At 36.7% G+C, this 134,869-nt stretch overlaps 19 protein-coding genes, 1 long non-coding RNA gene and 1 pseudogene across 42 annotated transcripts; 10 read left to right on the forward strand and 11 right to left on the reverse strand.

The window, feature by feature from the left end:
• The first annotated feature begins 1,693 nt into the window (after positions 1-1,693).
• Positions 1,694-5,337, forward strand: LOC7474051 (cytokinin hydroxylase). Its single transcript, XM_002321885.3, has 4 exons — positions 1,694-2,139; positions 2,351-2,580; positions 3,098-3,706; positions 4,683-5,337. The coding sequence occupies exons 1-4, from the start codon at positions 1,821-1,823 to the stop codon at positions 5,106-5,108; spliced, it is 1,584 nt and encodes a 527-aa protein (XP_002321921.1). The 5' UTR covers positions 1,694-1,820; the 3' UTR covers positions 5,109-5,337.
• A 2,935-nt stretch (positions 5,338-8,272) lies between these two features.
• LOC7474052 (tripeptidyl-peptidase 2) lies at positions 8,273-20,506 on the reverse strand. Of its 2 annotated transcripts, XM_024586974.2 has the most exons (34): positions 20,152-20,505; positions 19,879-19,957; positions 19,685-19,758; positions 19,409-19,518; positions 19,230-19,310; positions 18,802-18,888; positions 18,574-18,716; positions 17,855-18,005; positions 17,645-17,767; positions 17,232-17,315; positions 16,935-17,122; positions 16,647-16,821; positions 16,413-16,534; positions 16,256-16,335; positions 15,811-15,869; positions 14,868-15,022; positions 14,189-14,367; positions 13,925-14,037; positions 13,685-13,855; positions 13,218-13,346; positions 12,980-13,080; positions 12,780-12,897; positions 12,390-12,469; positions 12,088-12,160; positions 11,669-11,754; positions 11,522-11,573; positions 11,306-11,440; positions 11,104-11,172; positions 10,690-10,782; positions 10,081-10,176; positions 9,868-9,966; positions 9,468-9,560; positions 8,768-8,917; positions 8,273-8,583 (listed from the first exon to the last, which is right to left on the reverse strand). In XM_024586974.2, exons 1-34 carry the CDS (start codon positions 20,342-20,344, stop codon positions 8,425-8,427), a joined length of 3,900 nt encoding a protein of 1,299 aa, XP_024442742.1. In that variant the 5' UTR covers positions 20,345-20,505; the 3' UTR covers positions 8,273-8,424. The 2 variants fall into 2 exon arrangements, with proteins under 2 accessions (XP_024442742.1, XP_024442743.1); XM_024586975.2 differs by lacking the exon at positions 10,081-10,176 and having other exon boundaries at positions 20,152-20,506.
• Positions 20,507-21,319: 813 nt separating this feature from the next.
• Positions 21,320-22,269, forward strand: LOC127904399 (uncharacterized). The gene is made up of 2 exons (XR_008057540.1): positions 21,320-21,532; positions 21,678-22,269. It is a non-coding gene; the product is annotated as an uncharacterized LOC127904399 (long non-coding RNA).
• Positions 21,939-27,709, reverse strand: LOC7474053 (pectin acetylesterase 9). The gene is made up of 13 exons (XM_002322442.4): positions 26,834-27,709; positions 26,600-26,682; positions 25,098-25,227; positions 24,368-24,447; positions 24,051-24,137; positions 23,783-23,907; positions 23,630-23,690; positions 23,492-23,548; positions 23,326-23,403; positions 23,112-23,217; positions 22,878-23,026; positions 22,495-22,611; positions 21,939-22,406 (listed from the first exon to the last, which is right to left on the reverse strand). Exons 1-12 carry the CDS (start codon positions 26,952-26,954, stop codon positions 22,507-22,509), a joined length of 1,182 nt encoding a protein of 393 aa, XP_002322478.1. The 5' UTR covers positions 26,955-27,709; the 3' UTR covers positions 21,939-22,406; positions 22,495-22,506.
• Positions 27,710-28,838: 1,129 nt separating this feature from the next.
• Positions 28,839-32,708, forward strand: LOC7474054 (signal peptide peptidase-like 1). Of its 5 annotated transcripts, none has more exons than XM_052447713.1 (5): positions 28,839-29,171; positions 29,294-29,379; positions 29,973-30,918; positions 31,925-32,125; positions 32,404-32,708. In XM_052447713.1, the coding sequence occupies exons 3-5, from the start codon at positions 30,121-30,123 to the stop codon at positions 32,518-32,520; spliced, it is 1,116 nt and encodes a 371-aa protein (XP_052303673.1). In that variant the 5' UTR covers positions 28,839-29,171; positions 29,294-29,379; positions 29,973-30,120; the 3' UTR covers positions 32,521-32,708. The 5 variants fall into 5 exon arrangements, with proteins under 5 accessions (XP_052303673.1, XP_006374617.1, XP_024441690.1 ...); XM_006374555.3 differs by having other exon boundaries at positions 29,159-29,193; positions 29,290-29,379; XM_024585921.2 differs by lacking the exon at positions 28,839-29,171 and having other exon boundaries at positions 29,207-29,379; positions 29,991-30,918.
• Positions 32,709-36,764: 4,056 nt separating this feature from the next.
• On the forward strand, positions 36,765-42,252 carry LOC7454517 (uncharacterized). 2 transcript variants are annotated; one of them, XM_024586668.2, is made up of 10 exons: positions 36,765-37,195; positions 37,834-37,920; positions 38,263-39,239; positions 39,398-39,486; positions 39,613-39,716; positions 39,809-39,908; positions 40,333-40,408; positions 40,516-40,630; positions 40,732-41,263; positions 41,459-42,252. In XM_024586668.2, the coding sequence occupies exons 1-10, from the start codon at positions 36,904-36,906 to the stop codon at positions 42,018-42,020; spliced, it is 2,934 nt and encodes a 977-aa protein (XP_024442436.1). In that variant the 5' UTR covers positions 36,765-36,903; the 3' UTR covers positions 42,021-42,252. The 2 variants fall into 2 exon arrangements, with proteins under 2 accessions (XP_024442436.1, XP_024442437.1); XM_024586669.2 differs by having other exon boundaries at positions 37,047-37,195; positions 37,823-37,920.
• Positions 42,253-43,041: 789 nt separating this feature from the next.
• Positions 43,042-44,433, reverse strand: LOC7454518 (60S ribosomal protein L36-2). Its single transcript, XM_002322443.4, has 4 exons — positions 44,304-44,433; positions 43,784-43,887; positions 43,373-43,572; positions 43,042-43,242 (listed from the first exon to the last, which is right to left on the reverse strand). The coding sequence occupies exons 2-4, from the start codon at positions 43,883-43,885 to the stop codon at positions 43,212-43,214; spliced, it is 333 nt and encodes a 110-aa protein (XP_002322479.1). The 5' UTR covers positions 43,886-43,887; positions 44,304-44,433; the 3' UTR covers positions 43,042-43,211.
• A 1,502-nt stretch (positions 44,434-45,935) lies between these two features.
• On the forward strand, positions 45,936-50,295 carry LOC7474055 (uncharacterized). Of its 3 annotated transcripts, none has more exons than XM_024586505.2 (6): positions 45,936-46,576; positions 47,113-47,935; positions 48,472-48,530; positions 48,900-49,028; positions 49,151-49,286; positions 49,948-50,295. In XM_024586505.2, exons 2-6 carry the CDS (start codon positions 47,231-47,233, stop codon positions 50,260-50,262), a joined length of 1,344 nt encoding a protein of 447 aa, XP_024442273.1. In that variant the 5' UTR covers positions 45,936-46,576; positions 47,113-47,230; the 3' UTR covers positions 50,263-50,295. The 3 variants fall into 3 exon arrangements, with proteins under 3 accessions (XP_024442273.1, XP_024442274.1, XP_052303435.1); XM_024586506.2 differs by having other exon boundaries at positions 45,936-46,532; XM_052447475.1 differs by having other exon boundaries at positions 45,936-46,452.
• Positions 50,296-51,587: 1,292 nt separating this feature from the next.
• Positions 51,588-56,815, forward strand: LOC7454519 (kinesin-like protein KIN-10C). 9 transcript variants are annotated; one of them, XM_052447468.1, is made up of 21 exons: positions 51,591-52,018; positions 52,171-52,348; positions 52,441-52,644; positions 52,763-52,952; positions 53,060-53,268; positions 53,354-53,598; positions 53,685-53,724; positions 54,239-54,301; positions 54,396-54,443; positions 54,537-54,584; positions 54,670-54,726; positions 54,832-54,888; positions 55,003-55,059; positions 55,146-55,199; positions 55,344-55,404; positions 55,484-55,767; positions 55,853-55,899; positions 56,197-56,218; positions 56,306-56,374; positions 56,473-56,511; positions 56,631-56,815. In XM_052447468.1, exons 1-21 carry the CDS (start codon positions 51,837-51,839, stop codon positions 56,637-56,639), a joined length of 2,163 nt encoding a protein of 720 aa, XP_052303428.1. In that variant the 5' UTR covers positions 51,591-51,836; the 3' UTR covers positions 56,640-56,815. The 9 variants fall into 9 exon arrangements, with proteins under 9 accessions (XP_052303434.1, XP_052303428.1, XP_052303429.1 ...); XM_052447467.1 differs by having other exon boundaries at positions 51,592-52,018; positions 54,396-54,440; positions 56,636-56,815; XM_024586498.2 differs by having other exon boundaries at positions 51,593-52,018; positions 56,636-56,815.
• Positions 56,816-56,884: 69 nt separating this feature from the next.
• On the reverse strand, positions 56,885-59,627 carry LOC7454520 (uncharacterized protein At3g49055). Its single transcript, XM_024586504.2, has 5 exons — positions 58,524-59,627; positions 58,226-58,302; positions 57,871-57,982; positions 57,656-57,772; positions 56,885-57,498 (listed from the first exon to the last, which is right to left on the reverse strand). The coding sequence occupies exons 1-5, from the start codon at positions 59,523-59,525 to the stop codon at positions 57,142-57,144; spliced, it is 1,665 nt and encodes a 554-aa protein (XP_024442272.1). The 5' UTR covers positions 59,526-59,627; the 3' UTR covers positions 56,885-57,141.
• Positions 59,628-62,584: 2,957 nt separating this feature from the next.
• LOC18105897 (uncharacterized) lies at positions 62,585-69,702 on the forward strand. Of its 3 annotated transcripts, none has more exons than XM_024585903.2 (10): positions 62,585-62,760; positions 63,212-63,477; positions 63,620-63,756; positions 63,991-64,035; positions 64,117-64,170; positions 64,771-64,875; positions 64,983-65,186; positions 65,365-65,450; positions 66,267-67,276; positions 67,417-69,702. In XM_024585903.2, exons 2-10 carry the CDS (start codon positions 63,297-63,299, stop codon positions 67,656-67,658), a joined length of 2,064 nt encoding a protein of 687 aa, XP_024441671.1. In that variant the 5' UTR covers positions 62,585-62,760; positions 63,212-63,296; the 3' UTR covers positions 67,659-69,702. The 3 variants fall into 3 exon arrangements, with proteins under 3 accessions (XP_024441671.1, XP_052303553.1, XP_006374614.2); XM_052447593.1 differs by having other exon boundaries at positions 63,323-63,477; XM_006374552.3 differs by having other exon boundaries at positions 62,586-62,760; positions 63,231-63,477.
• Positions 68,830-69,576, forward strand: LOC7454521 (uncharacterized). The gene has a single exon (XM_002321890.4). It carries the CDS (start codon positions 68,830-68,832, stop codon positions 69,574-69,576), a length of 747 nt encoding a protein of 248 aa, XP_002321926.1.
• A 299-nt stretch (positions 69,703-70,001) lies between the features above and the next one.
• On the reverse strand, positions 70,002-74,351 carry LOC7454522 (SKP1-like protein 21). 3 transcript variants are annotated; one of them, XM_024585905.2, is made up of 11 exons: positions 74,049-74,351; positions 73,322-73,422; positions 73,173-73,218; positions 72,532-72,753; positions 72,084-72,275; positions 71,896-72,006; positions 71,623-71,701; positions 71,287-71,390; positions 70,973-71,121; positions 70,629-70,756; positions 70,002-70,388 (listed from the first exon to the last, which is right to left on the reverse strand). In XM_024585905.2, the coding sequence occupies exons 3-11, from the start codon at positions 73,206-73,208 to the stop codon at positions 70,372-70,374; spliced, it is 1,038 nt and encodes a 345-aa protein (XP_024441673.1). In that variant the 5' UTR covers positions 73,209-73,218; positions 73,322-73,422; positions 74,049-74,351; the 3' UTR covers positions 70,002-70,371. The 3 variants fall into 3 exon arrangements, with proteins under 3 accessions (XP_024441673.1, XP_002322481.2, XP_024441672.1); XM_002322445.4 differs by lacking the exon at positions 73,322-73,422; XM_024585904.2 differs by having other exon boundaries at positions 73,173-73,422; positions 74,049-74,350.
• Positions 74,352-75,148: 797 nt separating this feature from the next.
• LOC7474057 (short-chain dehydrogenase TIC 32, chloroplastic) lies at positions 75,149-78,856 on the forward strand. Its single transcript, XM_002321891.4, has 8 exons — positions 75,149-75,534; positions 76,337-76,568; positions 76,707-76,786; positions 76,886-77,039; positions 77,767-77,845; positions 78,092-78,194; positions 78,302-78,348; positions 78,497-78,856. The coding sequence occupies exons 1-8, from the start codon at positions 75,429-75,431 to the stop codon at positions 78,653-78,655; spliced, it is 960 nt and encodes a 319-aa protein (XP_002321927.1). The 5' UTR covers positions 75,149-75,428; the 3' UTR covers positions 78,656-78,856.
• Positions 78,857-80,139: 1,283 nt separating this feature from the next.
• On the reverse strand, positions 80,140-87,885 carry LOC7454524 (mitogen-activated protein kinase kinase kinase YODA). Its single transcript, XM_002322446.4, has 12 exons — positions 87,605-87,885; positions 86,039-86,866; positions 85,207-85,944; positions 84,821-84,908; positions 84,617-84,679; positions 84,151-84,311; positions 83,940-84,015; positions 83,582-83,641; positions 83,385-83,492; positions 82,955-83,194; positions 81,562-81,653; positions 80,140-81,481 (listed from the first exon to the last, which is right to left on the reverse strand). Exons 2-12 carry the CDS (start codon positions 86,602-86,604, stop codon positions 80,965-80,967), a joined length of 2,709 nt encoding a protein of 902 aa, XP_002322482.1. The 5' UTR covers positions 86,605-86,866; positions 87,605-87,885; the 3' UTR covers positions 80,140-80,964.
• A 7,268-nt stretch (positions 87,886-95,153) lies between these two features.
• LOC7474058 (silicon efflux transporter LSI3-like) lies at positions 95,154-97,512 on the reverse strand (annotated as a pseudogene).
• A 365-nt stretch (positions 97,513-97,877) lies between these two features.
• LOC7474059 (silicon efflux transporter LSI2) lies at positions 97,878-101,358 on the reverse strand. Its single transcript, XM_002322448.4, has 4 exons — positions 101,076-101,358; positions 99,375-100,728; positions 99,076-99,265; positions 97,878-98,306 (listed from the first exon to the last, which is right to left on the reverse strand). Exons 2-4 carry the CDS (start codon positions 100,560-100,562, stop codon positions 98,044-98,046), a joined length of 1,641 nt encoding a protein of 546 aa, XP_002322484.2. The 5' UTR covers positions 100,563-100,728; positions 101,076-101,358; the 3' UTR covers positions 97,878-98,043.
• Positions 101,359-103,632: 2,274 nt separating this feature from the next.
• Positions 103,633-104,941, reverse strand: LOC18105896 (serine acetyltransferase 5). The gene is made up of 2 exons (XM_024586562.2): positions 104,386-104,941; positions 103,633-104,300 (listed from the first exon to the last, which is right to left on the reverse strand). The coding sequence occupies exons 1-2, from the start codon at positions 104,773-104,775 to the stop codon at positions 103,809-103,811; spliced, it is 882 nt and encodes a 293-aa protein (XP_024442330.1). The 5' UTR covers positions 104,776-104,941; the 3' UTR covers positions 103,633-103,808.
• A 374-nt stretch (positions 104,942-105,315) lies between these two features.
• LOC7474062 (sec-independent protein translocase protein TATB, chloroplastic) lies at positions 105,316-108,689 on the forward strand. 2 transcript variants are annotated; one of them, XM_024586563.2, is made up of 6 exons: positions 105,316-105,707; positions 105,823-105,944; positions 106,420-106,479; positions 106,574-106,751; positions 108,060-108,212; positions 108,309-108,689. In XM_024586563.2, exons 1-6 carry the CDS (start codon positions 105,482-105,484, stop codon positions 108,365-108,367), a joined length of 798 nt encoding a protein of 265 aa, XP_024442331.2. In that variant the 5' UTR covers positions 105,316-105,481; the 3' UTR covers positions 108,368-108,689. The 2 variants fall into 2 exon arrangements, with proteins under 2 accessions (XP_024442331.2, XP_002321929.2); XM_002321893.4 differs by having other exon boundaries at positions 105,318-105,707; positions 106,574-106,733.
• A 485-nt stretch (positions 108,690-109,174) lies between these two features.
• Positions 109,175-114,605, reverse strand: LOC7454525 (N6-adenosine-methyltransferase non-catalytic subunit MTB). Of its 2 annotated transcripts, none has more exons than XM_002322451.4 (7): positions 114,378-114,605; positions 111,310-114,009; positions 110,945-111,028; positions 110,632-110,736; positions 110,408-110,516; positions 109,949-110,100; positions 109,175-109,720 (listed from the first exon to the last, which is right to left on the reverse strand). In XM_002322451.4, exons 2-7 carry the CDS (start codon positions 113,992-113,994, stop codon positions 109,280-109,282), a joined length of 3,576 nt encoding a protein of 1,191 aa, XP_002322487.2. In that variant the 5' UTR covers positions 113,995-114,009; positions 114,378-114,605; the 3' UTR covers positions 109,175-109,279. The 2 variants fall into 2 exon arrangements, with proteins under 2 accessions (XP_002322487.2, XP_024442329.1); XM_024586561.2 differs by having other exon boundaries at positions 111,310-114,012.
• A 16,105-nt stretch (positions 114,606-130,710) lies between these two features.
• On the reverse strand, positions 130,711-133,354 carry LOC7474064 (BAHD acyltransferase DCR). The gene is made up of 2 exons (XM_002322453.4): positions 132,687-133,354; positions 130,711-131,968 (listed from the first exon to the last, which is right to left on the reverse strand). The coding sequence occupies exons 1-2, from the start codon at positions 133,134-133,136 to the stop codon at positions 131,081-131,083; spliced, it is 1,338 nt and encodes a 445-aa protein (XP_002322489.2). The 5' UTR covers positions 133,137-133,354; the 3' UTR covers positions 130,711-131,080.
• Positions 133,355-134,869: the final 1,515 nt, after the last annotated feature.

A 134,869-nucleotide genomic window follows, 5' to 3' on the forward strand; every position in this document is an offset into this window, starting at 1 on the left:
TGTGTATAAATATCACAAAGATATACACAAAGACTGTGATATTTATACACAAAGACTTGAGGGATTACTGATAAACTTAAATTTTCAAGGGACAGACTCAACCTCTCTTGGGCTCAGGCAAGGGAAAAACTCAATTCCCTTGGGCATAACTACTGTCAAAGAATTATATAAATCATATCTTGGGGTCTCACCTAAAAGTTTAAGCTATATATTGAGTTGAGATGATTTTTTAATATGATATTAGAGCCTTGTTGACCAATCGATCATAAGTTTGAATCTCACCTACCTCATTCTATTTGATAAAAATTAAGCACAAGGTAGTGTAGGCATATGCAAGTTTTAATCCCAAAGGACTTTCACTTAAGGGGGTGTGTTAGAGAATTATATAAATCATATCTTGGGGTCTCATCTAATAGTTTAAGTTTTAGGTAATTAAGATGATTTTTTTGACAACTATATTTTGGATCATATTCTCTCTACACCTTTAAGTGTATAAAAGTCTTCTAAAAGCTCATCATATTTCTATCAATATTAATGTCGTGTAAGAGATAGTTTGTTAAAGTTCTCTAAAAGTCCACTATATTTCCATAAACATTAATACATATGTCAATGATGTTTTCCCTAATTAAAACTATCATGGTGATATTATACTTTAGCTCCCCCTCTCTATAAAAAGACTATCATGAGCTATAAATAGATCATGAATCCTTCAAACAAAAAAGGTTTGGAATCTCTATTTTCTAGTGTATATTTATTTTCAGAGTATCTCTTTGTAATATTATTGCATTTTATCTCAAAAAGTCACTGACTTAATTATCGAAGAGTCTCAAAGTTCACCAAATAAGACCTTTTACATGTATCAAGCATCTGTCTCCAATCACCTTAGTTAGGAAGAATGAATCAGTATTGCCATAACCAAGAAATTAACCAATTATTCAAGATATAAGTCTTATCTTTAAGTTACTTGAATTTTTTAAGACATCATTAATTAATAATTAATATATAACATTAAATACAAGTTTAGTAGCATGGGCTATTGATTATCCCATTATGCAATTAAGAAAAAAAAAAAACCTTAATAATTATCCTATCTACCCTTTGGATGGTATGCTAGAGTATTAGAAAACCTTTAAAAAAAAAAAAACATTTGCTAGTTTCTAAGAGCTGCATGTGGCTAAACGGCAATCATATCTTTTTGTCCTATATAGTAAATATATAGATTAGAAGCCTGTGGTCTGTGACCCAAAAAGAAACTTTGATAATTATCAAGCGCGCGCGCGCACACGGTTGTTATCCAGTCCAAGAGGACGTGTGCTGAAGCCATGGCCAGTCAATAATTCAACTGGTGGAAAACACTCGGAGGAGGAATTCGTCTGAATTGTATTGTTTTTAATTTTAATTCCATACTTAACAATAAAAATCGAAACTAGAGATCTTGATAGCCCTCAAAATCAATAATAACGCAGGCTGGCGAAAGCACAGAAAATCAATATGGCCAGCCAAAAAAAGTTAAAAACAATAAAGTAATAGCTAATTGATATTCCCTACAAGACAAAAGGAGTTGAATAACAAGGAAAAAAGATGATGTTCAAACTTATACTATTTAAAAGGTGACTGTAGGCTTTTTAGTCAAATCTCCGACAATCTTGAAGCCCCTCATCTCCATCTATAAATACCCATCTTTCTCACCATTCCCAAAGCAATAAGAAAGAGCTAGCCAGCAAGCAAACAGTAGGAGTATACTGCTATTTCTACTTCTTTGAAAGATATTAGTGTCGCTACCTTTCGATTGTTTTTGTGTTTGAAAGATAAAGAGAGAGATGGGAGTGTTATTTCAAGTGCTTGTTGTTTCCATTCTTACTGCTTCTCTTTACATGATCTGGAGAATATTGTTTTCTTGCTGGATCTCGCCTGCTGGGGCGTATCTTAAGTTAAAGAAAAATGGGTTTGGAGGTCCTACTCCAAATTTCCCTCTAGGGAATCATAAGGAAATAAAAAATATTAGTAGGAAAGCCGCAGCAGCAGCAGCAGCTTCTTCTACTAATATTACTACCTTTTCTTCTCCTGGGACCTCAGAAATCTCTAACGATATTCATTCTTCAGTTTTTCCCTACTTCTCTCAATGGCAAAAGTCTCATGGTAAGACTCATGAACTTCTTCTTCTGAATCTTCCTGTCTCTACGTGTGCACATTTGTTACAGTTTCAAGGTTTCTTTTTAAAACAAGTATACATACACATGTATCGGTATACGTACTTGTCGGTTAAATTAATGCACACTGTTCGATATTATCTATCTATCTATCTATCTATCTATCTAGTATGAATAATAATATATACGTTGTCTTGCAGGGAAGGTATTCATTTACTGGTTAGGTACAGAGCCGTTTCTGTACATAGCAGACCCAGAGTTCCTAAAAACAATGAGTTCAGGGGTGATGGGAAAGAGTTGGGGAAAGCCTGAAGTGTTTAAACATGATAGAGAGCCCATGTTTGGTAACGGTTTGGTCATGGTTGAAGGTGATGAATGGGTTCGCCACCGCCATGTTATCACCCCTGCGTTCTCTCCAGCCAACTTGAAGGTCCATAACATCTCTCTCTTCTTACTCCTTTTCTATTGTTAAAGAGTATATACTACTATATATTCTACGTGTGTAATCTTCAGGGTTTTTAATTTGTTTGCCCAAGTGGTTGAAAAATCTCAGTTCATTTTAATCACAAAGTTTTGATCATTTTCAACCAAGTTGCACTATAACTCTTGAATTAAACTTACACTAGCTAGTTTACCATCAGTACAATCACCATCATGAATTCCATAAAATATTGGGTGGTGTAAATATGGTAGTTAATTCCAATTGTGAATTTTGACGAAAGAATGCACTCAAAACATTGACATTTCCATCACTAATTACCATAATTGTGTATGTGTTAATACATCACCTTATACCCAAAATAGAAAAGGATATGTTTGCTTTTCCAAGATTCTATAAATTTAATTACCCAATGAATGAATCTCTCTATATATGCTATATCAGATTTGTTTTTATTCCAAATCAGATTTGTTTTTATTCTAAATCAGATTTGTTTCTTGTCCTATAGGCCATGTCAAGCTTGATGGTGGAGTCCACCACAAAGATGCTAGACAAGTGGGCTGCCCTCATAAATTCCGGCAGCCAAGAAATCGACGTCGAGAGAGAAATCACCGCGACGGCTGGAGAGATCATAGCCAAGACAAGCTTTGGCATAAGCTATGAAAATGGGAGCAAAGTGTTTGAAAAACTAAGGGCAATGCAAATCACTCTATTTAAATCAAACCGTTATGTAGGAGTACCCTTTAGCAAGCTCGTGTTCCCTGGGAAAACCATGGAGGCCAAAAAACTTGGAAAAGAAATCGATGCTCTCCTCTTAACTATCGTAACAGCTCGTAAGAATTCTAATGAGGGGTGCGGTCAAAAAGACTTGCTAGGGTTGCTGCTCCAGGAGAACGGTGTAGATGGGCGGTTAGGGAAGAAGTTAACAACAAGGGAATTGGTCGATGAGTGCAAGACTTTCTTCTTCGGTGGGCACGAGACCACAGCATTGGCTCTTTCATGGACAATGCTGCTTTTGGCGATGCATCCAGAGTGGCAAAACCAACTGAGAGAGGAGATTAGAGAAGTTACAGGAGATAAGGAAATCGATTTCACAAAGCTTGCTGGACTTAAGAAGGTAAGATGCTAGCTAGCTAGCTAGCTAGCTAGTTGTGATCATGCATGCATGTTTTGTTTGTTTGTTTGTCTGTCTATTGCTTAATCATGTGACCTGAAATTCTTAGGCTAAAAGTTGGAGTCCATAATACCATATATATATATAAACGAGGATGAATAATTGAAGGTGCATAGAGGGGCCATGCACCAATGAAAGATCGATGTTTTGCTTCATAAATTAACACGTGGATTAATTCACATGCATTTTATTTATTTACTTACAGGGACCCCAAACCAACCATGTTCTAAGACAGGCCATGTAGCCAAATAATCTCTATGATATATTTTTCTTTTGTCTAGGTAGTAGCATATATAAAATTCATGCATGTGGTTAATTATAATTAGTCATAATAATTATTTCTTTGAGAGATTTTGAGAAATATAGGTATTACAAATTATTTTCTTGACCTGTTTTTTTCGAAGAGAATTCTTCTTGATGAAGATTGACAGTTAGAGAGGGAGAATGGTCCAAATATTATATTGAATAAAAATAAAATTGAATTTGAAAACTCTATATATATTGGAGGAAACCAAATTTTAATTCGACATGACCATGGTCAAACACAGCATGGTCTTAGTCCACACCTTTGGGGTACTTAAGATGTCATGTCTGTGTGACACATGCACATAGTATCGAATTGACACCTTTTGTTCCCACCTGACACATGGCAAAACCCCAATGACTTTGACTGGCCAAAAGGGACACGGCCTATTTGTCAACATTCCTCAACCGTCCAATACTACACCACAAAATGACGGAAACAAGCTTACATGTGCATTTGGATCAGGATCTTGATTCTTACAAGTATGGCAGAATTTAACCATAATTTGGCACATATATTCCTGCATTTCTTATGATGTTCGATGACATAAAGTACCTTTTAAATTAAGGAGTCTTAATTTACTAATATTTTGTAAATGTTATCTCGATATTGCAGATGGGATGGGTGATGAATGAGGTGTTAAGACTGTACTCACCAGCACCCAATGTACAAAGGCAAGCTAGAGAAGACATTCAAGTAAATGACCTAATAATACCTAAAGGAACCAACATGTGGATCGATGTTGTAGCCATGAACCATGACCCTAAACTATGGGGAGAAGATGTGAATGAGTTTAAGCCAGAGAGGTTCAAGGATGACTTGTATGGTGGATGCAAACACAAGATGGGGTTCTTGCCTTTTGGGTTTGGAGGAAGAATGTGCATTGGGAGGAACTTGACAATGATGGAGTATAAGATTGTGCTAACCCTAGTTCTCACTAGGTTTTCATTCTCCATCTCCCCGAGTTACAGTCACTCTCCTGCGATTGTTCTCTCCTTGAGGCCTAGCAATGGCTTGCCACTCATTGTCAAACCCCTATAGGTCAGCTATATTCCATGCCATTAATAGCTAGCTAGGTCAAGCGTAGCTTTCGGGACACGAGATATATATAGATACCTAATTAAGCAGCTTTTTCTTGGAGCTTATCCACGTGTAAAAGATATGACTAATGTAGAAGATAGGTTCCTGATCATTTTAGTAGCCATAATTAATCATTTGAATGTTCTTTGTCATCAATTCAATTTCATAGTTTGGAATGTTATAAAATTAATGGGGTTGTAATATTGTTTCGAGTGGAAGAAATAGTTGAACAAAATGGATAGTTCAATGTCCACTAATGCCACAAACTCAGGACAATTAATCTCCAATGGGAAAGATGGGCCAAGAACAAAAAAGAAAAGAAAAGAAATCGCCACCACCATCAACGGACAGATACCTGGTTAGTAAAGTACGGAAAGTTTGGAAATAGCTTGCTGCCTCAGAGTATACAGTGGTGGTTTCATGACTTCCTCTTCCACTTGACAAAAACTGAGCAACAGCTAATTCTATTTTCCGACCACCCGCAACAGGAAATGCAAGACTTATGGAAGTAGGAGAAGAAAATGTTGCAGCACTCTCCCACTTCATAGGTCTTTGTAAGGGACAAAAGTCACCTGGCAGAAATGAGATCGATCCTAGAAAACGAGACAACTGGAGCCTGATTCTTCACTACTGTCTTAGGCTATATTAATAATTATGGTGCCTGGGATCCTGAAAATGGGACCACGCCATGTTGCTTTGGTAATAATGCAGATCATCTCTTAGCTTGGTGGGATCAACCACTATCTATGCTGAAAAGAAAGATAAAGAAACACACATTGGTAAAATGAAGTACCTCTCAACTTCTAAAATAAGATCCTGCCTAGCTAGTGAGAACAAAAGCAACAGATGCTTTGAAGCCACAATGCTGAAACTCCCAAGTTAGACTAATAACATAAGAAGCTTGGCAAAACAACATATATCGATCTCTTTGCAAGTTGTGCAAGAACAAGTATCGGTTTGCGTGCAGTTGTGAGAATTCTCATGACGTCTGTCTCATGATATAATCCAGCATACAAGTTAAAGAGTAGAACCAATTCATGGTAGTTTCAGAGTGTATAGAGACTCAACAAGCATCCAAAAGTGTTGAAAACTGAAGATAAAGAAGGAATGAGAAGTCAAAATTAGGCAAAACAAAACGTAAAGAACATCCAAAATCTGATAACATTCTAGAATTCTTAAAAGGAGAAGATGGAGCAGAGTGATCTTAACTTACTTGGAGCTGCGCCCATTGTCTGTGAGAAGGGGATACTCAGGAGCCCTCACAACAGGCCTTTCAGTAGAGCGTACGTAGCTCAATACATTCCCCGAATTAGGTGCCAATTTCAAATTAGTAGCACCTTCATTAAACTTTCGTTGGACCTCAGTTGTCTTCATACCTCCAGTCTCTGACATTAAGATACAGAGAACACACATCAGTTTCCAGTGTAACCTATTTCAAGTTTCAACCATTGTCACGTCCCCCAATCTTCTTCTGGTTTGAAAAATCCTTCCGGCCATTTCATGGGGCTCCTTCTCAGACCAGCTTCACCTTCTAAGCCTCGTTCTTGACTTCTGGCTTTATAACCTCTTTACATTCACGATATTGTCTGAGCTCCAATTCTTGTGTACTACCTCATTCATTCTTGACCACCTCCATGCACTTCCAAAGATCAATTAAGCATTTCTTGTCCGAATCTTTCAGACAGACCCTTCTTGTTCTTGCTTAGAATCAGCTTTCTTCCATTCTCTTTCACTGCAATTAACCACTCCAAGTACGTAGATGTGGATTGATCAAGTCCAGCCTTTGTAACAGAGAACCCTCTATTCCCACTATCATCTTCTTTCTTGAAAGCATCAAGGATTGATCAAGTCTGGTTTTGTAACAGAGAACCCTCTATACCCACTATCATCTTCTTTCTTGAAAGCATCAACATCACACGCTTCACTGTCATCTTCAATCTCATTAGATATATACCCAGAGACGGGAAGTTTTGCTTAAACAAAACACCCTCTTCCTTAACTTCCCTTTTTTCGTTGATGTGTCGAGATTTTTAAATAAAATTAAAGAACAGGAAAATTTAAGACAAAAGGAATTAAAAAGAAATTAATCAAGAAATATTCATAGAAAGAACTAAAAAAGAAGTTAGAATTTTTAAGAAAAGAAGTAGTAAATAAAATTTGAAGAAACTTCAATCACCTAATTTAATTCCTTCCTCTTCTACGTACATAGCCATGAGAGAGTGTAATGCTTAAACTTCTGCTCACAATCGTGGCCCTGACTCTTAACCTTATGAATCTTGAAGTGCTCTTTTTCATTTGTTTCGCTCTCACTATACTTTTGCTCTTGGTACATTGATTTGCATGTTCTACTACTGGCAGTGGCACTTAGTCGTCTTCATTATGATCACCAACTTGGTTATCATCTTCAACAAAGTTTTCATTCTCATCTATCTGGTTTTCCATCTTTGATTGAAGGACTGTGGGGAAAAAAAGCCATGCAAAGAAATTGAGTTTTAATGGCTTGCCATGTGCTTTTATCCATGATATAATGGTTAATTTCATTTTACCTTCAAGTAATTTCTTTTTAAGAAATTATTCTTTATCAGTCACCCTCTAATATTTTATTATTTATCAATAAAGTCTTTCAATCTACTTCTGTCAGAAAAGTCATTGGAATATGTTTTTACATTTTGTAGACTTCAATCCTCCTTTAAAAAAAACTACATATTGTTATTCAATTAATTCTCGAAAAACCTTTTTCACATTATTCATTTTAAAACACACTAAAAAATTTGATTTGAAAGTTTAATAATATTTAATTAAAAAGATAAAATAAAAAAATTCAAGTTCAAATACATTTTAAAGTGAGTTAATAACAAAAAAAAATATACATATAGTTCATTTAAATTTTATTCTAGAAAAACAAAAACAAATTTGAAAGCTCAAGTGAATCGATAGTACTAAGCTATTAGATACTTTTTGAATACTAATATTGTTTTTTTAAAAATAAAGTAAATCTACAGTACTCAAGACCCGGCTCCTTTAGTCAGATAAACTTTGAAGCCGGGTTTAATAACTATGCTAGAAACTGAGAATCAAGCAAAAGAGGTGAGGAAATACATCTGAGGCCAAAACAACACTAAAAAGAGGTGAAGTTAAGGCTATCTACCCATTTGATATACTTTATTGAAAAAAATTATACAACAACCTACTGCCAAAGTTTGAGCGGGATAAATTTGGTTGCTAACAGCAGCCTATTAATTTATCATCCAATCCAATCTTGTAAACATAAATGAAGTTAAAAAAGAGGCAAGCTTGGTGGGAACCGCACGAGCATCCACTCTTTCTCATATGTTGATAAATGTTTCCATCCAATCTCATCAAGCAACGAGAGCTTCAGTTCATACAGCTTCTTCTTGGGTGGATCTCCATTATCTTGCATCATTTCATTCAATGCCTGGAGGCAACGGATGATCATTGATCATCAGGTTCAACTAAAATGACCAACATAAAAACCAAACCCTAATATGTCTTCTCAATATACTTTCTTGACAAATGACAAATGCTATCTTGTGATCAGAATAACCTATGACGTGAGACGAAGTTAACAAGAAAACATGACACAAGGAAGAAAAGTTTACCTTTAGTGCTGCTCCTAGCCTCCCACGTCGTCTTTCACGTAGCACTAAGAGGGTGCCATATTTAGAGGACTTTGCATCAACCCATTTTTGCAGCCCTTTGAAATTGTCCTCGAACAAATCTTTTGTGCCTTCTGTTTCAGCTTTCCTTACCTGCCATGATAATAGTTGTAAAATACATGAAGCACAAATACCACTGAAACAAGGAAACTAAATTCATGTTGGTGTCAATAATAGATATACGCCCATCATTATCTGCGTGTGTATCCATGCTTAGGAATTTGGCAAATCAAACACCTGTAGAAATACCGTGTAGAATCCCTTACCAAAAATCAGAAAAAGAAAACCAACAGAAAGTTTCAGGGACAAAAAATAAAGGTCTGCCGTGGCTCAAGACAAAATTTCAAAAAGGACCACAGGTTGCAGGGGTCCTCGACTCTCTCTGTCTCTAACCAGCGAGGTTCTCCAACCCTCCTTGAAAACATTTTTTCTTGGAAAGAACCAAGGGGAAGCACACATGTTTCAGAAAACATAAAAATTTTGCCTATCCAATCCGGATTTTGATACCAGCACCCTTGTCCTGTCAATTGGACACGGGTACTATAGGTAAAATCAGTTACTCCATGTTACAAATTTGATAGAATTACAAAAAACCACTTCAAGGGGCATAAACCTACAACCAAACAGAGATGATCTTCACTACCTTTAGAGATTCATTCTCCACCAATGCCAACCCTTTTTGGTACAGTGCCTCGGCCAATTCATCCCTGGTCGTCTCCATTGCCTTTTTCTTTTTCTACAATAAAAGCATAACAAGTGCAGCTTCATAACTGCTATTCAAGTAAATGAATGCAAATGCATGCTACAATTGAAAAAAGAGAGAGGAGAAAGATGAAAACAGTAGGAGGGAGCAGAGCTCACATCATCTTGAGCACGCACAAGAAACTAAAACCACAAAACTGTAGCAACCATGTTATATATTTGTGTTAATTTTGTTAAAATTAATATACCAATAGCTCATTTATGAACTTTGAAAAATCTCAGAAATTTTGTCCAAAAGGGAACCACAAAGAAGGTGGAAAATTAGCAACACGGATACACACCTCTGTCTCCTCATCTTCTGGATCACTCTTGAGTGAAAAGAACTTTGCCAACTCATCTTTGTCAATACTATCAATTACCTCATCTGCTGCATCCATAACCTGCAGAATGCATGCACAACAGAAATCCCATTTCCATAGCACGTCTCTCAACAGAGGATGTGAAAAAACTTGCACTACAACATATACTATTACTACTCCTTTAATAGAGCTTACATCTTCATGATGATGAATTTTATCTTCCACCTTACTCTGTGAAAGCAAGCCTTCCAAAATCTTAGCAAGTAGTGGAGTGTAGTTTGGGTAATCAGACTGCCAAAGACATGATGATTATTAGGTGACAATGTATTGGAAAAATTCTATAGCCTTTAAATGCGATTGGCTGCCTACTGCTTAGGAGGCTGAGTTTAAAAGGCCTGAAATGCATATGATCTAAGCACATGTTGAGGTTTCAAAGCCCGCAAGAATTTCTCATGGTGGAATTGTCCTCGAGTCAATGCATAACAAATAGGAAAAAAAAAGCAAGATTCTTCAATATAGGAAACCTCTACCAGCTTTACAAAAATTAGCCAAGTTAAATGCATTGAAATCCAACATGACGATGAAATTCCATCATATGGGAAAAAATTTAACCACTTATTCTCGGAAATTTACTGGATTTTGAATTATTCATTCACAAGATGATTTGACCTAAACAGTTGAGTTTGAAAAGAACAAAAAAAATATGAACTCTTTGAAATCATGAAATGCTCTTTCTTCACAATGTCAAGAAATAGCTTAAAAAGGACAGTAGTATATTAGTCTTTAAATTTAGCAATATCCAACCTTAAGAGAAGTGGATAGCTTTTTCCATTCCGAGCGTTCTTCATCAGTGTCTTGTTTTAGGCTTGAAAGAACTCTTATCTTTGCATCTCGAACCTGAGGTATACAAGTAGTTGAAGCCTCTAAACTCAAATATGATAATCAAAACCTCAGTATTCAACAGTACAGGATGGACAGATCATCAAGAATTAAAAGGTAACAGAAAAATCTAAGGATTCAAGCAAATGTTCCACGAGGCACGTGCCTGTTTGATAATGCAAAGAAATTCAATAAATGCCACTTCACTGCACCCAGGTAAGGTGATAAGAGTCATAAGACTATAGTCTTTTATAGCTAATGCAAGAATCGACTGCCTCACAGTTATCAAGTTACTTGAAAATGTACTTCAAACATCTTGCTACAAAATGGCACAAGTACCTCTTCTTCTAAACGCTCAGACACAGTTTTCAGGCTAGTTGAAGAACTTTTTCCCTTGTCCTCATCAACCTGTCAAAGCAACAATAGAAAAAAGATAAACACGGCCTTGGATTTAGTTTACTATTAGAACAATGGCAGGCATCTTCTTTAGATCCTCATAAAATGACTTATAAGGGCCAAAAAACAAGGACATATATGCAACCTTATTTGGTGGCACTACATAAGAGATTTGGTAAGATACAGGGTTCTTTTGTGAACTTTCCTCCCCTTCCTGGCCAGCAAGTGATAGCTTTCCATATGAGATTGCTCCAAGCAGTACAGATCCTTGTGGAGCATTCTGCAGAATTTCAAGGGTATCATTGGGCAATTTCAGTTTATATTGTTCTTTTACCACAGGAGTTGGGAATCAGGATAATACCTTCGGGAGCTTGTCTTTCACTGGTGGGCCCAAGTAAATTGCTTCTTTCTTCCTACAAAATAACTTCGAAGTTATAAATGCACACTGAAATAGATAATAACACAGGGTTAGTAAACCATAGAAATAATCATTCAGGACAGGACATGCCCTGGAACTAAAACTGAGGACTTAAAAGCACCATCTCCCATCACAGGACCATCAGGTTCAGAGAAAAAGTTCAATCGAATGACATCCTGGATTAAAAAGAAAAGAGTCAGTTATTTGATTAGCACCATCATTTGCAATACATCAAGTTCCTAAATAAAAAGAATGCTCAATCGAGAGAAACCAATATCCTATCGAGCAAAAGGAAAGCCAAAGTCAAATTTATTGATGGTAAAACTTTGTGCTAATAAAAACTTGACTCGGGCACAAAATGTTTCACACAAAAACAAGAAAGAAAATGCACAAATTGGATAATGCCAAAGCATATTCAAATATCAGAGTACCAACTACAATAGTTTGGCACCTGTTTACTTCATCTAAAAGCTCAAGAATTCAATATGTTAAAATAAAAGATACACTACCTTGTCATCCAAATTCCTCTCAATAAACAATAGCAACTGCTTCATCTTTTCCAAATATTGCATATTGTCATGCCTGCACATAATCAGTATCATAACAGAGATTAATCTAGATTTTAAGCATTTGCTACAAAATAAAGTTTAAAATTATTAAATGTTCTAGTCTTAAGAAAAAATGAGGTTTTTCCTACTTTCCTGACTTTATAGAATCTGTTACAAACAAGTGCAAATAAAATCATAAAGAAAATTGGTTATTATATGTGAATTTGAATACATTTTGGGCTGCCTCGGAAATTGGGCCATACCGTAGATATAGGCGTAAATTGTATTCACCCTTGGGAAGTTTTGTAGCACTAGGATAGACATCACCCATGGCATATACACGCTGTAAAGGGAAAAAATAAAATAAGAAAACAGGAACCAGCTCTGCCCATTCAAAGCAAAAGGGAATGGTAAGCATCATCTGTTACTATATAGAGAAAGCATTTAACTTGCTGGTACATCGAATGATATGAAGCAGTACACAATAGCATGTGATTAGAGCAACATTTTTCAGTGTATAGATAAGAACTGAAATACTAAATTGACTTCCAAGAAATCCAAGTTTTATACTAGTAATTAACTATTCCAGTCCTCGGGCAATGATCAATGCTATAAAATTTTATATGCTAAGACAATATAAATTGTTTAAGTACCTTGTTAGTGTCAGAAACCATATAAAATTGTGATTCAAATTTTGTGTCATATATGCGATTGTTAAGCAATGGAACTTGAGGTTTCACTTCAGCTCCATCTTCCAATTTAAACTTGTAACTGCAGAACAACAAAGAAAAAAGATTGGATGATAATAAGAGTTGAAATTCCATGAATATGCGGAAGTAGAACCGTAACCGACGTTAATGTCAGTGCCAGTGTCTGTTTTCCAGAGGGTAGTTTGTCGCGATTCTCTGTAAGAGTACCAAGTTTAGCATCGACGGGTCGATATGGAACTCTTATCTGTAAGATGAAAATGAAGAAATGCAGCATTAGAAAGCAAACAACCACACCAAAAGAAAAGTATTACATTTATTTAAAGGGAAACAAAAGAAACAATTACAACCCACGTCATCTGGGAAACAGAAGCTATATTTCACCTTATTCAGAGTAGCAGCAGGGACGAGATTCTCAGATGACAATAGAGCTTCAGCATCAATTCTTATAGGTGCTTCACTTCCATCAAGAATGATTTCCTCTTTATTGATGGCAATCCCATGAAACAAAATCTAGGCATTATAATATACAAATAAGCAACTTAGAACGCGCATGATAACAAATATGAGCTTACAATTTACTTTTCTGATTGTTAACCAAATCAATGGACTAGCAAAACATATTAGCTTTATCTTTTATATCACAAGATGGAATATCCCAATCTATAAATTTCTAAATTACCCCAATTAATCAAACGCTTACACTAAATGGCGGTCCAGAGTCCAAACACTATTCAGAGCCATAACACCCCCCCCCTCCCCCCAAAAAAAAAATTGAATAATAAATAAATAAAATCTCCCAATAGACAGCCAGTTAAAAAAGTACAGAAAGCTTAGAAATGGCTTGTTACCTCAAAGTCTACAATGGTGGTTTCATGACTTCCTATCCCACTTGACCAAAACTGAGCAACAGCTAATTCCATTGTCTGACCACCCACAACAGGAAATGCAAAACTTTTGGCAGTAGGAGAAGAAAATGTTACAACACTCTCCCACTTCATAGGTCTTTGTAAGGGACAAATCTGCACATCACAACCACATTAAAAGGATGTCTATGGAACGTAATATAACATTCTCACTGCATGCTGTACCTGAACAGTGTCGACAAAAAATCGTCGAGTAGTATCAAACCCTGATGTTTTCATAGTTGCCTCAACCCAAGTAGCACCAAATGGCACTTCAATATATCTCCTTTCTATGTGCCCTGTTCAAGCAATTTTTCCATGATAAGAAGAAAAATTAGTTAGGTTTTGCCATAAAATCTTGCTCAGACATCAAGGTAGCGTAACCTAAAATCCCTCAAAGCCCAAAATCATAATTTCATATCATCATATATAGGATAGGACAAAAGTGACCTGGTAGAAATGACATCCTAGAAAATGAAATGAATGGAGGGTGATTCTTCACTGTCATAGGCTTTGTTATGGTGACTGGGATCCTGAAAATGGGACCACGCCATGGTGCTTTGCAATCAACCCCGTATACTTCATAATAATGTAGACCTTCACTTAGCTTGGTGGGATTAACCACTATGCTGAAAAGAAAAGAAAAGAAACACACATTACTAAATGAAATACCTCTCAACATCTAAATAAGATCCTGCTAGCGAGAACATAAACAACAGATAATTCGAAACCATAATGCTGAAACTTATAAATTAGACTAATAACAGACAGTGAGAGAAAACCTCAAAATAGTTCCTCGTCAGAAGGTTGGGAAAAAATAGATGGCTATCTTAGCATGATGTGCATAAACAAATATCTGTTTGCATGCGGTTCTGAGGATTCTCATGATGTCTGCCTAATGATAATCCGGCATATAAGTTAAAGAGTAGAACCAGTTTATGGTATTTTCATATCATTTCAGTGTATAGAGCCTCAACAATCAGCCAAAAGAGTTAAAAAAACGAAGATAAAGGAGTGAAATGATCAGAAAGTCAAAATAGGCAAAACAAAATGTAAATAACATCCACGATCTGAAACAATTCAAGAATTCATCAAAAGGAGAAGACGGAGCTGAGTGATGCTAACTAACTTGAAGCTACGCCCATTGTTAGTGAGAAGGAGATACTCAGGAGCCCTCACAACAACTTTTTCAGTAGAGTGTAACTCAATGCATTCCTCGAAGGGAACCAATTCTTCCAAGTTACTTGCACCTTCATGAAACTTTGGTTGGACTTGCACCGTCCACTGTCAAAAATATTGCTTTTGTTATAAAAATGACAGATACAGTGGAACTGAAAAAACTTGTTGCCAGAAGACATACCCTTTCCTATCAATGTGATGCATAAGATAGATAAAAATGGAGGGAATTCTTGTACGACTAAATAATCATATATTATAATATTTCATACAACTCATCATGTGTACATTTATATAGCATTTATAAGCTATAAACCAGCAGTAAGGACACCAATTGCTACAGGTATTGACAAGGCCTGATGACACTGCATGATAAAAATGAAAATGCGTGCAACTCCGTTGTGATAAAAAAAATAGTAAGATGAGAAAACATTAGGGAATATAGGCACCTACCAACAAAGAAACAAAAATCTACAAAATAAACTAGTGCTGGCAAATGACTGCATATAATACACAAATCAAGCTAGATAGTAAATAAAAAAAAGGAACCACCTCCCTGTTTCAATTGAATAAACTGATTTCCAATCAGCATTTCCCAACAAAATATGGTTTTCAGGCAGAGGAAACAAGAGCAGAACTTGGGTTGCAATAATCATAGCGATCAACACTAGGTGCAACCTCATGCTCTTTCTCAGCCAAGGCATGTCCCATGAAGCATTAACATGATTTATGCTGATGATAACTATATGATTGTTTTAAACTGAAAAAAACCAGAACGTTAACAAACGCATACAAAGAGAATTCCAGGAATTCAACAAGCTCAAACAGAATTATCACATGTATGCATCCATATTTTTCACAATAATAATCAGCATCAAGTTTAATAATGCCTGCACCTCTGTAGGTTGTTGGCAAGCACTAGCCTCCCTCAGGTAGATGCCTCGTGAAGTAGGAGCTGCAGCAAAAATGCATCATATATAGAGTTACGATTTCTTTGCACTGATAATCCAAAATCTACTAGAATTCTTCAATCCCGACACGGGCAGAAGAAACTTGATCGCTAGTGAACAATAGCTCAAACTTCCTTGAAAAAATTAAAAAGCCTCTAAAAATTCATGAAATCAGTTGTAGGCGAGGCAGGATTATCTCCGAATATCAGGCAAAATCCCCCAATAGTTAACGAATTATCATGAGGGGCATAGCAATTATTTTAAAATAACTATACAATAGTAAGCAAATATCACTTTTTTTTCAAAATTTCGAAGTAGCATAATGATCAGACCGAAAAAGTCTAGTGTTTGCATGTTATGTGTGGAGCTGGAAGACATCACCTATACTTACTTGATTTTCCAGATTGATTGACCATTATTTCATAGCAAATACATGGAATATTCCGAGACTGCCTTATATATTCGTGGGCTCTGTCATGCAAAAAAAAGTTAAGACAGACTACAGATGACAATTGTAAAGGAACAGATGCCTAGGAAGAAAATCTAACCTGTCAACTTGCATAAGCCCCTGTCCAGTGGATAGTTTATCTGCTGGCAATTCACCTACAGGACCGGATGTATTCTCAAGGGCCTTCCTTACACTGTATGGACTTACAGGAATACCCTCAGCCTGCGCAAATGATGTTCCCACAAGAAGCTTTAATTTAACACTGACAGAGTAGAACCAACCGTGCAACAAGGGCAAAAGGAGGATAAAAAGGAATAGAATGGTAAACGAGAACCTTCATTGCACTAATAAGTAATGCAACTCCACCACAAGCAGATGGAGATGCCATTGATGTTCCATTCATAAGCATGCGTTTTTGAAGAGTCCAGGTAGGGACAGGAGCAACAGCCCCTCCAGGAGCACTAATACTGACCCCAAGATCTCCATCAGAAGTTGGTCCTCGGCTTGACCTGCATCCCATTTCAACAAATTACAAAGTATTCACGTTCAAACAATAGCAATGGCCTAATGTTGAGTTTGCAGAAACCTAAATATAGAGTCAGGCAAAAGGAAATTAGTATACCATGTGTATTCAAGTCCTTCAGAAGGAGGCTCAACCACAGAATGAGCACCTGCAGCCATGGAAGGAGAGACATATGCACCAACACCTATAATGCTTGAAGTTGTGCCACCAGGAGCACCAACAGTACTTAATGCTGGACCACCATTGCCAGCACTACTTACAAATATAAGACGGTGCTTGTTCACCACCTAATTAAAAGCAATGGTAACCCATAGCATATAAGATTGTGAAAGAATAAATACAGAAAAGAAGATAAACACTTATCAAAGCTGAAATTGCAAGGTTTGGATTTGATACTTCATTAACAAGGTCAACGAAGCGGCCATAATCTGGCAGTAACGTTGGTTCCCCATAACTCATGTTGATGAGATCACATTTATGCTGCAAAAACGAAAGTGTCATTAGTTAATAAACTATTTAAAAAAAAACAAATTGCCTTATACAATACACACATCACCAATAATACAATATGTTAAAGTAAACAAACCTTTGAATGACAGATTGGACAATACAATGACAGTGCAGCAATCCTCGAGAATGGACAAAAAGAATTCAAAATACTATCTATCACAGCATTACTCCCCCTGCCCCGCATTTTGTTTGTTCCGGGGAAAGGGAGTTTGAACTCACAATGTCCTCTTGCAAGGAGAGATTTAGCTAGTATTTCGGTAACTACAACTGATTTTAGAAAAGAAATAAATTATACATACCTCCACAGCAGCTATTAGGGCCCGGATCAAGCCAGTGCCTGTCTCCATTGAACCTAAACGTGTGTCGCCAATTTTGCAAGATATCAACTGGGCCCCGGGTGCAATTCCATTCAATAACGGCTCCTGACATAGTTAAAAATGACAGAAATCAAGTCATTTCTAAAAGAAAGAAAGAAAAACGAAAAACTAAAGTAAATTAAATAGCAGTACCTTCGGGTGGAAGGCTGCAGCAATACCAGCAACATGAGTTCCATGAGGCGAGCAATCCGTTACAATACTTAAGATGTTTCCGTCACTATAAACATTAAGAACAAATGCACAGGCATCTAACTTGCTGAACACTCCATGCTTCCTTTCAATCCTGAAAGAGCATTTTCCATGGAATTTAGGTATCCAGATCGTGTAAAAGATCTACTAACTCATTTAGTTCACTAGCCTTTCCAACGTTAACAATAGCTAAAATACAAAACTAACAAGGATTTCAAGATCTGAGCAGAAGTGTTTGATTAAAATTCCTCAAAAGCTTGAGAATGCAGCCAAAAACAGGTCAGATGCCAAGTTTTTCATCCAAACAGAGAGAAGGGCTGCATGTAGGGGTATTGATCGTCCATTACAATGTGCACACATTTGCAAATGTGGAAGGAGTAAGACTCACATTCTCTAAGCTTATCAAAACATACAGTGGATAAACTTATACAGACCGAACCGTGCTGTGTATACCTAAACTCCTAATAGCTTTAAGTTCAACAAGGATGCCTTTCCTTCTACACACTACACAGTACACATGATGAACAAATTTATGAAACAATTAATTGTAAATGAATGAACTATAATCAGCAGAAATTAATCTTCAAAAGATATAGTGAGTCTGAAAAGATGAAAGGCATCTTCTGGGATATAAATATAAAGAAATTTTAACTATGGCATACCTATAATTTGTAAGCGGTACGAAGTTAGCTAGCTGTCCACAATCTGAGTCATCCTCAACACTCTGTGTGTCAAGAGCAGCCCTCCACAGATCTCCATCATGCCATACAACAGCATCTATGACAGGCCCCTTGTCATCATAGCTCTAAAATATAGAAAAGAGATATGCATTTTCAGGAAAACAACAATAGTTTGGGAAGAGGAATGGATTAAAAGAACCTGGCACTCACATCAGCCTGTTTCCGTAGCAAATCAATTCTGGCTTGGAGGTCTTCACGAACCCTTTTCAAGTCTGCTTCCTCTGGATTGGAGTGTTTCTGGAAACAAGCATATCTTAAAGAATTATGCAGGAATACAGAGAAATGTGCAGGCTATGGGAGCATCAAGAACATCAATGCCTCGGCAATCACTGGTTCACCAAAGTTGGCAAAATGTTATGAATACATCCCGGGTGCTGATTTTAGTTTCAGCTTAATTCATTGAATGCAACAAATTTGATCTTCTAGGTTTTTTTTATATGAGGAGGAGTTTGTATGTGGAAACCAGAAACTTGACTGCCCAATACACATGTCTGAAATTTGAATGAAATAGCAATTACACTTTTTAATGACTGATACACATGTAACAGATAAATGCAGAAGCAATATGTTCATACAACCTCGTTGAATTCGTCCAGATGCTTTACAGCCTTGGCGATTTCTTCTTGGTTTTTCTTGTCCCACTTCTTTTTCCTCTCTTTCTGTCAGCAAATGGAAAAAAGGAGAGTTTTTTTCTTATCATTGAAATTAACAAATGCTTAAGATCTTGTTTTTTAAGTTCCAAATTATATTGCTTTACCTTCAAACGAGAAGTCAGTGTGTCAGTGAGTAGCTCATACAAAAACTTGTAACCCACATGCCATTCACCAGAAGGATTCTTCCATGAAGAATTGACAACCAAAGAAGCACCTTTTTTTAAAAGAAAAAGGAAAAGGAAAGGGAAGAACTGATTAAAAACCAAAGTACAGATTGAAAAAACTCTGCAAATCTTAGAACACTCAGTGATTACCGACGTCAAAAGGTTAACACACACAAAGAAAATAAGCAATCGTTCGTGATTCTAGCCAAACCAGACCTGAAGCTCCTTGAATGCAACCATCTGCATCAGCCTTCACCACTTTTGAAGTATCAATATCTCCGCTCCCAGTACTTCATAAAACACACACAAAACTTCAAACTTTAAAATTACTACTAACAATAAGATTGCTAGTAATAAAAAAGAATAAAAAAGACAAAATCCCGCCAATTATTTAAAAAATTTAAACTTACCAATCAATAACATCAAGCACTTTCGGCTTCCCATCTGATGTCACTTGTAATCCAGAGGCAGCCGGATCAACTCCAGAATCTAAACCATAAATCCAATCAATCCGTAATAACTACAAAGTCATGATCTTTATATCCCACAATCACAGAGAGAAGGAGAGAAAAGGGGTTCCTTTTTTATCAATCAATTCTTCATAATAACGACACAAAAGCAATGGTTTTTTTAATATCATAGGCAAAAAGAAAAGATGGGGGTTCTTTTTATATAAAGTATACCAAAGATAGCAATGATGACACCACGGCCATCATATTGAGGGTGAGCTTCAACGAAGTGATCAGCACCAATCTCTTTCTTAGGCATCAAGGAAGCCAAAAAAGTTGATTCATTCAGCTTGAAATTCCTGAGAGGCCGGTTCTCATCTCCACCACCATAACCACCAGATGTTTCAGTAATTGAATCCCCAGGCATCCCTTTGAACAATACACCACTTCTACTACGTTAACTTTTGCTAGTGTTAAAGTGCTGTCTCCTTATGTTTTGGAAGAGCTTTATGTTGCGTTTGTTTGCAAGTATAGAAGATGGAGACTGAAAATAGAATGGGGCTTTGGTGGCCCAGTTGTTGGGTTTATTATATAACGGCTGATTTGCATGGTTAGTAATGAATATAGGGGTATATTTTTATTTTTTTTTAGTTTAACGTGGGTGTCCGGGCCAGCTTGCGCGTACCTCGACTAATCCTACGGGCCCTGAAGTTAACGACCATGTAAGCCTCCAGTGACCATCATATGAGCAACCACAGGGCTCGAACCTGAGACCACAGAGGGAGCAAACCTCTTTGTCCCAAACTCTTACCACTGAGTCACCATCTAGATGGTTAGGGGTATTTTTTTTATCTTTTTTGTTAGTGGGTTTTGTAAGGATGTTTTGGGAATTTTGGCGGGACGGCTGCAGTGGTGGTGGTGTGGTGATCGAGTGTCGCCTGGTAAAGTTGCTATGGTGGTGGATTTTTGTTTGGGTTGGGATAAGGATGTGGTGGCAGAATGTTTGGAAGTGGTGGAAATTACTGTCTGTCCTTGCATGTAATTGTAATGACTTGTAAGTTTCCTTAGTCACGACCCTCATTAGGAGGGTCCAGTTGGAAATTTCTTATCTTTCAATTTCAATTCAAATAGGGTTCGTGATTGGTATCGACTACGCTACAATTGATAATTTCATGAAAATAATCAACAATGTGGACATATTATCTACAAAAGGCAAGATTGTGAAGCTAGCTGGCACTAATTGGTGCAGCTAAGTCAACAAAATGGGCACCAATTCAGTGCCACTTGCAGCACCAATTGATGCCACTTGCCTTGCTCTTGTCTTTTGCAAGACAAAAACAAGGATGCTTGCCTATAAATAGGCAGTGCATCATTGCCATATATATCACACCAAAAAAGAGAAACAAGAGAGCAAGAAGAGAGAGTGAAGGAGAGTAATCCCACAAAGTTGTGAGGTATTTGTGAGATAATAAGTGAGGTGTTTTCTCCCAGTAATAGAGAGATTTCAGTTGTTCTACTATTAGTAGAGAGAGGTTGTAATTCTCACATTACTTAGTAAAATCCTTCTGTACTTGCTCGTGGACGTAGCCAAATTGAATGAACCACGTAAATTCTTGTGTGTCTAATTTCTCATTTTATCCTATTCTTTATTTTTTTTCTTATCGGGTTTGCATGCCAGTATCCTAACAAAAATGGATTTGTACGGCCTAATCCGAAATTCTAACCCAGGTCTGATGTTGTAAGGAAATTTCTTTTGTCAGACAAGGAGGACTTATTCCGATCATGACTTTCATTTTGCTTTGGACGTTGGATTCCCAGCGTAGAGAAGTGATATCCAATCAAGGACATGGAGAATTATTAAAGCTATAGCATTGTGCTCGCTACCTGGTACGCTACAGAATTATTCCCAGCTAAACGAATTAATGCGTGATTAATCCTCTCCTCTATTCATTGAACAAAAGCTGAACCCTTGATTATATATTATACCTCCTCCTTCATACCACATTACTTCAAGCATAGAATTGGATTCCCTGGTATTTTCGTCCCCAGCAGCAAATATTATTAGAAAAAAGAAATGTGATTATAGGCAGCCACAGAAGAGAACATTTTGAATCAATCACTCCTCTAAATACTAAACATCCTCACCATAATTCCCATCTCAACAAGTTTTTGAGACCTCTCTCTATCACTCTCCTCGTTGATGTCATCATCATCCTATTTAAAGCCTTCAATTTTTTCACTGCCTAACTTGAAAAAATCTGTGAACCTTCTCTGTGTTGATATTGATTTTACTATATTTCTCACCAGCTTATGATTTCCTCTAGAGTTAAAAAAAATAAATATTCTGAACTCCATCAATCGTTTCCTGCACTTCCTTTAGCATCCCTTCTTTACACTCTTCTTTTTCTTTCATGGTATCTCCAGGATTCTAGCAACGAAGCTAGTAAAAATCTCTGTTTTCCCATCTATGTCTTTCCCGTGTACGAAACCTGCAACATTTGCACTTCATCAACAAGAACACGAGGTGATCTGCCAATGATAATAAATATACCTGAGGTCGCGAGGAAACTGACATACCTATGCAATGAACTATGCTACAATGTTATGGCAGGAGGTGCCGCAAGGATATGCACAGTCAATTAACTTGCTTGTATTTCTACTAAAATACCAGTCGCCAACGGCTTCTGCAATGGTCTGAAAAAGGACGTCGAGATTTTACTCACAATGCCAAACAATTTAAGTTTTGCAAGTAGTTTAAACTAAGAAGAAAGGGAAACATAAGAGATGGTATGTCTTAACTATTGCCGTAACCTTTACATAGAACAATGTTGGCTTCAGGATTTTCAATGATTTTATGAGTGATTCGGCCATGATCTTGAACTGATAAAACATGGCCTGAATTTAAAGCAGGTGATCTAAGATTTTCCTAGAGCATAACGGGCATTATGTTAGCAATGTACCTTACTGTGTATTTGCGGGGAGTCTAGCGCAAACCATGTGTCTTGTGACTCACTTTGGCAATGAGCAAAGCATGAATTTATAAACATTCCCCCTCTTCTAGAATATATGCGAGATGATAGCAACGCCACCAGCATGTCTTGCCTGAAATCTGGATACGAGATGTTTTCAGTTTATTCAAATTGCAAAACTTTGAGCTCATATACAGGATGGATAATGCCCAAGCAGAGACCAACCTTGCAATATGTCAAGCTGTCGTGTGTTACATGATGCTATGTTAAGCTTGCAACGGTTCCAGTGTCCTCTCGTGTCAGCGGAAGGTGGAACCAATGCATGATGGAACTGTTAAATTTGGCAGTTTCAATCATTCTTTATTGTCTAATGAACATAAAAATACAAAGCGATGCTGCTACGCGATTTCAGATAAATGAAGGCCGAGACAGAAATTACTTGGTAAACATCATAGGCTGTGTTCAAGATGAAGAATGGTGTTGTGATGTATTTCAAGAAATACTGCGGAAACATGCACTGCACCAATACAAGATAAATGCAATTACCACCCGAGTTAGCAAAAACCAGACTAAAAGGTTAGACAGGAGGCTTCAGTAAAAGGTACCAGTTTTGGGTTGTTGAGGAAACTAGTGCAGTTCTTATTGAGATTCTCTTCAATCCCCTGCCGCGGAAAGTTCAAAATATCAATGCAAGATTCATGATTTAGCACGCGCAATGGAACACAGATTTCAGTAAGTTGTACCTGTAGAGAAACAAGGTTTTCAAAGAAGTTCCTCATTGTGTGGTTCAAAGTGACGTCTCTTCTGTAAGAACAAGCACAAAAAATATGAAAACATAAATAAAAAGACAGAAAACAAATTATACTGCACATTCATAAAAGAAAGAGCAAACCGACTCGTCCATGAAAAAACCGGCATCACTCAAGCATTTCACACTGGTATTCCTCGGTAATATCCTGGCAAAGTTTTCGCAATGGAGAAAGGATGATAAACCCCCAGCAGAGCAACCTGAAAGCAAAGCCTAGAGAAGAGATGGTTCAAAACTACAATCAAATTTATGACCACAAAGATCACATTTCCACTTCTGGGATGATTTTAAGCAGAAGACAATAGTCTATTCAAAACGAAGAGGCACGTTCAATAATTCCATTGAGAGATTTTTACCTTGCGTGCATGCATCAAGCCTTTGGGGAGAAGATCAAGAATGATTGCTTCCCAAATCTTTTTCCCTCTAAAGTAAAGGACTGATGTCTGTTTCAATCACATGCACACCAAACGGATCAAGTTAACTAAGCTTTAATCTGATGTTTGGTGCAAGAAAATTTGTGCAACAAACAAAATTTTCTTACTTTACTAAACAGAGACGAATGTATATATTTAAGTTCACTAGATTTTAGCAAGATTATGATTAAGCTTTAAGCTTTGAACTCCAAAACCAACATGACAACAAAAGGAATGAAAATTTTAGGTGAGCGGACTACCCCATTGTCGAACTTGGCATCTCCAGAAAACGAGCCTCCATCACAATATCTAAGCTTCACACGGTTCCAATTGTAAAAATCTGATAAAGAAAACAGAATTTAACGGTTAATTAACTTGAATAAACAACAACAAGAAGACCAATTCTACACACGGGGATGTTAAAATCATGCCATTTTTTGCCATTAAATTTGTAGCCTGTGACTAAATGCTAGTATTCTGCTTCAAACACACTGAGAAATCACTGCCATTTTTTGCAATTGCACTGAGAAGCTTTTTCTTTGTATATGTAAACAAGCTATTAAAAAAGTACATAAATCCATACAAGATTTAGGTGGTTATTAATGTTTTGTATCTTGAACATGAGACAGGACCAAAAGTCAATCATGTGAACAAGCTATTAAGATTTCTCATCTGTGTTTATCTCTTTCTGTACTATTTTTTTTGGTCTGAAACTCACTAACACATTCTCGGGAGTATTATTGACCCCTGAAGACAATAAAATAGGGCTTTGGTTTTTTTTTTTTTTTTTTCAGAGACAAGAAAAGCAGGAAAGGCTGGAAAAGGAGAGAAGCTAGCTGGAAGCCTAGAAGCAGTAGCTGTCTGTCGACTGTATTATATATCACGTGAAACAAGACATGAAGAACATGGACATGTCATGTATGCATATGCTAGATTTCTGTGAACTAAATAATGGGCAATTAGATTTTGGATAACAAGGTGATTAATTACCTGGATTAAGAGAGGCATTGTTGCTTAGGATTCCATTGAAATCCTCCAACTTGTTCATGTAAAGGGTAGATCCCCGCCGCGTTTGGGCTCTCTCCAAGCATGATAGGATATCATTGCACCATCCACCTCCCTATCAAACATCATAATCATTTTTTACTTCCTGTTAACTTTCAGCTTCCTAATTTCACAGTTCTGGATCCCACCAACTATTTTCTTTTCCCTAAAAGCCAATCCAAACCCCTTCCTTGGTGTGGGTGTGTTATCTCATGTCAAAAAAACCTAAACATTAACTTTTTTGGAGAATCTTCTTTTTGAAGCTTTTTAAGATTTTCAAGCTTTTGTAGTTTTTTTTTCCTCGTATTATTTGCAACTTCTATATATTCCAACTGGTCACCACTGCCACCATGGTTAAGTTAATGCCTAAGCTGTAAGCCAAAACCAAAACCAAAACCAAAACTGATGGGCAACAATAGGGACTGTTAGTTATTACATCAAAGGCTTTGCTTAGGTTGAAAGTTTGGAATCTAGACCAATGATTTTCCCATTTGGACCAGCAATTCTTTTGAGACCATATCGTGGGACGTACTCTTTGGTGCATCTTTTGCAGCTCTTTAACTTCTTTCGGCATTTTCCTTTTCGTAGGGCCATTGAGGTCACGAAATGAGCAAAATTTCTCAATAAACATGGCGGGAGTAATAGATGTGACAACTGGATTATTGTAGCGATCAAAATTGCTGTATTCCTATGAAATGACTTCACAAATTGAGAGTTGAAATGTTACTTTCACACGTTCTACCTTCCAGTTTTCAGCAAGCCCATCAATAGTTTTAACCTGCTATACCAATAATGAATTTCTACCCTCTTTAGCAGATGACCAGACGAATCCAGGCCACAGATCTGCACAGTCTCTGAAATGGTGAAGCGAGCTGCAAGTTGCACTGGCAACATGATGCACGAGACCCTAGGCAAATTAAACCCACTTTGTCGTATTGGTTTCCTAAATCTTCCAACCATACAAAACTTAACGAAGGTCAACACATCTTCCCCAAGGTCACTGTACATTCACCAAAGAATACTGCCTACATGGCAAGTTCTCATTGGATACCTTTTGTGAACCGATTTTGTGTGGTACTGACCCTATTATAATAAACCAATGAACTTTTATCATGATAGCTTCTAACCATAGTTTTTTCATTCAACTATTTTCAGATGAATTTATGCATTGGTTTTTATAATATATTTATGTATCAACTACGACTGAATTTTTTTTTCAATTATTTAAAAAAACATGTTTTTTATATTGATATGGTATATCTATTATTTAGAAGAATAAAACCTTTTAAATATCAAATTCTAAAATTTGAATTGGAGAAGAAGTAAAGAAAGACTGAAATTGATTTAATTCTGGATCGCTTAACATGCCATGACCGTGTTAATGACTTTATTATCAACTAAACTAGCTAATGAATACTTAAATTATCCTTCTACCATAAGGATTTTACCTCAAATTGCAGAAGCCAGTTGCGTGCACCAGCACCGAATCCTCTGTGCAAGTGATACGCTGGCAAACTTCCATCCAAGCAAACTACGAATAACAATATTCACCAACAAGGAAGAAGAAAACAAGGGTTGATGATAAAATAGTATATAGTAATTAATTAATGCTTCATAAATAAAGAATTGATGATGTATCAATAAGACAGTAAGAGATAAAATAGTATATAGTAAGAACTTACAGCCACCAATTTTGGAAGCATTGGGAACCAGGGTCATCTTAACAAGAAGCCGGCTATCTGAGCAAGTGCACCATGATGCCAAATTCAACAATACCAGTAAAATGGCTACTGCTAAATCCATCTTGAATGGGAGATGGGGGCGTTAGCTTTATAGAATTAAGATGGATCTTGAATGGCAGCAATGCGCTTTGTACGCTGAAAGGAACTGAAATCAGACGCTTATGACATGAAAGAGAAGGGACATTAGGGAATCTACAACCGGAGGGGTGTCAGCTCTAACTCATGCATTGCTCATGTTCTTAACCAGACATGGACAATCCAGTCCATGTGACGAGAGCTAGGACTTGGGATCCTATTCAAGGAAGCAAAAAAGAGATAAAGAAGAAACTGAAAAGGGAAAGGTTAAATTTGGGCAAGGTGTGTCAGCTGTATTTAAGGAGAGGAAGGGAATTTAGTAGTGAAAGATGTTGGCAATATCCAAGAAGCACTGTGACTTGAAGCCTTGAAGTTGCCAAGGTGGTTTTTCGTCTGTCTTGGAAAGAGATGGCGGAGAGAAGTGCAAGAGGGGAAGGGAAAGCAATGGACCGAACTTGGTATATGGGACCCGTCAAGAAATAGATTAATTAATCGTGTTATGATAAGAGTCTTGAAAGGGAAGACAAGCACCAGTCTTTGGTGTGGAAATTGGTGGTGGATGGATTATATATTGGGTTGGTGAAGATAACGTTTTAGAAGTCATTGTTTCCTAGCGAGAAAGTTTTGTCTGTGTGGGGAAGACGAAGGGGGATTCGTTGTTGAGAATTCCAGCCACCTTGCGACTTGTGAGTGCCTGGCGGTCCCCTTTATGGCTACTTGCCCTCATGAAGCCGCAGCCTTATGCGTCTCTCTCCCCCCCCCCCCCCCCCCCCCCGGCCCTTCCTTCCTTGTAATGGATGCATCAACAAATCCTGTATTCCTGTTATTCAACTATTTGATCCAAAACAAAAAACTATAACTATAACTCGGTCCCTGATGTTTAAGAAATCAATTAACTGGTCTTTTTATAAATTATATATTTAACCGTTATGTTTATGGTTTGGTCCTTTCATCAATTTTATGTTATTTTCAGTCTTTTTAGTTAGTTTTTCTACTTGTGAGAAATAGAGAAAGCAAAACGAAGGAAATACGATGGAGAGATTTGAATAGGAAAGAAGATATTTTCGGAGAGATTATTTAAAATATATATATATATTAGGGGTTAATTAACTTGGTTCAATCAGCTATAGGGACTATTTATACGAAATTTGGCAAATTGGCATACCAAGTTAAAGGGGGAGGCACTTGCGCGTAGGCAAGGAAACAAGGTTGTGGCTGGGCTGGGGTGGCGTTGAAAACCTTCCTACTACAATATTTATGAAATTCAAATAATATTCATTAAAGACATATTAATATATATGGAGTAAACACATTAACCATACGCATTAATAATGCAGATGTTAGTTTCTTAAAAAAGGAAGACCAAAGTTGTGGCTGGGCAGCAGTGTGATCATAATATTCTAATGAATAAACCTTTGGCATCATCTAGCTCGTTAATGGTAACCAACCTTTTGCATGCATAGATGCTTGCTAATCAAAGAGAGGATTTGAATCCTTAATTAACAGTATTTATTTAACACCTGTTTTGATGTTTATTTATCATTTATTAGTTATTACCATTATTAAGAGTTGGGAGGTAGGTGCAATATCTAAAACAAATTAACCTTAATTAAACAGATGCAACTCTGGTCACTTTGTTCCCACTCCCCCGGCCCATTATTAATCTTAATAAGTAGCCAACTCATTCACGGTTGTTAGATCTGAATCTTAAACAAGCTCTTCACCTAAGTCTCTTTAATTCAACCCCTCATGATTGCAACATCTTCAAAGTAGTTTTGATTCAACTTTGTCGAGTTTGGCAGTTAAACTCGGCAGGGAGTTGATATAGTTAAATGATAAATCAAATTAAAATTTAAGCGACATCCAGTTTGACTTTAATAAAATTCAAATTAATATTATTTTTAAGAAAATCAAGCATGGATTCACCCGTCCAGTCCGTCGCTCGCTGAGGCCATGAGCTGGGCTGGCTTTTATAAGGATGCTGAGGTTTCTGGGAATGTAGAACGACTTGTAGGGTAGGCTTATCGGAAGTGGGCTAGTGTTTGGGGCAGGCTTATCAATGGTGGTCTCATGGTCCACACGAGCATAAAATGGAGGTCTAAAGAGTTTATAAGTTGTCTTCAACTATAAACCTTGGAGTTTGGCCCGTAACATATCAAACAGAAACGGGTGAACCAGCCCAGGCAGACCACAGCACAGGCACGTAGCTAGCAATGAGAAAACTGGTTAGCCAGTAGCAACACACGCTTCCCTGTATACAAAAACGGGGGCTAGTTTGCAAATCATCGTAATTTTGTTTCTCTTTTGTTGTCCGTTTTCAGGCAGCTCCCAGAGCCAGACAGAAAATGGGCTGATGATAGACTGAGAGAGCGCGTGTGTGTGTGTTTTTCAGCCTCTTCAAAAAGTCCCAGGTCAGTCCTTCCTCTCAGACCCTGATTTCCCATTTTGAAATTTCTTTTCTTTTGGTTTCAGATCTTTAGTTGTAAATTTTTCTTACCTTTTTCATTTTATTTTCTTTCTTTCTTGTTCTCTGCTTGTAAGCTCTACATGTTAGTTAGTGGTTTTGAGTTAATAGCCTGTAGGTTGGTTACCGGGAATTTTTGTGTTTTGAATTTGTTCATTTTTTGAGATAATAAAGAAATTTTGAGTCTTTTTGTTTGGTTTCAGAAGGGTTTTTAGAAGAAAAAAAAATGAAAATTTGAACTTAAATTGGCAGCATAATTGTCACTGGTTCAGTAAAGTTGAGGCTGCTGTTGTCTTGGTTGTTTTGAGAAATGAAATGTGCTTGCTTGATTTTAATTTGGATGGGAATTGTTTCATGTTGGTTGACATTCTAAGCTAGGGAAGACAAAGAAAGTGGGAATTATTCATCACTTAGGTTGTTACGCGTGTTGTATTTAAGTTGTGTTCTATACTTCTGGCCGGGAATGGAAAATATTGAATTTGTTGATATATGCAACAGAAGCTTGAAGTGTTCTGTGTTCACTTATGTTTCTTTTTACAGGACCGCACTGTTTTGCAGGTTCCAAGAATATCTTTATTCAAGTGTTCATGGGACAAAGGATGCAACTTTGACTGCAAAATTGGTGGCCAGACTTTCTTGGTTTTTTATTAGTAAGAAAGACTGGTTTGAAATAGTTTGGTTCTCTGTCATGGAGACCTTGTGGAAACTTTTGTATTTGCTGGAACCTGCACCTGTTACCCTTATAGTGACAGCAGTAGCTGTAACATTTGGGTCTGCTTTTCGAGCTTTAAATTATGGCAAAGAAATGGAGAGAAACCGTGACTGGTCAGAAGCATCCATTACATTGGATAGGTCACAAGCACTAATGATCCCGATAATGAGTTCTTGCAGTTTGCTGATGATGTTTTACCTGTTTTCGTCTGTCTCACAGCTCCTTACTGCATTTACAGCCATTGCCTCTGTTTCATCCCTCTTCTTCTCCCTCTCTCCTTTTGCTGCCTATATAAAGTCACGTTATGGTTTGGCAGACCCGCATGTGTCTCGTTGCTGTTCAAAGTCATTTACACGAATCCAAGGGTTGTTGTTGGTGTCATGCTTTCTAACCGTTTCTGCTTGGCTTGTTTCTGGGCATTGGATACTGAACAATCTGTTGGGTATTTCAATTTGCATTGCATTTGTGAGTCATGTAAGGCTTCCGAACATCAAAATATGTGCAATTCTCCTTGCATGCTTGTTCGTATATGACATTTTCTGGGTATTCTTCTCGGAGAGAATTTTTGGTGCCAATGTCATGGTATCAGTGGCAACGCAACAAGCATCAAATCCTGTTCATACGGTGGCCAATAGTTTGAGTCTTCCAGGTTTGCAATTGATTACGAAGAAGCTTGAGTTGCCAGTGAAAATAGTCTTTCCCAGAAATTTGTTGGGTAGTACAGCTTCTGGAGGAAATGCTACAGATTTCATGATGCTTGGTCTTGGCGACATGGTATGTTAGCATTTTTTTTTTTTTTTTTGTTAGCGATCTTGCGTAGTATTTATCAAGTCTATAAGACATGCTGTCCCCCCATCCAAAATAGTGATGGTTTGACATCAAAGTTTCTGCTTAAAGTTTTCTCAAATGGACTTGGGTAATATTTTGGGGCAACACCAGGGGCATCTGTGTAGTGTTAGCCCCAACAACCTGTCCCCCTCCCCCATCTTTGTTAGGCTATTGTTTTTTAAAGATGATGAATAAGCTGTTCATTGAGCAGTCATGCTAAATATCAGGCGCATCTGTATAGTATTAACTTGAAACCTCTATTGAGGTGATCTCTGCTACTGCTACATAAGCTTTTATAAAAGATGGTGAGTGAGCAGTTCTATGTGCGATCATTCTAAATACCAGTTCTCTGTAAATTTCCTTGTTGCATCATGCTCTTGGATTTCTCCGTCGTTGATCTATAGCTTCTAATCCCTTTATTGGATTCACATAGAGTCTTTAGTCCAGTCATGATAGGTAGACTTTTTGCAGTCTGAGGTCAGATTGTATCCATGGGAGCCCATGGTTCCATATCTTCTTACCATGCATGTAGATATAGAATGATGAAGATACAAGATCCTTAGGACCTATTGGTTAAAAATCTTCGTAATCACTTCACCCCTGGCTATACTTTGTTTCTTCTACCTTTCTGATTCAGAGGCCTACCAAGAACTGATTTTAATGTTACTCTTGTTCCAAGCTATTCTTTCTGGTAGTAAAAGCTAAGCTGTTATGAATAATGATTTTACTGCCCGCATGCTTGGAACATGAAGTTATCCTATGATACACAAGATGATATGCTTTCTTTGCAACTTAATTTTGGTAAAGATATTTGTTAAATTTATTTGCATGCATGCTTGCGCACCAAAATTTTACTGGATGTTTTTGTACATGGATGATTTTGGCACCTTGTGCTGTTCCAGGGAAAATATTGAAAGATGTCACATTTATTTCGATAATGTTGTTCTTGCAGGCTATACCTGCCATGCTTCTAGCATTAGTCCTTTGTTTTGACTACCGAAAGAGCAGAGATCCCATGAATCTCTTAGATTTACATTCTTCCAAGGGACATAGATACATATGGTATGCACTTCCTGGATATGCCATAGGATTAGTAACTGCTTTAGCTGCTGGTGTTCTGACTCACTCACCGCAACCCGCTCTTCTCTATCTGGTACTTCTATTGGCAATGTATTTATTTGTTGAATACTATAGTTGGAATATACATGCCTTTTGCATGCCGGATTGTGTTGCTTTTTTTTTTATGTCACAAGAGATTAAATACCGTGCAAAGAACTTCCTAATCTTCTGTACTTGCAACATTCCATTAGTTTCCTTTTTTGCTTGCCCCATTTCGATATGTATTTTTGACGTGCCAGGTTTCGATATATTTCTTGTGGTTTAAAAACATTTGTATTTATCTGAGTTTTCCTTGCTTAATGGTGAATGTAGGTGCCTTCTACACTCGGACCTGTTATCGTTGTCTCCTGGATTAGGAAGGAACTGCCTGAGTTGTGGGAAGGAAGCATGTCTAATGGCAATGACAAAGCACGTCAAATAGAAGTTTGAGCCGAGCTTTGTGGGCTTGACACCACAGAGTTTGCAGGGCCAGTTGGAAGTTGTAAATTATCCTGGAAGTTGAATCCATTGGAAACTTAAACAAGATAATCAGCAATTTGATGTTTATTTAGTTGTATTTGACTTTTCGGCCAGCCGATTCAGTTGTTAGATATGAAAGAAGGAAGGGAATTTATCTTTTTGATGTCTCACAAGCAATAGAAAAAAAGAAAATGTTATTATTTTCATGTGATATAGTTAATTAATGAAAATAATATAAAAAATGATAAAAACAAAATATTAAATCAAAGGTGGCCAGATTCTTTTCCACCGAGCAACTCTTATCCTGGATGAGTTCTTATGCTTTTGATGGAGTGGGTTTTTCTTGTTGGACAATAAGAGAAACTTTCAAGTAATTATACCTTTTACATGATCAAGATGAGTTTAACAAATCTCTAAGATTTAAGTCTAAATTATTAAAAAATGAAGCATGTTTTTCAACTACAAAATAATATTTAAGTGGATGAAACAGGGGAAAAGGATTATATTCGCATGCCATTTTGACACTTTCAGTCATCATGAAAAAGAAAAGAAAAGAAAGAAAAAAAAACATATACTTATAATTGTCAAGACTTCATAAAAGAAATTCAGTACCCCCAACACTACCAAAACATTTCTTAAATCAATGTCAATAATGGAATCTAAAAAGAAAATAAGTGAAAAACCAACGTAAACCCGTAACCCGAGCTATTTGATTAGAATAATCAAATCTAGAACACCCTCAAGCATAGATTTCAATAAATTAAATGTAAAGTGTTGAAATTAAAAAAAAATCAATCACAAAAAATAATTCGAAAGAAAAAATAGCAATTAAAGGAATGGAGATCAAATTTATAAAAACAAAAAAACAAATTGGAGGATGGGTAATTTTTTATTAAAGGGATAAATTGAAAAGAAAAATTAATTCCACCAAAAAATTAAAAAAGAAACCACCAAGAGAATGGAGACCAAATCTAAAAATATTAACAAATTTAAAATTTTGATTAAATGATGAAATTGAAAAAAAATTAAAAGTTCATAAAAGAGGCAAGAAAAGAATGAAGAAAAAAAGAATCGGGATCAAATTTAAAAAATAAAAAATATAGATTAAGGGATGAAATTGAAAAAAAATAAAAAAACTTCCAAAATAACCAAGGACACAAATTAGAAATTCAAAAGAATGAGGACTTATACTCAAATATTCCTAACCAAAGGGACTAGCATGAAATTTTAAATGCCATGCACAAAATTCGAGGAATGAAAGAGAAAAGAGGGGGGAGTAGCTCCGGTGACAACTCATTCATCACAACTCAACACATGTGTGCCTATGGAGAAAGAGGACACCACGAACAATTGACTAACACGACGGAAAAAAAATTTGACCATCGGATAACACTTCAAGCATTGTTGAAACCTCGCATAACCTTCCATGCGCCTCCGCGTGCAACGCATGCATCTGACGAGTTTGAATTTTTAATATTTTTAAATTATTGTAAAGATCAATTTACCCCTCTACCCATTCAATTATAACAAAAACCCTTAGCTAAATATACAAAAATATCCCTATAAAAAACTAAATTAATTATGGAACCAAGGGTAATAGTAAATCTAATGTGCTTTGAATTTAAATATTTTTAAATTATTGTAAAGACCAATTTACCTCTCTATCCATTTTATTATAACAAAAACCCCGTATAAAAATTTGACCATCGAATAACACTTCAAGCATTGTTGAAACTCCGCATAACATTCTATGCGCCTCCGCGTGCAACGCATGCATCTGACGAGTTTGGATTTTTAATATTTTTAAATTATTGTAAATATCAATTTACCGCTCTACCCTTTCAATTATAACAAAAAACCTTAGCTAAAAATACAAAAATATCCCTATAAAAAAATAAATTAATTATGGAACCAAGGGTGATAGTAAATCTAATGTGCTTTGAATTTTAAATATTTTTAAATTATTGTAAAGACCAATTACCCCTCTATCCATTTTGTTTTTGGTCATTTTTATTTTACAGTTTCATCCTCATCGAGTTTCTTTTTCATATCAAATTTGATCATCGTTCTTTTTATTGTTATTTTTTTTATTTTAGCAAGTTTTTCCAATTAATATCTTTTCACGATTTCATCTATCAACATTAAATTATATGAGAATTAAGCTTCTTGGTTGAATCATGTCCAAGATTTCACGATTGTGAGTTTCATGGATTAAACCAGTTTTAGGAGGTTTGTGCTAGCTTTGCTTGATTTTTTATTTCCCCTGGTTTAAGCTTTTTTTTTAAAAAAAAAATCACCATTTAACATTTATTCAATTGGAGTTTGGGTTCCTTTTTTTTTTTTTCATTTCTATAGAATCCATTGTTGGTCTTGAACATGACCCAGGTTATCTCGAATAATTTTATTTTTTTGTTTTTTGTTGGTTTCTTTCACTAACATTTTAAATTGATTTTTTTTTTCAGATTCCATCCATCGATATTTTGAAAAAAAAAATTAAAACAATTTATAAAATTAAAATTTGTTTTCAGTTTCACCTCCCTTTATTTTTTTAATTTTTCAATTTTAGTCCTCATTATTTTATTTTTCTATTTGTTTTATTTGAGGTAATTTTTTTTTCTTAAAATTTCATCCTCCTTAAGTTTTTTTCTGTCAAATTTGATTTTTTTTCTTATTATTATTTTTTTCTTTAGCAGATATTTTGAATTTATATATTTATTTTATTCTATCATTCAACATTAGATTAATTAGAAATTAAGCTTCTTAATTAAATCCAGATCCATGATTTCACAGGCTTTGTGTTTTTTAGATTAACTCAGGTGAGGAGGTCTTCTCGAGTTTGCTTGGTTTTATTTTTTCTTTCTTCAAGCTCTTGTTTTAAACACTTGGCTCTATTATTTTTATTTGTTTGTTTTTTGTGTGATTTTTTACTAGTTTTGAAAATAACTTGGGTTTTCTTATTTTTTGTTATTTAATGGATATACGTTGATTAATCAATATTAAATTGATTGGAATTGAATTTGTTAATTCAACTTGAGTATAAAATTTAATGAGTTGTGAGTTTAAGACCTTAGTCTAGGCCTAGAAGGTTTGCTTGTGTTTTTTTTTAAGCTGATTTTTTATTTATTTTATAATTCAACGTTTACAATGTTAGTGATCAGGCTCTAGTTTTTCTTTATATGTCTTCTAGGTGATGTTTTGTGAATTTAAAATTATCCGGGTTGTTCTAGGTCTTTTTATATGTTGTTTTTGGTTGGGTTTTTTTTTTGCAATTTTTTAAATTGATTTATTTTTTTATTTTATCTTTCAACATTGTATCGGTTGAGAATTATATTCTTTTTTTGTTTTGTCCTTCAAGATTGAGGTTTTTTGTTAGACTTTATGACTTTCTTTGAATTTCTTTCTATTTGTCTTTCACGATCTCAACACTCCGATCACGAGTTTCACAAGTTGACTTAATTTTTTGTTCGGTTGCTCTTTTTAAATTTAATATTTTTTGCGCTTCATCCTTCAATATTAAGTTGTTTTGAAATTGAGTTATATGATGTTTACTGGTTTGCTTTTTATTCGATTGTTTCATTCGCATGATCCAAATCGCAGAATTTGGTTTGCTTGGTTTTTTCCGATTATTTTTTTATCTAACTTCCTTTTTAATTTTATAATTTAATACTAGATTTGTTTGGAATTTTACCTAGAGTCTTTTTTTATTTGTTTATTTTAATCTCAATACCTAACTTATATATTTGACTTGCTCGGTTATGTTGATCTAAATTATTATTTTTTCTTTTATTCTTCCACATGTAATTGACTGAAAATTTCATTTCATTTTTAAACCATTTTCTTTACAGGTTTTTTATTCTTTTTTCTTGCATGGATCTATGCCTCGAATTTCATATTTTAAAAGCTTTTTTAAAATCTATTGCATCGCCCGAGTTTTTTTTTTTTTTAAGTAATAAAAAAATATTATGATCCATGACACCGTAAAGACCCACAAGTCTAAAAGAATGTCCGGGAATATTTGTAATTTTTTTTTTAATTTTTAATTTTAATTTTATTTTAAATATTTTTATATTGTTTTTATATACTGATATTAAAAAAAAAATTAAAAATTTAAAAATTTATTTTAATATATTTCTAAATAAAAAAAAACAATTCCAAACAAGTATTTATTATAAAAATAAATTAAAAGAAAAGGAAACAGAAACACTCTTCACTGTCTTCGAAATAGATAGATAGATAAGAAAAAAAACAAGGCTTTCTTTTTGCCTCTCCTTCAAAATAAACAATCAAAACCTCTCCATTATCCCCAATCTCAATTTTTGACTACATAAATCTAAAATCAAACAAAAACCCACCATGGTATCATCCATGGCTGCCACCTGTTCTCCAACCTCTCTACAGCTTCGGTTAGCCATGAATTGCCATAACCGTCGAATATCGCCTCCAACACAAACACGGCCTTGGATGAGGAACAAGGAGGTAGGTAGTGGTAGCTTTCGCTTCCTCTTCCTGCCTCAAAATGAACGGCGTTTTGATGGAGGTTCGTGGATTGGGTCGAGTTCTGCTGCGGATAATTTTGCTGGATGGTCTGATTCGGATCATGATAGTGATCAGTCTATTGAGAATCAGAGAAAGAAATGGCTTAAAGGTAATGAATTTAAAAGTTTTGATTTTTGGCTCTTTTTTTTTTAAAGTTAATTTTGAGAAATGGATTATGTGTTTTAATTTTGTTAGCTTGTAATGCAAAATGTAGCTCTCTCAAGTGGGTTAAAGTTAGCCTACTTGGCAAAATTTGTGTTCTTCTGATTTTTTACCTTTCTTATTGAGAATCTGTAATTGTCCATGTTTAATTGCGATTGAGAAAAGTTGGCATAAAGGGAGGCTAAATGTTTAGTTTTTGGTGTTGTTTTTGTGGTAGTTCTGGGAAATGAATCATGGATATGCCTTTTTTTTTAAGATTAAAATGTGAAATTTATTAACTCTTTCAAGGGGGTTGGTTTTGGTGTATTAGGCAAAGTTTGTATTGGGGTTTTATTTTAATTTGTTGGTCTTAGGATCTGTGCTTGCTGCTTTTTAACTATAATCATATTAGTGAATGATACTGAGTAAATCTGAACAAAGCTATTATCTTTGTTGCTGTTGATTCGGTTGATACTTTCTTTGCATATGAACTCTTTTGTTGGATGATTATTACTGCATTTCCGTGTGAAAGTGAGAATGGTTATAAAGGTTTCATTTATGTGTTTTTAATGGACTGATAACACTTTGGAAGTAGTTTGCTTTCAGGGATTGTGGGAGCTGGAGTAGCCGGGGTCATTCTATTTGCAGGGCTTACCTTTGCAGCATTGTCTTTAAGCAAGTGGAGCATTTCCAGTAAGTTGCTGCTTCTATTCTTAGAAGAATTAATTGGCCAGTACTGATATAAAAATATCAAAACTATAGACCATATGATGTTGTTTTTTCTGCTCAACAAAAAATAAAATAAAATAAAATAAAATAAGATAAAAATAATAACAGTAAATAATGAAATGAAATGAAGAACAGATGCTCAATTGTATGCTAACATAGTCTTCTGGGTACTGTTTCCTAAGCTTCTGGTTTGAATGTCCTGTGTATAACAAACAGATAGGGTTTGCTAAAATGTATGGATCTTTTGAATTTCTCTTCTCCTTGGTGTTCAACTGTACCAATGCTTAATTATAATGCTCAATACAGGGCCAAAACAACATATGGAACCATTCACAACTCAGCAGGAAGTTTCATTGGCCTCTGACAAGGAGGATGATAAAGTTGAGGAGAGTAAAAGTGAGGACAGAAATGATAGTGATCTGGAAAGCAAGACAGATATACAAACAGATCTTTCATCATTTCCAGAACTTAATGAAGCACCCAATGAAAATGTACTTGGTGACAGCACTGAGACCTCGACTGTAGACAATGTTGATTATGCTACTAGGGTCAGTGGTACCGGTAATAATGATTCTTTTCAAGAAGATTTACAATATGAATCAAGTTTTGATGACAAGTCTGTTGCTCCTGAAATGACTCCCAGCTCAGAGAATTTGCCCAGTTCTGAAATTAATGCAAGTTCCCCTGTATCAACTTTTGAAGTAGATAAAAATCCTGTTAATGTCGAACCTAGCAATGTGCCAGATATAACAAATCTTAACACGGACCTCCAGAGTGAATTGCCTGTCTCGAAGATAAATGAGAATTCTGATCCTTCATCAGATTCTTTTACTTCCACTGTTCTTGAACCCAAAGAGCCTATGGGTGTGAATATTTCAGACAGTTCACCCATGGATACAAGTTCAGAACCTCAAATTGTTCCTGAAGATGATACGGAAGCTGTAGCCTCGCTTTTAACCAAAGAAAATCTTGATCTGAGCAATACAACACAGAACTCAGCTGAGAGAAATAGTTCTTCCCTGGAAGTGAATTACTTAGATGAAAGTGATTTCTCAGGAACAGTGTCTGATTTTGCAAACCAGGCCATAATTGCTAATAATGAGATGAAGGAAAGCGAACCATTTTTTGAACTGCCAACTCCTGAAATTTCTTTCTCCTCTGCTGGTATACCTGCTCCATCTGCAGTTTCTGCAGCCTTGCAGGTGCTTCCTGGAAAGGTTCTAGTTCCAGCAGTTGTTGATCAGCTTCAGGGACAGACATTTGCTGCATTGCAAGTTTTGAAGGTACTTCTTTGCTAATGTCTTTGCTTATCAATATTTTAGAGTGATGGTGGGGCGACCAGTGTGTATAAACTGTATAGAAAAATGTGGACTACCAATTTAAAATTTTTCTTGTTCTTGTTCTTTTTTTTATTTTTTATTTTTTTATAAATTTATTCCAGGTTATTGAGGCTGATGTTCAACCTAGTGATCTATGTACACGCCGTGAATATGCTCGCTGGTTAGTTGCTGCTAGCAGTGTTCTTTCAAGGTATGCATCTTTCTTAATAGGATGACTTGTCTAGCATTGAGCTTGAGGATTACATCCAACTAGCAATGCAAAATTTTCATCAGAAGCTTAAAATATGTGTTTTGACTGCCTTCTGATTGCTTGAAGGAGCACGGTGTCAAAAGTATATCCTGCAATGTACATAGAGAATGTTACTGAACTCGCGTTTGATGATATCACACCTGATGACCCTGATTTTTCATCCATTCAAGGTTCGAATTGCAGCTAAGATCTTCAATTATAATTTTAGTGGCAAAGCTTTGTTTCACAGCATTATATTTGTTAACCGAGTTGTATCTTTTAGGCTTAGCTGAAGCAGGATTTATCTCAAGCAAGCTTTCGAATCATGATTTGCTTTCTTCTTCAGTTGAAAACCAAGGTCCATTTTACTTTGCTGCTGAAAGGTGATAGCAGTTTTACCCTGCAATATTAAATGTGCTGATTTTGATACCCTGTTTAATCCTTGATGAATTTATAGTCCCGTGTTATCTCACAATTAGGCTGGTCTTTGTCCTTTCTAGAATTCAGAGCCACTATGTTAACTTCCAATTGTTCTCTAATTATTATTTATAGTATTTATGCATCATATATGACGATGCTACCTAGCCTTGGCATTATGGTGTCATGCAAGAGACTGCGGTGCAAAATTTCTCCTCTGGCTAAACTCAACATCATCATGCATTAAGTGTTGTATCATTTGGAATCTACCATGAAAGAATCTTCCAGGATTTTTCTGTCTTTTGTTTCAAATATGTGCAGCAATATTATTCTTTACAATTTTATGATTCATCTCTTTGTTATTGTCCTCATCAAGTTTTGCCACTGCAGCCCTTTATCACGCCAGGACCTTGTAAGTTGGAAGATGGCCCTAGATAAAAGACAACTTCCAGAAGCAGATAAAAAGGTCACAGCTTTTTCTTTCTTAATCCATCTCTTTTGCTACTGTGTTGCATTTAGTCAAAATGTTTTGAGTGAGTGTTGCATTTATCTTTCTTTTGCAATTGCTTACAGATGCTATACAAGCTTTCTGGGTTTAGAGATATTGACAAGATAAACCCAGATGCATGGCCTGCACTTGTGGCTGACTTGTCTGCAGGAGATCAAGGAATTATATCACTTGCATTCGGTGAGTCATGTTAACCTGCAGTCATATTTTCTTAATTTTGTGTTGAGTTGGATAATTGAGATGCCTAACCCACCAACCCCCTCCTATGTGTCTCCCTAAAGGTTGCACGAGATTGTTCCAGCCTGATAAACCTGTCACAAAGGCCCAAGCTGCTGTTGCTCTTGCAACTGGTGAGGCTTCTGACACAGTTAGTGAAGAGCTTGCACGCATTGAAGCAGAATCTGTGGCAGAAAATGCTGTTTCTGCCCACAATGCTTTAGTAGCTCAAGCTGAACAGGATATAAATGCAAGTTTTGAGAAGGAGCTTTCCATGGAGAGGGAAAAGATTAATGCTGTAGAGAAAATGGCTGAAGAGGCAAGGTGCGAATTAGAAAGGTTAAGAGCTGAGAGGGAGAAGGATGGTGTTGCCTTGATGAAGGAACGCATTGCTATTGAATCTGAAATGGAAGTTCTTTCAAAGTTAAGGCGTGAAGTGGAGGAGCAGTTGCAAAGCCTTTTGAGCAACAAGTTGGAGATATCATATGAAAAAGAAAGGATTAGCAAGCTTCAAAAGGAAGCTGAGAGTGAAAAGCAGGAGATCTCTAGATTACAGTATGACCTAGAGGTTGAGCGGAAAGCCTTATCTATGGCCAGGTAAGAAAATAATAATTGCCTTTGGCATGACCGGCCTTGAAATGGAGTTATCATGTTGTCCTTGACTTTAGTTCTATTGCCTGATTGTAAAAACATTACCATAACTAATTACGTCTTTCATTTTTTACATTATCATTCAGAGCTCGTGGCCTTAACTAATTGCAACCGTCTTTCATTTTTTATGTTATCATTCAGGGCTTGGGCTGAAGACGAGGCAAAAAGAGCAAGAGAGCAGGCAAAAGCCCTTGAAGAGGCTAGATATCGGTGGGAGAAGCATGGCATCAAGGTGGTTGTTGACAGCAGTCTTGATGAAGAGAGTTCTACTGGAGTTACATGGCTGACTGCTGGAAAACAAGTCTCTTCTGTTGAAGGAACTGTTAACAGGGCTGAGAACTTGGTGGACAAGCTCAAGCTAATGGCAGATAACGTTAAAGGGAAGTCTCGAGAAGTAATTGATAAAATCATACAGAAGGTACAGGTCTTAATCTCAATTCTGAGAGAGTGGGTTGCCAAGGCATATGCACAGACCAAAGAACTTAAAGAAGCCACCATCTCAAAGACACGGGGATCAATACAAGAGTTGCAGCAGAACACAACTGAATTTAGTTTTGCCATCAAGGAGAAGGCAAGAGGATCAATGCAAGAGTTGCGGCAACATACTGCAGATTTTAGTTTGGCTGTCAAGGAAAGCACAAAGCGGGTGGCAGAAGATTGCAGGGAGGGAGTGGAGAAACTCACACAGAAGTTCAAATCGTGAATACTGCGCTGACCTCCAGTTTCTTCTCACTGTACCAGTAATAAATTTTGCAGGCGACTATTACCGAGAAATTAGAGATGTAATATTCGTTTATCAACTTTCATAATCTTCACCCTCTTTTGGAAATGTTAGTTGGTTGTTGCCACAAATTACCATCTCAAATAAAATGTAGCTCTGTATTTTAATTACTGTGAAATGGAAATGATATCCGCGCTCGTGAGATTTGTGAGTATATGGATCCTTTAAATGAGAATTGCATGGGCATCAACCTGCTCATTTCCTTCGTGCTACGATTCCTTACCTGTTCAAGTTCAACCATGAAGATTCCACTTCTACAAATAAATTCCACTATGATTTACGCTATAATTATTTGATTCCATATTCTCGTGCTCTGAAATGCAAGATTAGTTGCTTATGCGCATGTATCTCTCGACAATTTGCACCGCGGCCAACGTGTCTGCCAAGCTTATAGAACAGGGTCGCGGATGCATCTATTGGAGAGTGTAATAGAGTTGAGCGGTAGAGTTTAAGTTTCAAAATGATTTTTGATGAGAATTATATTAAAATAATATATATTTTTATTTTTTAAAATTTATTTGTGATATTAATACATTAAAACACAATACAAAAACACAAAAAAAATTAATTTTTTTTTTATATAAAAAAAAGACATTTTCAAATATTTGGTAGTGTTCTAGCCAAGCTGCCAAACACCCCCGATAAAAGAAAAGCACGAGACCACGTGAAAGGGTGCATTCATGCCTCTAAAAAGTCCCAACATAAGCATTTGTCAGGAAGGCAAAAGCCGATCTGCACTAGCAGAATCCATATATAGGCAAAGACTCGAAAGCATTAGCTACTAATGTGAGCATTAACCTTTTTCTTAGAAGTGATGAGCAATGAACCACAAACCAAATCAATGATGCATTGCATGCTTTTGTAATCTTATCTCTCATAGTCCAAATAATGTATGTTCCAAAAAGGAACCAAGTTAATTTCCAAAATCACCCATGCAAATAGCTGCAGTTAATTTGAACATATGCTGATCATAAAGGAGGCACACAACATTTAGTTCTGGATAAAAAAACAACAGAAGTTGCTGAAAATTAAAATAAACAAGTTACTGAGCATTGCCACTAAACAAATCCGTTCCTCTAACTAGCATCTAATAGCAAGAGACTTCAAATCAAATCACTTCTTCTTCTCACCACCCCCAGCAGACCTGCAAGAAACATTACCACAGAAGGCGATAAGAAATCATTACATAGCATAAAAGCACGGTTTTTTTTGCAAATCTATCAAGCACATCAGGTAAAACAAGGAAAGGAAAACAGGATATCCTAGAAATATACCTCATCTTGCGGAGAACATTGGACATCTCCTCACGCTTCTTCTTAGCTCTTTTGTGTGTCCCAAGCTTTCTTTTAGCCACCTTCAAAGCACGTTTGTCCTTGCCAACCTTGAGAAGCTCAGTGATCCTCTTCTCATATGGTGCAAAGCCAGCAACTTCCCTGATCAAACTCCTGACAAAGAGAACCCTTTTGCTAGATTTCTGCACTCAACTCATAAATGGGAAAGAGACCACATCATATCCATAATTTATTATACAAAAAAAAACAATAGTCTCATTGAACAAATTGTTAATCTAAAGTGGCCTAAAATGTCCAAAGATAAATCTAAGGAAGAATAGCAATGTAGTCCCTAAAGCGAAAAGAAGTTCAGAGTTAGTAACCATGAAACTTGCTTGATAAGAAGTTACATACCCCTTTGCGATCAGAAGGACGTGGAGCTAAATCCTTCTTAGTAACTACGTGCCCCTTGTTCAAACCCACAAAGAGACCGGTATTTGGCTGTTTTGGAGCCATTGCTGAAACAGAAAAGATTGATTATTTCAGCACACAATCAAACTAACATCCCAAAGTTAAATGAATCAGGTTCAAACCATCCAAAATCCAAGTACTGAATCACACTACAGTTTAGCTCAGTTTACTCTAACTACATTCTAACCTATCCAGCACAAAACAAAGAATACCAAAGCCTCAATACCACAAATCATAAGAATGCATAAATGGGAAAACCAAGGTCAAGTATATTTACAATCGAATCAGCAAACTAATAAATAATAAAGAAAAAGGCATATTAGCTTCATGTAAAAAAAAGCACGGGAAATCACAGCACAGACGGATTAAGCGATCTAAATTTTCCATTTTTTTTATTTCCTGACAACCTAAAACAGGAGAAAGAAAAGAAATTTACAACCCTAGTTTGGATTTGTGATAGTACCTGTCAGATTAGTAGCAGCGGCAAGTATGAGAAGCAGCAGAAAAATTAGGGTTTTATATACAAGTATAGTTTATAGAGAGAGCTGAGGGGTAATTTAGTATTTCAATTTATTAGTAAAAGGGCTTTCGTTTCCTTTATAAACGGGCTCATCTGAAGCAAAATTCTTAACCCAACCCATTTAGAAGCTAACAGTAACCCCCGATTTTTTTTTTTTTTTTAAATTGTGAATATTTTGAATAAAAAAACTTAAATTGAGAATTTTTGAAAGCGTAGGAAGCTTGGGCTATAGTTTTGTTTTTTTTTTATTATTATTATTATTAATGTGAATGTTCGAACCAGCTTGTGTTTATCTCGACTAATTTCACGGGCCCTAAAATTAACAATTATATAAGCCTCCAATAATCCTAAGATTTATGGAATTTGAACCAATAATTTCTATAAAATAAATTCAAAACCTAATAAGTTTAGCTCCTTTAAGTTAAATTTTAAAATTAAGGTTAGTTCTTTAATCCTTTTTGACCATCCAAATTCTTTTATTTTTCTAATGGTTAAACTTTGTACATACACATCCCTTTACATTACCATTTTATTTAAAAATATAATTGAAATTAATTTTTTCAAGTATTTTTTTAAATAAAATAATATATTTTTTATATTTTCTTAACAACAACAATAAAAGAATATTAAAAAGATATTAATTTAATTTTTTTTAAATATAATCCAACCTCACTCCTAGGCCCTGTTTGTTTGCTGGAAAGTAGTTTCTTTTTTTAAAGTGAATTATTTTTCGATGTTTAGTAGTGTAATGAAAAATAAGTTGGAAAACACTTTCCAGTGTTTGGTTGTGTCATGGAAACTGAGCTGAAAAATAACTTGTTAATATTTTTTTTTCAAGTTTATTAAAATAATGAGGAATAAATCTTACAAATTAAAAAGTTGAATGAGAATGAAATTGAAAAAAAAAATTATAAATGATCTCAAATAAAATAAATAATAATCAAAATAATAGAGATTAAATTTAAAAAATAAAAAAATTGAAAGATGAAGAAATTAAAATAATAATAATTAATATTTCATAAATTATTTCAAATAAAATAAGTAACAATCAAAAGAATGAGGATCAAATTTGATAGATAAAAAATTTCAATTAAAAAATGACAAGGAAAAAGCAAATAACAATTATAAAAATAAGGATCAAAATTAATATAAAAATTAAATTCTAAGGGATGAAATTAAAAAATAAATATTTAAAATAAAATATATATATAGCAATCAAAAGTTTGAGGATCAAATTTGATATAATCAGCAAATATTATGATATTTCTAAATTTTTTATAATTTTCGGAAAGTGTTTTCCATCCAAAATAAAAGGAAAACACTTTTCTAGAAACTAAACCAAATTTTTTTGATTGGAAAGTATTTTTCATTAACCAGAAAATTATTTTCTTTATTAATTAATTTTTTTAATAACAAATAAATATAAAAAGGTTTGCCGAATCATTTTCCAGAATGAAACACAGCCCTAAACTGTTTATACTTATTAGCTTTTAAATATTAAATTGTAAAAAGAGTACGTATCTTTGTTGATGAAGAATCCTTGGCTTCTAACTCCACTCAAACTCCAATGAGAACAGAACTCCATTCTCCCCCTCATCTGCTTGTATAAGAGGAGATTAACGAGATTTGGATACACGAACCCATTTTTTCTGTTATGGATTCATGCAGTTACCGTTAATAAAAGGGAAAAAGAAAGAGACTAGTCTTGTAGTCCTGGCCAATTAACCCTTTCCATTCATGAATCATTGCCGATCAAAAGAACGACAGTGATGTCCATGTCCTGTCCTCCCATTCTTATATATATATATATGAAGGAGTAGAAATTATTAAGCCCTTTGCAGTTTGAACAACTCTAATCTCCCTTTGACTTGTAGTTGCAACTTGGCAGCAACACTTCAAATTTTATGTCTTTTCTGTTTCTTTTTCCTTTTCAATTCCAATTAATACAACTCAGCAATACCATTACCACCAACAAGTCTACAGAATTATACATTTCAATCTCTCTCACCAAGAAGAAGAAGAAGAAGAAGAAGAAGAAGAAGAAGAAGAAGAAGAAGAAGAAGAAGAAGAAAGCTGTCCTCTTCTTGGCAGTGTAAGAAAGCGCATGCTTCAAATTATTTGGATGGATGGATGGAATGGAATCTTTTCTGTGTTTTCCATGGATGTTGCCCTGTAAAGTTTTCATCTTTCACCTGCTCAACTAATTCTGCTCAAGGGTATCTCTTACTTTTGTCGTGTTTTCTCTTCATTTTAATTTTACGAGTATCAAAAGCTTTGACCTCGAACCTTAGTAATGGAGACCCAGATCATTTTTTTTTTTCAAATAGTCATCTTCTGGGCTCTCCATTAAATTGTAAAGTTTCATGGCGAGTGGTGTTTCCACTCCTGTACATATTCTTCACTGATCAAGTTTCTCTCGTTATTTGTATTGCGTTCTAGAATTTCCATTGCTGCCACTCTATTCTTATTTGATTTGACAATTGAAATACTGTGCCATTTTGTTATTGGAAGGAAGCTTCTGCTGTGTGATTCTGTTTCTACTGCTCATAACATTTTGGATGTCATGTGGACTTGGTCTTTCTGCCACTCATCTTACTTTGTTTATAGCCGTACCACATTATCTAGGAATGGAAAATTCAGCATTTTCAATTCTCTTTGAAATCTCTCCTCACGTTTAGAATCGATTTCTAATATCTAACACGTGTCTTAAAGTACTCAAACTGGTGCTCAATTGAATTCTCTCATCTTGCAGTGAGGCACATTTCGAACCATCCATCTACCTGATATTATTTCCCGATGTTCTTTTCGGCAATATCCTGCTAAATCCACGCCTCTTGATCTATGTTAGTGTGATTAGACTCTAGGCACCAATGTCAATCTTATGTGGCGGACCTCTGCATGAGGGTGTGTGTTGTCTAGCTTGTGCTCGCTGGGCGTGGAAACGATGTCTCCACACTGCAGGTCAGGACAGTGAAACTTGGGGTCTTGCAACTGCTGAAGAATTTGAGCCGGTTCCTCGCCTTTGCCGCTATATACTAGCTGTTTATGAAGATGATCCTCAACACCCTCTCTGGGAACCTCCTGGAGGGTACGGAATAAACCCAGATTGGTTAATCCTAAGAAGAACTTATGAAGATAATCATGGAAGGGCGCCACCATATATACTGTATCTTGATCATGACCATGCTGATATAGTTCTAGCCATTAAGGGCCTTAAGTTTTCAAAGGAGAGTGACTATGCTGTACTTTTGGATAATAAGCTAGGGAAAAGGAAAATTGATGGTGGGTACGTCCACAATGGGCTATTGAAGGCTGCTGGTTGGTTTTTGGATGTGGAGGGTGACATTTTGAAGGAATTAGTGGAGAAGTATCCGAATTACACACTGACTTTTACAGGTCATTCTCTAGGGTCTGGTGTAGCAGCAATGCTGACACTATTGGTAGTGCTACATCGTGATAAATTGGGAAACATTGACAGAAGGAGGATCAGATGCTACGCGGTTGCACCTGCAAGATGTATGTCACTTAATTTGGCTGTCAGATATGCAGATGTTATCAATTCTGTAGTGCTTCAGGCAAGTTTTTATCCATTTCATATACATGGAAAACAATCTGAAGATATGCATCTAAAGAAACCTTAACAAAATTTGTTCTCCTTTTGCATTGCCAATACCCTTCATTATCAATCTGTGATTTTACAGTGCACCTTTCTTTCTATGAAAATGTTCTCTTTGCTATAGCTTCTTCTTATTTCATATTTGATCAATATGAAAAATGTTATTCACAGGGAAACCCCAGTATTGGTGCCCCTTGATTTGAAGCTTTTATTTCCTTGTTTTTGGTAAGAGAATAAAATATTTAATAGGTGGCAAGGCCATGAACTGCTGCTGCGAAATGACTTGAGTTTTATTGCAATGAAGGGGTTGAAAATATTTCATTCACTCATTCACGTAACTTTTTTTTTGCGTTAAAAACTTGAAGTCTATCTATGAGTTACTGTTTGGAGAGCATTGGTACTCATGGATATACTTGCCTCTGTTTGTCAAGGGTATTTTATCTGAAGAACCACTGATGAAGTTGCTAAATGTCGTGAATTATTTCACTGAACCAGGATGATTTCTTACCGCGGATAGCCACGCCTTTGGAAGACATTTTCAAGTATCTTTTCTGGTACAGATCATGTTTTTCAATTACATTTTGTTTCATTAAAGTTTTTGCTAATCTTCTTGAAAAGCTAGACCATATTTGCACCAAACACTTGCAATGCTCTCTATTTCCTCTGTAATGTTTGATTGTGGTTCCACAGGACTGAATTAACTAATGGAAGGTTAACAAAAGGGAGGCTTGTAGAACTAAGTGCTTGAACTTGTATTAGCAAAAGGCAATTGTTATCTAAGAATGTAGTTAGTTGATGGCATTGATTATTTGATAGTCTAAAGACTATGAAACTTCCCCTTTCCTTTTTTCTTATTTTTAATCGTGTAATATCCAATATTATTCCAACTCACTGATTCTGCTAGTTTTCTTTTTCTTCAACAGTTTGCCCTGCCTACTATGTTTGAGGTGCATGAGGGATACATGTTTACTGGATGAGAAAGTGATCAAAGACCCAAGGAGACTGTATGCACCTGGTCGCCTCTATCACATTGTTGAAAGAAAGACTTACAGGTATTACTTACATCGTGTGCAGTGTCCATGTGCTTTGTTGCATTGACCCGTTTTTAGATCCAGTAGATATTCTAGTCACTTTTGGCTGGAGAACAGCTTTGAGTTTTTGACAATGGTTGCAGATTGGGAAGATTCCCCCCAGTTGTGAGGACAGCAGTGCCAGTAGATGGGCGTTTTGAGCATATAGTTTTTTCTTGTAATGCTACTTCTGATCATTCAATCATTTGGATAGAAAGAGAAGCCCAGAGGGCTATGGATGTAAGTTTTCAATTTCTTGGTATTAAACTTATCCTTTTCTGGTTCATGCCAAGTTTTCAAGGCAATAGTTGTTGTTGTTGTTGTTTTATTTTGCTTGCATGTTGGTTGTTGAGAGGGTCTATTTGCTGGTCTGAAAGTGGCAAACTTTTGTTAGTCAGAAACAAGATGCCAAAATCCTGGACTATCTAGTATACACTTTTCTCCTCTGCAAGTTTGTTGTGAGGGTGAGGGGATGAATGCTTGGACTTCAATAGCCTATCTTCGGTAACTTGATCTGCATGTCCATATGTTGTAAGTTCAGTGATATGTAAATCTACAGAAATCAAACTGAAATGAACGAGGTTCAATCATTTGAAGTTGCACAACGGGTTTTTTTTATGATCTTTTGAATTCACTCAAGTGCTGACAAAAACTATATGGGTTTTTAATGCAATTTAGCTGATTTGGCTAGAACTTAGAAGGCACGATATCTTGGTCATGTCATTTTCCTGAGTGCAAATCATTGATAGCTTGAGATAAGGGATGCGAGTTGGTATGGGTATTTTCTTGTTGTTATTTAGATGAGTTTCAGCCGCACCATGTGCTCAAGTTTCCTTAAAGTTTGCTTTAAAGAAATTGCTTTCATCTTGACTTTGGCATCCTGCTCTCCTTGGTCACTCAGGTAATGGTAGAGAAAGATGATATCATGGAGATCCCAGCAAAGCAAAGGATGGAACGACAGGAGACTTTGGCCCGAGAACATAGAGAGGAGTACAGGGCTGCGCTACAAAGAGCTGTTACGCTCCCAGTTCCCCATGCCTATTCATCTTCCAAGTATGGAACTTTCAATGAGATGGCGGATTCGCACAGATGGAGTGGGGAATCTTCTTTTGGCTCTTCGAAGACAAGAGAGAACTGGGATGAATTGATTGAACGCCTTTTTGACAAAGATGAATCTGGTCACATGGTTCTCAAGAAATCAAAAAGGGATGATTGATCATTATTTTCAACTTGAAAAAAAAATGAAAAAGAGAGGGGATATGTTTGAAAAAAAAGACATTAATCCATTATTCAAAAGATTATAGGTGAAAAATATAAATAGTTAATGCTAAGATGATGTTATTGGCGGCAACCACGGATGCACTTCTGATTAGGTATTAATTATTGTAAGACAATAATGGTTTTCCAAAGACTAAAATTGTGTAAATAGTAATGAATCTGATTTCATTTGTACTAAAAAAATTCTATAGTTTAAGAGATTTTTAGCTACTGGTACGCCAGAAAAGGGGCAAAGATTTTACAATGCAGCAACCACGGATGAAAATTGTTCGAGCTGAGCTGCTCTCATAGAATGCCAAAAGAACCCTGTATATATGGTTGGTTCCCCTGATTACTACGGGACATGCAGGAAGAGTTGTAATGCATGCTGAAAGGCAAGTTCGAACCTTTCTTGTTCATTAACTTGAAGCTAATATTTTGTAGTTTCTGCTGATAAATCTTCAGCAGTTTTGAAAAGGATTTAAAAAAATATATATATAGTAGAATCATTGATTATTCAATCAAGAAACTCCACATATATATTGTCTCTACAGTGAAGAGTTCTCCAGTCTCCAAAACTCAATGGAGCTCGTATCGTCTCGTGGACCTCGTAAGTTATGACCTATCTGACTCTGCAATGAATTGTATAACTCTGCTGTGGATGGGCAGTGGCTGTTTAAAATTTAAATGGCCTGCATGAGATGCCGGTTCTTACATTCATCATTGCACAGACTGATAGCCAGCAAAGAAATTCCAAGATTTTAGAAGATATGCCCAAAATGCATTTAAAAGAAAATGGAGGCATGGAGCAAGAGGGTCACCGTGAAAATCCAAGAAGAAGCTTCTCCTTTTAAACCAGAAAGATCTGAAATTGCTCAAGCTGACTTTGTTTGGGATTCCAGAGATGAAGTAGGAGGAGGAGGGTTGTTGAGAGAAGAAGAAGACTTGAAGGCCTCAATCTGTGAGTGACACTCGAGTCAACCCCCTTTACTTTGTTCAACGCCTCCACTTCACGCGGTGATATCACCTTCTTCACACGGCAATAAACTTCTTCCTTCCAATCCTCCCTTCCCTCTCTCTCTGTTCTTTTCCTTGGAAAAAAGAAAAAGATAAAAACAGAGAGAAGGAATAACACGTGGCATTTAACATCTTTAGAAAAGAAGTTCAATATAGGGATACAAAACGCAGCGTTTAATCAAATTGAATTGTGCACTACGTACGGCTCTTTCTTTCTAGGGGAGGGGAGGGGAGGGGAGGGGAGGAGCGGCAGTGAAAGAAAAATCAAAATTTGAAAAAAAAAAACAGAAAAGAAACAGCAGAGCCCTTCCTTCTTTCGACGTCTCTCTTTCCTTCTTTCCTTTTTTATTATCATCAAATTAATTACTACAAAATATCATCCATTTCAATCTCTCTCTCTATATCTCTATCTACGAATTCAAACACTCTCTCTCTCTCTCTCTCTCTCTCTCTCAATCAACCAGGTAAAGAAGAAGAAGAAGCAGAAGCAGAAGCAGAAGAAGAAGAAGAGTAAAGATGAGTGGCGTACCAAGAAAGCAAAACCTCAACCCCAAGGTTCGCGTCATTGCCAAAATCAGAGGTTCCTCACATCTTGACGGTCTTTCAACTTCTTGGATTTCCGTTCACAATAACATACGTGACGGCATTTTTTCTCACTCTCTCACTTTTTCTCTTGGAGACCGACCAGTTGCTACCAGGTTATTAATTATTTTATCTTTTTCTAATTAATTTTTGTGTTAGGTTAGTAGCATTTGTGCTCTATTTGGCTGTTTAGGTTGGATGGAAAACTCTAGATTAGGTATTCATGTTTTTTTTAATTGATTTTCTGTTATTGCTGTTGCTGTTGTAGTGGTGGTGGTGGTAGGAAGGAGGCTTATGTGGTGGATTATTGCTACGAACAAAACGAGAAAAATGATTTGGTTTTTGAAAGAGAAGTTAAGCCTTTTATTAATGAAGTTTTTGATGGCCGTAATGCCACGATTATTGCTTGTGGAGCAAGGGGCACTGGAAAATCCTACCTCTTTCAGGTCCTTTTCCTCATTTTTTTTATTATTATCATCAATTTTTTATTTATTTGCTGACATGTGAGAGTGAGAGGTGTTGTTTGATTTTTTTCAAGGGTACGGATGATGAACCGGGTCTGACAGTGTTGGCTGTGGATGAAATGCTTCGATTGGCTGCGGATAACGGGAAGTCCATTGCCGTTTCCTTTTATGAGGTTGATCAAGATCATCATGTCAAAGACTTGTTGGATCCCAATCGACAACAAGTTTTTGTATTGAAGGATGCTCATGGAAAAACACAATTAAAAGGACTTTCTCAGGTGTGATAATGTTTATAAAATATTTATGGTTTGATTTTGGTCAGAGATACTATTGATGATGGTTTCTGTGTTGCAATTGAATTGTTGTTTTATTTGTTTTCGATGTCTTTTGTTTCAGGTTTCGGTGACATCCGTGTCTCAATTTCACAATTTCTATGGTGGTGGGACTAATCCACGTAAATCGATTCAGAAAGCAGTGACTGAACTTCCCAAGAGAAGTCATAAAGGGTTGATAGTATATGTATCGTCTCATGGTGGAGAAAAGTTGGACGTTTCTGTCAGCAAATTGAATTTTGTTGACTTGGCAGGTTAAAACCAAACTCTTTTTGTATACATTTTCATTTTTTCATTTGGTTTTTTTGTTAGAGTCTAAATCCTTGGTTGTCATCTTCGTCATTGTTGTTGTGTTTGTTAGGTTATCAGGATGCTAGAAGGAAGAGTATTGATGGACATAATTTGGTTGAGAGTACAAGGAATATTAATAAGTCCATTCATGCCATTCATAATGTTGTTTACTCTTTGAAAGCTAATGAAACTCATGTGCCATACCGGGAAAGTAAGATCACTACCATGTTGCAAGATTCACTAGGAGGGGCTGGCAGAATTTTGATGGTCACTTGCTTAGTGAGTTTTGGCTTGTTCAATTTCATAAGAGTTTTTTAAGTCAGTTTTTTTTTTCAATTGTTCTATTTCTCACCCCTGAATGCAGAACCCATCTTTTTGCCAAGAATCTATTTACATGGTGAAATTAGCATCTCGTTCTTGTCAAGGAAGTAGTTGGGCTATCACAGACTCCACAAAGAAAGCCAACAGCTCAGCAAGACCAATGGTGCCTTCTTCACATAATAGCCGGATGCTTGGTAGTGTTTCCACATCTGTGAAGAAACAAATTGTGTCTCGAGGGCACATTTCTGGAAAAAAAGCACACTGTTCAACTTCCACACTGAAAGCTAGGTATTTTCTATCATACCTTGTCAAATGAAATTACAAGGCATTTTGTTCTCCAACCGTTTCCAATTGAATTTTTTTTCTACTTGAAGGAAACTGTTTGATGAGTCAAGTGATTTGATATCTCAGAAGGTACTTGGTTTCTTACTACTTTGTTCCTGGTATCCACCAAACAGTTTTCTTACTGCTTCATGAAAAAGAAGAAGAAACAATGATAAAGGAAACAAAACAAAATCATACATACAAGTAAAATCTTTAGGTAATTGAAAGAAAACACCTAGGCTAATCTATGTAGTTCATGTATTAGGTCGTGGGAGTTTGTTTTTGAAAAGTGTTTATGCCATGGGAAGAAGACATACATTTCCTTGTGCTGTTGTTGTAAAGCTAAAATGAATGGCTATGTTATATTAGAAATAAACAATGTTTCAATAGTCAGTGCAGGACTCTGTAGGGTATTTCTAGCTTTACCTAGAATAGAATAATCTTCTGAGTTCGTGTATTAGGATGTGAGACTTTGTTTGAAAAAGTGTTTGTATGAGGGGAAGTAAATTTACATCCCTGGAGCACTTGTGTATAGCTAAAATGAATGAATGATCTGTTATACAAGAAATTAAATACGGTTCTGACTTATGATAAACCTCTCTAGATTACTGTGCAGCCAAGTTCCTCAAACAATGTTCCAACAGTTGAATCTGTTATGCATGAAGCGGTATAGTTTATCTAGATTTTCCCTGTTATTATCTATCAAAAGAATGCATTTGGTATTTTCATGACATTTGCTGATAAAGCTTCATTTTGTACAGGACCAGCTCACTTCAAATGTTGCCAAAGAAGCATCATCTTTGGAAGTAGTAATGTTTTCCCTCAACTGCTTTTAGTTATCTTCACGTCTCTTTTAGATTATAATATCTTGCAAATGTCTGAGCGATTAATATCTGATACAGGAAGGTGTATCATTGTTCACTCATGAGGATTCAAACTCTGTTTCTGTGGTGGGTACATGCCATGAACATTAAAATTTTACAGTTAATGTTGTTTAGAAAAAATACAGATCTAAAAGTTTCATTACCTTCTCAGGATGTTTCTCCTGTAGCAGCAATTTCTAGTACTTGTGAAACTACAATACTTGATAAGGTAAATAGCTACTTACTTGATGAACCTTAATCTTTGCTGCTGTTAATTTTACAGTTAATGTTGTTTATAAAAAAATACAAATCTAAAGTTTCAGTACCTTCTCAGGAAGTTTCTCCTGTAGCAGCAGTTTCTAGTACTTGTGAAACTACAATAATTGATAAGGTAATTAGCTACTTATTTGATGAGCCCTAATCTTTGCTGTAAAATTAACTGTTAGTCTTACAGTTAATGTTGTTTAGAAAAAATACAAATCTAAAAGTTTCAATACCTTCTCAGGAAGTTTCTCCTGTAGCAGCAGTTTCTGTTACTTGTGAAGCTACAATACTTGATAAGGTAATTATCTACTTACTTGATGAGCCCTAATCTTTGTTGTTTATAATGTTTAGAAAAATACAAATATAATTCCAATTCTTTCTCAGGAAGCTTCTCCACTAGCTATTTCCAGTACTTGTGAAATTACCGTACTTGATAAGGTAATCAGCTACTTACTTGATGAGCCTTAGACATGGAAAAAACCACAATTGTTTATGGTTCCTTGTTTGTGATCTAGATGCTTTTTAAAACTCCCTAGTTAATAGTAATAGATCTTTCATGTATGTTATGATCTACTCATGCAGGCTGACGAGGACCAAAACAAAACTGTGCTTTACACTGGAGAGTTATCTATGTTCAATGAAGGTATAGAATAAAATATGCGATACTAATGATTTAATAGACAATAATGCCGTTCTCTTGTGTAATCTTCTTATTTTACCAGGTAAAAAAATAGACAAGGAAAACAACAGTTCAATTGTCAATCAAGGTGGATCGCCACCCATTAGCGCACAATTGCAAGAACTATCAAACAGTTTGAAGTTACTATGTTCCTCAACCCCATCGTGCATGGATATAACACTAAAAAATGATGCATTTCACAATCAAACTTCAACTGATATCGGGGAACCAACAACTCCCAGTTCAAGTATGAGAGTAACAAATAGGGAAATTACAAGCTTTTGTAGTCCATGGGAAAAATTCAACGCCCGCAGCACTGGGATGAAGGTTAAATCTACATTCTCTTTCCTTTATCTCCTCTTTTCAAATGCTTATCTGCAATTGCTAACATCAACCTTTTGTTCTGTTGTAGAACTCACTTGTTCAAGATTATCTTAGATTGTTGAACACAGCTGACAAGTAAGTACACTCTGTCAATTTTGATTATGTTTCTTGTACTACTTTTAATTCTTGTTTGCTTCTGTTTAGGTACTTATACTATAATCTGACTTCTATTTTGATAGAAATTTCACAATATATACATATTGTGAAAGCTGCCAAGCTGTTTCTTTATTGTGACATAACACTCGCAGCTACCATAACTGAGATTTTATAGTAATTATTCATAGTTGATTATGCAACATTAATACCTGTGTATTACTGTTTTCTATCTTCACTTGACAAACTAAACTTGGTACTTTTCTTCTTTGTTAACAGGGAAGAATTGAGGAAATTGAAGGTGATTAGCGTTTCTAATTTTGTAAATATCAATGTGTGCTGTCTTATTGCTGGCATGTGATATGAATTAGAGTGATGCTTCATGCAGGGTATTGGAGAAAAGAGAGCTACTTCCATCCTTGAACTTCGAGAAGATTGTCCAGAGCCATTTAAGAATGTAAGCATTTTTGGAAAAGCTTTTTACATGGTGTTATTGTCTTTTTATTTCATTTGTAATTTAGTTAATGATTGTCAAGAATCATTATTGGTCAACAGCTTGATGATTTGAAAGACATCGGACTCTCAGCCAAGCAGGTTTTCTCTTTAATTCCTATAGAACTGTCTTCATATCGACTTTTCAAAATCTGTCTGTCAAATACGTTCACTAAAAAACCAAATGCAATTTATGTTTATTATTAATATTTTGTTTGAAGTGCAGGTAAAAGGATGGCTTAAAAAGGAAGTTGGGGGACTCTTTGATTAGCATGGCAGCTATGATTAATATGTTGGTTTGGAAGATAATTTACTTTGGGCAACCGAAAGTTGCTTTGAAACTTAATTAGAATTGATTGTAAAGTGGTTACTATATATATATAAATTTGGCATGCATTATTATTCATCGTTTTGAATTTTAATCTAGTACTGTATTGTTTTTTCAAATTTAATGTTGAAAGTGACACACTTGAAATGAGATAAAAATTTGAAGAACAGGTTTATTTACTTGAGTGGTACAAGATAGATTGTGTTTCTGTTTAAAAAATGGAGGGACATGACAATTAGGGATGACAAGTAACAGAGAGGCCTTGAAGGAAAGAGGAAAAAATGAAAATTCTTTGGATACAAGAAAGCATGAGAAGAAGGAGAGTGGAGGGATGTAATAGAACACAATTTCCTAGGGTCACCAGGCAGCTGGTATAACACTTATCAGGCTCACGAAAATGTCTGTCAGACATTGTGATGAAGCAAGGCTTGCATTTCTGGCAGCATTCGTCGTCTCGCATTCTGAACTCTATTATTTGCAGTGCTAGCTGTGGCCGCTTTGATGGCCCGCCATGGCCAACATATATGCCTGACCTTATTGCATCTCCGCTCTTTGCTCTCTGCTTCTTCTACTTGCCTTGTTAGCTCCTCAATTCGCTGACGAAGTCCTGCGGCCCTGCTATCAGCTAGCTGCAGAGACCTCTCTGCTGCTGCCTGGGCAGCCATTGCAGCAACTGCTAGTTCATCTTTCAGCTTTAACTTGCCATTTGATATCTCTAAATTAGCCTTTGTTTTCTCCAGTTCTTGTTTCAAGATAACAACCTGATGACACCAACAATTTTAGCATTTGCCTTGAAAACAAAATGGAATTCAGCATTGGAATTCAAGAGCAGCTTGTTCAAGTAAACACAACATTGGTCCCTCAATCCCATCTCCCCCCCCCCCCCCAACCAGGCAATGTGGAAGTGATTTTGTTTACCAATTTTTCGCGTTCTTCGATTGCTTTTTTCGCAGCTTCCACTTCCAGCTCGCAAGCTTCTCTCCATCTCACAACCTCTGCCTCAGTTTCTTTTATTTCTGTCAGGAGTTCCTCAACCTTTGCCGTGAAAATAAAAAAGAACATAAGAATTGAAGTCAGCAAGGAAAGGAGCTTGCTTTATGAATGCATGCAATCTCAATCAAACCAATGATTACATTTTGAGCTTGCACCCTCTCTCTATCTTCCAACTCTTTTATGTACAGTATGTTCTCTGCAATTTCTTTATCTTGTTTTTGCACAAGGCTTTGTAATCGCTCAGCATCTGACCTGACATGTAAAAACCAATTAGTAATCACAAGCAAGCAAGCAAAACCAAGCATCTTTTTTTTCACAGGAAGCATTCGGTGGTCTAAGAAATATGCAGTCCTGTGGCTTCTCTTGTCTCCACCCAAGTTTCACACCATTTAGATCTTCCTCTCGTTTTCTTACTCTGTTCAGAATAAAACTTAATGTGCAGTCACATTTATATGCAAAGAAATACGCGGGCATAGCAGTTAGAAACTAAAATACCTAGATTCTTCCAGAGATCTCCTTAGTTGACTGTTTTCGAGCCGTAAATTCTTCATTATTCTCTCCATAGTTGAGGCCTGAAAACGACATGTGCAGTGTCAGACTGTGTAAGGGTGTTTCCTTCTACGTATGTTAATAATGGACACAGCACAGGATATCTAGCATTCCCACTACCAGAAAACTGGACACAATTTTTTGCTAAAAGCTGCCATATTTTCCATTACAAATGAGATGGATCCATGTGAACATACAAGACTAATCTAAAATTTATCTTTGCAAATAATGTAATCAGACATACCAGACTAACAACCTCCTCTTCACATTCACTGCCATCTGATTTAGTACTTGCAGCAGCAGAAGCATTAGTGGTATTGCTACCAGCTCCTGAACTTTCCATGGATTGTTCATTACTCCCACTTCCCATCATGAAACCAAATCCTACTCTCTGCAACCCGCGTTCTGCAAACTGCAACAAAGCCACCCTCTTCTGCTCGTTGTTCCCTTTTATCTTATTCAAACTCCTCTCCACAGCCTCCTTCTCCACCAAAGCAACCCTTAACAAGCTATTGATGTCTCGATTCTCCTCTGTCAAACTCACCACACTACTCTCCAATTCCCTTATTTCCTTCTTCTTCATCTCGTTGAACTCATTTACTTTTGATTCCGCCTCACTTGCCAGCCTTGTAATTGCCTTGAATTCCTCCCAAACCGACCTCAATTCATCATCTAGATCCAATTCTTCCCTGTTCTCTTCAGTATCAGATCTCTCAATTAAATTTCCATCATGTACACACTCTGTTAATTTCACCAGAGATTCCTTCACAGGCCTTACTAAATCCATATTGATCTTCAACAAGAACCCATTCTTGTCCCTAGCCTCTTTTATCTCAAGCTCCAGCTTGTCATTCCTCTCTCTAAGAAATTCCATTTCTTTTTCTAGTTTTTCCATTGTCAGATATGCCTCATCAATCCTTTTAACAAACCCATCTTCTTTTTCCTTGAAAGAGGCCTCGAGTTCTCTAACTTGGTCACGAAGAGAGTCTCTCTCGTGGGAAACTTTTTGGATAGCTAATTTGAGCTGGGAGTTGTTATCGAGCGCATCATCTCTTTGTTGCTGGAGGAGGAGTAGGTTTTCCTCCATCAAGGAGGATTTTCCTTGAATGGTATCAAAAGAGTGTTGGAGAGATTGAAGCTGAGAGAGGAGATCATGGTGGTCAGAGATAATGATGTTGGCATTGGTTGGGGAATCAGCAAGGTCATTGATGTAGGGCTGAGGAGGGTTTTGTGAGGTGGTTTCCATGGTCCATTGATTGGATATATCTGTGTGTTGATGAGGAAGAAGAAAAGAAAGTTTGGTTAGAGGAAACTTGAAAACCTAACAGTCAAAGGAAGGCAAGAAGGTCAGGTGGTGGTAGTAGTCGTAGGATGACAGTTTGAGTATGATGGGTTTTGGCGGGCAAGATGAAGCTACCAAATACCAATACCATCCTTGCTTCGGCTGGTTGGGCTGAGCCTTTAAAATCTTAATGGTCACCGGAGATGAGATGAGACTACTAAACCCAGTTCATCATTTCGGTTTTGGATTCTGAATCAATTAGAAACTAAAGTTGGAATTTTTATTTGAATCATAATTCAAGATTTATTTTTATAAATAACTTTGGATTATAATAAATTAAAGTGACTTTTAAGCTAGATTTATGTTTAATAAAAATAACTCAAAACAACATTTTTGAGAAAAGAAAATAACAATATAAGTTAAACTTTAATAATATTTATAATTTCTTTTCGGGTAAAAAATTCCAAAATAACTTAATTCAATTTATAAAAAAAAATATAATGCTAAAGACTTGTTTGTTTAGGTTACTAATGGTATATATTGAAAGGATACAACGTAATTGCAGTATGATACAAAATTACATAATCTAAGTTTATCTAGTTCAGACAATAGAGTTCCTCTAAATTTAGTTAAAATTAAATAATAATAATAATAAAGATCATCAGTTTTTATTCATAGCTTTTCAAAGATATTCATTTTCTTAATATAAAATTATTGAATCTATTTTTAGAGGTTTAGTCCATCTAAACTTATATTATAGAATTAAATCTTAGAAAAGACTACCGTAATTTTTTATTTTTTCTTTTGTATAGACTAATTCCATTTTAAATGTTTGTTAAAAGTTTAATAGCTCGATACTTGTCGCACTTATAGATGACATTATTCTTTTATTGTATCAATCATTATAGATGTAAAGACATTATATTATGAATTATAACGGTGCAGTAATGATTTTGTCATTTGAAAAGAATTTTGATTATCTAAGAGCAATTTTATCTTTTCAAAAACACTAATTGGTCATTAAGTATTGCTAAGGTTACTTTTGTCTTTTCAATTTTCTCAAAATAATATAATTATTTATTTGCCTCCGCGATTAAAAAAAAATTGAATTGTTGGGGCAAAGGAGTTTATGCCTTTATATATTTGCAAGATTATTGAAGGACCTTTCTACCTTTACATTTGAGGAAAAGTAAGAAAAGAGTTTAAGGGTGATTTTATCTTTTCACGCTAGGTTTTTTGGTGCATGAGATGTGTCCGCGATCTTATAGTGGTGCATGCGATGTATCTCATTGGCCAAACATATTGTTCCATCATGTCATTAGAAGTGTCGTCTCGTCCTCTTTCTCATGGTGTGACACGTCGTGGTGATTGATGAATGGTTTTTCAGTGGTGGTTGTTTCTTTTTCTTTTCCTTCTTGCTTTTCACTCTTTCCCAGCAAAACCGCCGCACACACCTATCTTCTTTTTCGTTTCGTTTCTTAATTTAGTCCTTAGGTTTTTTATTGTTTATTTTAGTCCTTGGCCTTTTGGGAAAGTTTTTGATGTTATTAATTTCATCATTGAATCAAAATTTGTCATTGGTTATTGTTTCCGATTCGGTCCTTCTTCATTTGAATTCTAATTTTCTTCCCGACTCTTTTTTAAAAGTTTTGTTGTTTTTAATTTCATCATTCAATCAAAGTTATTATTTTATTTTATTTCAATTTAGCCCTCATTATTTTGATTTCCTTTTCTTTTTATTAAAGTTTTGTTCTTTTCAATTTATCACTCTAATGTTAATTTTTTTGACGCACTTTAATTTATTTTTTTATTTTGATTCTCAGATTTTTTATGCCCTCATTCTTTTAATTATATTTTTTGTGGTATATATGTTTTTCCCAGTTTCATCATTTGATGTTTGATTTGTTACGGATTGAGTTTTGTAGCTTTTATTTTTATTTTTCATCCTGCTAATCTAGTGACACGGGTCATGAGTTTTAAGAGCTGGTACAATTAGAGATTCATTTTTTTTGAAAAAAATGTTTTGTTTTGTATTTAATTTTTGAATGCTTTATTTTTATTTTATGTTGATGAGCTTTATTTTATAAAAAAAATTATTATTTTGAAATAATATTTATGATATATTCGAACTTGCATAATTTTTTTTATTCACTCAGTTTCATGTATGTTTATATTTCTATTATATTTTATTTATTTTCATAAACAAATTTGGTTGGCACAAATGAATAAATGTCTCATTTTGCGATATTAAATATCTTGATCTACATTCATCCATCACTTTTTCTAGTCTTTTTTAGTTGTTGTTAATAATGTTTTTTGTTTATTTATATTGTTGATTATCGATTTATTGTTTTGATTATAATTTTTTATTATTAAAATGATGTTATTTTAATTTTTTTTAAAGAAAAATAAATCTTGAAACACAAATAATCTGTCCAATCCATGATGGGCTTGGACCGGGTTTTTATAACTTTGCCAAAATCCAATGTTAAACCCATCATCATCGAGGCCCAATGTTTTACATAATTGAAGGGTCCATTGGGCTCCTCCATCACGTGGATGATCTCATTCAATTCTCATTTTCTCTAGACCCCACGTGAGTTCGAAAGTTTCCCAAGTCACGGTCATGTCGTTCGTTAATGGGTAAACTTCATTGTCGTCCTTATAATTTATCAACGCTCTATTTCTACAATCAAAGTTTCAGGAATTGCCGCAATCCCCATATGAACTAATTTCATTCATGAAAATACCTTAAACTTTGACTTGACACAAGTGTGGCTAGAATATTTATAAACCTATATTATGTACCTTAAAACATACGATTGAGACTTGTAGAAACAATAAGGATGAAATTGAAAGAAGTTAGATTATAGGAGCATAGGTGAAAAAGTAATAAACATATAGGACCTAAAATATACATTATTAATCCTGTATGAATTCTTTAATGAATTTAAAGGTGTTTTGCTGGAGTGCTTACTTGGAAAGAAAAGGGTTCCATTTTTGCCTCATATATATATATATACACGTATAAGAGTTGGGTTTTCTCACTTACATTTCTCTCCCTGGAAACTCTCTCTCACTTTTTTTTCCTCTTTGATTTTTTTGTGTTATTGGTCGATCATCATCTCCATCAACTTTCCTGTTCTCTATCCCGCCGAATCCAAATCTCTCTGATCTCTATCCGTCTCTCTTTTACTGGGTACGTCACCATCAACAACCCATCTCAGATCACATAAAGCACGCAGTTTTTTTTAAGGGAAAAAGGCCTTTTTTGTGTGTTTAATTTCTGTTATACCGTTTAGCTGTTAAAAACCTGAATTCTGAATGGTGGGTTATCGTCAAAATGCAGATACAAGGCATCCTGTTTTGAATTTTCCATGCTGTCCTTTTGTTTTTATAATTTTTATGGTGATCTGGTACTGAATATATGTTGATCTTGCTTGTTTTGGAGCAATCCTTTATGTATTTCTGTTCTAGAGTTGAATAGTCTCTTGCAGTTTGAAAATTTTTTAATCTTTATGTGTTTCTATGGAAAGTTTGCTGTTAATGTTATTGAAATGGAAATATGATTATTGTTTTTCCTTCCTTTTTTTTTCTGATTTTGAGATCACTTTCCTTTTCATTTTGGTAAATTGAGAATTTCGAATCAGTTCTTTTTTTTTTGTGCAGTGGCTTCCAGTGGACTGTTAGGTGGTTTGGTTTTAGCCCTTTTAGTGTAGCTGTGTGCACATATAAATGCCAGTTGTGACACCTGTGAACAGTATTACTGATGTGATGAGACCAGAGGAGGGGAATGATTCTTCTCTGGATACATTCATCAGGGATGCCATTGGGAGACAGCCTCTTCTTTCTTTTTCGAGGCCAAATGATAAGCCTGTTCAGTGGATCCAATTACTCAATGCTCTCGATCAGCCAGGTACTAAAATATGTCTAAATGAATTGTAAGTGAAAAAGAATGCCTCTTCATTCAGTTGCTGGGTTTTTGGGTTGAGGTTGGCATATGACCTTATGTGACATTGAAGCCATGCAATTGATTTCCTTGGCTTTCGTTTTTGCAGACTACCCAGGTTGGCCTTTGCTCACTCCTTTGAAGGTGCAGATGCAAAAATGCAGCAAGTGTTCCCGAGAATTTTGTTCTTCCATTAACTATAGAAGACACTTGCGTGTTCACCATAGGTTAAAAAGACTTGATAAGGTTTAATTCATTTCTCTTGCAGAAATGCTCATTCTTTTGTTTGTGCATGGCTGCTTTAACTTTTTTTCACATTTTGTAACTTGAGAATCTGGTGTTCCTTGTAGTTATATGTCTGCTTGATGTTCAGTACTGATTATGTTGATTTTTCACATTGAATAGTTTCTTTTATAACTATTCTCTTGTTAATTTACATGCTATAAATTCCTCTGAAATATGTTGTACTTCACCTTGTAGGATTCTGGCAAAAACAGGGACATGTTAGGAGCATTTTGGGATAAGGTGAAGTATCTCCCCCTCCTTGGGTAGTTTTGGCTGAACCCATCTCTTTTTACAGAATTTTAAATCTTCTAATTTTTTCAGCTTTCTGAGGATGAGGCAAAGGAAATATTATCATTCAAGGATGTGACTTTGGAGGTATTCTATTGGTTCCTCATCTGTCTGTTTAAAGGGATATGTTTTACAGTTTTATAAATAATTAAACATGAATTGTCTATGAAGATTCCTCATCTGTGCTTTCAATAATAGGTTTAGCTTGTGTATCTGATGTTGGCAGCATGCTATATTCTGTTTGAAACATGCACTGTACATTTGTCTGTTTGATATGCTTAGTGTGATTGATACCACACAGAGGGTGTCTAGTTCCCAATTTTAGTTATTTGATGTTGCAAAATGCTCATCAAATGCTAAGATGTCATTCAAAAATGTTTCTGTGAAAATTTCTTATGCTGCCAATAACAAATTTAAAAACCTTTCTCCCCTTTTACTTTGTCGAGATTAGTTTCTTCAGTTTTGTTGGATGTTTTAATGTAGCTAGCAGAAATGATAGTGAATTTGGATTCCAGTTGAATTATTGATATTAGCTGCTGACTGTCTTTATTTGTCCCATATTTTTATATGTTGACTAATAAGCATCTGGAGTAGGAATCTTTACCTTTTCCTTACAATAAAATGTTCATTGTCATTCTATAATCATTTTGTAAGCATTTTCTCCACTTTTCCTTAATTACTTACTAGGAAGTTCCAGGGTCTTCGATTATAAAGTCATTGACGACAGTTATTCGGAAACCAGTGATTTCTTCGCTTACTCAATCTTGTTGGAGAGCTGGTTCTGCCCTTTTGGTAAGGGGGCATCCTTTCCTTGTCATTGTTTTTCCTCTGGATTTTATTTAGTTTTCATCTGCCATGTTATTTATCCTAAAAATGTAATGTATCCTTATTCTTGATAGGATCTTGTCCAAGGGAGGCCCTCCAGGTGTCCTTTGTCTTCTGGACGGCTATTCAGTATTCTTGATGATGCAAGTGAAAAAACGTTTCTGTGCGGAACAGCTGTATTAATACAAAAATATATTTTTGATGGCGGGGCTGGGAAGATTGGGCTTGAAACAAAGAATATAGTTGCTTGCACAAGCTTTGTGGTGGAACAGAAATTGGTATCTTTCTTTCCTTTCCTTTCATTTGTTTGGGCTCAATTACTTCCAAAGTTCCAATTATCATTAAGCATACCAGTGCTCTGGTGTTGCATTCACCAAAGCTGTTCCTTAAACACCGTTGCACTGAGTAATGTGCTGGTCTGTTTTGTTCTTGCCATTTGTGATTCTCTGTATTCAGATTAAAGCATGGCTTGCAGACAAGGATGCAGAAGCTTTGAGGTGCCAAAAGTTGCTCGTGGAGGAGGAGGAAGCCGCCCAAAGAAGGTGCACCTTATGTTCACACTTCTACATTGAATGTGTGATGCTTCTTTGTGTCTTACTTCTATTGCAAGTTTAGTTTGCTCTTGAACTTGTCTACCTTTCATTGTCATTAAAATCCATCATATCCAAATTGGAGCCATTGATGATATTAGGAAGGAAAAAATTAAGAAGGCAAGAATTAAAATAATCAGAGAAAAGCTCATGAGGAGATGTATCTTTCATGCTTTCTTGTTAGATCTTTTTTATCATTTGAATCAATGAATCTTTCCTAATGATCATTCTATAGTTTTGATTATTTGAGAGTTTGCGGACCTATTCTCAATTAAACTGGCATTTATGGTTGGAGCTACTCATAGTTTATTCTTCATGGAAATTACATGGACTCTACGCATGGGCATAACATTGGAAACATGATTAATTATTACAAGTAAAAGAATATTGAACTGCACCAGTGTAAAAAATACAGCACATAAAGTAGAATCAGATATGATAAGAGCTCATGTTTCATAAAGATTTTTCTTTGCTTGGATCCGCTGCTCTATTAAGCTCTCAAACCTATATTCTGAAAACTGGACTTTTCATTGAACTGTTAAGGGACAAGTTTAAGATTCAGCTATTCAACCATCATAGCTCAGACATTACCTCACCCAATTTCTTCATCGTTACTTCTTGACACCTTTGGAAGGGCCACTTCAATATATTAGAAGTATAAATTTCCCTTTTAGCCAAAAACTTGACTTTTTCTGTGTGTTGTTCTGTGGGGGTTCAAAAACTTGACTCTTGAATTGCATGGACATATTTTAATTCCTAAATTTGTAGGCTGGCTGAACTCTTGGAAAGGAAGAGGCAGAAAAAACTGAGGCACAAAGAACAGAAAGCGAAGGAGCAAAGGCAAGACGAGAAGGTCGATGTTAAGGAGTGTATTGATGACACTCTGGAGGCTGTGCCTCAAGCTGAACAATCTTGCCCCTTGGCTATATCTGATTCTGATACGCTTGGTTCAGAGACCCTGCCAGATGATGTCCCCTCATCTCTTGAACCCTTACTACTACCAAGAACAGATGAAGATGTTGATTTGGAAAATCAGATAGTGCATGGTGGTGAACGGTCAAAGTTACAAGGAAATAGTCATAGGCATATGGTTGTTACTCGATGGCATGCTCCTTCAAGATCACAACGGAATAGTCTGTCAAATGTTTTCCATGCAAGTCAAAATTCTCAAGCTCCAAAACCTGGCGCCATGGAGAAGCATGGAATTCAAAGGGATTTTAAGCCTGGGCCCATGGTCAATGGCAATAGAAAGTGGAGCCAAAAACCTAAACCAGAATATTATGGGGAGTGTCTTAAAGCTAGAGTAAAAAAGGAAGTAATAACTGAACCAGAGCATGAGAAGAAGGGGGAGGTTCTGATTGGCTCTATATCTGTCACTCTTGGAAATTGTAGCCATGATGAAAGTAACAACTTGGATGGAGCCCAGGATGATTGCCTTGTAGAGCATGAAATTTCAAAGAAGAAAAATGTGCAGGAGAAGCACAACAGACCTGATTCTGTTCAATGTGGCATGAATCGGCCAACAGTAAAGCTTTGGAGGCCTGTTAGTCGAAATGGAACAAAAGGTCTAATACTAGTTGAGAATGGCAATAGAAAATGCCAACCCGATGGCATTGATGGTAAGGTTGAGGATCAGATCTTGTTCAATAACAGCTCTCTAAGATCATGTGCCATGGATGATAGCTTTGGTGGGATGGAGAATGGTTCTCCACTGGGGGATCTTAACCGAGGAGGCTTGCAGTTCTCAAGCCATGAAGCAAAGGCTTTTCTTGCAGAGAGTAAGTTCAACTTTTTTTGCAGTTGCACGTATTATAGTCCTTTTCCGACCATAACATGTCATCACTCTGCTCTTATATGTTCATAGTTTAAGTTGCTTGGCTCTTCTCACACTTGTCTGATTGACTATATTATCATGTAGGGTGGAAGCGGGCCATTGCTGCTGAACATGTGAAATTGGCTCTATCCCCAGACTATCAAGTTGCTGCAAATCATTCATTGGATATTAGAAAGCAAGACGTCATTGGCAGTGCAGAAAATCAGTTGGTTGATGTGGAGGCACAAGAGTCATCAACTGCTGGAGCTGCTAAAGCCAAGTGTAAAACAAAGCCTGATAAGGGTGTCAAGTTAAAGTATATACCTAAACAAAGATCCATCACTTAATATAAGATTGACAAGAGAAAGGGTTTTTTTATTTTATTTTACAGAGGTGCACAGTTTAATCATCGCTGTATTCTTAGCAGAGGTTGCAGTTTTACTGATGGTTCTGTCAGAAATTTGAAGACAGGTTTTGCCGGAAAGTCCTTTTTTGCTATTCCGCCATTTTTTTCCCCTTCGTCATAGGATATTCTACTTAGGTATTTTTGGAGAAATAGTCCAAATTTTTGTGTAATAAATTTGGTTTTCTTGGCATTGCAAAGTTCGGGGTTCTTATTTTCATCGATTCAGCAGAAAATGGAACCTGAATGTAGACTAGCGAACATAGCTTTTATTCATTTTTGGCCATTGGTCATTAGCTGGTATGTAGGCTTGTTCAGGTGATTTTTGATACATCACTTCACTTTTGGTTAATCTCACGTTAATCCTTCTGGTTTGGTTAGAAACAAGTTCGTTTCAATTAGAAAATTTTATAAAATACATTACGTTTCAAAACCTGATTTAAGAATTGAACATTTGATAAGGTAGAGAGTGCTTGCTCACGAAGTTATCACTCCATAAATCTTTTTTTTTTCTTTTCAAAAGAGATGAACTTTGTGGGTGTGGGCCTCTTACCCCCCCGATCTCGTATCATTCTCTATTAAAATCAAAGTTGCCATGGCTTCAAACCCTTTATTTTGATTTTAGTAGTAAAGGTGTCTGTGGATCCATGAAAGAAATTACTGTCGTATTCATTCTTGATGAGTTTCTATATATCATGCACAGCTGAGCTACAGCTCTTGTATTTATTTTTTGGGGTTTTCTCGTTGGCTGCACCAGCGGCATCACCACGACAGAAAAGAAAAACACTGCCAAGCACTGAAACTTCGGTTTTTGCATGGGTAAGAACCAAGAACTCAAACAGTGACAATCCCAAATCTGAAGCCTTAAGAACTGCTACCACGTTGACCAAGAATATACCACACCCACAATTCCCACACCAACACAAGCCACGTTTTCTACTTATCCTCCTTAAGCTCCTCACAAACTGCCACTTGTACACTCTCCTTGCCTCATATCTATTTACTAGATCGAATATCCTCTCCTCTTAAATTTCACTCCTCTGATTCAACTCTCCATTTCTTTTCCTCTCTCAATACTGTACACAAAATTGCAAATTAGCCAAAACTAGAACAAAATGTCAGGTGGTGTTGGTCCAACATGTAATGACATAAGCCTTCCAAACGAAAGAGAACAAGAACAGAAGCTCCAAGAAGACCTTGCTTCCTTGAAAAACCCTAAAAGCACTACCACTTCAAAGAAAGCTGGTTTCTTGAGCTTTCGTCAACTAAATGTTCTTGCTGTTATGACTGTCTTTGCTGCGAGTGGGATGGTAAGCCCTGAAGACTTTGCATTTGTTGTCTTCTCCATCATTTACTTGTACTTTTTCTCCAAAGTTGCATTCCCGACCACCAACCCTCCTAGAGACTCTGTAGTTTTCGATCCGAAAAACAAGATTCTTCGCCTATACGTGTTTGTGGGTGCTATTATTGGACTCTTTCTCCCCATAGCATACATCTTTGAAGGCATTTTCGAGGGAGATAAAGAAGGGATCAAGGCAGCAGCGCCGCATGTTTTTCTCCTAGCAGCTCAGGTTTTCATGGAAGGAGTGGCATCTTCTGACAGGTTTTCGATCCCAATTCGTGTTTTCGTGCCTGTGTTTTATAATTCAAGGAGGATTTTCACACTTGTGGATTGGTTGAGGGATGAGATCTCAAAGGCGGAACAGGATTATGGAGGATCTACTTGGAGGCTCCATATTGGTAGAGCTCTTGCTGTGGCTAACCTGGCCTTTTGGTGCTTCAATCTTTTCGGCTTCTTGTTGCCTGTTTATATCCCTAGAGCCTTCAAGAAGTACTACTCTGGATTCAAGGTCAAGGATTAAATCTGCCATGGTTGTTGTTTCATAATTCATTAGGATGGAGTAGAAAAATAAAAATATCTTAGTTTCTACAGCTTCATATGCTGTAATTGTTTGCAATAATTAAGCAAGTGCTCCTGTATTTTTTTACTTTTGGTGTGCTAAATACTTGGCCTAATCCTAGACTGATTACTTTCTGGAAAATAAAATCTAAATGACATTTGATTTAATGATAAAAACGGTGGCGTCCGTCGTGCGGTTTCAGGCATCCGTTAGACTGGTTACTCCCACTCGTGTCACCAGACAACATCTAGGAACGAGCGGAGTCAAGGATTTGTTACATAAGCAACTATGTATCGTCAAATCTTTTTCTATAGGTTGGAGATCTTCATGAAGAAGGCGATAGGAAGCATTCTGTAAATGTGGAAAAAAATTTGAATGGCATTCAATAGAAAGAAAGAAAAAAAAATTTGTGGAAGCAATATGTTTCGAAGGTACAAGAGCCAGCCGATGAAAACAGCTGAAAGTCACAAACAAAAGCCAACAGCAGAAAAAATATAGACAATTGAGCAAATTGTGCTCAAATTGCCCACTATGAGTTCTTTTCATTTCTAATTTCTAAACTTTTCGAACATACAAGGATGCCCAGGAAGAATTTTGCATTTTTGGTGGGTCAAACAAACAATATGCTCACATGCGATACACACCAAATAACAGCCTCAATTCTTCCAGCATCTGACAGCAGCGAACCCCGTGCAGTATCTTCTCCAAAACACTCATGCTGCTGAAGGTTTTTGAAAGGGCAAGAGTATCCTCACATTATCTCCGGTCCAAACCTGTTATACATATCAAATATTGCATTAATTACATTAGAAAATCTATCAATGGATCGAGCCCTATGGAAGTCCGCTATACCATCTAGACCAAAAGATTCATGTATGCTATTCCTTTCTGTGAGGACTTGGAAAAAAATTTCACCTAACAAACTTGAGCATCCCAGACAACTTCCACTGACCAGGCCGCCAAATTACACAAGCGAATGCCCAAAAGAAACGAAAAAGAGAAGAAAAAATGACCTGAATATCTACGTAAAGATCCATTGACATTCATAGATACAAGCCTTCTTTCTGGGCCCAAAGACAATATTTCCTGCATCCTTTCTGGCCAATCCGAATTTAATCTACGAGCAAAGTCCTCAACCTCCCTGTATTATAGAAAATTAAAAGAGAAGTTGTGAATCTGAATCAGAGAGCGTAAGAATCCTCTCTCTCTTCCTAAGAAATATATAGTTTAACAAACTTTTGCAGTCTAAAATATACTGCTGTTTCAACAGTGTCAAAATTCCACATGAAATGCTGCTAGTAACAAGATACAAATTGAACTCATTGACTGAATCAGATAATCAAGCATTATAATTAACCTGTCAAGTTCCTCCATCTTTGCAGGATCTAAATCATCATCAATGCCAGCATCATCAAAGTCTTGAGAATTTGAAGTTCTACTAGGAGAGGCTGCCAAAATATCGCTAACCTCATCATTAGGGCAAGCAGAAGGGAGAGTGTCTGACTCCTAAGAAATCAACCAACAACAGCAAAGTAGCAATGAGAGAAAAGCACCCTTCACAGTGCCAATAAGATAATCATGACATGCAAAACTAAATATGACACAATTACTGCAAAGCAATTCCATGAAGCAATGAAATGTGCGAGAGAAGATTGAGAAAGAAATTGAAACCTTCTTTTGGTTTTCATTTGAATTGTTTGAGGAGGAATCTTTTGATTGATCTTTTTTTCTCCGGTTTTTCTTTTTATTCTTACTCGTTCTACACCCCTTTGAATCTGCAAATGGTAGCGCATTTGATAAGTTTCCAAAAACAGAAGATACTTTAAAAGATAACTATTTAAGTACTGATTCACTCAAACATTCATAGAAGCCATATACTGAACATGAATATCATTAAAAAGTCTGAAGCGACTGAAGAAACCTGTTGTTATCAAGTGCTATCGATTTGGTAAGAAGATGGTGCTAACCATCTTCAACAGGATAATGAAGAAACATCCACACACATACCTCCATCTGCACCATTTATAAATGATAGGAGATCCTCAACTGAGCGGTCATCTGCACGCTCCTCCTCAACCTCAACATCCTAGAACATGTGAAAAATCCATTTGCTATTATTACAAGATCCATTTGCAGGTATGAGGAATTGAATACTATAATGATTGTAGAGAAATTAAAACCACACAATTAAGAGATGCACCAACAGAAACAAAAATCAGCCAAATGATATAAATAAATAAAATGTTGTCCTTGAGAAAGCTGGAAAAAAAAAGTAACAACCTTCAATTTTTCTCTCTCTTTTAATTCTTTCCGCTTTCTTGCATATAATCGATTTAGAAGCCGGATTCGCGGATCATCAGTGATGTTTCTAAGAGGCTCCAATTTTTCTTCCTGGAAAAAACCAAATCTACATGAAAAAACACTCACACAGGCTAAGAAATAAAGCATTGACTTGTTATTGGCAACACCTCTGTGAGATCATCGGGCAAATGAAATGTTTCACGTATCTCCTCGGGAGTTTTCCCTTCAATAATTCGAGCAAGCGCACGGCTTGTAAGATCAACCAAAGGTTTCAACTGGAGGCTGTCTGCAGCAGATGTCAACTCACATAATCTTTTTGTATCCATCCGAATGAACTTTTCATCAAAAGTTTTTCGCTCCTAGAAAAAGAATGAGCAAGTAAAAATAACATTACTACTCAACTTGGCCATCCACAAGCTATCCTGTCCATCTCCCCACCCCATCCTCCAACACACACACACACACACCCACGCCAAAAAAAAAATCTAATATGAGATGATGGCATTTCTCTAATCCCTAAAAATCCAGAGTTCTGGGAAGTGATAGCATCTGAGAAAGCAGAAGAATTACAAGATCTGAAAAAGTAGAGAAGAAAATGAAAAAAACAAGTCAGACCTTATTAGAGCGACCCGGTACTTGATGAAACCGGCAGTAATCAAGTATTAAGCCCAAAATGGCAGGATTCACTCGTTGAGGAAGTGATATAGCATAATTCTTGGACGATCCCATGCCTGTTTGAATAATTTCTCGGCATATCATGGGGCAAAACATGGCTACCTCTTCTTCTACTTGTTGGATAGAACCATCAGCAGTTTGGAGCCAAATGTAAGACTTCATCTTCATACAGAAAACCCCAACAAAATTTAAGAAAGAACGCAATAAAAAGGCAAATTAAAGCTACAAATGAACAAATAAAAGAAAGGGGAAAAAAAAGAAAAGCTTGATGCCAGTACTGCGTATCCAGAAATTAAAATTCCAGCAGTTCCTTTTTCACCCAATTTTAAACAAACCTCAACTACTGAACAACCTTTATACAATCATATTTCTCAACCCTAAAAGTTTTCCAATATTCAACCTACTGCGTAACTATTCATCAAACAAACAAATTGCCAATAAAGATGCATATGTTACCAACAACAAGCCAATTAAAGAAGGAGAAATGTGATCTACATCTATACAAATCAATTTAAAAGGAACACAGAATAAAGCTAATTAAAACAGAAAAAAGACTATTTACACAACTATGTAAGACATACCTGGGGTTTCACTACAGTCATTCCAGCTTCTGACATCTGGTAAAAACTGTAAAAAACTTATTAATACTAATTGAGAGCTTGCACCTATGGTTTTAAAAACAAGAAAGAAGCGAAGGAAATAAAAGTTGTGTCCTCGTCAGAATGTTAACTTCTTCAGATGCACATAGGCTCTGTATCAATGCTTCCCAAAATGACCCTTTGTTGAATCCCAACGACATGAATATCAGCATATTCTTATCAACAAAACTTCCTTGAATCATGAAAAAAAAAAAAAAAACAAGAGAAGCAAGCATCATGTGATGTTATCTTAATTGAACAAATGGCAGTAACCAGTGAAAAGATTTACTATAAATCAAATTTCTCTCCAATTTCTTAATCTCCAGATCTTTATTAAAAAGATAACCAAGAATTCACCACAAAAAAAAAGTTGCCTAAGCTCGTCTAGAACAGGAACTTATAAAATGAAAACTATACATTCAGTAATAAAGAAAAAAACCCGTCCATTCGTCCATTTTTGTTAACGAAGGAAGCATACAAGCTTTGCCGCAATAAAAATGTAGAGAGGAAAAGGAGAAGGAGAATGTCCAACACCTAAGCTGGTGATAAATTCAATTTCATATTTTTAACAATTGCATGAAGAATCATTAAAAACAAACAGAGAGTTGCATCTCTTCCTTTCAAGAAAACTTCACTATCTGTTAAAAATAACCGAGTTCGAACTGGTGAATACAAATTCAATTTCCAACACTAAAAATCGGATACAAATAAGAAAAAAAATTCAAAATTCAATCAAAATAAGCTTCAATACAAATGGAAAGCAATAACATTCATCAATGGATTAAATTCAAGAGATGGAGAATGAAGTTTCTAGCTTACCTTGAGTGGGAGAATTCAAGAGATTATGGAAAAATATTTAGACATTTAGGGTTTTGGGTTGCATTCTTTTTCTTTTTAAAAAAGATTTTAGCTTAGGGTTTATTTTTGGTATTTAAAGATTTTTTTTTTAATTTCTGGTGTTTATTTCTCTTTCGTTGTTCTTTCTTTCTCTTTTGTTTATGGTGAGCTGCGTGTTGGGTGGTGCACGTGACTTCTATCAAGAAGATGGTCTCCCTCTCACGTGACTCCCTCTCGTTCTCTCAGTTAGTTTAGTTAGGGTTTCAACATTGTACTTTTTTGAGTTTTAACTGCAGCTGTCTGGTTTCTTACCTTAACTGGGCTTACAATTTATATGACAGCCTTGGTTCCTTCCGTTGGCCGTTGGGTTCACTTCTAACGACCGGTCCATCATCATGTTTCCATTATTACCCCTCCCAGATTTCTTATTTACGTTCTCTTGTTTTGTACGGTCGATTTGTATTTTCCTCATCAGCTCTCAAATATCAAAATAATATTTATTTATTTTTACCTAATTTCACATGCCTTGCCCATGAATGTTAAGATTAGTACTAGAATTAGAAGAATTCATTAGCATGTTGACATTAATGTCTATGCCAAATTACACTTATTTTCATATTAGTTTAAAATCGAATTTTTTTTTTATGATTTAAGTTGACATACCATGTGTGTTAAGGTTTGAGTTTTTTTTAACGAGAAGCTTTAATGAATTAAAATTAAATATTTTTTGGATGCAGGGAGAGGTTCTTCTTCTATCTTTTATGAACAAGCCAGCCTATTGATCATTGATGCGTGCGTGCGTGCGTGCATGTTCAAATATGCAAGGTATTTTTCCAATAAGATTTGATTAATTTCGAGGAAAATTTAATCTTTCGATGGATCATGCAAAATGTAGCTTTCTCTTTGCTTTTCCTGCTGCAGATTACATCGTATGTGCCTTTTTTTTTTTTTTTTTATTCAGTGGGGTTGGAAGGCTAAAACTTTTTAATGGATTGGTTTTGATCTTGATGGGTTCTAGAGTACATTATACATATTTAGAAATACAAATGGGCATAGAGATGGATGCATGGTTGTAACTCGTAACTCCCAGCCAAAAATGGTGCCCCAATAACATCCTAATTACCCTGACAGATTAATTAAATTGCCAATTTAAGTAGAAACGACAGCGTACGGAAGTGGCGGTTTTCGTGGTGCCAAATAAAGGATGGTGGCTGGCTTGGCGGTTGGCAGTTGGCAGCAGCGTGACCATGGACTTTTTATCTCTTTGCTCCACCACAGCACTAGTCATTAGTCAAGAAAGATTGATGCTGTCCTGTCATTGTATACTCTGCCACTTAGCTGAGTTTAGGTCATCTAACCATCATGTGGTTGTTTAACAGGAAAGGATCATCTGGGTTCTCTTCGTCTTCCACGGCTGAGGAAGTCACTCATGGGGTCGATGCCTCTGGCCTCACTGCCATTGTTACAGGTCTTACATACTCTTTTCTGTTTGAATTATGACTGTCTTGTCTTGTACTTATGGATGCAAAAAGAATAAGGGATAGATTGGTTCTTATCTGAATTTATTAGGTTTAGTACGTCCAGAGTCCATTTTGATAGATGAAAGAGACGGTAATTTAATAAACTAACAAATGTCTCCATGTTTGACAGGCCTTTCCATCTTTCTATGGTTATACATAGGATCTCTTAGTGATACATTGCCATCTTAATTATAGCTCTCAAGTTTTACTTCTCTTCTATGCTGTCCCGTTTGTGATTAATGATGTTAATTCATGTAGCACTTGGTGCAAATTTGGGGTGATTTTTGAAAATTTCAATAAGATTTATTAGGATGAAATTGCGGTAAAGGTTTGTGCTTCTGTAGATATTCAGGAATCATGATTATATCTTACGGAATTCAGATTCCATCTTGTGCCCTTTAGTTGTGGTATTTGTATGGTGAGACAATACCCAAAAAGCCTCAGTTATTTGCAAGTTCATTTCATTTGCTAGTATATAATGCTAGAACTGATAGCATCTGAGGGATAATTGACAGGGTTTTAGGATCTAGTTCTTCACAATTCTATGAAATGAATACGCTTGCACGTCTTTGGAAAGATTACAAAACCTTTATTGCGGAGAATGTAAATCTATCTACATGCTTTATGATTAATGGGTATATTCTATAGCTTCTTATTGTTGACTGCAAGTATTGCACAGATTTTCTTGTGTTCAAGACATTCAATAATTTGTATTTGCACTATGAACTGACAAGCATCCTCTGATTTTAGGAGCATCTAGTGGTATTGGCACTGAGACCGCACGAGTTCTTGCATTGCGTGGTGTCCATGTTATTATGGGGGTCAGGAATATGGCTGCTGGAAGAGATGTCAAAGAAGCAATAGTTAAGGAAATACCCTCGGCCAAAGTTGATGCCATGGAATTGGACCTAAGTTCTCTGGCATCTGTGAGGAATTTTGCATCGGATTTCAATTCCTCTGGTCATCCATTGAACCTCTTAATGTAAGGAAAAATAAAGAATCCTAATGATTGAACGATATGGCCTGTGTTCATGCATGCATAGCTTTCATAGTGTAGCATGAGCCTTCTCAATTTACTGAATTATAGAAAAATGAATTATTTTATCTTCTTTATTGTAAGTAACAATGCAGGAATCATGGCGCCACCATTCATGCTCTCCAAAGACAACATGGAGCTACAGTTTGCAACAAATTACCTGGGTACTAATATTATTATTTTTTATAGAAAAATCTCAATTTAATTATTTCTTATCCAAAAAACGAGTGGACTAAGTCATTTTCTCTTAATACTTTCCACAGGACATTTTCTTTTGGCTAATCTTTTGTTGGATACCATGAAGAAAACAGCACTTGAAAGTAACAGAGAAGGAAGAATTATAAATGTTTCCTCAGAGTTTCACCGTTACCCATATCCTGAAGGGATTCGTTTTGATAAAATCAATGATCAGTCAGGGTAACACTATAATCACTCAGAATTGCATTAATTTCTAATCTTGAAAGCATACTAGTCAGCAAACAGGATTACAGTGTCCATAATTTGATATACTTATTTTTAAACATGCCTACTCCCAGGATATTGGCAGTTGCATTTTAGGTCTTTCAATTTTCTGAAGAAACAACATATTTTATATTTATTATGCTTAAATGATGAAATAAATCTTATGTCTTAAAGTGAAATCTGAACCTGCAGAACAAAGTTGATGAAATAAAGATAATTGTCTTAGTGCTATGCATGGAGAATATATGCATGTCATACTTCGACCTGTCTTTAGTTTTTTAAACTATTGTGCATGCTTCATATGATTTAGCTGAAGGCCTTTCAAATCCCCATGATTTGTGATTGAACATTTTATCAGTAAACATGAATACTTAATAGCTAATAGCTTATCATATGTCAGTTTTTAGGCAGTTTTGTGTGTTTGTATGATGTGATTCACAAGACATAATTGTTAAATGTAGTATGACTTTTTTTTATTGAAATAACCTTTATAAAACATCTCAGTTTCTTCCAGTATCATGTGTAAGCTCTTAAATCATGAAACTCTATAGGCATTCTCAACATGCATTGAATTTGATGCATGCTATTCAGTATGTTTGATTTGTTACTTGATATAATCTTGCTATTTAATATCGATCTCGAATGGAGGATTTTAATTTTGTCTATGATTGCTCTTGTAAAGGTATAAAAAATTCCAGGCATATGGCCAGTCCAAGCTTGCTAATGTGCTGCATGCTAATGAACTCATGAGACGATTCAAGGTATCTGGTCTTCTTTTTGATAACAGGGTCACAGGAAGTACTTGATGCTGACAAGAGAAAGTCGATACATTCTTTTATGGACACGGACAAACATTTTTTTTTAGCCACAATAAGATTCGAACCATTCTTTTCTGGAAAAAATAAAACCTCTAACTGCTTGTAGATGATAACCTACACTATATCTGTGCATGGATAGATATGACGTTAAGGGTAATCAGTTATAATGTTGGTTGTTTTGATAATCAGGAGGATGGAGTAAACATTACTGCAAATTCACTGCATCCTGGAGTAATCGCCACCAATCTTTTCCGTCATAATACAAGTCTTGCCGATGACAATCCCATAAGAGGTTTCACATTTTGACTATGTTATCTTTTGGGTCCTACTTCTCTGCATTGAGTCCTAAATTCAAGAGCAAAATAGCTTCTTAACTTTAGTTCTTTTGATTTAATTCAGTCTTCCTTGAGTCGGCTGCCAGGCTTGTTCTAAAAAATGTCCAGCAGGTGAGCTAGCTGCCTTCCATAATAAAACTTCTGATAGCACTTAGTTTGTTTACAAAGTTCCCTAAACTAAATACCTTTATTGCATAAAAGCCTACTAATTCTTCGTTTCCTTTCACATTTCATTTTTTTTTCTTGAATTTGATTGCAGGGTGCTGCAACAACGTGCTATGTGGCATTGAATCCACAAGTAAAGGGCGCAAGTGGTGAATATTTTTCAGGTTGTAATTTGACCAAAGCATCCTCAATGGCTAAAGATGCTGAGTTAGCGAAGAAACTTTGGGATTTCAGCATGAATTTGGTTGAATAAATGATGCATACAAGTTTCTATATTTCCAAAATAATGTATTATATTTGAGAGGGATTCTTGTATCTGAAAAAGATGAGGGTATATTTTATTTGCCATATGGTCTTTGATATCAATGTTTTATTATGACCATGCACTTGAGGAATACTACTTTCTCAAGAAGAAGAATTTTAAGGAATGCCATTTGTATTTCATTTTGGAAAAGGAATCAGTCCTGACATGCCCTCCTCTTTCCTTCCCTTCAAACTCTTAACTGTACAAAGCTGAAAATTATCAGACATGATCTCAGCAACTAACCTTAATGAGCTTGCATGCATTGAGATCATTGGTTGAACTAAATTGGCTTCATGGGCAGACCTAGTTTCCATGGACTGGACTGGGCCCCTTGCTTTAGCTCGTAACAGAAAGGAAATGGATAGACCATCACTGTCCACTGACCTTTGGAGAGTACAACCACAAAGAAAGGGCGACTGCAGAAGATGTGGGAATGATAAGAGAGAGAAAAATTGAGCAAAAAAGGAGCATCTGGGTTCTCAGCTTCTTCCACAGCTGCAAAAGTTACACAAGGGATTGATGGCTCTGGTCTCACTGTGTTAGGAACTCTCTAATTTGAGAAGAAAGTAACAGAAGAAGTAAAGAGACTTGCAGTGTAATGCAAAAACTGGATTTTCTTATTGCTTGACCATCACAATTACTTTATTTATACAATCCTTTCTCCTCTTTCCAACCATTAACTAACTTCTAATTGAATTCTAACTGCTAACTAACTCCTTGCCAACTAACTCATTGCCACGTGTGATTCCCTTCTAACTGCTAACTGCTGCTTCCTGTTACTGGTACTGCTGGCTGCGGTTTTTGTAAACAAGGTTGCTTACTTCTTTCAATCTTTGCTCCTGACAATTAATCCAAGTCTTGTAACACACTGCCATTATCACTGGTCAAGTTTTTTTTTCCTCCCAAAAATAAGTGATCTTTTGAAAGCATAAGCATTGGTGAAAAGTTCTTTATCTGATGACCATTGATGTTATTCTGCTGCAAGAGCATCAAGTGGGATTGGAGCAGAAACAGAACGTTTATGTAGTCATGGGGAGTGAGGAATATGGTAGCCAGCAGGGAGGTGCAGGAAGCCATGGACCAAGGAAATCCTGCTGCAAAAGTTGATGCCATGGAATTGTTTTTAAGCACAATGACATCAGTTAAGAAATTTGCAGCAGACTTTTAAGTCCTTGAATCTTCCCTTAAACCTTCTCATGTAAGTTAATTGGATAACAGGAAAAATGAATGATGGACTTTAATTTTGACTACTATTTTCATTTTGCTTACGTTGAGCAGCTTTTATTGTTTTTACTTCGTGACAAATCTTTACCGAATGCAGATATACATTTGGTAGTAACAACGCAGGAATCATGGCAACACCATTCATGCTTTCTCAAGACAAACATAAACTTCAATTCGCTACATCATTTGAATGGCTTCGCAACTCATGATAAGTCGAAAGGCACATGATACCTTATTATTCAGTAAATTGATGAGAACTAGAAAATACAGAAATCGCTGGATTAGATTCTTTTCAGTTACTAGTGGTAATGTACATACAAGTAAATCAGTTTGAACGACAACAGTTAATCTGCCCCAGCATAAACCATTGCACGAAACAGATAAGCACAGGCTCGTCAAATCCACATCTGCTTGGTAAACAAATTTCTAATCCCGGTTCAGTTCATCTTCTGTACAGCCGTTTCAGACCCAGAAAAGTAATAATCGTACTTGCTACCTTAATCTTTGTTTTTCTTCTATACCATGATCTAAAAGAATATACAGTTCTCAATGCCATGAATAATTTCCTTACTAAAGGAACTGCCATACAATGGATCATCAGAGGCCACACCGTGCAGGGGGGGGATGTATCCCTATCTTAATTCAGTCAAGTGCTAGAAAGATTTCCGCTCTTCGGTTCGTGCAAGTTCGCAAGTCATGTCACCACAAAATGCCCACATGAGCGAGTTTCTTAGTCTAGTTAGCAAGCTCCATTTCAGTGCATCTAAAGATCCGACCAGAGTGAGTACTGTCAAATACCTTAACATGCTTGTCATGCATGGATCCAAATGCATAAGCTTGGAACTACACTGACCAGTCTGCCCCCAGCCACTTCATCACCTTAAACCTTATTCCACATTTCCTACCCCTTGTTGAACATGCCAGTTTTCCTCAGCTGTTAATGTCATGAATAAAAAATCATATAGAACCAAAATGACCATCTCAAAACCTTGAAAGCTTGCTTTGATCCGTCAGTCCACAAACAATTTATTAGATTATATACCTCCAGTTCGACTGGGTAAAGGAGAGTTGGGACTTAGATCCAGGGATGGTTTCATTTTCACATGATCCCTCAAAAGCTGCCGAGACACTCGATCAGCCAACACTGATTGTCCATCATAAGGTTCCCCTTGAGTAGGCCTTCCAAGCTGCTTTCCTATGAGATCATTTTCACATGGAACCAGCTCTGAGAAGATGGGAGAACCTGGCTGCATTCCTCGAAAAAGATCAGGACTGGAATCATGATAAGCCAAGCCATTGACATATATACCATTTGAGTGATTTTGCATGTTTCCAAAACCCTCTTGGAAGTGAACTGAATGCTTCAAGTGATTAAAAGGTATAGCACCAGTGCAACCTGTCAGAGGTGTGGATGAGCCAGAAGTGGTCCGTGGGCTAGCTATGGGTGAAGGAGACATTCTTCCATTCAGATGTTGTGGCGACCTTGAATGCAAAAGAGGGCTTCCAATGGGAGAAACAGGGCATGATATGTTCCTTGGAATGTGTAAATCACTACAGATTTTGGGAATTGAAATCAGACAATAAGATGATGATTTCAGTAATGGTAGTGATATTGTGTGAGAGATAGATACCTGGTATGTAGACCAGTTTTTGAAACTCTAGATGAATGAACTGCAAGCCTCTCTGAATCCAAGGTGGGAAAATTTCTTGCATGATTAATGCCCTGAAAAATGATCAATAAAACGCAGCAACACTTAACATAGCTGGTATCCAAGAGAGGAATGATGCAATAGACACGAAAAACTGCTTGTTTGAGATCTCAGAGTAGCAGCATCAAAATATGTTAACCAACAAACCAGTCAAAAGTTGCTAAATCTTCTTAGCCCAGGAACAGTACTACCTACACAGGATTTCATGCAAACCTAAATCAAGGCACTTACAAAGAGACTAGCACTACATGAAAACACGCAAACATCGAGACTGTTACTACACTCTACAAGCAAGATGTATTGCCACGACATGTACCTCAGCCTTTCATCACAGATTTTAGGAGAGCCCGACTAATCCTTCTCTCATAAATGGAACTATTTCTACAGTCTTTCAAGCAGTCATTTGCTCCTTCCAGGTGTTGCTATCTTACAACATTAAGAGCACTTTAGTAGCTGTCATGAAGCATTAGTGAACTTCCTATACATTCACCAATTTGTTCCAAAGTTGCTGATTGGTTCAGAAATCCAAATTTAAATGGAAAAAAACAATTATCAAAAACTCCACCCAGATATTCTTCTATAAGTCATGTTCTGTGATACTTAACCTTTACATGCATCTCCAGGTCATCAAATAACCAATTCATCTCCATGAACTCTTTCAACAAATCTTTACTGCACATAACAAGGCAATCTAACTTATTACAAAAACATCTTATGGTTTTCGTCCTGCTCCTGCCTTTGATGACAGATCTAAAGGTGTCTCCCATGTCATACTTCTAACAAAAGCAGAAGAATATGGGTTGTGTAACCTTCAACCCCAGACACACATTGGCTTATCAACTTCTCTAACAGGAGAGAAATCCAATGGTGTCTCTCACATACATACTAACAAAACAGAAAAATATAGGTTATTGTTTATACAGCCTCCCATCCAGTGCGTGCATCCTCTTTGCTACACATTCTGCTTGTATCCTTACCAGTGCAAACTTCTTTCCACAAATTCAGAGAAAGCACTCTATACCAGACTGTAAAACTATTGTGACAAAAAAAAAAAAGATGACAAGTCCCACAAATAACCAAACTTCTTTCTTTCCCTAATTTTTGTCAGGCATCATTACAAATTCATACATTTATCATGGCATCAAAGGACTACAAAAAATGCATTTCAGCACCATATCAGATATAAATTTAACATGATGCCTTTCCTAATTAAAACAAACAGAAAATACTAAAGGAAAGAAATAAAGTTCAACATCATGGCATGTGAAACTTGACCTCAGTAGAAATGAAAGGACAACATGAAAAAAGGAAATACCAGAATTTTAACTCCATTTGAAACCCCAGGGGGTGGATCTGTAGGATCAAGGCACAGAATAGGTCTTTCCAAAGGCGCAGCTAATTTTACAAAAGGATGCTCTAAAAGCTGGGAAGCTGTAGGACGATGTACTGGATTGCGTTGCAAACATTGCCTAACAAAGTCCTTCCCTTCATCCGAGAGGTCCTCTGGAATTTCTGGGAGATCCTTGCTATTTCCAATTTTAAACATGGCAGCAACCTTAAGCCCGCAAAACGAAGACATCAGACAATGAGAAGAAAAAACATAATCAGATACCTGTGAAATCTTTATAAATGAGAACCGTGTGTCAAGATACATCAGAATAATTGACACAGGTATCCTTGGATCAACTAAAATATTTAGCTTTTAGACAACATAACATTTAAATATCATCATATATAGGAATTACCCCTTCAAACTGGCTCCAAGGTGGTTTTGTAGTAGCCATCTCCAAAACAGTGCATCCAAGACTCCATATATCCACAGCAAGATTACAGCCATTTGAGTTCTTTATAACCTGTGCAAACAATGAAAATGAGGGTTTAATATAATATGGAGAACACCATATGATAAGGAAAGAAAGATCGAGCAAGAAAAGACTCTGACCTCAGGGGCCATCCAATAAGGGCTTCCCTTGAATGATAGTGGACATGACTGTCCGGTGATCTGCAAAACAGAGATTAGGTCAGTTGGGCAAGCAGGATATGACCATATGAGGGGTGGCAGTAAAAGTAGTCAGCAGCACGTAAAACTTTTTTTCACCAAGTGCATGCCCCAAATGATATAAACTTAATAAATCAGTCTTCACAAGGTAATTTTTCTTGCTGGTAAAGGATTACAAGAGCTGCCAAGTTGTCATATGCACCATTCAACTAACTCCATATCCCTAGATATACATAAATCAGCTCCTGTTCGGACTGAAATTTATCTCATTTTGGAGCAAAAACTAAATGCCCACACTTACATGTTTTGCCATGCCAAAATCAGCTAATTTAACACGACCATTCGGATCTACAAGTATGTTTGCTCCTTTGATATCTCTGAAGAGACAAGATATTCATCAAAATAATAAATGAATAAATAAAGAAGGAAAGGCAAGAGAATATTAACAATGTTTAAGTTGAGAAAACAAATTGTTATAATTTAGAAGATCAAACAAAGGCAAGTCCACTCACCTATGGACAGTGCTTTTAGAATGCAAAAATGCAAGTCCTGACAAGATTTGCTGGGTATAACTGCGAATAACTAGCTCGCCCAACTGGCCATACTCCTGGAGAAGTTTATATATGGACCCGCCAGATACATACTCCAAGTATATATAAAGTCGGTCACCAACCTGTTCAAAAAATCATCAATTGTTGATTCAAATTGCAAATTGCACACAATGCAGTAACACTACATGCCGACTTATTGCACTATGGAGTTAAATAAGTCAAAACTCAAAGTGACCAGAAACTTAGTTTCTAGAGCACCACTATCAGGCTTTATGATCACTGGCTGTCATTCTAATCCTTACATAAAAGGACTGATTCTAATAGCCAAAGATTATGGTATAATAACGCAAGATTCAATATAAATATCAAGGGATTAAATTCAATAGCACCTGCATGCAAAAGATAAAGAATGGCGCATGAGACATACCGTCTCAGATCCATAGTACTGCACAATGTTTGGGTGCTGAAAGCGGCTTAAAAGAGAAATTTCCTGTCAAAAGACTGAAAGTAAGAACTTCTTCCAAAGTTATTTAAAGGTTAAATAATAATAACAATAAAAAAACTGTCGGCAAGTAACAAACTTTATTTTGTTGTCACAGGAAACTTCATTGTTAATGCGTAATCAACTTACCTGCATCAACTGCTTAGCACTTTCTTTTGACTTGGCATCATCTGAAAACAATGTCACCTCCTTCATTGCACACATTTCACCACTTTCACTGAGCGATTGTAAAGGTAAAATCAGAAATAATTTCACAAACATTAGGAAACTAAGGAATAGTTTAAAATGTCATTCAATCAAAAAGTGGATCCAGTCATGTAAATTTTCATGAGAAAGAAGCCACAAAATAATAATTAACTTAACTGATTGAAGTCATCTTTCCAAGTTAAAATTGAAGTCAGGATAGCAATTACATAATTGTAGATCATAGACAGTTGAGTATTATGCATCAAAGGCATTTACATGCAATATTGTTAAATCAAACAAATTCAAGCATCTGCTTTTGGGGCTTATACCTGTTAAATCCAAGATAGACATGTCCAAATGTGCCTCTACCTAGCAGCTTTCCTTTTTTCCAGCGAGATCCAGGGCTTGTTGGGTTCTCTGCCCTTCCTGGACTTCGTGGCACAGAAGGAGATGCTGCTGCCGAGTTTGAATGAGAAAAGGGAGAGGGGCTGGAAACTGTTACAGGAGGGAGGGGTAGCCGGTGACTTTGTTGTTTCCCATCATCTGGCCAGCTTGTCTGGGACTCGATTGTCCCTCCTGCTCTAGGATGAATTGGAGTAACAGCACCGCTCTGGACTCTGGAGCTGGGGCCAGGACTGGTCATTCTAGGACTAGGTATTGGAGAACATTCAGGGCTACCCCTGCTTTGTTGCCAGAATAATTGTCCTGACATATCCCCTCCCATTGAATTATGTCCAGAATTGTAACCTGAACCAGGGCTGGAGCAGTGGCCAGATCCTAGTAAATTGACGTCTGGGTATGGCTTCCCAGCCCAGAAAGCGGAGTTTATGACTTGCTCAGCGCCAAATGCTCTCATAGGACTTCTGGAAGGACTTGACATGTAGCTGTCTGGAGCACTGCAGAAAGAACCATGTTTTGGAACCTGTAGATTCGGCACATGACTGCTTATAGGTCTCCGTTTAGGTGATGTTGGGGAGGTATGATTACCAAAAGAAAGGTTAGCTGGTTTCTTTGCCTCTCTTGAGTTCACTTGGCTGACGGTAGCACAGTGATCCTTGACCATTGCACTTCAGTGGAAAATGCAGTTCATTTGCATGAGTTAAATGAGGTAGCAGAGAACCCACAAATAATGAACATTTAACAAAAATTACACAGGCTTACCTGGAAGGGCTGCTAGCAATAGTTCTGGTCCCAAGGTCATAGTCAGTTGCCAGAGGACTACGATGACTTGAGTCAGCAGGATCTTCACTATCAGTGGAGCTCTCACTGAAAACTGAAGTAGTGGCCAAATCCCCATCTAAATCTGTTGGATTCGACTTATTGCGCATGCATCCAGGTCTTGGGAGAGGCAAAAACAATGATGACTTTGCACCCTTTTGCAATCTTGGTTTTGTTGATATACCAATTCCAGAGTCTGTACGCCCCACACTTGCAGGGTGCACACCAGGAAGGGGAAGTGGTTGGGCATGGGGCCTCTCAGCAAAACTTTGACACCTAGAAACATGTTTTGATGAAGGTGATGGTGATGGTGATCTTGATTCTGCTCGAGATTGAGATCCCCTCTCTGAGATAGTGTCACTGCAGCGTCTTCGAGAACCTCCAGGTCTACCATTTAGCTTACCATCAGATGGACTCTTAAATCTTCTGTGTAATGTATCAATAAAACTTTCCTTGTTTGCTTTCTTCTTCACTTCTTTAGATGATGACTTTCCCCACCATGAAGGCATCTTTTTCTCAATTTTTCTGTTGGTTTTGAAGAATCACTATGCAAATTTTTCCTAAGCTATTCCATACTGATATCAAACATTCAACATAGCATCTCTGTATGAAGTTTCGAACCACATGAACACCCTAGAATGCTTGATGTCTTAGAAAGTTCGAGTCCTTCGTTCAACAACGAAGTTCACTGCAGGAGTTGCATGAAAATTGCAGCTAACATTCCAGGAGGGAAGTTTTGAGTGATATCGTAAACTTTCAGAGATTATAAACCTGCAGGCATAAATTGAAAGGTCCATCTTCAATTCTCTCAAGAAACTGAACATCTTCAAAAATAACAGAAATTAACCAAAACTATAAAATTTACAAGAGCTAAACCACTAACACTGTCTCAGAAACTTAATTGCAATAACACATTTGCATGAAGAAGAATACATATGATTTCATCTTTTTAATTCTAATCACGCATTTGTATGAGCCAACGAGTGTTCGAGTACAAAATGGTCTTTTGGAAACACTAGTAAGAAGTCCAAAAACCCATTATTGACTGGTTTTTAGGTTTAACAAACAGCTTCAAGTCTAATTCCAGGAATATCCATTTGACTTCAATAATGGAAAGAAACATCAAATGTAATTTTCCAAGAAAAAGAAACACTCCATTCCAATACTTATAAATCTAAATACAGGAACTGACAAAACCCAAATCCTTTGATATCTCTAACACAATTATTAATCTCAGATTTTACTCTCTCTTTTTTTTACAACTATAAAAAGAGTGAGCACAAAGTGGGTTCCTTCGCTCAGTTTCTTTCACATTCTCTTCATTCACGCCTATTTTCTCAGGAACCAAACAGACACTAAAGACCTCAAATTGCTAAAAAGAAGAAAACTTTACCAAACAGATCTAAACTTTTGAAAAACAAACATGACGCGAACAACAAACACCGAAACCAAATCCATTTCCTTCAAAATATCAGTAAAAAAAAAATGGGGCATAAGAAAAACCCTTACTTTTCCATATGCTCGATGAAGCATCGAAGCTGAAGTAGAGGTAGATGAAGTGATTGATTAGAACAACAAATCTTCCAAGTTTGAACTCTGAAGAGTGAAAGAAGCAAAATTAAAAGAGACCCAATAAAAATCTGAATCTAAGAAATGAGAAAATGAGAGAAAGATTTCGAATTTGAGAGGTAGTGACTAGTACAAAAGAGATCGCGTTAGATAGAGAGAGATTTTGATAGGAATATAGAGAGAGAACAGAAAGACTGTCTGAACTATGACATGAACTTTGTATTTGCGTTGATATTTACCATATTAATAATTTAATAAAATAAAATATAATACAACAGTGCTGCTGCTGCGGTTATTATTTATTTATTTATTTACTATTATTATTATTATTATTATTATTATTATGTGGAATTGTTGGTTTTTTATTCTTTTTGTGCAAGTTTTACTTGTAGCAGGGAAATTCTATGATGAGCTTGGAAACTTACTTCCTTCTAGTGTTCTTTTATGCTTGATTTTGTCTTTACATCATGGATTAGCAAAGATTATAGAACATAATTAAATTGTGATTTATTGTTTATTTAAAATCATGGAATTTTATGTTTGAGATTCGGTTCAAATGATAAATGTGCTTACTAATTATTATTTTAAATTTGAACCAAAGAAAAACCTGTGAGGCAAATATTTTATTATTGTTGGTGTTGATATACCAACTTGAATATAAATTACATATACAATGTAGGTTTAATATATTAAAGAGTAATATAAATTATATATTTTTGTGTTGAGATAATTATTTGATGTAGTATTAAAGATAAACTTGTACAAGTTTCAAGTTTTAAATGGCCTTCACATGAAAATCATGTTAGAGAATAATATAAATTATATTTTAGAATTTTACCTAATAATTAGATAATAATTTAAATTATATCTTGAGATTTAAAGATTAGATACTAAATAAAGTTAATTTTCGAGGTTGGAATTGCAAAGGAGGTTGGGTGGCGAATCCCATGAATGAATTATAAAGAAAATTAACTGGAGAATGATTTAATATTGATAGATGAAAATAGATTCTGAGAATAACATGAAGGATAAAAGAATATAAAGATGCATTCATGTGTGTGGTTTCTTTTTCTTTTTCTTTTTGGACGGTTTGAGATATCATGGAAGCTGTTAGGAGCCCACAATTAATATGCACTCCCAATGACTGATCCAAATTGACTTGTAGCTAGCAAATCAGTTGTTGACTGCATTAATGGAATAAAATGGAAGGAGCGGCGGCGGCGGCGGCATCATCATCATCATCATCTACAAACAACACATGGGAGATCGATGGAGAGAGGACGGCATGGAATGAATTAAGGGGAGGGAGATTATGTACGTGCCTGCCTAATTAACCCGAGGCATCAGCCTTGCAAGTGCCTAATTAAGTGACAAAAACACAAGCATATGTGCCTAATTAAAACATGCATGTGTTTTCTTTTCTTGCCAAAACACAACCATGAGGTAATTAAGGGAGGAGGAATTAATTCATCTTCTTTTTTTTTTGTTTAACATGGGTATCCGGGTCAGCTTGCGCGTACTTCGACTAATCCCACAAGTCCTGAAATTAATAACCATGTAAGCCTCCAGTTCTATCATATGAATTAATTCATCTCTTTCTCTTACAACATGTTGTCGGATAAAAAGTCAAGTCGCGTGCACAGTGCTCTTCTCCATGGGGGCTTATGCCTCGGGTTTAATTTCTTGCCAAAAATGTCAAACATTTCACCCTTTTGACAATCTTTCTCATTAATTAATAATTAAATATCCATTTGCCTTCTCTATTGGAAACCTCAGAGCTCACGTGGGCTTCGAATAATATACTTAAAAAAAAAAAAAAAAGTCAAAAGATATGTTACTGATACCAGGCCATGCAAAAATCCATACTTTTCGGGAAAAACATAAATACGCCTCCAAGTCAAAAGGTTAGGGAAAAACAAACCTCGCGATGCATTCAAAAATCTACAAAATATTATCTTTTCAGAAATTAAAATATTATATATGTGCACAATCTGTTGGGTATGATAGCTCTTTGACACACTTGTCATCACGGCTGTAAATTTTTCTTAAAAAAAACTGCAGGCTATTTTCTAAAAACAATTCAAAGTATAAATAAAAAAAAGCTCATGTAAATAAACTAATAATTATTCATGTAAGTAAAAAAATTCGTAACAATAATCAAAAGATAAACTGAAAAAATTAAGAAATGAAAGTAGGTTAAAATATTTAATATCATAATACAGCTTATTTACCTGGTTGTGTTTAATAAATTTATTTATGAAAATCAATATATAACAAAAATCAATACACACGTAAAATTTATTAAATAAAATAAAAGAAAAAAATTTCATGCAAGACTGCATGTATTAAAAATTTTGTAAAAAAGTAAAATTGCAACTACCTCTTCTCTCTCCTCCACCCAAAAAAAGAAAAATGAAGTTATGTATCAAAATGCATTTTAAAAAAAAATTATAGGGACCGATCACGCAATATCTAAAAAAGATGAGGAACGAAAATGAAATTTTGAAATAAATTTCAAAGTTGTCACCTATGTTACCAATATTTTTAATTTCAGTTCCTTGTCTTTTAATTCAACCCTCACCCCCAAAAAAATAAGCAATTGGGTTTCAATTTGGGCTCAAAATGGCTCAATTGTGCAAATAAAAAGTTCGATGATCAAATTAAAATTTTTAAAAAATCTCACTATTACAATCCACAATGAAATGTGAGAGGGGTAACATATATATATATATATATATATATATATATATATATGACACACATCTCAATTTATCTTGCAAAATCATTTATATGTATCCTTAGGATCTTGTTAGACAGATCTTGAGTTGTTTAGGGATTTATTACCTAAATATCTTATCTTATTTGGCTTTGAATAATTCTATAAAAGCTAGGTTGTTACAAATCACAAGTTGTTCAACTATCCAGCCTCCAACAGTAATCCATACGAACTACTAGTGAAAAATATTCTAAATCTCTATTTATAAGAGAGAGATTGCTATGCCTAAAGTGCGATCTATTCTGTGATTTATGTATAGTTTTTAAACCCGACCCGGTGGTCGACCCGGTCTAATGATCGGGTCACGGGTCAGATGGGTTGACCCGGGTCAACAAAAAAAACACTTTCACCAACTCCTCACAAATGCCCCCGATTAAAAACCCAACAAAAACACCAATAAAGAAAATCCAATTCCAATTCCAAAAACCCAGCAAACACAAACCCATTTCCACAAATTTTCCATGAATCCCACCACCAAAAACACAAAAAAAATTGATTGAGAAAAGGAAAAGGAGGCTTTATTGCTGATATTAGCCCTCCAATTTCACTTGTTTTTCCCATATTTTTTTTACTGTGTAGAGAAAGAGAAAGAGGAGGGTTTAGGAATGGGATTTACATAGAGAGGGAGAGGGACTTAGTGAAAGGTATAGGTTAGCTTTAGAGCCTAGGACGGCTTCCATGTAATTGATAAAGCAAGTGGATCAACTTGCAACTTTGAATGAGCCTCTAAGTCTACCTTTGACAAGTAAGCCTTCTCCTCTAAGTCTCTTCGCTTTCCATGGTTGCCCATTGGAAACCATCCTCAAGATCCATAATCCATAGATGGAGCCAGAAGGAAGAGATGATCCGACTTCGTTCTTTATCTTCTTTTCTCTTTGGTAGTGGAGAGAGGTCAGGAGTATAACTCCCGCTTTGAAGTGAAGGGATGGGAATTGAATTCTTTCTTTCCATAGCTCGTTCTATAGATTGCTATGAAAGGCGTCTGACGTCTGTTAATCGATTGTTGAGGCATTCTTTCTTATACTAGTTCGGCTGGGTCTCAGCCGAGTTTACCCGGGTCGGCCGGGTTCCGGGTCGACCCGCCGAGTCGACCGGGTTTCGTCGGGCCAACTCCCAAGCGAGTTTTAAAACTATGGGCATAACTTATTATTTATAAAGAAATTTAAAAAAACCCTATAGATTGATAAAATATTAATTTGCCCCTAAATAATATTCATATATTAACTCGTAATAATTTTAGAAATTAATTCAATCAAGTCCTTACTTCTTTTTAGGTCTATAAATATAATCAATGTATTAATTATATTGTAGTATTTAAATTATAAAATATATTTTAATCAAGTCATACTTAATTAAATCATCGCGGTTTAATTTCTAAGTAATGATTCTTAATAAGTCCTTTGCAAGCACCTTGATTGTAACCTTCATCGCTATTTCTTTCTTCATCTTGGATTACCAAATAATTTCCAAAATAAATTTTTATATTTCTAAATTACATGACATTTACATAATTAATTAAAGAAACTTTGAATTACATTTGAGGAGAATTAGATGAGCAAAAAATTCACAACCCATAAGAAAAATACAGATAAGGCAAGACACACATGCCCTATTTAATAAAAATTACAACCATTTAACCACAAAATAAAAACACAGTTATATTAATCTTTAATATGCATAATCATTCATCATGCATAAAAACATTTTAATATCATGATAAATTACATTACATGCTTCAATTCTAATTATTGGTTTCATGTGCTACTATACAATAATATTTCTAACACTTAGAAATATTCAATCAAATCTAATTTAATAATTTCCCAAACAAAATAAATTTTATTTAACATAAATTCCATGAATTGTTTTTTCAAAATTTAATAAGAAAATTAATCACATTAAAATTCTTATCAATATCCTAAACTATTTTAGAATTAATTAAATAAAATTTTTTAGCTTAAAAAACTCTCATTATTTTAGAAAAACCATTTTTATAAATATTATTTAATTAAATCATTTAATTAAATAAATCCTAATCCCATTAGGATATCATAAAACTCAAAAAAATAAATTAAATAATTTAATCCATTCCTAATCATAATAGGAAAATTAATTATATAGTTAATTTAATTTAGGGTATAAAATCTAAATTTTATTTACAAAGAGTAAATTCATAATTTACCTTGAGACCTTAAATTATAATTATGCATAAAGTTTTAGGGCTATATTTACAATATGCAAACTTAAAGTCTAATACTTAAAATTAAAAAGGGTAAGGGGTAAGAGGGTAATTTCCCCAAACCCTAAAGAGGCACCAGGGGCATAATTATAATTCTACCACTCTCCTTTCTTCTTTATTGTTGGTAATGACAACCAGTAGTGCGAAAGGACTGCCCCTCGCGATAGGCTTCTAGCATAGCCAGGAGTAAGCCATGGGTTGCTACCTCCCATGTTTGACGCTGCAAGCAACAACGTCAATTACAACCACTTTTTTTTTTTTTTACTAATTTGTTAGGCTCCGACTAGGTTTGAAAAATCTGGCTAGAATTGGTCGAAATAGTAGAAATACCGTTTTAAAAAAAATCAAAAGAGAAAAAATAATTTTGCATATAAAATTAAATTTGAAATTAACACCAATAATAATTAAAACATGCAAACAACAAACTTGATTGTCTAACAATGGCTCTAACACCACTGTTGATTTCTTAATATCATACACGTAGTGGATGCAATAAAAAAAAATTATTCGGGAATCCTTAAGATCTCGTTAGACAGATATATAGTTGTTTAAGAATTTATTACTTGAAGATCTAATCTTTTTTAACTTTGAACAATTCTTTAAAGGCTGAGTTGTTGCAAACGACAAGTCGTCCAGTTATCAAGTCTCCAACGGTAGTCTACATGAACCACAAGTAAGAAATCTCTCAAATTCCCGTTTAAGATAGAGAGATTGTTATGTCTAGAGTGCTAATATTCTATTTTGTAACTTACGTAGTTTTTCTGTCTAACATATAATCATACAAAAATAAGAGGTATAACTTACTATTTATAGGAAAATTCAAAAAACCCTATAAATTGACAAAATATCAACTTGCCCCCTAAATAATATCCATATATTAATTCATGATAATTTTGGAAATTAACTCAATCAAGTCCTTACTTTATTTTTCTAGGCCTAAAAATATAATTCATGAATTAATTATATTTTAGTCTTTAATATCTAAAATATATTTCAATCAAGTCATACTTAATTAAATCATCTCAGTTTAATTTTTAACTAGTGGTTCTTAATGTGAGTGACTCATTAGGTTTCTGATATGTTGGTTTAAATATAAATTATAATGATAATTAAATAGAATGAAATAAATTAAATAATTTAATTTACTATCAATTCAACAATTAATTAATTTATATTTGAAGATCAGGTGCATCGTCTAGCAACATGTCATGATCTTTAAAATATTAGAAAAGTCTTTAGTGGTTTCACTTAACCTTTTAGTGACCGATTTCTCAGTGTAATCAAGATCCTTTCATCAATAAACATCGAGGATGTCTACTAGTTAAAACATGTTTGTTCTCTGCATAATAATCATTGATCGTTTGAATAAGATTTGAAATCCTTTTCAAATCTAATTCCACATTGGCTAATGATTTCTCAGTCAATACTATTTGAGAACAGATGAAATATTTTTTCTAATTCACCTAGGGTGATGAATCCTCTTTTAATCACTCAAGTACCTTCATATAGTTCATGCTATATTCAATGTCTGTCATTTCATTACCTCGATTAAGATAACATGTAATATGATCAAAGCATAACATTCTTTATACAAGATAACTTAGTGATATCAAGTCTAAAGATCACCTATATAACTGTCATATGAACCTTTCCATAGGCATAAGTGATATTTTCATATGAAATTCTCGTGCGAGCCAGTTCAGTATACATGTCTTATGATAAACACCTACATATTGGTTCTACATATCCCTTATACCTTAACTTATGAGAACAACTGCTATCTTTCATAAAAAAGATAACATAATATGTACCAATCTCCACGACTCTAATGAATATAGTATTTAAGAGAGCATTGACCATTAATATTATAGGAACAATGCTTTGATATAATAGAAATCTCATAATTATAACAACTTTATAATTTTTTTTGTAGAGTATTTTTGTTACATGAATTTTATTTTTACTTTAAATTTATTAATCTAACTTTATATGAATATTAAAGATAAATTAAGTATTTATTAATAATAAATATATATTTATAATGACATAATATTAAATTTAACACACACTTTGTAAAATCACTGGGCACACCGACATTTGTCTGGTTACTTTTTAGGTTTTTAGTCTTTACAACTACAATCGTACTGTATAATTTTTTAGGTTTTCAGCATAGGATTTAATAAGTGCTGTGCAAAACAAAGCTTCTACTTTTACATTTATTTCTATTTGTTTGTTTTTTTCACACACAGAGACATCATGAATTCGTGGCACCCAGCTTCCAAATACCAACTCCAAAAGTCCTTGAAATCTCCACTGGATCACCCTTGGCCTAGGTAGAGTCCCAAGAGAGTCGATGCCCAAAATCTTCTGCATGGCCCACTGGATCACCCTCGGCTCACCCATGCTAAAATCAGCCATGACTTCTTCACGTAATCCGGTGAAATACAAGCAGCCAATGATAGTGTGTGAAGAAGTCATGCCATCTGTGCCCCCAGTAAGAGAACTGAGATAATCAGCATAGTTACTATAAACATCTTGTGTGCGTATCTGTTTCAGTCATAACTGTAACAATGCCCCATAAATGGATAACGTAATGCATTATGTATGAAGTTCCATTGATCAGCAGAATTTTGGTCTATGCCAAATTGCCAATATCATTCAACAGATAAACTAGGGCCTGGAGGAAAAGAAGTATCAACATACCAGTTGATACATTTGATACCATATTTGAGAGGATAAGGATGACAACCGCAAGGACTGCTATCCCACTAGCATGGTTAATTTGTGCAAAGGGCTCCATGAATTCCCACAAAGAGCTTGGAATTCCAGTTTTGTTAAAGCCTTCAATTGTCATAAACCTCCCTCAAAAGAAAATCAAAAGAGAATACGACTTCTGGACATATGTGAGAAGAATCGCCATGGAAAATGTTCAATTTCCATTAACTAACAGAGAAAAGCAGGTAGTCAACAACAGAAGTAGCTTGCCAGTTCGGTGTCATGCCTTCTCTAGGCATGGCTGAGCATCATTGAAATCAAGAACCTTTAGAGCAACTGCAGTCCATGACATATTCATTCCCATAATCAAGGCAATTAACATTCCAGCAGTAGTTACGTTACTAGGTACACACAAGATTTCCACAATATGATTTTCCATAATCAAGGCAATTAACATGCACTTAAGTTTCCTGCAGACTCTAACATAACACTGGGGACCCTGAACATGTCACTCTCACTCTCACTAGCACCAGATCAGTGTCTCAACATGTCAAAAAAAGCCGAATTCCCATGAATGAAAGGCAAGTCTTGCATATCCAACCTGGAGCTTCTTTCTTGAAAGCTTGAGCATGTGAAATGTGACATTGTGCCTGGCGAAAACCTGTAGAAACTCACGTCATCATCAGCAACAATTTCCCCATCTGCATATTCTTCATCCCTATAATGTGAAGATAGTTTTTTCCAGTACATACATAGGGTAAGTATAGCAATGGCTAAAACTCCTACGAGAGCTGCAGGGGAAGTTTCAACGAGGAAAGGCCAGGAAGAAATCTGTAAACCAGGTTTTGAGGGTTGCCAATTGGAGTAGCTGATGACCCAATATTTGAACTTGAGGCAAGAGCAACCAACAAAGGTTGAGGTAGGAGATTTTTTTTTTTTGAAATTGAGTACAAATTCAGTCAAGACCATACAAGAAGTGTCATTAGTGAAGAATGCACTTGAAATGGCAGATAATAAGCAGACTCTACAAATTAAATCCTTTGCTGTCTCTTCCATGATTGCAATTTGCCTAAGTACATAAATGCATCTGCTCTTTCAAGATAAAACACTCACAACCATAGTTCCAAAGAGAAGACCAAGAATTGGAAGATCAATGGAAGCATATGTTTGAAAAGGAGACAGGACTTGGAAAATAACCATGAGTATAGCCCCTAGAACAGACCCTGCAGTCCTCCCAATTGACAGCAATGGTACAGCAGGGAAAACTGCCAGCACCCAGAATATTGCTAAGGCAAACGTGCCTCCAACCAGTTTCACTGAAGGAGCCATTGCCATCTACTTTGCAACTTAGAAACCTTGATATTGGCATTCAAAATAGAAGAAGACCAGCCAATCAACAGGAGTTCACATAATAAGAACTATTAGAAGATGACAGAAAATTATTTCCTGTTGAAGTAACAAGAACAACCATCCTCTAATAATAAGAACTCGATGACATTCCGAATTGGTCAGTGCCTCGATCAAACAATATCCATCAAGGAATATATAGCATTTCCAATCAACAAAAAAATTTTACTCATAAAATGAAAGATGACACCTTAACATATCAAAACAAGAGTCAGCTGCTTTTCTGAAAAATGCCAGTACTCCCAGTGACATTTTGGTGAAGTCTTCTGTATTTTGATAGGAAAGCAGGGGACCTAAAATCTAAATAGCACTTTTGAGTCAAACAGAACTGTAGCCAGCATAACATGAAAGTCCAAGTGAATAAAACATTCACTACTTATTACATAAAGTTGTGTCTAATAAATGGATGGATAATAGCTTTACTTGTAGTGTAGCCAGTAGGCTTGAGCCTAATCATTTAGGTCACAAATATAACTATCTGTCAAAGTAGGAGAAGCACTGGTAGTTACAAGTTATTTCCATCCAACAGTAGATATGATATTTGTGAGATTATTAGGTTCCTGAGACTGGGATAGGATCAATGGAAACAAGTGGACTGCACAGGAAAAAAATGAAGAGCTATATGCGTACTCTACCAGCCAGATTGTCATTTTCAGTGCAAACTAGAATTTATAAAATGCAATATGATTTTCATATTGCTAAAATGTCCGTTCAATAAATGGTCAGGTATGCTGATGCGGGGTGGCGGAGATAATGAGATAGGGGGCAGGCAGGGCCGATCTCTGCAAGAAAATTATTTTTCCAACCTTTTTTTTAATAATATTTATATTTTTAGTCTAAATAATAAAACAACTGAAATTTTGGGCTACTTAATTATATTTCAGTGAATTATATTTTCAGTGATGCGTCCGCAGACAACTGTTCAAGAAGCAGCAAAGTTAGGGCCATAAATGGTTGTCAAATCCAAATCCCAAATTTTCTTCTTCTCTATGTGCTGTCTGAACTGGACCGTGATTAAAAAATTCCCCCCCAAAAAGGGAAAAACAATTCATGGCTTTGAGCTGATACATGTTAAATGAAAGAAATACGGATCCACATTTCTCAAGAACACCCAATTTGATACACCCGGGGTCTATTATCTTTTGAGCCAAAAAACTGTAAATGAAATATGGACTGTTCTAGCTTAAAAACACAAGTAACTGTAAATGAAATATGGACTGTTCTAGCTTAAAAACACAAGTATCATCTAATAAGTATTAAACCAATGGCAGTAATAATAATAGTAGATGGAACTCCGAATTTAAGGTGCTTCCAAAAAGATAAGCTGTAACCAAAGTGTGGGGCGCGATGAGCTTGCTCACAGACTATCAAGTTGGCAGCTGATCCCAATAGTGAAAGGTTCCCAGATACTGTGCTCACCCAAGCTAAGATGAGCCAGGCCTTCTTCTCATCAGCAGCTGAAATTGCAGCTGCTGAGGCTGCTACCCGTCCTCCAAGCAAGAGAACTAACAATATAAACAGGTTCAATGATAAGCAACTATAAAGCTACTCCAAATTGGTTTGTTAAAATGCTGCAACTAAAAATATTATTTTAGCAAATTTTCAAAACTTGCCAAAAGAAAATTTTGTTTTAGCCTTGTGAGGGACCATCTTGCTAATCACTCTACAAATGCAGGTATTGCATTATGCATGAAGTAGAACCGGTCAATATACAGAAAAGCCAACAATGTTGCAAATACAAACTTAAGCATTGGCAAATCTCACAAGACTCATTAGGAAAAGAAATGCAGTTTCAAAGGGTCATTATTGACCATTTCGTGCTCTTAAACAATTCCAGTGTTCCACCACATCTTGAGGCCTTATTCTTTCCAACTTACTAATAGAGATTCCATAGGAACTTTTGTTAGACGAGCTAATCTTTTGAAAACAAGATGCATTTAGCTGCTTATTGGAGGTGTCTCCAATGGTATTTGGCACCACTATGCTAGATTGAGGGCCGCTCAGCATTGAAATAATTAGTATCCCAGTTTAAGGTTTGTTTTTCTATTTGTTATAGAACCTAGCTACCATAATGCGTCATACAAAAGTCAGTTCACTATTAAATGCACAAAAATGTTGAAAAAGGTCCTCTTAGTTGGAAGGAATTGCAGCTAAGTATATTACTCATCCAACAAAAGAGCTACCAAAAAAAGTTTCAAACAGCTAACCAAGAAGCAGAATTCTTTGGTTCAAATTAAAAAACCAGAGTTTCAAGTGGCAGGAACATCAACATACCAGTTGGTACATTTGAAGCAAAATTTGACAGCACAAGTATGACAAGGGCAAGAATTACTATTCCAGCAGTATGATCTATGCGTGCATAAGGCTCCATGAAGTCCCACAGAGCACTTGGAATTCCAGTTTTGTTAAGGCCATCAACCGTGATAAACATTCCACAAAAGAAAATTAAAAGGGAATACGAGACCTGGTCAAAGACGAACCAACTTGGATTACTACAGGCTCTTCAAGACATCAACGTGAACAAATCCATTAATAACATGGAGAAAAAAGAGCACAATGATAGTAGAATTCACCTTCTCAAAGCATGGTTGAGCATCCTTGAAATCAAGAACCACAAGAGCAAGAGCAGCAGTAAGTGCAGTCCATGACATATTCAGACCCAAAAAAAATGCAATCAACATGCCTATGGTAACAAGGTAAACACATGATTTCCACAGCATCCTTTTCCATTTTGTGGCAAAGTCTCCTGATGAAAACTGCATTGATGATAAATCTCTCGATCTATCCATTGACTCTATCCTCCTTGAAGAGACAGTTTCGTCTCTTTTCTGGGAAGAAGCATCATTTGTTATCTCTTTTGATGCACTCGAATTTCTTGCAGACTCGTATACACTAGAAGAGTCACTGTGGATTTCGTTCTCAGTTGAATTTATTCGGTTTCTAAGAGTCTCAGCATGGTTTACTTGACCACTCATATTGGGAGAACTTTGCATGTTCACTGATTCTAGTCTAGAATTCCATTCTAGAGAATTTAAAGATGTAAGATGTGACATGGTGGCAGGTGAAAAACGATGAGAAATGACATCGCCATCTGCAACAACCTCTGCAGTTGCATCTTCTTCATCCTTCTGAGCAGAAGATAACAACTTCCAGTACATGCACATAAGGATCAGAATATTCACAACAACTCCCACGAGCATAGCCGGTAGAATTCCGAAAACAAAACTCCCAAAAGCAATCTTACTCTGAACAGCTATAACCAGGTTTTGAGGATTGCCAATTGGAGTGGCAGAAGACCCAATATTTGCACTTGAGGCAAGGGCAAGTAGGAAAGGATGAGGTGGGAGATTATGTTGCCTTGTAATTTTCAATATAAATTCAGTCAAAACCACACAAGAGGTGTCGTTAGTGAAAAGAGCACTTGAAATGGCAGAAATCACAGAAATTCGACAAAGCAGGTCCTTGGCTCCCTTGCTTTTCCAGGAGAGCAACTTACCTAAGTATTTGAACATATCTGCTCTCTCAAGATAAACACTGACAACCATTGTCCCAAAGAGAAGACCAAGGATTGGCAGATCAATTGCAGCAAATGCTTGATCTGGGGTTAGGACTCGAAACACAACCATCAGCATAGCTCCCAGGAGGGAACCTGCAGTTCTTCCAACTGGTAGAAAAGGGATAGAAGGGAAAACTGCCAGTACCCAGAAAATTGCAAAAGCAATTAAGCCTAGAACTACTTTCACTGTAGGAGCCATAGCCATGTTTGCAGTTTCGATGAGATTCAATTCCTAATCTTTTCTCAATCTCCAAAGGCTTAAAATGTTATAATTCAAGAAAATCCATTTGATAGCACACCATTTTCTTGCCAAAAACGAAGCGCCAGAAGTGAAAACCAGGAGGATTCTATTAAAGCTTGAAGATCCAGCGCTGAAAGCAAAATTACAGAACTCAAAAAGGGTCTAAAGAAATATCCAATTAAAGTCTATGTCATTGAAGATTGATCGAAGTTGGATCTCAAACAACATAGTACGCAATAGAACAAGAGTCTGGGTGCACATAGGAATTGAATGACAAAAATGTAAACCAAAACAGAATCATTCTTCATGTTTAGAACAAACGATAATGTCAGTGTACTGGTACATGACCCAGCAAACTTGGACAGTTGCTCAAACCATTCCAATTAACAAAGCTGAATCCAGAAACTTTTTATATAAAAAATGAAACAGAAAACAAACATCATGATGTTAAAAGCAAGGAAAGAAACATTATCTCACCTGAACAAAAAGGGAATGCTAATAATCTGCAGTGAATGGAGTTACTATTCCAGCAGCATGATCTATGCGTTAAAAAACTACTTTTTGGTAATGGGGTGGACAGGGTTTGTTTTATGGAAGGCTTTTTATCAGTAAACGAAGAGAAGTGAAACGGATCAGCGAATCACACATTAGCTAGCTGTCTGGCAAGAGAATTGGTTTCTTGAGAGAGACACCCGGTAACACGACATGGCAACGTGTCAAGAGGACAATGCATTAACAAAAAAGCTCAATAATGCAGTAAAAACACTGTTCATGGATTTTTTTTAAAAAAATAAAATTCATGCCATGGTTTGCTTGGAAAACCATAGCTGGGTTGGCTATTGCATACTCATGGGACTGTGGATTGGAACAGTCCCTTGAGTTTTTTTTTTAATGTTTTTAATACGTTTTGTGTCATCGATGATTTAATTTCATTTTCAGTTCTTTTTATATGCCATAGAATTAATTATATTTGTTTTGTGATGATATACATTAAAATCTTTTACCTTTAAGATCTTTTCAAAGAAATACAAAGCTTTTAATTTTCTTGCTCAAGCTTTTTTTTATTTTAGTTGCTTGATGATTGATTTTTCAGTTACAGGACATGTAGCTATGGACGACGATCATGTCGTCATTCATCCGCTGGATATTGTTTGCAGTCTTTAATAGTATTTTCGATTTGACTTTTGCTAGCACTGCTATATCCAACTCTTTTTAATTTATTAAGCGCTTCTTTGTCATGGAATCATTGGATGACAAATATTTTTAATTTAAGATATTATTGCTTAACCACCGGATTCATTGCCTTTTAATAAATCTAGATCCTGCTTGCGTTCTTCATTTTCCCTGCGCGGGCAATCCAACCAGATAACGGGAAAAGTCCAAACAATTCTCACCCACCCGGTAACACGTCATGGAAACGTTTCCTGTCCATTCTCATTTCTTTCTGGACCAGTTAAAAAATATTTTCTGTCATCTGCCGTTGTTTAATGTTTATCTCATCTTGGCTCTTTTTAGCGATACATGTTTTTTTTATATATATAATTATTGTCAAGTGATCATGTGATGAAGTTTGTATGCAGATGACTCGGGACCCTTATATGTATTGAATGGCCACGATACGTAATTAGAGCCACCATTATTGAGTCTTTGTTTATTAGAGTTACACCTCCATGATCAGGGGAGTTTGAGTCCGGGGACGGTCCATGCGAGGGGGTGCCAGCTGAGTGTCGAGTTTGCCTCGCCTTTCATTTTCAAAGGAAAGAAGGAGACTTCTTAAGAGAGTTAATTTAATGAATTCGACAATTTTGAGAAATAGTTTATTAGTATTAATCAAAACTATTGCTGGGAACGAAAGCTCATTTGCAATAATAATAGACAAGGTGCAAGCATGCGTGGCAATGACACCCATGTACAGAAACAGCTCCGCAGAAGATTTCGACTTTCGTACACAAGAAATGCCAAGCAGCAAGACCCCTGCACAAGGAAGATCACAGACTGCATCACAAACACTATCAGTGATTCAATTCTGGAGTGCGTGGGGGCAATGATCCGATTCTATATATGTTTCTTCAATTAATGCTGGGACTGCCACTCTTTTTGGCCCACGGATTTCTATTTGAGTCAATTCGATCAATCGAATGTTCTTTTTCTTTCTTTACAGTATCAGAAGTCTTTCTGGATTGCAATTTGCGAACACCATGCCAATATACGGGATGTCTTGCTGAATTGCAAAGAATATGCCCTTAATTCAAGACATTTTGAATTCAGATATGGCATATCAATTAAAAAGAGGGCTCGGCGAGGATTAGTGATCTTCATTAAACCTGCAAAAGAAAAACATGTTCCCTTCAAGAGCACATGGAAAGAAATTAATTATATTCTCCTAATAAGCTTACCCTACCATGGCTCTTCACTCAACTCTGATACCAACACACCAAGTGCCACACAAACCTCCGTTGGAGTCCCAAACATGCTACCAGACACATCACAAACAGCCAAACAGTTTCTCAACCTCACTCTCTGCAATAAATCATCAACCATCCTCGTCCACCACAGCTCTGCCACTTCTCCACCATCATAATCATTCAAAGAATGAATGATCTCATGTGGAAGCAATACACCTGCCACAATCTTAGCTTTCCCGGCTCTCGCATCTTCCAAATACTGTCGGAAACGCTTTCCGTCTTACCTCAAAAATTTCTCCTTGTAAATCTTCATGGTCACAGAAGAAACCTCTTGTTAGGAATGGAATGCCATCTGTTAGCACCAATATACACCTCAGGCAACTCAATAACCTTACAAAGCAGCACCGAAACCTCTTTCCTCAATCCATCGCGAACTCTATAAGAATAGAGTGCCTCTTCAATCCCTTTGACTAGTTGGTACTGCAGTTCAATAGTTACTGCAGTTCTATAGTTACTTAAGAATAAAATGGTTACAAAATGAGCCCCGCAACTAGTTGTTACTGAATCTGGATATATCATAGATAATCTAAAACCACGCAAAATGATGGAAGAGCTCAAAAGATAAAAAATAAAAAAAATTGACAAGGTTCTTCATTATAGTTCGTTGTCCAATACAAACACGCACAACTACAGACAAGGAGGCATATCACGCTGAACATCAACATATCAAAACCAACCGGATAAGGAGCATTATTTATAAAGTAGCAAATGTCATAAACAAGAGACAAGTATAGAACAAAACCAATCAAATAATATAATCTGACCAGTCAGAGATAAATGAAGTATGATCCATGGATTCTCCAGGGCATTCCTCATGCTTAGCTGGTTTTTCCTTTCCTCCCACTAACCTTGCAGGATTTCCAACTGCAGTGGTTCGAGGGGGCACATCAATTAGCACTACTGAACCTGCTCCGATCTTTGCTCCTTCCCCAATCTTTACATTCCCCAAAATGGTGGCACCAGCTCCAATCAACACTCCGTCACCGATTTTGGGGTGGCGATCCCCAGAGGCTTTCCCTGTTCCTCCAAGCGTAACATGATGCAAAATGGAGACATTGTTCCCAACCACTGCTGTTTCACCAATGACCACCCCAGTTGCATGATCAAAAAGTATACCTTTGCCAATCTTTGCTGCTGGGTGTATATCAACGGCAAAAACATCAGAGACTCGAGAGTGTAAAGCCAACGCCAATGGCCTACGAGACTGAGTCCACAACTTGTGAGCAACTCGATGAGCCTGACAAAATCATAAAACGAGAAAATCAATTAAAAATAAATGTAAAACAGTATGATTATCAAGAATAGTTAGGATAATTTTTTACCTGGCAAGCCAAGAAACCTTTGTAATTGAGGAGGCAGTGAGAGAAAGAAACGCAAGCAGGGTCACGAACACGTGCTGCGCGAAGATCAGCAACAGCAGCGGCGCGAAGACAAGGGTCTGAAGTGAAAGTGTTGAGGAAGAGATCGTACAAGAGAGTTGAGAGAAGCGTTGAAGAGCAGAGCTTGTTCCCTAAATGAAAGGCGAGCGACCTCTCCAAAGACGAGTGAGACAGGATTGTCGAATACAGGTAGCTGGCCAAAGCTGGCTCTGACTCCGCGTCCCGCCTCGCTTCTGCTTTTATCTGGGCCCACACCAAGCCCGCCTCGACGTCCACCGTGGTGGTGGAATTTACTGGTGGCGGCGATGGGTAGCGGAGCTCTCCAGTTGGCATCTTGGTTGTTGGTGGCGGAGGAGGAGGAGGAGCAGGAGCTGTCGTTTTAGGAAAAATCAGTTCTGAAATCGACTGCGTGAAGGGTAAAAAAAAGGGTGTGGAAATCTTTGCTGGCCTGCTTTAAAAAATCACAAATACCTGACAAATACCATCCACAGTTAGCAGGATGGAGATGTTATTTTTAAAAATATTTTTTAGTTAAAAGTAATATATTTTTTTATATTATTATATAAAAAAATAATTTAAAACTAAGGGTAAGGGTGAGAGACCAGGTCCAAAACACTCTTTCGATTTTGGGTCGCAACCCAAAACGTTTCCAAAGAACTGCAGGTGAAACCCAAGATTTGGACAATGAAATCATGGGCTTTTGGGCTAGCTCTAGATTCCCAATGGTGGGCCCGGACTTGGACGCAAACCGGCCTAGCCAGTAGCCACCACAAGAAAATTAGATTTGATTCTTTTTATTTTTAATATCAGCACTAAAAAGAGTATTATTAATATATTATTATTTTTTTACTCGACGCCCTTTTAAAATCCAGGCAGAAACGCAATTTCTAACAGCAAATGTCAAAAGGAAAGCCTGGTGATTGTGGAACGTAAGAACTAGGAAGAATAGACTATCTACAGTCACAGTTTCCTTCCATTCAGGATAGATAATGCACATATGACTAAAACCCTCTTTAAAAGAATCCCATAAAAACTCCTCATGGTAATGGCATCCCTAATTTCGAACTCAGCACCCTTATGTTCGACTTCAACAAGCACAAAATCAGCTCTTTACCCTCTCCCCTCCTCTTCCTTCATTCCTTACCATAAAGCACCTCAATTTGGTCTCTCTACATCGATTGCTCTACCGGGTCTTGGTCCTTTCTCTCAATGGAGTGGTTTAAAGCATCTGGATATTTCAACTCCTCCAAGATTTATTCGTAAAGGTATTGTCTTTTTTTTTTATCTGGGTCTGGTTCATTTAGGTTTCAAATGGGTTCATTTGGTCTTGCTTACTTGTTTTCTTGTCTTGATTCTTGATGAAATGTGGTGGTGATACAGAGAGGAAACGAAGGTGTAAGGGCAAGGTGATTCATGCATCATTGTTTGGTGTTGGAGCTCCTGAGGCTCTGGTTATTGGTGTGGTGGCTTTGCTAGTTTTTGGCCCCAAAGGTCTTGCTGAGGTTTGTTGAATCACTTAAGTGGTGCTTTGCCCTTTCTAAATATTTTATGTAGCAAATAGTCTGGTAATGCTAAAAGGGTTAATGCAACACGAGATACGCATCATTTTGTTTCTTTTGTTAATTCATTTTTGCATATGAATAAATTGTGCTTACCATACTGTTTTAACAATTCTAGGAGACTAGGGTTGTTAGATTATTAGTTACCTACGTTTTTGAGCTCTATGCAATTTGCATATAAAGGCAATAAAATTAGGAAAACCTACGCTTTTTTATTTGCCATAAATTTGTAGATTGTTTAGTGCAACATTAAGAACTGAATTTAGAACCCTTTCCGGGCATCTTGACGACTCTCTATTGCCTTTTGTGTCTCTGTAGCAATTAAATACTAAGTATCAGAGTGCATGTTTTATTAATTTTCCTGTTGTCTGAAAAAAAAAAATACTTGTGATGTCTCCATTGAATTGTCTAAATGCAGGTTGCACGCAATCTAGGGAAAACTTTGCGTGCATTTCAACCCACAATTAAAGAACTCCAGGTTGGTCCTTAAAACCTTATGTCCAACGGAATTGTTTCGGCCAATTATTTGTGTAATTCTATATAATTGATTCAACCATTTATATTTAATGTAGGAGGTGTCAAGGGAATTCAAGAGCACCCTTGAGCGAGAGATTGGGCTTGATGAAATTTCAAATCAAACACAAAACACATATAACTCCAAGATAACAAACACTGCCTCAACCCCTTCATCAGCTGGCAGCACCAATATTTCTACAACTGTGGCTGACCCTAGTGAGCGATCTTCTTTCAGTAATAGTTTCTATTTTCCTGCAATAGCATTAATGGTATCAGATGGTGATATTTGATTTCTTGTGATTCATAGTTGTCTGTTAATTAGTAAATTGACATTTACTGGAAGCTTATTCATCACTGAACTTTTGGATCTCTTAGCTAGAGTCTTTAGAGCATGAGTTGTTGGTGGTAGTTAGCTGTTACAGATGCTATTATTTTAGCATATGTAAAATCTTATGAAAGTCGGTATGTTCACTGACAGTTGCTAATTGCTATAAACTAAAAATGAAGGATTTTTCAAAATAGAAAGTTATAAACTAGATCAATATTTTCAATCAAATTATCAAATGACACGCCTCCATAACAGTTTTCATGGGATTTGACAGTTTTCTTCTTAGAGTTTATCAATCATATTTGAACATTTCAATCTTTTTTTGAAGAGTAGAAGCAAACATATTTCCCTGAACCAGCAGCTGAAACCTTGTAATTGCCTGAGGTTTAAGAATCCATGTCTCGCGTCAAAATAAGTGATCATTTAAAACCTTCCTTCAAAAACTGTCTTGGCCCTGTGGGTTGACCTAAAAATCCCTGGACCAGAGCCTAACCCGAGCTAGGTTGCTAGTTGAATCGGTCAAGACTTTTGACCCGGCAAAACCTATTTGATTCAACTAGGTTTTTGGTGATCCGGGTAACTCGGCCAAACCTATTTCAAATCTGGCTGGTTGAACTATAAGCCAAAAAATTTTTCCTCCTGATACCCTAGAACTTGATATGTTTATTCAACTAATTTATATCCAAAAGTGAAGGAACGTGTGTTTTTTGAATTATGGATTGTGGTTGTTGTCATTTAGATATTTGAGACTTTAAATTTGATTTGTATTTTGCATATTTAAATTATGTTTGTTAATTTGAACTTATAAGTTTTTAAATTGTTATTTGTTTTTTGGATTAATTAAAAATCGTGTTGAAATTGAGGCATGTTCTAATTCATCGTGGTAAATTATTTTTAATGTAGTACGTCATTGACCTATTGGGTTGACCCAGTGACCTAGGCTCATTTTCAAGTCAATTCCCGGATTGGGTCTAACAACTGTGCTCCAAAGCTGACTATGCACTTTATTTGATGGGAATAACCATGGTTGCTTTGTGAGTCTGGTCTGAATAGCTTTAGATGTTGCTTTTAATCAACTCAAGTTGTGGTTATTTTCATGATTGAATAAATTTAAATTCACTACAAGATATTGTGGGTTCTGTTTTCCTATAGCAAGTAACGGTGGCTTCACTTAACAATTGATGAAACATTGTTTTTTGTTGATAAAAAATTAGATGGTGCTCCATCCCCAAACAAGTCGTATACCAGTGAAGAGTACTTGAAAATCACAGAAGAGCAGCTAAAAGCATCCGCTGCCAAACAACAGGGGCAGCCACCCCCTCCAGCAGAAAGTCAGTTGGAACCTCAAGCTCAGCCTCAGCCACAAGGTTAGACATTCTTCCCAATAAATCTGTTCTCGTCTCCTCTGTCTATCTTTCCCACTCTCTAAATGTCTTAACATCTCGTGTATGAACTGGCATCAGAGACTACCAAAGCAATGCCTCCTCCAGAAAAGCTGGAAAATGAAGCACAAAACTCATAGGAAACACAATGGAGAAGAACTGCTACAGCTGTCCATTATTTGAAGTCGGACAGGAGACTACCAAAGCACAAATATTAATCAGGTGTCCGCGAAAGAGGGCAATGGAACTCTATACCTTTTCTTTTGTGGGTGGCAGAGTGAAACCGCAAGAGATTAGTAGCCTTTAGAAATTCTATATAAAGAGGACCTTTATGACAATTGACAAGTCTAGGATTTCTGGAATCTGTTGTAAAATATGTTTTTTTATTTTTTTTGGTGTTACTCAAGCTTTGGGAAAGAATCAGGTCACGTTGTTCTGCAACGATGTGATGTTTCTTTTAAAGAGAGAGACTCCATAGGCCATTGACAATCTCAAGTGATGGAGGGGCACTCGGCCTCTTCAAAGCTAGATGGGCATGCTATCAAACAAAAGATTCCCTTTGATCTGATGCTCCACAAGTTGATCCGCGTTATGCCTTTCTCAAAAATGCGGTCTCACTTCTATAGTAGAGCATGGAATGCAATTGCAAATCAGAACCCGCGGCAAATCGATTCAAGAACATTCGCTCCTGTATTATGCTGCTCAACTCTGCACAAGAGAATAAATTGGTGGAAAAGTATTAAATTATTGCGGCATCCTCACAGAAGCTCTTCTATCTGCAACAACATCCTTTTAACCTATTTTTGGCCAATATACTTAGAAATATTACACTGTTGTACGACTTCTTGTGAAGTTTATAAGACTTGAAAGCTCAATTTATTATGAACTATTCCAATTACTTGACATCCATTCCTGTCCCCTTTATTGTTGCAGAGATGGATATTAAAAAAAAAAAAAAAAACCGGATACTTTCTTTTCCATTTATATTTTAGCGAATTAGCTGGGAAAAAATACAGGCGCAAGACAGGGCAAATTTATGCCCAAGTGTTTCTTTACAACAAATTCATAGGCCTGTGAGATTCAAAATCTAGATAATCTGCATTTGCCTGCCCATTATAACCATACACATCAAAAACCTTGTCCTCTGAAGGCATATTCCCGCCTTCTCGTCCTCTATAGCCCTCCATTGGTGATGATGCCCAAGGGGCTGGAGTTGAAGGGTTGGAGCTAGTGGCCTCTTGATTTAAACCGAAAGTGCTTGGATTCTGGGGAGAATAATTTCCTGCGGGCCTTCTGTTGGAGGAATTGGCTGTTGTCAGAGAAATAGATACTGATTGCTGCTGCTGCTGCTGGTTCTTCATTGGTGACTTGGGACGTAGAGCCTCTATATCAGGAGTAGTCACAACAAGATGAGGTGCCTCGGCAGGAGGATTTCTTCCACCCCCACCTTGCCAAACTTTACCATCCTTGTCAGAAAAATTCTTGATGTATGCCTGAAAGTTACCAAATCTAGGTTAGCAAACCAAGAGAACTAGAATGACAAGCATGAACAAAGTGCTCATGTTTATTAAACAAGTATCAGATAAGTAATAATATTCAAAATTGCTATTCCATTGCACAAGTGAAAACTTAGATTGTTGGTCAGCTTCACTAAGACAGTCCACGTGAAGAGCAAATGAGTGTTGCATTAGAAGTAATCATGTGTTTGAAAGATATTGTACCTCAGAATTAAAATTTGATGAAGATAATCCTTTACCAACAGTCAGCCACCCAGACCGAATATTGTGATCTTCACCAAAGAGCTCAAGCCTTCTGCGGCCTAGAGAGAAATGCTCAATTATCCGATACATGTCTTCAGGCTTTTGAGTTGAACCTGCAATTCCAATAGCGTAAAAAACACTAATAAGGCTCACAGTGTCCACCTGTTCAAGGTGATGATTTACAACAGTCCTGTAAAGTTCCAATTGAAGGAAGTATAGTAAATGTCATTTATGTCAGGTATTATTACAAATGAAATAAGAACAAAAAATGAGGAATGAATGCGTGCATTACTAAAGCCTTTACTATAATGTGATAACAGACAGACAAATAGCAGTAAACAAGAAAGTTATGAGTTTAAATGAGTTTAAATGGACTAAGACAAACCAGAGCCAAGAATTCCAACAAGGAATTATACTGACCGTATGGAGGTTCCTCAGCAATAATTACATCAGTATCGATGTTAGCATGGATTATGTGACCATCTGTGCTGCGGCGAACTGTTCCTCTTATGCCCATCAAGCAGTGTTCCTTCATTTCAAGGACAAGGCAATAAACAGTCAAGGATAAAAACAAATGCACTTGTGTGTCGAACTCAGGGAAAGCTGCCCACTTTTACAAAGCAGAAGAAAAATCAAATACCAACCTTTGAATGCTGAAACAAAGTATGAGAATCATGTCGCAGCCCTGGAGTTGCATTGCTTTTGTTGGTCTTCACCCAACAAATATCCTCACATCTCCGAAATCCCCACTGCAGTATTGAAAAACTGACTTAAAAAGTATAAAATATGAATGACTTTACAGCAGATGATATGGGCGAAGCCAAAAAGAAAAAACCAAGCTACTGTAAAATTATAGATCTGAAGTTACAACTGATTGTACAGAGCATATATGAGTGGCGGAAGAAAATAAAAGGGTAAGATATTGTCAGATTCTAAATCTAATGGCTTAATTAATACCTTCTTTAAACATTGTCGGCCTTGCTCAAGACCAACACCATCACCCACCCAGAGGAAGATAAAAGAAGGTGTATCAGCTATTGCCTGTAATCACATGGAGAAAAAAAAAAGCTTTAGATAAGTCAAGAGAAACAGGAAATATATCATCTATTACAAAAGAACAAGAAGCTCATATCTACACTTTGTACATTAGCAACTGATGGCCCTGGATGCCAATATGAATAACCTTTGCACTCCAACTGTGCTTTAATGGCATGTGATTACTCTTTAGCAAGTAGAGCAATTAATACTTAATCGAGGATATGAAAATACAACTCATTTTCTATGGAAAGGCAACTGCAATGAAAAGAGTGGAAACAGAATACCTCAATCTTAAGATTTAGTATTTCTTCATATGTCCAATACTCCATATGGTCAGCAACACCAGGGGCTCGGTGAACATATTCCTCCCATGGAGGGTCCACCAAAATAACATCAAACTTGGTTCCAAAGAACTCTGGAGACAGCTCAAACTCATGCAGGTCGCATTTCATGTACATGGGAGGAGAAGCAGATTTAGCCACAATCTCATCCTTTTTCTGTATAAGCTCCCTAAGCTTGGGGTAATCCTCTACAACACTGGTCAGCTCCAGCTCTCTGATAAAGTTCTGGGGTCGCATACCAGTATCAACAAAATTTTGCGAGTAATCATTCTGTTCTCCTCTTGAAGGGGCTTTGCCTGGAGGACCATTATTTCTAGGAGGAACCCAACCCCCAGCACTTTTATCTGGTGGTGTTCCTCGTCCTACTGGTCCAGAAGCATTAAAACCAGGACCAGATATGCTCGGAGGCACTCCCCTTCCAGGTCCTGCTTGATTAAAAAAGATAGCAGGGTTTGATGGAGGAGTTCCCATGTTAGGGGAAAATCTTGGGGCTGCTGGCCCAGGAGGAACAGCAGAGAGAACAGGGGGGACACCTAGCATATTCATCTCCACACCTCGGGCGCCAGCCCAAACAACTGGTGGAGAAAATGGTGGAATGAAGACACCTGGACTAATTGGAGGACCTGGAGCAGGTGACATACTAGGAGCAAGTGGCTGAAGTGCTCCTGGATGTGGCATTCCAAGATGCCCAAAAGGTGATCCCATTAAAGGCAATGGGAGTCCAACTTGTTGATTATCTCTCCCAGCAGGCCTCACCCTTCCTCCTCTCCCTACTCTGCTCCCTTTTAATCCCTGTAGAGGACCTCTGCCAAAGGAGCCTGAATCCTGGTTTCCATATGGAGGCTGTGAACCACTGCTCGAACTTTGACCGCCACCACCGTGACTGGGCATGGCCCCTTTCTGGCCTCTTCCTTTCCCTCCATGGTACTCAATGTCATCCCTCCAAGAACTCGGATCTCGCATAGGTGCATCATCATCCATGTACTTTTCCTTTGAGTCTCCAACAAAAGGTGAGTCATTCCTTCTTGCCCTTTCATCTTGCATATATGCCCACTCTTCTGTGTTTGGTGCTGATCTTCCATCAGATTGCTGATTGGCCTCAATCCTCCTAGCAAAGTTGGATCTGGACTCTGGTCGTCCATGATCAAGAGGGACCTCTATCACATCGTAATTATCATTTGAAATGCCAAAATTCGATGAGGTTTTCACAGCTTCACCCCTGCTTCGACCATGAGGTCTTTCATTGTCATTCCTTTCACGACCATGTCTTGGCTCCCAGTCTTTGCTACGATCATAAGCAATGTCCCCGTCTTTAGGCTCTCTATCATTCCCAGAGGATTGCCTTCTTTTCCAGTTCTCTTTGGAACTTTCCCTGTCCCTATTCCTGTCATTCCAGCTGTCATCCCTGCCTTTTGATCTGTCATCCCTGTAGCCATCCTTTTCTTGATCCTTCCGTCTCATGTCAACATTTCTTTCATACTCTATTTCAGATTGTTGCAAATCTTGATGACGCCTAATGCCTCTCTCGGGAGTCTTGGACCTGTTAGAGCGCCCTACCTCTCTTGCACCTTTATCTCTAGTCCAAGTGTTACCATCTTCTTCTGCATTGGAGGACCTTTCATGGCTTTCAGCAACATCTCTTCTGGTGGGAGTTCTCTGCTCTCGGTGCTTCTCAATTGTCTCCCGACCTGATCTATCTTCACGGGTAAGAGGACTAGCCCTATTATCCTCTTCAGCGGTTTCTGACCTGCCTTTACTCTTATACTTCTCCCTCTCTGCCTCGACTCTTCTGTCATCTCTGTTGCTAGTTTTGACGCCCTTTTCACTGTTTGAATCCAAACCTCTGCTTTTGCTCTCGCTGGGTTCGTTTCTGGCACTTCTTTCTTTAGACTCGTACTTGGAATCAGACACCTTTCCACTTCTGGGACCAGGCTTCTCAGAAAGAGTTTCTTCAGCTTTCCTGTTGGAGTCAGATTCATCACCCCTTCTCCTCGAGTTTTTCCCTGCCTCAGCGGAACTGTGACCTTTCTCTCGGCTGCTATCCTTCCTTTCTGAATATCTAGTATCTCTATCTAGTGCCTTCTCATTCTCTCCGTCATAGGATCTTTCTTCTTTACTTTTAATTGCAGTACGGGAACCCTCATGCTTTGAGATCTTCGATGTCAATTTTCTTCTCTCGCTTTCATCAGGCTGAACATGGCCTTTACTCACAGACTTGTCTCCTCCACCCTGCTTGTTGTCTAATTCTCCATCCTGATACCAACTGCTCAACTTTTCCAAACTACTTTCATCTTGCTTTTTCTTCAATTGCTTGGAGCGCGTGTCTTTTCTTGTCTCGTAATCATCTTCATCACTGCCTGCTTTGATAGACACAGCGCTGCTGCAGCCACCGCCCCTCTTACGAGAATCACTCCTGTCCCCAGTAGAACTTCTCCTTCTCCCACTGCCATCAAATCCTTCAGCATCATCCCCAGAGGTGGACTTCCTAGACTTGGTTGACCTGTGTTTCCTCTTATCACTTCCATCCCACTCGTCATCATCCCCACCCCTATCACTCTTGACATCTGAGCTATCTTCTGCATCCCGTTTCGCATAACTACGACTAGAACGTTCAGGCGGCGACTCCATGGAAATAAAAAAAAGCTACTGAAGAATAAACCATAAAAAATAACAGGGAAATTAAAGGATTGAACTTTGAGATTCAAGTCAACAGTCAATGTGAATAGTTCACTCAACAGAAACAAACAATCTCTAGTAGTAACGAATGGCAAGAAGCGGCCAAGCCAAGTCAAGGAGGTTCAATAATACTAATAATAATAATAAAATCAGGGTTTAACCTATTATAAAAAAGAAAAGATTTTTCTAAGTGAGAATAAATAATGTTTATTCAAATCGAAACAGAGCTTAAAAATACAAAAAAAAATAAAAATAAAAAATAGGAGCATTGCAATGAATGGATGAAGAGGAAAATCCGACAATTAAGAGTTAATTTGGGTTAAAGAAGTAAGTACCTGATGAATTGAATGAAGGTTTAGTGATTTTGTTGAAGTAATTGATTCATTGGTGTAATAGACATAGAAACCACCCTAAACCCTATCCTACCTTCTCTCTCTTTCTCTGAGATTGAGATTTCAACAGAAAAAAGAAAGGAGAAAGAAATAGGGTTTTTCCTCCTTTAGCTGGAGCTGGAGGTGGCGATGGAGAACAGAAGATGGATATGCCACGACTCCCAACTTTGTTTGACGTCGGTATCTATGGGCCGGGCAGTTTTTAAAGAGGCTTCATACGAGTTTAAATGGGCTTTCCTTTGTTTTACTAAAGCCCATAGTGGATACAGCTTGCTTGTTTCAGAATAATTGATTAATGATTTCTGGTATTATATATAGTAAACGAAATCATTATGATAATATTGATGAGCAATCAATTAATTGCATTTGCCTGTTTCAGTAGAAGAAGAATATCCTTATCCACCCCCCGATTGCGCATACAACTCTCTCCATGCTTTCCCTGTTGTCCACATTCTTAAACAATTAAAAAAAATATACAAAAAAAAAAATGGTTTTATTGATATGCATAATCACAATAATATGAAATATTAAATTGAACCTAAATAGAAAGAACTTATATATAGAATAAACTAAAAAAAAAATAAAAATATTAATCTACTCTTTCGCATTGAACACCGTGGCGGCCCTAAAAAAATCATTGAAAAGAACACATTCTAGCATCTTGTTCTTTGATATAGAAAGGTCTTGTTTAAGGAGTTGTCACATAATATTATGGTCATTAAGAACTCTAATTGATCAATAGAGATTCTATGATACGAAACTGGTTACGTGAAGGGGAAGATATTATCATCCCTTAAATGTCCTGCCTGAGGCAGGCTGCATTGCTGGTTTTGTCTTAAATTGCTAAAAGTTTGTTAGTTTATGCTATGATAGTTTGATTGTAATATTCGTAACTCTAGCGTCAGTGAATATTCAATTACAGATACTTCCAACTCCAGCGTTGGTAAATATTACGTAGCAAAAAAAACAAAACGTATGATATTCCTGACTCTAACGTTAGTGAATAAACCAATAAAATAAATTTAAATCAGTGCATGCATATTTTTGTTTGTTTATTTTTCTCTAAGAAAAAAACATATAATACACCAGATTTGCATTTCACAGTAAAAAATCATAGATTAATTATACAGTGAAATAACTAAAAAAAATATGATGGACCTACAAATAAATTCAAAAGGATCCATGATTCTTTTTGGAATTTTTTTTTGGGACTGGATCTAAGCCAGCCCGTAAGGACTAGGCTGGACCCAGATGACCTGGCCCGATCATTGCCCAAACCAGTGACCGGGCTGGGCAAAGCAGCACGTGTGCGCTAATTCACTGCTTGTTGCTACAGTGTTCAGTGAATTAAAATTCACTTGAATAGTCCAATGTGAATTAAAATGAAGAAGGAGGCAAAGCGGGAAGAGACAAAAAAAAAAACTTACTTGGTTGACTGTGAAGACGATGGTCAATGCCGGTTCTTATCTTTGCGTTTTCGTTCGCTGGTGTTTTTCTATTGGTTTGCGTCTCCTTTGCTTCTAGTTTTATATTTTGTCGCCCTAGTTCTTGAGTTGAAGGAACGAAGACGATGGTGATTTCGGTTCTTAGTGGTCTTTGATTCTGCGTGGTTCTTCTTTTTTTGCTTGTTTTTTTTTCTTGCTCTCCCCTGGATTTCTACCTATGTTTCCTTCCCCCCGGGTTCTCTCAGTTTTCTCTTCGTCCCTTGGTTCATTCCCTTTTCTAGTTCTTCCCTGTCTTTTTTGCTCTCCGGTCTCTCTCTCTATATTCTCTATCTATTCTTTCATTTTTGGTCCCCCCTACTCATCTTTCTCTGGCCTTTTATAAGGCCAGAGAGAGTGAAGTCGTTAATAGTCCTGCTCTTGCAGGACTGTTAATCGATCTAGAAATGGGATCATAGGCAGGAGACGTGGTCCGAGTTTGGTGCCATTTCTGCCCGTAAATGAAGCCGTTGACAGTCCTGCTCTTGCATGATTATTAATCGATCTAGAAAACAAGATCGTAGACAGGAGACGTGGTCCGATTTTGGTGTCATTTCTTCATGTTGAATCGGTCTTCAGGGTGAGGAGATGATGAACAGTGTGCGTTGAAAACGACATCGTTTTCACCCGAAATGACTATTTTGAATTTGGCCTCTGAACTTTTGACATTTAACAATTGAGTCTCTAATTTCACTAATTAAACAATTTCAAGTTCAATTAAGTCTCCATACATCCCATTCTTTTAATTTTTGACCAAATTAACTCCCAAATTATAATTCAATCCTCAAACTTCAAATTTGTATTGTCTTAACCCAGTTCTCAAATATTTTTTATTCATTCATTTTTTATCTTATTATTTATTTATTTTAAATTCAAAAATTAGGTTATGACAACCCTTAATAAATAAAACAAAATAACCCTATTTTTCTTAGCATCTCCTCTCAAAATATGGCAGCTACAAGCATCAAAAGTTTACTAACTAGAAAACAAAAGCAGGAAATAAAATGTGACTTGGTAAAGAAATCTACAATCTACAAAGAAGAATAAACAAAAGGCAAAGTAATGGTGTCAGGCTTGAGATGATGACGAGTAAGATGAGAATTGATCTTAATGTGCTTAGTTTGTTCATGAAAAAAATGAGTTGTCGGCAATCTAAATAGAACTCTGGTTTGTCATAATACATGAGAATGAGATGAGAAAAAGAAACTCTTATATCTGTAACTAACCAACGTAACTAAACAATCTCTTTGATAGTAGATGTCATAGCACGATATTCTGTTTTGGTTAAAGATTGAGAAACAATAAATTGTTTCTTGCTCTTTCAAGAAATAAGAGAATCACATAAAAAGATACAGAAACCAGTAAAAGATTTGCGATATGTGGGATCACTGTTGTCGCACGTGAGCGACGTCGCGGCGATCGTCCACCCACAAAAAATGTAATATGGGGGATATATATCTGGTCAATGTGGGGAGACAAGGAATTCGTTGTCTCTTAGTAGTGAAAAATGGTGTGGGAGTCGCCACCTAGTATTTTGGTCACTAGGAACCCTAACTGGTCTCAGAGATCGGGCACGGGGACTGGTTGCGTAAAGGGAAGGTATTAGCACCCCAAATACGCCCTACCTAAGGTAAGCTGCATTGTTTATTTGTCTGATAAAATTCAAGGTCTCGTTGTGTTTCCTAGTTGTTGGTCCGTCTACGGTTCAAGAAAAGTCCTCTTCAATAAGGAGGTCCTTATCTTATCGGGATAAAACCTAACCGTTCTAAAATCTATGTAACAAAACCATATTTTTAATATCAGGAATACGTTTTATGTATAAATTCGTAATCCCAAATCTAAAAGAAGACAAAAAAGATTTTTTAGAATTTTTGAAATATTGGCCTAGTTCTCATGGCTTTAATAAACTGGTTATTAAAGCCGAAATGCATGTTAATACATATATTGTTTTTGAAATTTTCTTTGTTGTGTGAAAATATGATGTTATAATATTTATATATATATATTGGAGAGACTAGGCCGTATTTTAAAACAAAACATTTTTTTTTAAAATATGTATTTTGTACGCTTTGACGCAAATCGGGTATTTTAATACTGGGTTTGTAAAAATATAACCAAATATTAATTCACTTTGATAAAATAAATGCCTAAAAATCAACAATGTTTTCAAAGATATTTTTAGAAAATTTTCGAAAGCAAAAGACATTTTTTGTTTTGAAAATCTTTGATGTTTTGATGAAAACCGGGTATTTTAATACCGGATTTTATATCTTTACAGTGTAAAATACCAACCAATATTAATCAAAATACAGTAATAATATTACAACAAAATCACATATATTTTTCTATAATTTTTGCAATTTTTTATAATTTTTTTTCATATATATATATATATATATAAATAATACAAAATATAATATATATATATATATATAATAATATTAAATCGGACTGGGCCGGCCCAAACCACTGGGCCGGACTCAGCCCCAAAATTAGTGGGCCGATTTCGGCCCAAAATGTATTGGGCCGATCTCGGCCCAAAAAAGACTCTCCTGGGCCAGACCCGGCCCAAACCACTGGGCCGGGCTCAGCCCAAAATTGTGGGCCGATCTCGGCCCAAACAAACATTTTCTTATGGGCCAGACCCGGCCCAAAAGACAGGGCTGGGCCAGGATCCGCCTGGCCCAAGCCGAAACGGGGCGGGGGGAATTATTTTCCCCCCACCCCTGCATGCAGAACGCTACTCGTTCTGCATGCGGGGAAGGAAAAAAAGAAATGAACGCGAGAATGAGAAGAAAAGTTACCTGGCGCGGAGGAGGCTGTGCGTCGCTGGCGGTGCTGCGGCAGAGGCTGGTGGCGGTGGCGTAACTCTCGGACGGCGGCAGTGGCGCTGCTGTTAGCAGCCGAGAGGGAGTTCCTTCCTTCTCCCTTGTCCTTCGTTTCCTTTCCCTTTCGTTTTCTCCCCTTTCTTCTTCTTCCTCGGTTTTCTTTCCTTCTCTCTCCTTCGTTCTATCTCTTCCCTCTCTCTCTTCTGTGTTTTTTTTTTTTCGTCCGTTCTCCTCCTCTTCTGTTCTCCTCTCCGTCTGTCTTCCCCCCGTCTGTCTTCTCTCCTTTATTTCTCCGTTTTTTTTTTCTCTCAGCGTTCTTGGCCTCTATTTATAGAGGCCAAGGACGCTGTTTTTTTTACAGCTCTCATGGGGGGCAGCCGGCTGGTCGGCCATTGGGCGCGGCTGCCGAGGTTCGGTGGGTGGTGCGCGATGGGTGGTCGGCCATTGTGTCCAGTCGGTGGGCTCCAGGCGAGAGTGGCCGGCAAAAATTCAAAAAAAAGCAACCCTTTTTCCCTTCTTCCCCGCTGCGTGATCGGGGGAAGAAGATGAACAGTGTCGTTCAAAACGACACCGTTCTGCTCTTTCTTTTTTTTTTTTTTTTTTTTTTAATGCATGAAACGGCGTCGTTTTGGCGAAAACGCGCCGTTTCATTTAAATGTGGCGCCAAAAATGCGCTAAATCTCAAATCAGCCCTCAATTATCTTTTGTCCCTTCAATTGCATCCCTGCCGAATTCGAACCCCGTCCCTATATTTGGCCGCGTTTTTCACTTTGGTCCTTGACCTCTGAATTATGCAATTGAGCCCTTAATTGATCAAAAACTTCTAATTTCTTCAATTAGGCCCCTGAATCAATTAATTTCAGCCCCTCCATTTACGCGCCTCTTCCAATTTGGTCCCTGGTTTCGAATTTTCTTAATTAAGTCCCCAATTGGCCCTTAAACTTCAATATTTATGCAATTAGGCCCCTGATTTGACCTAATAAATTCCTAAAAAATATATTTTGGCCCCACAACTTAAATTTCTTCTAATAAAAGCCCAAATTGACTTAAAAATCAATTTTTCTTGCAATCAAATCTTCTATAAATTCATTTAAAAATCCAATTAAGTCCATAATCATCTAAATTTGGGCTTTTCTCCTCAAATTTCAAATTTTCCTTGTCAACAGGGCTTTCCTCCTTCAAGAATATATTATCAAAAATTCCATCTTTGTATTTTTAACCTTATTGACCAATTTTCCAACCATTTTCTGAGCGCTTCTGCCTCCTGTTATTTTTCTAACCTCCTTTGGCTATATATTTTTATATATATTTTGTGGGGACCCAAAAATGGGTTACAACAGATGCCCCCTCTTTATAATGCTTACGGAGCAGAGGTTTTGCGCAGTAAGTTTTATAAAGATAAACCAAAACTGAGCTCCCGAAACTGATCTAGTCGGAGCTCGATTGCTCTGAAACCTTGTCCTTACAGCAATCCTCCTTAACCCAAAAACTATGATCAAAATTTGGTCATCTCGAGGTCCCTTCTGGTGATCTCCTTTAACCCCAAAAACTTGGAATCTCATCTGGCGATTCCTTTACCCATAACCAAATACAAAAACGTGTGTGGTCTTATTATGACGGGTGACCTGCCCGAATGGAAAAAGGAAAGAGTGGTCTCATTATTATGGGTGACCTACCCAGGAAAAATAATGGTCTCATTGTATGGGTGACGAACCCAAAAAACATGATGGTCTCATTGTATGGGTGACTAACCCAGGAAAAATGATGGTCTCATTGTATGGGTGACTAACCCAGGAAAAAGATGGTCTCATTGTATGGGTGACGAACCCAGGAAAAAGATGGTCTCATTGTATGGGTGACGAACCCAGGAAACATGATGGTCTCATTGTATGGGTGACTAACCCAGGAAAAAGATGGTCTCATTGTATGGGTGACGAACCCAGGAAAAAGATGGTCTCATTGTATGGGTGACGAACCCAGGAAAAAGATGGTCTCATTGTATGGGTGACGAACCCAGGAAAAATGATGGTCTCATTGTATGGGTGACTAACCCAGGAAAAATAATGTGGAAAACGGTCTCATTATGATGGGTGACCTACCCAAATGGAAAGAATGTGAAGTGCGGTCTCATTATAATGGGTGACCTACCCAGGGGAAGAATTCTTAGTAAACTCCATGCTTTTCTAAGAAATAGTTTCAATACGAGGTCCCTTCTAGCGACCTTCCTTGATGAATGACGAAGTACGAGATCCTTTCTGGCGATCTCAAATAACTTGGAATCCCATCGGGCAGTTCCTTTTACTAAAGCTAAAACATGAAGTTCCTTCTGGCGACCTTCATCGAAATACAAGATCCCTTCTGGCGATCTCCTTTATCCAAACAACTTGGAATCCCATCTGGCGATTCCTTTTAACCAACATGTAATACGAGGTCCCATCTAGCGACCTCCAAATAGCGAAACACGAGATCCCTTCTGGCGATCTCCTTTAATCAACTTGGAATCCCAATCTGGCGATTCCTTTTAACCAACATGAAATATGAGGTCCCATCTGGCGACCTTCATCAACTTGGAATCCCATCTGGCGATTCCTTTTATTCAAAGCTGAAATACGAGGTCCCTTCTGGCGACCTCCTTTGACCAATATTGAAATACGAGATCCCTTCCGGCAATCTCAAACAACTTGGAATCCCATCTGGCGATTCCTTTTTCCGAAGCTGAAATAATGAGATCCCTTCTGGCGATCTTCTTTAATCAAAAAACCAAAAAATCTATTTTGTAAATCGGTCAACCTGGAATCCCATCTGGCGATTCCCTTTAACCGATTGCTCGATGTCGTTCCTCCTGATGGCAGGGTTTGAAAATTATTATCTTCTCTTCTCGTTGTTCTAGAATCAACTTAATGATTCTTTCTTCATCTCCAATTTTGTTGGAACGCATTAAGGTCTCCTCCTGTAATGATCCAAAAAACATATACGCAATGATTTATGATTAGATGCCATGCATGCATTTGTACCTGGTTTTGAAACATAGGCCCCATCATCTTCTTCTATTTCATGAAACTCTCTCTTGATATGAGCTTGCTTTTGAAGTCGTATGCTGGATTCATTTCTCGTGCTGCCTATCATATCTTTGAGAAGAAGTCTTTGACTTTCTTCAAGTAGTCCTTTTCTCAAAATGTATGACTTGTATTTGCCTCTTTGTCATGCTTTTGTCAAATGCTTTAACTTGGTTTTCAAATCTATGGGCTTCCAACCAATTTTAAACACGTAAAACTTTTCAAAAACAACTCGTTTTGCCCCCAGTGTAAGGGTGTGATCCTAGTCTGGGCTTTTATAGAGAATAAATTCATTCAGCCAATGATAAACTTTTTTAGTGTGTGAAGGGATAATGATGATTTTTTTTTTTTTTTTTTGTTCTTTTTCAAAATGCACATTGTTATTACAGATGATTATAAAGTGACCACTTAATCACTCATCACGCTATCAGAGGTAGGGATGTACTTTAGGGTTAGCTTTTCTTAAATTTCATATTAAACCATTTTATGATTTAACCACTCAAACTTGTTCAAAAAGTGCATAATCTCATCATTTATTAAAAAAAAGGTAGGCTCAAAGACAAACATAAAATATGACTGAAAACATGAGCCCTGACTGCCCAATAGAGAAAATAAAAGTAATGACAAAAGCAAATGACAAAAACATGCTAAGGCAAATAAAGTTGTTTTACATTTTGAAAACTACGAGAAGTTCTTGGGTCAACCCGTTCTGGAAAGTCAACCGAGGCAATGCTTCATCTTCCTTCCCCATTTGCGTTTCCTTGTCTTCTCTTTCGATCTCGCCTTCTTCATTATTGACGATTCTTGACCAAGGTTTTCCAACCCTTTATCCCCTATTACTTTTGTCATGACTAGGCAATAGATTTGAATTGATATTGGGTGTGTCTTCAAACGACACCCATCCTATCTTGATGAGCTTCAACAATATGCTCTTGAAAGCGTAGCACGTTTCAAGACAATGTCCGGGAATACCAGCATGGTACTCGCAAGTCAACTCGGGCTTATACCAGATGGGGAATGGTGGTTGTAGTGGTAATGTAGGGATAGGAGCTATTTGTCCAATGCTCAGTAGTTTGGCATACATTTCCTTCAAAGGCATGGGTAATGGCGGTAGTTGTTCTGAGATGTACCTTGTATTTGGTCTTTGGTAGTTGTTTTGGTTGTTTGACTGGTTATTTACTTGATTAGAGGAAAATGGTTCGTTAAAGTTTATGTGGGCAACATGAGAGGTAGGTATTTGTGGGTTGAGTGAATCCACTATATTGCCCTCGGACCCACCTTCAAAGTCGTAAATGTGACCTCCCATTTTTCTTCCCATAAAACCCTTCGCCTCCAATGGCTCAAATATACGTCCAGCTTTAATCCCTTGCTCTATTCTTTCAGCTATGCGTACCGCATCGTAGAAATGCTGAGATGAGCTACCCATTAGGTGCTCATAATATGGTGCTTTAAAGGTATTGGCAAACAAGGTCACCATCTCCGTTTCTATCAAAGGAGGTTGCACATGAGTGGCCTCGTCCCTCCATCTTTGCGCATAAACCTTTACTGACTCTTGGCTTCTCTTTTCCATTGACATAAGGCTTGTTCGATCTGGAGCAATTTCCAAATTGAACTTGTATTGCTTAAGGAAAGCCTCCACTAAATCCTTCCATTTCTTAATCCTGGTATTATCCAGCCTCATGTACCAACTTAGCGCCGACCCCGATAGACTGTCTCGGAAAAAGTAGATCAGTAACTTATCGTCATGAATCACCTCAGCCATCTTATTGCAATAAGATCGAAGGTGAGTGTTTGGGCATTCCAACCCAGTGTACCTTATAAACTCCGGTATCCTAAAATCTTTTGGTACCGTGATGTTTGGCACCAAGCATATTTCAGACGCTCGCATGGGGTCAAACCAGTCATTTCCCTCGACTGCTCTTAACCTTTCTTCCAAGGCTGATATCTTGTCATTGTTCATAAATCCAGTGGACCTATTATCGGAAGGCCCATCTACAGTGATGTGAGCTTGAGGGGGCTGAATGGGAATGGCAGGCGCAAATTGCTGCCCCGTCACTGAATCTGCCCCCAAGTTCTGAGATACCCCCGAGACATGAACTGACGGTGCTCCTATAGGTGGTTGGGTAGACGTTCCTTCCCCGTTCTTGGCTCTTAAGAGTTGCTCAAGCAGATTGGTCAGTCGAGAAACTTCATTTTTCACTGATTCCAACTCGGTCTGGTAGTGCGACTCTAAGTGAGCTCTTTCTTCGTTTTCCATTCTTGATCTGGACCGGGTTTGGTGGACTCTGGATGTGGGACCTATGTTTCACGATCTGGAATGCATATGATAATTTAAAAAATAAATGCGTGATGAAAATATGATGCTCGTGCAAATGTATATCTTAAAGTCGATTCATGACTTTCGTAATCCTTTAGGCAAGATTTCGGCTTAAAAACCTGGATTGATGAATTATTAATCATGATGCAAATGAACGTAAGATAGATATCCTAAGGACAAGTTCTATTTATTAGGTGAGAATGGGTAGGTTTTCTATCTGGTCTTTAAAAGGGTCTCATATCTGCCCAGTGACGTTCTTCGTAAAGACAGTATGGGGGCGTTGCAAGGAACAGTTAAAGTACGTATACCCACCATTACCAAGCAGGCACTCAGATATGAGTTGGGTGTTTCACGCATCTGAACCCTGACCAATAGTCATAGGGCAGATCGCTAATCCCCCTCCTAGCTTAAAGCTTGTGTGTGCTTCTCAAAATCAAAGTATGTGATGCATGCGACATTTATATAAGATGCATGAGACAATTCTATACAAATGCATGAACAATATGTGTAAAAAAAAAACATATAGCAGATAACAAAAGGAAAGGTATATTAAAAACACACGAAAACAAAAAAACAAATCAGACAAAAACAAAGCTTAGTCCACAAGGTCCCCAGTGGAGTCGCCATTCTGTCGCACGTGAGCGACGTCGCGGCGATCGTCCACCCACAAAAAATGTAATATGGGGGATATATATCTGGTCAATGTGGGGAGACAAGGAATTCGTTGTCTCTTAGTAGTGAAAAATGGTGTGGGAGTCGCCACCTAGTATTTTGGTCACTAGGAACCCTAACTGGTCTCAGAGATCGGGCACGGGGACTGGTTGCGTAAAGGGAAGGTATTAGCACCCCAAATACGCCCTACCTAAGGTAAGCTGCATTGTTTATTTGTCTGATAAAATTCAAGGTCTCGTTGTGTTTCCTAGTTGTTGGTCCGTCTACGGTTCAAGAAAAGTCCTCTTCAATAAGGAGGTCCTTATCTTATCGGGATAAAACCTAACCGTTCTAAAATCTATGTAACAAAACCATATTTTTAATATCAGGAATACGTTTTATGTATAAATTCGTAATCCCAAATCTAAAAGAAGACAAAAAAGATTTTTTAGAATTTTTGAAATATTGGCCTAGTTCTCATGGCTTTAATAAACTGGTTATTAAAGCCGAAATGCATGTTAATACATATATTGTTTTTGAAATTTTCTTTGTTGTGTGAAAATATGATGTTATAATATTTATATATATATATTGGAGAGACTAGGCCGTATTTTAAAACAAAACATTTTTTTTTAAAATATGTATTTTGTACGCTTTGACGCAAATCGGGTATTTTAATACTGGGTTTGTAAAAATATAACCAAATATTAATTCACTTTGATAAAATAAATGCCTAAAAATCAACAATGTTTTCAAAGATATTTTTAGAAAATTTTCGAAAGCAAAAGACATTTTTTGTTTTGAAAATCTTTGATGTTTTGATGAAAACCGGGTATTTTAATACCGGATTTTATATCTTTACAGTGTAAAATACCAACCAATATTAATCAAAATACAGTAATAATATTACAACAAAATCACATATATTTTTCTATAATTTTTGCAATTTTTTATAATTTTTTTTCATATATATATATATATATAAATAATACAAAATATAATATATATATATATATAATAATATTAAATCGGACTGGGCCGGCCCAAACCACTGGGCCGGACTCAGCCCCAAAATTAGTGGGCCGATTTCGGCCCAAAATGTATTGGGCCGATCTCGGCCCAAAAAAGACTCTCCTGGGCCAGACCCGGCCCAAACCACTGGGCCGGGCTCAGCCCAAAATTGTGGGCCGATCTCGGCCCAAACAAACATTTTCTTATGGGCCAGACCCGGCCCAAAAGACAGGGCTGGGCCAGGATCCGCCTGGCCCAAGCCGAAACGGGGCGGGGGGAATTATTTTCCCCCCACCCCTGCATGCAGAACGCTACTCGTTCTGCATGCGGGGAAGGAAAAAAAGAAATGAACGCGAGAATGAGAAGAAAAGTTACCTGGCGCGGAGGAGGCTGTGCGTCGCTGGCGGTGCTGCGGCAGAGGCTGGTGGCGGTGGCGTAACTCTCGGACGGCGGCAGTGGCGCTGCTGTTAGCAGCCGAGAGGGAGTTCCTTCCTTCTCCCTTGTCCTTCGTTTCCTTTCCCTTTCGTTTTCTCCCCTTTCTTCTTCTTCCTCGGTTTTCTTTCCTTCTCTCTCCTTCGTTCTATCTCTTCCCTCTCTCTCTTCTGTGTTTTTTTTTTTTCGTCCGTTCTCCTCCTCTTCTGTTCTCCTCTCCGTCTGTCTTCCCCCCGTCTGTCTTCTCTCCTTTATTTCTCCGTTTTTTTTTTTTTCTCTCAGCGTTCTTGGCCTCTATTTATAGAGGCCAAGGACGCTGTTTTTTTTACAGCTCTCATGGGGGGCAGCCGGCTGGTCGGCCATTGGGCGCGGCTGCCGAGGTTCGGTGGGTGGTGCGCGATGGGTGGTCGGCCATTGTGTCCAGTCGGTGGGCTCCAGGCGAGAGTGGCCGGCAAAAATTCAAAAAAAAGCAACCCTTTTTCCCTTCTTCCCCGCTGCGTGATCGGGGGAAGAAGATGAACAGTGTCGTTCAAAACGACACCGTTCTGCTCTTTCTTTTTTTTTTTTTTTTTTTTTTAATGCATGAAACGGCGTCGTTTTGGCGAAAACGCGCCGTTTCATTTAAATGTGGCGCCAAAAATGCGCTAAATCTCAAATCAGCCCTCAATTATCTTTTGTCCCTTCAATTGCATCCCTGCCGAATTCGAACCCCGTCCCTATATTTGGCCGCGTTTTTCACTTTGGTCCTTGACCTCTGAATTATGCAATTGAGCCCTTAATTGATCAAAAACTTCTAATTTCTTCAATTAGGCCCCTGAATCAATTAATTTCAGCCCCTCCATTTACGCGCCTCTTCCAATTTGGTCCCTGGTTTCGAATTTTCTTAATTAAGTCCCCAATTGGCCCTTAAACTTCAATATTTATGCAATTAGGCCCCTGATTTGACCTAATAAATTCCTAAAAAATATATTTTGGCCCCACAACTTAAATTTCTTCTAATAAAAGCCCAAATTGACTTAAAAATCAATTTTTCTTGCAATCAAATCTTCTATAAATTCATTTAAAAATCCAATTAAGTCCATAATCATCTAAATTTGGGCTTTTCTCCTCAAATTTTAAATTTTCCTTGTCAACAGGGCTTTCCTCCTTCAAGAATATATTATCAAAAATTCCATCTTTGTATTTTTAACCTTATTGACCAATTTTCCAACCATTTTCTGAGCGCTTCTGCCTCCTGTTATTTTTCTAACCTCCTTTGGCTATATATTTTTATATATATTTTGTGGGGACCCAAAAATGGGTTACAACAACTGTCATAATCAACATCAGAGTATGCACACAACTACAAGGAAAAAGTGGATGAAAGTAAAAGACTTTAAGAGACAGTACCCAGAAGATATTGTAAAATACAAAGAACAATTGCCCAATAAATGGTAGTAAGAGAAGCAAGAAACTGACCAACAACATGAACAACAAATGTAATATCTAGACGAGTAATAGTGAGATATACCAAGCTTACAATAATAATACGATATAAAGTAAGATCCCAGATGGAGCTTGAGGGACTATAGAAGACGAGAGAGCTTTAGGTGTACTTGAGAGTAAAGTGTTGGTACTTGTAGAATGATTAATACGAATTAGTCGAACATGAGAAGATGTATACAAAGTATAAGGAACTAAAAATGATAAACTATCAGAATCCTCATAAAAAAAAACTATATGAATAAATAGTCAGGGGCATACCTATACAACTTTTCAAAAGGAGAAAAACATGAAATATGAGAAGATAAAATTGTATTAATCAAACATGTAGCAATAAAGATAACTTCTTCCCAAAACATATTAGGAACAGATTCAGAGAACAAGAAAAAACAAAACAGTTTCAACAATGTGATTATGTTTTCTTTTAGCAACGCCATTTTGCTCAAGAGTATCTATACATGAAGTTTGGTGAATGGTTCCATCTTAGGCAAACAACTCACAAAATTTATTAGAGGCATGATCTCCACCCAAATCACATGTAACACATTTGATAACAGCATAATGTTGAGTTTTGACAAGAGTTCAAAATGTTGTATATATCTCAAAGAATTCAGAACGATGTTTCATTAAACAAACCCAACAATAATAAGTGTGATCATGAATAAAAGAAATATAATATCGAGACCCTTTTTTTATGGCAACAAGAAAAGGTACCTATATATCATAATGAATAGAATCAAATGAAGAAGAAGGAATATAAATACTTCAATTGAAAGGTAAAGTGAAAAATTTTGCTAGTTTACATCCATTATAATAAAAAATATCACAAGTTTGCAAATTTTTTAAAGCTCATGTGGATGTCAAAAACCTCAAACGAGAAGACAAAACATGACCTAAACAAGAATACCATAAACAAAACTAGAAGAATGACTCAAATAAAAAGAGAACAAATCAACACTAGTAGCAGTAGTAGTATTAACTGACACTTTTAACTCATCCATAATATATAGTCTTTTCTTCCTAAAGTCTGTCACAATCAGCTTTTGAGACTGCAGATCTTATACATGACAAAAAGAAAAGGAAAAAATGACTAAATAATCACTAGAATCACATAATTGTCCAATAAAAACAATATTCAATGTGAGTTCCGAAATAAGATAAATATTAGGGAGAGACAAGTGAGGTGTGACAACAAAACCAACATTTGTTAAGAGCATAAAGTGTCATCAGCAGTCATGACAGGAATAGAAAGCGAAAGGGACACAAAAAGAAAAGATGAAGAATCTGGAGACATGATGTGAAGCATCAGAGTCTAAGACCCATTCAAAATGTGGCATACCTGAAGAACTATGAAGCAACTGACTTATGGAAGAAGAAACAGACATAGCTTGTGGTTGTAAGGAGAGAAACTTTTGAAATTGCTCAGCCGAAGTGCTAGAATTGGTGAAAAGACCTAATGAAACTATTGTTGCAGTATTGTGATGTGATAGTTTATAGCCCTGAGGTGGTCTATGAGCATTAGATTATGACTGGTTGCCAAACTTGATTATGTTGTCTCAATTTAGGACACTAAGCCTTCCAATGACCTTTTTTGCTTACAAAAGCTACACTCGTCGAAGGCAACCCTTGTGTAAGGCTTATTTTGATTATTAGAGAATGACTTTAAATGTACTGTTAACACAAAAGGATTAGAAGTGGAAAGAATTTTATTTTCAGAATAAGACTGAGAACGTATTTCTTCAGCCAATAACTCACTGACAACTGAGTTAACAGAAGGTAGTGGAGAACGGTGCAAAATTAAACCTTTAAGTCCTTCAAAATCACTGTCAAATGCTATTAAAAATTGTGTCAGTCATTGCTGCTCTCTACGAGCAATATAGGCACCACATGCCTTTAATTATATTGATTCTTTAAGAGCCAATTGATCCCAAAGATCTGTCATAACAGAATAAAACTCTTGAATACTCATATTTTTCAGGTGAAGAGCTCATATGTCATTCTCTAATTGATACTGCTTTGTAAAATTTGATTGCTTAAATAATCTTTGCAAATGATCCCAAACCTCCTTTGTTTCTCATAATTCGCTAACTATGTATTTATGGAATGCTCATCAAAATTGTTAATCCAAGTAATAATCTTTGCATTGTTTGCTTCCCAGACCTCTATTAAAGCAACATAATCCTCATAGTATTCCTAGGTATCACAGAAGTTCCACTAACATATCCTTATATCCTTTTACCCTTAAGAAAATTTCTCATCGCATAACTCCAGTATGAATTTTTTTTTCATTCAACCTCACACTCACAAACTGAAGCAAAACATCTCTTTCAATTACCATAATCAACAAACAAAGAAAATATAAACGCAAAAGAAAGGAAAACAAAATATCAGATTGTAAAAACTGAACGAATATCTTCTCGAAGTTGGATTTGTGAAAGCTGTGTTTGAGATTAAACCTCGTTCTATGAAACCATGCTTTGATACCAGGTTAAATAATCCAAAGAAATAAAGAGAAATACAAAAATAAAAGAGGAGGGGGTTATAGTTTGATTGATACTATACGATCACAATAATCTAAAGGAACATGTTTAACCTAAATGTAAAAATATTATATATAAGCTAAACTAAAAAAAAATAAAAATATTATTCTACTTTTAATAAATAAAATAAAATAACTCTATATTTTTTTAATCCTCGTCACCTACCACGTGGATGCCCTGACCTGTCTTCCTTCTAGAGTGACGACTGCAGTCTGCATTTATATTTACGTGCGGCCACTGCATCATTAAGCTACCTAGCTAGCTCCTCCATCCAAATTATAATATTATAATTCGGATGGAGGAGCTAGATAGCTTAATTGTGTGTGTGTGTCTATATATATATATATATATATATATATATATATATATATTGAGCAACATCTGAATCCCTTTCCATTAATTGCTGAAAAAGCATGGGATCGGTAAATGTAACACTGCAATTCAATGCCATCTAACCACTCCAGGTACGCATGAATAGTTAATTAGTGGTCCGAAGCCCACGGGAACTCGACACAAACTTGCATTCAATGCCGTGAGGCAATGTTTTGCCAACAGAATACATGATTAGAAACCACAATCTATAGAATATTTATTATTAAGAGCATCAGCACTCGTCTCATACACTAGCTAGTACTTAATTACTTTGACAAAACAGACACAAATTAACCAGCTTCAAGGTCTCCACCCCAAACAACAGCTTCAGGCAACAGCAGAGAGGTTTTGATCGGTTCTTGGATAACACTAACAACGTTATTGGGGCAGTCTAATCTGTAATTAATATGTCTTATGATTAATGTTATCCGACTACTAGCAAAACCTCTTGCATCCATCCATTACTATCATTTCATTCAATTAACCTCCAAAACAAACTCCTTATCCTTCTCCAGCCTCTCCATGGCTCCAGCTTCCAAGCTAATCTCCACGTCAATACTCCTTCCACCACTCTTCCCTTGATACAAGTACACCATCCCGTCGAACCTGTTATTGATTCCACTCCTCACTGTCTCTGGCTTTCCCCACCCAAAATCCACCTCATAAACTGGAAACCTCGGTGAGCTTCCAACAGCTACACAATTAACACCAGCATCTTTGAACTGATATACCTTCGGTGCACTCTCAAACTGTTTGTTCCGTTCTTCAATGGCTTTAGCATCATGCGTTTCAATGGCTTTTTGTATCATGGAGGCTCCAAATTCAGGTGGGTTCATCGACAGCAACCCGGCAGCAGTCACCGTGAATATGGCCTGAATAAGGTTGCCAAAGTAACTTTCCGGCATGGGGGGATCGACCCTTTTGCGGCAGTCAGCAAAGACAGTGAAAACTGTGTAGTCTTCAGGTTTGAGTTGACGTGCTTGGGTCACATGGCGCCAAATGTGGACAGCAAGTGATTGAAAAGTGGAGAAGGGTTTTGAGCCGCCAGATGGTATGTTTGAGTTGATTTTTGACTTGATCTTGTCAATTCCTGATTCAGAGAATTTGAAGACTCGCTCTCTGAGTGGCTGGTCAACAGGCTTGGCATCATCAGTGGATGATCCATTTTGATCTGGTGGAGAGAGTTGGAACTTTACTTTAGTGTTTCGCACTTTGGTGCGGTCCAGGAAAGGTAGGAGAGAGATTGAAGGCAACCCACTGCATATCTGGGCCCATGAACTCATAAAGTGCCATGTGGAGGTCCCATCGAGGATGGCATGGTTGAAGGCCAATCCCATCGCCAGTCCATCTCTTAGCTTGGTTAGCTGCAAGCAATTAGCCCCACCACAGAACGAATTTATATATGGTCCAGATCATCCAGGAAAAAAAAAAAAAGAAAAAAAAGAAGCTAAATATCAGTCCTCCTGCATAGGAAGATGTATATAGGGCTGTGCCGGGAAGTTATTGAACATTAATTATGGAATGGGACCTTCATTGAAATGTTAAAGCCAGTGAGAACCATTGCAATTTACTTCATCTCTTCCACTCACAGGCCTCAGCAATGGAATACCATCCTCCCTAGTTATTTTATTTTTGAGCAGAGTATAATTCTTCCTACGTAGTTTGCAGAATAAGATAACATGTTGGAACTTGTTTAGAGGAAAAAAAAAAAGGGATGTTTGCATAACCAAGGGTACTTTATTATACACACTTAGCACCCTACCCCAATGGTATTTCATGGAAGCCCAAGGCATTAAATTCTTGAAGTACGATGTGAATCTATGACAATGGTGTCCTAGGAGTATGAACAAAGGGTTACTATTGAATAGATCTATTTCTTAAACTACCCTGGATCATAAACATGTACCTGCAAATTATTCTATTTCTACATGTATCTACCATAATAGATTAATACCAAATTAGATCAGCATATACTTAATTAGTAGCAGAAATGAATTAAAGCCATCTATCTACTCACTAACATGCGTAATTTTGATAAAATGGCTAGCTATATATATGTATAAAAAAAAGAGGAAATGCTACCTGCACTGACAACAATGGTCTGTGGAGGCCCTCAGAGTTCAAGATCCCACTGTAAGGTATGAGCTCCTTCAAGGTGGAGGTGCCCTCCTCAACAGTTAGATCCTCCACACTGATCCACTCAGCTTTGGCCTCCAACACCTCCACTCCCTCCATATCGTCATCATATTCTACCCTGAACACCCAATCTTCATCCTTTGCTAGCTTCCCTGCCAGTTGATAGAAATCTTCCAGGACAACTCCTAGCCCATCTTTCAACTTCCCTACCCTATCCTCATACTCATACTCATCTCCCTTGTAAACCATCAGCTTTTGGTTGTACTGAAATGCTATGTATGGAAGATCAAAAGTGACCAGCTGACATTCACTTCTTCCTAGTTTCTTGTTGGGCTTCACACGGCATTTGCCAGTTATTTTCACCTTCATGATCTCCTCCTCCTTTTCAGGGGCCATTGCTGACTGTTGAAGGTATCTTGGGATGTAATAATTAAAGCTGAGAAAGAAGCTGTGCCTATACTTTAAGACCTACGTACACAAGACTTGATATTTGTGGTGATGGAAAGCTAAAAAGGGAATCGAGGGATACTTATAGAAGAGACGGGCTTTAGGTGTATAGTTGGGATTGCATTTATGGGGTTCATGGAAGCAGTTGTGACCCATTAATATTTCTGATTCAGACTGTTGGGTTAGATCAAGACTTGATGATGAGATTATTAAAAGGTTTCTGATTCAGACTGTTGGTTAGATCAAGACTTGATGATGAGATTATTAGCAGGCTCTCTCTCTTTTGCCCTTATTAATTCCCTGTTGTAAATTTTTCAATGTCAACGTAATTCAGTTCAAGATTTGGGTTCTCTCCTACTTGTACATACACCAAATTAACCATGGTATTGCTAGAACTTGGACCCTGTGCTTCAAGTGTTTGCACCATGCATGGATCTTAACCTTATCGATATGCTTTCAATAGTTTGGAACAAATGGGCCGTCCAATTTCAATTTATAAGGTGGGACCCGACAAGCTGTCGATAGCAGCCAGCAGAACCCATTCTTTGGTCAATAACTAATAAGTGATAACAAGAAGAAAAGAAAATGCTGTTTTCCCATCACATGGTCTTTGGTCATTTTCAATTTATAAAGATGTGTACATTGTATCATAGTTTTTTCTTGAATTATCATAGCCTCCCAAGTCTTACAAATAAATATATTTGGAAGACTTGACCTAGCAAGATGGTGAAAGGAAATACTTACAATAATGTTATTTTTTAGTGTGTACAAGCCGTCATAAAAACTATTTGTAGGCGTAGCCTTATATATGGCATGGTTTTTTTTTTAGCATAGTCGTCGGTATAGTTATAGATATAGTTGTAGATGTAGTTGTGGGCGTCGTTGTGAGTGTTGCCATGTATGGTCCTTGGTGCAGCCACGTGGGCGTAATTACTGGCATAACCATATGAGCGTAGCCATGTAACTACTGGCATAACCATACGGAAAGCAGCCCAGGCATAATCGTTGGCATATTATTAGCATAGTCCTAGACATAGCCGCTATGTTGGGGTTTCATACATGAATTAACTAGCTTTTTGTTCACTTTCTACGGACGACACCAAATGATGTGGCTGGAAAAAATCTTCAAGAGAAATATTGGGGGCATTTTTCATGGGCTAGTAAAACACTCCAAAGCTTAAGTAAGTATAGTGTTTATATATATGACGAGGAGAATGAGTATTCTACTGGCTTAAATATTCTTTAAATCTTATATTAGACTTAAATTGTGTTAGACTTGAAGTTTAGAAAGATAAGTATTGGAGAGATTAGCTCTAGTCTCCTTTATAATTCTAGAAAGATGAGTTTATATAGATTTTTTTAAGATAAATATCTTAAGAAATATTTAAGATATTTAATATAAATATCTCTAATATCTAGAATATTTATGGAGATATTTATAGAGATGTTTACTTTGTATAAAACCATAATTATTTGTTGTATCATCCATTGTTTTATTTATATCATTGGACTAAAACATATTCCACTAGTACTTAGTGTTGCTGAAAGCTAACTTGCATTGGATTAAAGTTGCATTGTATGGTCTGGATATAATTTAAAGATATTGATAAATTCTTAACCGGTGATCCGTATATGGCTAAGAACAAATATTTTACAAATTTATTGTAAATTCCAAAAAAAAT

The sequence above is a fragment of the Populus trichocarpa genome, chromosome 15 (genome assembly GCF_000002775.5).
Source record: "Populus trichocarpa isolate Nisqually-1 chromosome 15, P.trichocarpa_v4.1, whole genome shotgun sequence".
Taxonomy (NCBI): domain Eukaryota; kingdom Viridiplantae; phylum Streptophyta; class Magnoliopsida; order Malpighiales; family Salicaceae; genus Populus; species Populus trichocarpa.

What these genes read in the sequence shown, in the direction of transcription:
- LOC7474051 (XM_002321885.3), top strand. Translation starts at nt 1,821, where the DNA reads ATGGGAGTGTTATTTCAAGTGCTTGTTGTTTCCATTCTTACTGCTTCT. An exon ending in TCTCTCCAGCCAACTTGAAG is followed by an intron (nt 2,581 to 3,097) that starts GTCCATAACATC and finishes CTTGTCCTATAG; the next exon opens with GCCATGTCAAGCTTGATGGT. An exon ending in AGCTTGCTGGACTTAAGAAG is followed by an intron (nt 3,707 to 4,682) that starts GTAAGATGCTAG and finishes TCGATATTGCAG; the next exon opens with ATGGGATGGGTGATGAATGA.
- LOC7474057 (XM_002321891.4), top strand. Translation starts at nt 75,429, where the DNA reads ATGTGGTTGTTTAACAGGAAAGGATCATCTGGGTTCTCTTCGTCTTCC. An exon ending in AACTCATGAGACGATTCAAG is followed by an intron (nt 77,846 to 78,091) that starts GTATCTGGTCTT and finishes TTTGATAATCAG; the next exon opens with GAGGATGGAGTAAACATTAC. An exon ending in CGATGACAATCCCATAAGAG is followed by an intron (nt 78,195 to 78,301) that starts GTTTCACATTTT and finishes GATTTAATTCAG; the next exon opens with TCTTCCTTGAGTCGGCTGCC.
- LOC7474064 (XM_002322453.4), bottom strand. Translation starts at nt 133,136, where the DNA reads ATGGCCCCTGAAAAGGAGGAGGAGATCATGAAGGTGAAAATAACTGGC. An exon ending in GACCATTGTTGTCAGTGCAG is followed by an intron (nt 131,969 to 132,686) that starts GTAGCATTTCCT and finishes AATTGCTTGCAG; the next exon opens with CTAACCAAGCTAAGAGATGG.
- LOC7474062 (XM_024586563.2), top strand. Translation starts at nt 105,482, where the DNA reads ATGGTAATGGCATCCCTAATTTCGAACTCAGCACCCTTATGTTCGACT. An exon ending in TCCAAGATTTATTCGTAAAG is followed by an intron (nt 105,708 to 105,822) that starts GTATTGTCTTTT and finishes GTGGTGATACAG; the next exon opens with AGAGGAAACGAAGGTGTAAG. An exon ending in TAGTGAGCGATCTTCTTTCA is followed by an intron (nt 106,752 to 108,059) that starts GTAATAGTTTCT and finishes ATAAAAAATTAG; the next exon opens with ATGGTGCTCCATCCCCAAAC.
- LOC7454524 (XM_002322446.4), bottom strand. Translation starts at nt 86,604, where the DNA reads ATGCCTTCATGGTGGGGAAAGTCATCATCTAAAGAAGTGAAGAAGAAA. An exon ending in ATTTTGGCATGGCAAAACAT is followed by an intron (nt 83,642 to 83,939) that starts GTAAGTGTGGGC and finishes TCTGTTTTGCAG; the next exon opens with ATCACCGGACAGTCATGTCC. An exon ending in AAAACTGGTCTACATACCAG is followed by an intron (nt 81,482 to 81,561) that starts GTATCTATCTCT and finishes CAAAATCTGTAG; the next exon opens with TGATTTACACATTCCAAGGA.
- LOC7454521 (XM_002321890.4), top strand. Translation starts at nt 68,830, where the DNA reads ATGTCAGGTGGTGTTGGTCCAACATGTAATGACATAAGCCTTCCAAAC.
- LOC7454519 (XM_024586498.2), top strand. Translation starts at nt 51,837, where the DNA reads ATGAGTGGCGTACCAAGAAAGCAAAACCTCAACCCCAAGGTTCGCGTC. An exon ending in ATTCAAACTCTGTTTCTGTG is followed by an intron (nt 54,585 to 54,669) that starts GTGGGTACATGC and finishes TTACCTTCTCAG; the next exon opens with GATGTTTCTCCTGTAGCAGC. An exon ending in AAACTACAATACTTGATAAG is followed by an intron (nt 54,727 to 54,831) that starts GTAAATAGCTAC and finishes GTACCTTCTCAG; the next exon opens with GAAGTTTCTCCTGTAGCAGC.
- LOC18105896 (XM_024586562.2), bottom strand. Translation starts at nt 104,775, where the DNA reads ATGCCAACTGGAGAGCTCCGCTACCCATCGCCGCCACCAGTAAATTCC. An exon ending in AAGGTTTCTTGGCTTGCCAG is followed by an intron (nt 104,301 to 104,385) that starts GTAAAAAATTAT and finishes TGATTTTGTCAG; the next exon opens with GCTCATCGAGTTGCTCACAA.
- LOC7474055 (XM_024586505.2), top strand. Translation starts at nt 47,231, where the DNA reads ATGTCAATCTTATGTGGCGGACCTCTGCATGAGGGTGTGTGTTGTCTA. An exon ending in TCAATTCTGTAGTGCTTCAG is followed by an intron (nt 47,936 to 48,471) that starts GCAAGTTTTTAT and finishes TCACTGAACCAG; the next exon opens with GATGATTTCTTACCGCGGAT. An exon ending in AAGCCCAGAGGGCTATGGAT is followed by an intron (nt 49,287 to 49,947) that starts GTAAGTTTTCAA and finishes TTGGTCACTCAG; the next exon opens with GTAATGGTAGAGAAAGATGA.
- LOC18105897 (XM_024585903.2), top strand. Translation starts at nt 63,297, where the DNA reads ATGCCAGTTGTGACACCTGTGAACAGTATTACTGATGTGATGAGACCA. An exon ending in TTGTGGTGGAACAGAAATTG is followed by an intron (nt 65,187 to 65,364) that starts GTATCTTTCTTT and finishes CTCTGTATTCAG; the next exon opens with ATTAAAGCATGGCTTGCAGA. An exon ending in AAAGGCTTTTCTTGCAGAGA is followed by an intron (nt 67,277 to 67,416) that starts GTAAGTTCAACT and finishes ATTATCATGTAG; the next exon opens with GGTGGAAGCGGGCCATTGCT.
- LOC7454522 (XM_002322445.4), bottom strand. Translation starts at nt 73,208, where the DNA reads ATGTCAGAAGCTGGAATGACTGTAGTGAAACCCCAG. An exon ending in TACCGGGTCGCTCTAATAAG is followed by an intron (nt 72,276 to 72,531) that starts GTCTGACTTGTT and finishes TTCTTTTTCTAG; the next exon opens with GAGCGAAAAACTTTTGATGA. An exon ending in TGCCCGATGATCTCACAGAG is followed by an intron (nt 72,007 to 72,083) that starts GTGTTGCCAATA and finishes GGTTTTTTCCAG; the next exon opens with GAAGAAAAATTGGAGCCTCT.
- LOC7454525 (XM_002322451.4), bottom strand. Translation starts at nt 113,994, where the DNA reads ATGGAGTCGCCGCCTGAACGTTCTAGTCGTAGTTATGCGAAACGGGAT. An exon ending in GCCGACAATGTTTAAAGAAG is followed by an intron (nt 110,737 to 110,944) that starts GTATTAATTAAG and finishes TCAATACTGCAG; the next exon opens with TGGGGATTTCGGAGATGTGA. An exon ending in CTTTGTTTCAGCATTCAAAG is followed by an intron (nt 110,517 to 110,631) that starts GTTGGTATTTGA and finishes CTTGAAATGAAG; the next exon opens with GAACACTGCTTGATGGGCAT.
- LOC7474059 (XM_002322448.4), bottom strand. Translation starts at nt 100,562, where the DNA reads ATGGCTATGGCTCCTACAGTGAAAGTAGTTCTAGGCTTAATTGCTTTT. An exon ending in CTCAACCATGCTTTGAGAAG is followed by an intron (nt 99,266 to 99,374) that starts GTGAATTCTACT and finishes GTCTTTGACCAG; the next exon opens with GTCTCGTATTCCCTTTTAAT. An exon ending in TGCTTCAAATGTACCAACTG is followed by an intron (nt 98,307 to 99,075) that starts GTATGTTGATGT and finishes TTATATTGTTAG; the next exon opens with TTCTCTTGCTTGGAGGACGG.
- LOC7474052 (XM_024586974.2), bottom strand. Translation starts at nt 20,344, where the DNA reads ATGCCTGGGGATTCAATTACTGAAACATCTGGTGGTTATGGTGGTGGA. An exon ending in TGCTACGGAAACAGGCTGAT is followed by an intron (nt 18,717 to 18,801) that starts GTGAGTGCCAGG and finishes TCTATATTTTAG; the next exon opens with AGCTATGATGACAAGGGGCC. An exon ending in TGGTTTCTGACACTAACAAG is followed by an intron (nt 12,470 to 12,779) that starts GTACTTAAACAA and finishes TTCCCTTTACAG; the next exon opens with CGTGTATATGCCATGGGTGA.
- LOC7454520 (XM_024586504.2), bottom strand. Translation starts at nt 59,525, where the DNA reads ATGGAAACCACCTCACAAAACCCTCCTCAGCCCTACATCAATGACCTT. An exon ending in AGATCTCTGGAAGAATCTAG is followed by an intron (nt 57,983 to 58,225) that starts GTATTTTAGTTT and finishes TTTACATGTCAG; the next exon opens with GTCAGATGCTGAGCGATTAC. An exon ending in AGAGGGTGCAAGCTCAAAAT is followed by an intron (nt 57,773 to 57,870) that starts GTAATCATTGGT and finishes TTCACGGCAAAG; the next exon opens with GTTGAGGAACTCCTGACAGA.
- LOC7474054 (XM_052447713.1), top strand. Translation starts at nt 30,121, where the DNA reads ATGGAGACCTTGTGGAAACTTTTGTATTTGCTGGAACCTGCACCTGTT. An exon ending in TGCTTGGTCTTGGCGACATG is followed by an intron (nt 30,919 to 31,924) that starts GTATGTTAGCAT and finishes TTGTTCTTGCAG; the next exon opens with GCTATACCTGCCATGCTTCT. An exon ending in AACCCGCTCTTCTCTATCTG is followed by an intron (nt 32,126 to 32,403) that starts GTACTTCTATTG and finishes TGGTGAATGTAG; the next exon opens with GTGCCTTCTACACTCGGACC.
- LOC7454517 (XM_024586668.2), top strand. Translation starts at nt 36,904, where the DNA reads ATGGTATCATCCATGGCTGCCACCTGTTCTCCAACCTCTCTACAGCTT. An exon ending in TTTTACTTTGCTGCTGAAAG is followed by an intron (nt 39,909 to 40,332) that starts GTGATAGCAGTT and finishes TTGCCACTGCAG; the next exon opens with CCCTTTATCACGCCAGGACC. An exon ending in TTCCAGAAGCAGATAAAAAG is followed by an intron (nt 40,409 to 40,515) that starts GTCACAGCTTTT and finishes AATTGCTTACAG; the next exon opens with ATGCTATACAAGCTTTCTGG.
- LOC7474053 (XM_002322442.4), bottom strand. Translation starts at nt 26,954, where the DNA reads ATGGATTTAGCAGTAGCCATTTTACTGGTATTGTTGAATTTGGCATCA. An exon ending in TGCTTCCAAAATTGGTGGCT is followed by an intron (nt 26,683 to 26,833) that starts GTAAGTTCTTAC and finishes TGTTATTCGTAG; the next exon opens with TTTGCTTGGATGGAAGTTTG. An exon ending in GCCGGTTTTTTCATGGACGA is followed by an intron (nt 23,691 to 23,782) that starts GTCGGTTTGCTC and finishes TTGTTCTTACAG; the next exon opens with AAGAGACGTCACTTTGAACC.
- LOC7454518 (XM_002322443.4), bottom strand. Translation starts at nt 43,885, where the DNA reads ATGGCTCCAAAACAGCCAAATACCGGTCTCTTTGTGGGTTTGAACAAG. An exon ending in GTCCTTCTGATCGCAAAGGG is followed by an intron (nt 43,573 to 43,783) that starts GTATGTAACTTC and finishes AGTTGAGTGCAG; the next exon opens with AAATCTAGCAAAAGGGTTCT. An exon ending in AATGTTCTCCGCAAGATGAG is followed by an intron (nt 43,243 to 43,372) that starts GTATATTTCTAG and finishes TGTTTCTTGCAG; the next exon opens with GTCTGCTGGGGGTGGTGAGA.